The sequence below is a fragment of the Haemorhous mexicanus genome, chromosome 5 (assembly GCF_027477595.1).
Source record: "Haemorhous mexicanus isolate bHaeMex1 chromosome 5, bHaeMex1.pri, whole genome shotgun sequence".
In the NCBI taxonomy this organism is placed as follows: Eukaryota; Metazoa; Chordata; class Aves; order Passeriformes; family Fringillidae; genus Haemorhous; species Haemorhous mexicanus.
Window position 1 is genome coordinate 54,789,857 of NC_082345.1, and position 144,179 is coordinate 54,934,035.

At 39.6% G+C, this 144,179-nt stretch overlaps 2 protein-coding genes and 1 pseudogene across 4 annotated transcripts; all 3 read left to right on the top strand.

The window, feature by feature from the left end:
• The first annotated feature begins 4,257 nt into the window (after positions 1-4,257).
• LOC132328174 (hyaluronidase-4-like) lies at positions 4,258-9,845 on the top strand (annotated as a pseudogene).
• A 24,097-nt stretch (positions 9,846-33,942) lies between these two features.
• On the top strand, positions 33,943-58,496 carry SPAM1 (sperm adhesion molecule 1). Of its 3 annotated transcripts, none has more exons than XM_059847214.1 (5): positions 33,943-34,082; positions 49,297-49,645; positions 50,205-51,395; positions 52,860-52,949; positions 54,656-58,496. In XM_059847214.1, the coding sequence occupies exons 3-5, from the start codon at positions 50,427-50,429 to the stop codon at positions 55,358-55,360; spliced, it is 1,764 nt and encodes a 587-aa protein (XP_059703197.1). In that variant the 5' UTR covers positions 33,943-34,082; positions 49,297-49,645; positions 50,205-50,426; the 3' UTR covers positions 55,361-58,496. The 3 variants fall into 3 exon arrangements, with proteins under 3 accessions (XP_059703197.1, XP_059703198.1, XP_059703199.1); XM_059847215.1 differs by having other exon boundaries at positions 49,297-49,629; XM_059847216.1 differs by lacking the exon at positions 49,297-49,645.
• A 5,295-nt stretch (positions 58,497-63,791) lies between these two features.
• Positions 63,792-86,781, top strand: LOC132327735 (ADP-ribosylation factor-like protein 8B). Its single transcript, XM_059847217.1, has 7 exons — positions 63,792-64,059; positions 68,626-68,706; positions 77,250-77,323; positions 77,719-77,812; positions 80,242-80,309; positions 83,590-83,660; positions 86,385-86,781. Exons 1-7 carry the CDS (start codon positions 63,871-63,873, stop codon positions 86,432-86,434), a joined length of 627 nt encoding a protein of 208 aa, XP_059703200.1. The 5' UTR covers positions 63,792-63,870; the 3' UTR covers positions 86,435-86,781.
• The last annotated feature ends 57,398 nt before the right edge of the window (positions 86,782-144,179 follow it).

Here is a 144,179-nt window from a genome sequence, read left to right on the forward strand (position 1 = left end):
ATACCCCCTGAAGACAATAGAGTAGCAATGCAGCCCACTCAGGCTGCTCTAGAACTCAGGCCATTGTGCTGACTCTATAGTGTAAGCATGCAAAATATAGCTCCTAGTGTGAAGATTGTCATCTTTGGAAAAGGCAGGTTCTGGAAAGCCTCTGGGCTTAAAACAGGTGTGAAATTGTGCTATTGACCACTGAGAATCTTGTAAGGCTGGACATGGGCCAAAGAGGCTTCGTGATTATTTCAGTGTATGCAGAAAATGACCCAGTCACTGGCATGAAGAGCATGAGGAAAGTACAAGCTGAGCAGAAGGACTGCTTCCATGGATATTTCAGAGGGGCATTAAATCAGTGCATCAAACCATCTGCCTTTTGCTAGGACTAAGCATGAGTCTAATCTCCCAGGCTGGACCACTGTCAGGTGCAATTGTCTGCAGATGAGGAGACATTTATGCAGCAGGAAGTGGGGGACATTTTTAGATTCAAAAGTCCAGCTATCTAGTAGGCCACCAGAATGCATTTATTCTCATGTAAATAATAAGAAAAATTCATTATAGTAGCAAAAGAAGATGAGATGACAGAGGCCAAATGATTGTCCTGATGAGTCCAACACACAGTTGTAGCTTGTCTGCTAAAATGTGATCTCTCTCTCCACAAAATTGCCTTCCAGCAATTCAGCATTTTAGCTTTTGATTAATTTTCAACTAATTCCTTACAATGCAAGGGAAATAGCTCTATTGTATCAGATTCATACTTCATTTTGTAGCATTTTGAGGAGGCCTTGCCCTAATTTTGAAATGTCCCTCAGAAGTTAATGCTGCTCAGCTTTTCTAGCACCTTCACCAGCATCAGTGAAGGACTGTACTAAAAGAGTTTGAATCTTGGCTATAATCAGCCCCAGTGTCACTGGGTCAGGCAGATGAGATCCATTTTATTATTACTATTATTTATTTTCTTTCCTCCATTTTTATTATCTGTTATGCTGCATATGCCATCCCCTGCAGAATTTCAGTGAGGCAAATCACTCAAGGTTGCCTTGATCTAGTAAGCCTCCGTGCATATGAGGAAAGGTAGAGAGAGCTGCAGTGCATCCTGCCACGCCCTCCTGCCTGAGGCTGCTGCAGGCTTGGTGGCTCTCAAGGTCATTTCCTTTGCCACCAGCCCCCAAGCACATTGCCACCAAATCTGGGTCCAGCACAGACAGCAAAATTCACTGCTGACAGCATGACTTCCACTGGAAAAAAACTCATTCCATCATCAGACTTCTGAGTGTATCAACTTTAGCTTTGCTGATAAAAAGTCAACAAAAGGATTATTTTGTAAAAATCCAGGGATTTTGTTGGATCTCTGTGGGTGTGAAAATTCTTCTTTCAAAAAACATTCTTGTCTTTGATAAGAGCATTTGGCAACTGGCTTGCCTGTTGAGACAGCCTGGTTTAAGTCCACCAAGGCTGTGGTATTTCAATGCCATATTGTTGTAGAAGGGAGAAAATATCAGTGTTTATTCTTAATTTTTGTAATCTCTTGGTATGAATAGTGTAACATCACTGGAGTAGTTTTTCTGTTACAAGATAGATGACAAAGCTTGAAAATAAATTCCTGTGTTCTAGATTAATTTGGGGAGAGAGATACAGTGTTTATATAAACTGATGAATGTTTAGTCATTTTCTTATCATTTTGCCAGCTATTTTTTTTCAGCAGTATCTTTTGTTTTGGTTCAAGTATTTCTCTCTATGTGTCTTCATTTCAGAACTGCCTTTTTAAAGCTGATTTTGCTTTGTCTTAGCTAGAGCTGTTTGCCACAGTTTCTACTTTCTCTGCATTGGAAGTTGCTGTTCATTCTGCATTTTCACTGTCAGCTGGATGCCAAGATGGGCTTCCTCTGTGTTCCCCTTCCCAAAGGAAAATCTAGTTAGCAGAAAGGGTATGTCCACTATGATAGATACAAATGAAAGAATTCCCAAGCAAAAAGAGGAGGATAATCTTTTAGCAACCCTGCACACCTGGAAGCAATTTTGAAAAGTCTAGGGAAAGGGAAAAATATTGAGCAGAGCTTGGGCACATCCTTTCTTCATGTTGCAAACAAGAGACTGTTTTCAGATGGAGCCTGTGTGTGTGTTGTGGCTAAATGGATCAAATAGAATAAAATTAGAAGTCAGAAGTCGATTATTTGCCATGACACTAAATAAAAAAGGGCAACCATTTCCTCCTTAACAATAGAGCTCCTGCAAATATCTTTCAGTGCTAAGTTATCCAGGAAAGGTTTCTCTCAGGGGTCATGGTGGTCTGCCACTTTGCAGTCTTCAGTAGCCTCTAATGATATTGTGGTTGTTATATCGTTGTTGCTGCTGCTATATTTATTATTATTATTTTCTTCAGCTTGCTGATACTTTGCCCTGTGCCAGCTCAGAGGACTTTGGAGCAGCATGAACTAAAGCCTAGGGCTAATTAGCCCCTAATCCTGCCTGAAGGGAGATATGTGGACCCACAGTGTGGGAGAGCTTCCCACTGGCAGGCAGATCCCACGTGGTGAGCCCCATGGGTTTTGGGGAGATGCCACGAGGTGGCCGAGGGCATGGCTGCCTGCCAGTGCAGAGCAGTGCGTGGGAAGTGCTCCCTGGAACCAGACAGAAATGACCTGAGGATGTGCTCAGCACAGGTGTGACACCTCCCTGGGCCAGTCTGTTACAAACGAGGAAGCAGAGGGTGGTAGCACAGGGAAACTCACTGCAGTTTAGAATCACAATGTGAAAAACAAGCAATTGTAGGGATCTGCTGCCCTCTGGCAGGATTTTTTTACAGCTCAGGTTTTCTGTGAACTGCAAGAACAGTGCTCAGCAATAGCGCCCCAGCACAGCAAGGTCTGCATTTTCCATCTGTTTTTTTGCCAAAGCTGCTGATCAGCAGAGCTGCAGCCTCCATGGAACCCTCCTGGAAAGCCAGAAGTACATGTTGATCCCAGGCATGGGCTGGTGTAAGGAGCAGGGCTGCTGGGCTGGCAGGAGGCCCCTGCCCCTTTTTTCCATCTCTCAGCAGCTATGCCTGACTCTCTAAAGGTAGTCCTTTTGTTGATTGTCTCCTCAAAAGAGCAAACTCATAATCTTCCAGTTTTGGCTGTGCAGCCTTTTGGTGAGAAATTCAGTTTGGCCTCCCTCTAATGCTGACAAGCCTTGAGTGGCTTTGCCAAGTTTGAGTTCTAGTATATACTTTCTGAGAGATATTCAGGCTAATTTTCTTTAACACCATTTTCTAAAAGGCTCAGTAAGGCTGCTATGGCACCTGTGGGTATGTGGGTACAGAGTTTGACAGCCTGAGTCTCATGGGGTGAGATTCTCTGACAAAACCTCGAGTTCTGCAGTGTCTGCCCCATCCTGCACTGCTCCTGTGTATGGGCTGCCTGCTCAGCAGGAGCAACAGGAACACCTTGTGTGCTGTAAAACAATCTGGTGCCTCAGACTGTCAGAAGATTATATCCTAAAACCATCAAAGGCTCATTAGAAATACCTAGTTTGGTTACCTTGGATGTTGATGGTTTTGATGAAATTAAGTTATGCTAGGCTTACCCTAAAACAGCAGAAAAAAGGGGGACTGGGGAGGCCCATAAAAGTGCCTCAGGTGCATAGATATTCCTCACTGTTTTTCTGGTTTGAGAGAAGGGAAGGATAGCATAGCTACACTATTCCCAGCAGTACATATGTGTGGTGTTGTGTGTTTTAAAAGATTGTTAATATTGGTTCTGTTAATAGTTTCCTGTTTGGAAATGGTTTGGTCCTCCCTTCCCCTCTGTGGTCCCCTCATGATGGTTCATTCCAAGTTGTTTACCGCCTACCTTTCCCGCCAGTGGCCTGTCCCTCAGAGTGATTGCTCCTCTGCTCCTCCCCTTCTGCCCTTATAAGTCTCTTCCCTTGCCTATGGTTGTTATATTCCCCTCCTGTCTGTTATTGTAACCAACCCCCCTTTATTTCCAGAATTTTCTGTATCAATCATCCCCACTCTGTTACATGATTTGCCTCTGGGGCTTCTCCCTTCCTCTGTACAATCCTCATAGGTTCAGCTGTGATTTACATTCTTCCCCTGCCCTGAGCTTCTTGGTTGTTCTGTATCTCCTCCCTTCACGCCCTTTCCCTTTATCAGTGTCTCCCCAAGCCTTTGTCTTCTGACACTTGTCCCAGGACCCATCCGGGAGTAAAACTTCCTTGACACCCATACAAGTGTCTACTCTTTCCTTCCTTTACCTTGGGACTTCGTAGCCACACTCTCGTATGTGCCACCCACGCCGCAGACGGCACCGCTGCCAGGGGTCCACAAGGAGAACCCGGGAGTGGCCGATCTTGTGGCCACCTCCGGCCAAGATCCAGGAGTGGCTAGCCAGCACTGTCCAGCTCCCGTGGCCGCTGAGAAGGCTACACATATGTAACAGTGTGGCTGCCTGTATCCCGCCCGTGGTCCTCACCTCCAGTAGGTCACAGTCTCAGGAGAGATAAAAAAGTAGGCTAGGACTGAGAAAGAAGAACAACAACAGAACTCAAATACAAATCCATGATGGTTGATTGTATAGGTGTATGGGAATTTCCTAGGGTCTTGAATGCAGGGGAGATCTTGGAGCTGGAAAATGATACAACTCTCTCTGATTCATATAAATATATAGATTTTGCTGTAGGACCTTGTGATTAATGATGCTGCCCATAGTAGCAGCACAGGCCTTAGCTACAAAGTCCACATTGCACACTGCAGTGCAGTGCAGAGATATCAGCACAGGGTCTGGAAGGCCCTAGCTGCATGTTATAGTGGAGGCCGGCTAATAAATAGCTCAGGACAAGTGTTCATGTATCTGCTTTATTGCTATCCAAGGGTTTGAACTTGGATCCCTTTATGGTACTGCACAATGACAATGAAATACGTGTGCTTGTTTAGAGCTATTTGGAGTATCTCTGGCTGGCATTGCACAGGCAGGCCAGGGATGCTCATGAAAGTGTGAAGATGGGGATAAAAGCCACGGTTTGATTTCAGATTTACTCTGGTTATTATTGAGAAAGCTAGAATGATAAGGAAACTATGTCTTCATCAGGCTTTCCACTGCAACAGCCATAGCCACTAAGATATCCTGGGGCCCACTGAAATGATGGCAACACCCTTGGTGAATTGATGAGAAAAGTAACTGCAGCAGGATGGCTTCCAGACTTATACCAATTTACTTTGGCTGGGAATTTCCCCCTTTGTTTGGGTTAGATTGTGCTCACCTTGTTTCTTCAGTGTTAGCATGGTAGATGCCTTAGAATTGACTGATACCAATTCATATATTTATATACGTAATAAATACTGATAGCTGTTATGTTTTACAGACAGACTGGGAGATCTGCCCAATGTCATCCCTTAAGTTGCCAAAGTACTTCCTGGAAATGGAACACAGTTATGCATTGTTCACCTTTCAGCCCCTGGCATGGCTGTACATACCACTCATCTGGACTTCTCTTGCTTTGAAATCAGCCTGACCACCAGTTTGGGAGGGACAGCCTTTCAAGGCTCCTGGAATGCCTGACAGAGCTGTGCTTGCTGAGGTATGATGTACTGAACCTGAAAAAGTTCTGTATGGTTTGAAGCCCCCCAGCTAAGGCAAGAGGGCAGGCACATCACAGGAAATCCGTGTTAATGGTAGCATACCCTAAAACTTCAGTTTTCAAACCCATCCAGAAAAAAAAGGCATGGCACTAACTGTTAGATCCCAGCTGAGGTCTTCCCTGTGGCTGTCACAGACTGCACACACTGGAGCCCTCAGTGGGCCTGCAAAAGATGTGGTGCAAAAGATGTCTACAGAGGAAAGTCCAGGAAACTCATAACTGAAATGGAAGAGAATATTTCAGCAAATGATGTTGAATATTATCAATTCCCTTTGAAGAAAGTGCAAAACCTATTATGAAGGAAACAATTGCTTTAGGAATGGAAAGCAAACCAAAGAGCCTGTGGGGATGCTACTTACACCCTGACTGTCATAATTACAGTTTCCATGATTAGAACTACTCTGGTTCCTGCCCAAAGAGTGAAGTTTTGAGGAACAATGAATTTTCCTGTCTCTGGAATAGCTTTGCAGCCCTGTATCTTTCCATTGACATTTAGAAACCCCTTGTAAACAGTCAAAAACATTTTGTACTTTTCTCAGTTTAGGTTGAATGAATCCATAGGGATTTCCTCCATGGCATCCCTAGATTATGCTTTGCCTGTATTTGTGTATACCTGACTAGGCTGTCGAGAGGAGCCTTTATTATTTCTCTCTATTGGAAGTTTTTGCTGGAACAATGTAGGCTGCATTTATCCTTTAACCATTCTTGCAGATGGTACATCAGGATGGAAAACCTCCTACTTGGGCCAGCTCTGCTGGTTCATGCTAATTATCCACATGCTTAAAGAGCGCAATGTTCTGAAGAAAAAACACAGCCTCGAATATATTTTTTCCTTTTTTTTTGATTTAATTCCTTGCTAGGCTGTACTCAAGCAAGGCTGTACTCAATCATTTGAATGGATTAAAAGGAGCTCAGAAATTTGATGAAGTACATAGGAGGCTGTTAATACATTAATCCTCCCTCAGGTACTTCTGTTCAGGTATGCAATCACTAATCCCCAGATACCTGCCCTTTTTTTTAGAAGGGAAACTGAAGCAGAAACGTTAGCAACTTGTTCTGTATACATAAGAATGGAAAATTGGAACCAACAGCCTTTCTGTGTGCCTCCACCTCAAAACCATATAATTTAGTCCTGTAATACCTATGCTGGTCCAGGCCCCAGAACAGAGGAGTACTGCTCACATCAGCTGAATACATACAAACACACACATAACAGTATTTTTGAGATAAGTCCATTACCCTAGGCCTTTTTTAATGTGGTTCTGGACATCCTCCCAGAACCTGGATGAGGGCAGTAGAATTCCTGTGAAAAAGCAGCATGATTTGTCTATCACTGCCCTGGTTCTCACCTGTAGACAGCGACTGCACTTCCAGCAGACCCTAGTTCCTCTGTTTCAGAGTTTAGGAAGTGAGCTGTATTTGCTTTTGAAGGCTATGTTTGAATTTTCATCCCAGGTACTGAATCTGAAGTTGGGACCCTGTCTGACAAGGAGCATTAGCTCCCTCTTCCATTAGGTTTCACTACTCCCTTATCACTGCCATTACTCACCCACTACCCTGCCCAGCAAGGAGCCTCACTTCTCTTGGTCCTGAAGACATTAAAGGAGATGGAGACACCTGCCTTGGTTGTTCTACCCAGCTTGCTCTTCCTCAGCTTTGCAAGGACAGGATAGATGGACATCAATAACTGCTGCACCCTCTTTGCCATTTTACATCCAGTTCCTGCCTCTTTTCCCCTTCAGGCAACATATCTCTGCTAAGTTTTTTCACATCATTTCTTGATGTACTGTGGCCCTCAAACTCCCCTAAATCAGTGATGTTGTCTAGGGAGTCACTTGTTTATCAATGGCCTTCCAAATTCTGTGCTTATGGCATAATAATTCACTTGTTGCTGATCCTTGGTCATGGTTCAAATTAAGGATAAATATCCAAGGACCAAATGCCTTCTCCTTACAGCCTGCTCTGTGAGCAGGACAACAAATGACATCTCCCTGGAACAAAATGAGAAACAATGTAAACTTGAAAGAAAATTGTAACTGAAATTCTTAAAATTTGCAAAGTGTTGCATTTTCTCTTTCATTTAAGGTTGCACAGTGCTGGTATTTCCCTCCTATAGTGTGGGCCCATTTACAGTTGCTTTTTCTAGGTTTTTATAAGAATCTGAGTGAGCTCCTAGGGAAAGCAGCAAGAACAATGCCTGCCTTTGGAATCACAGCTCTCAAATTGGAGAAGGACTGGAAAACAACTGTTTGACATAGCAAAATGGCTCTCTCCTTCCCCTTATCAACAAAAAGAGAACTGAGGAAATGTTTTGGGAAATTCTTGTGTAAAAAATCCCACTTTAATGAAAGGATTTAAGTTGCTTCTAGTAATTGATGAGTTATCAAATAACTGTGATTAAATTTTTGCATCAACATGGATTAAGATGCCTTTTTTTCCTCCCAATTTATTCACTTCCTTATTACCAACATCTCAGGCAGTACCTAAGTTTGCAACTTCAGTTTAAAACTCATTGTAGTCCAGATAGAAAACCTTTAGCCAGAACAAAATATAGTTCATAGGGACCAGAATGAAGCCCTAGTCTGGGAGACAGCCATATAGCATACTACTGGATTACTTTAGAAAGGCTGTGAGATGCTGAAGTAACCTGATATGTTTACTCTTTTCACTGTAGAAAGATCTCTTTAACACTATTGGAGAGAATGCTCTGGGAGCTACAGGCATTATTATTTGGTGAGATATGAATTTTACTTCTTTAGAGGTAAACCTTAGCCTGACTTAAATGCATTGTGTAAGATCCTCATTTTAACCTGTTAATAGAGTATCTGACTGCACCAGCCCTGAGTACTCGGCACCAGCAGAGCTGAGTGCTTAACCAACCTTTGCTGTCCTCCAGCCAGGACAACATGGAATGTGGTCAGCTCTTCCTGGCCTAACAAGCCTCCTGTGAGGCAACCAGTAGTAGGAAGCCACTGGCTAATACCAGGCATTTTGGAAGACTGTTCCTCAGTAGTTATCATCCTGGTCAAATTCTCTCCCAGCTGGGTAAAACACTAGGAAATTATCTAGAGCATGATTACCACACCAGACAAGGTCTAATGGTGGTGCTCGGCAATTTGTCAGGTTTTGAGAACTGTCCTTGTGTGTGGGCAAGAAAATAAAAGCAGGCTGTTAAGATCAGATGGAGAGGTTTTTTACTACATATCAGACCTAGCCATGGTAAAATCAAAGATTGATTTTTGAGGCTCTGCCATGTCCTGCAGTTTTCAGAAAGCCACATATCAAACTTTGTCATTTAAAAAAAGAGTTTTTCCTTAAAGCTATGTGAAATGGGTGTTCTGGGCTGTTTTTCTCCTGGCAGATAGTATAGAAAACCCAGCCAGCATGAGAAGGAATGGCTGAAAATAAATGCTCAGTTGTCCTCAGCAAATTCAATTACTTCAGCCAATTTTTTAAACATTTGGATGTGGTCTCTGTCAGAATCAATATGAATAGCAGGGTGAATTTCCTTCTACCCCAGTCAAGTGACAAAGGCAGGCTTCTGGAGCTTCTCCATCAGCTCCAGACACCCACACTCTTGCCACATAGCCACACTGACATCACCTGCATTTCTAGCATACATCATAGCTTCTTGAAAGATCTACACTCTGGTGTTTCCTCAGGAATACAAGTTGCAGAAGTCATTTTCCTCTCAATAGGATTGTATTTTCAGTATAAAAATTCATAACAATCCTTTAAATTAGTGAAGTTTATGTTATCCTGGATGAATGAATTAATGCAGGCTCCTTACATATTGCATACTGTTTAGAATGCAAAAGGAAAAAGTAAAGTAGGTAGTCTCATATTAGCTAAAATTTCTACCATTTACAGAGGAACTGCAGAAAAGTGCAAAAATTCATTGTTTCTGAATCTGAGCCCTACATTATCAATGTCACAGCAGCAGCGGGGGTGTGCAGGAGCTATCTTTGTCAGGACAATATATCATGTGTGCAGAGAACCTGGAGAACCTCAACATATCTACACTTACATTTTAAGACCTTCCAGACAGATGCCTTGGAGAACCAAGGATTTATTTGAGAGGAGAAACATCAAATAAAGATCTGGAAATAATGGCAGAGACATTGTCTGCCACTGTGTCAGGGCTATGAAGGAACTGACTGTGGTGAAATGAGAGTTGTTGAGGACCATCCAGGCAGCTCTGTAGACTCTGCATTCCCCAGATTTGCAGTTACCTTCTCTAAGTACTGCTTAGGCAAAGGGCTGGCTTCAGTCAGTCAAGAGGAAAGGTAGAATGTATCCAAGGAAAAGTTTCACATGCTTTGCAGCTGGGGACTGAATGTGTCATTGTCCCAGACAAAATCCAAACCCTGCAGCTGTGCCCTGAGGTTTACTGCCCATAAAGCACAGAGAGAGAGAATGGAGCCCCTTGGAGGCTGAGTCAAAAATGCACAAATCTCAGGAACATGTCTGGCCCTCGATCCCATTTTCTGAGATTGGGCTGTTTAGCAGTCCAGAAACCTGGTTTCTGATCAGCTGACAGGTATCACCAGGACAGCAGAAAACTGCTGCTTCTGAATAAAACAGCACGAGGTCATTCCTTTTTCTCCTTTGTAAAGAAAGGAAGAGTCTACCCATATCATGCTGGAGGTCATACTGGATAGACCATCCTCCCAGAAAATGAATGATGAAGGGAGATTCCTAGTTTCTTTTCCATTTGAGTGAATTCAAGTTCATGTTTTCCTCTTTCATGGTCAGTGTGATAAAGGTGTTCATGCTTTGAATCCTCCACAAGATAAAAAGGAATAAAACAGTCAGGAGAAAGAGAGCGAAAGAAAAAATATTATATATACTAATACTATATATACTATATATATAGTATTAGTACATATATGGTATATAGTATTAGTGTGTATATATATATATATAAAATACCATTTATATACTATTTATACTAATATACTAATATATTAGTATATATACTGAGAGAAGAATGCATATATTCTAGTCCAAACCAAATTGTCTCACTGTGTTTTGTTAAAGCCATGACTATTTAAAATAAAATTAATAAGTAATGCTAGAGGCAGGAGTATTACATACAACTTTGTATTAGAATATGTGTAGCTGGATAAAATACACAAATAGATATGGGAAAAACAGGGATCAGTGAGACCTGTGCTGAGCTCCCTGATTTTTCTTCTATTTGATCCAGGCAAACATTTGCAACATAAAATCCAGCTCCCACCTGCACCTACTATTTCTTTTTGTTTCAGAACCTTAAAGATCCCATCAGGCTTTGATCTTTGTGAATTTGCACCTCCCAGCAGCTTTTCCTTTTTTAAACATAGGTTATTATCCTCATATATCCTCAGAGAGTTATTGCTGTAATAACTATGTTAGAAAAGCAATTGTGCATTGAACAAACATTATGTTAATAGAGCTCTTGGAGGCAAGTGAGAAGAACTTTCATTATTTTTTTAACAGGATTCCATTGTAGAGACAAATATTTAAGATTCCATTTAGGTTAGGAGAGACTGTGATTAAACCACAGCCAATCAATAAGAAATTAATCAACTTTACAATGATCCTTCTTTAAAAGAAAAAAATTTAAACTTAATTCAGGTTATTTTTTTTCAAAAAATAAATGAAGGATATCCACCAAAATTTTTCTGAAGCATATCTTCATAGTGAAGAAAACGAGAGACTTTTTAAAAAATTTTTTCATGGAATGGCTTTCTCAGAGAAATGCAGTTTTTAAAAAATCAGAGTATGATTGTGGTGGATTTTTTAAAGGAAAGGTGTAAAAATGATTCATTTGACATTTTGCTTGTGCTGTAGGGCTGAAGTACATGTTAGTAGGAAACAAAATGTTTCAAGATTTTCTGAGTGGTATTGAATTAGATTTTAGTTTGACTCTTCTTGCTGTCTTCATTAAGGTCACATCTTACAGAAAGATAGTCACACTCGCAGTAACTGAACAATAGGGGAGTGAAACAGTATTCTATAAAATCTTCTGTGAATATGTTAAATTTGCAACTGTCTCCAATTCATTAGTGCATCTGTATAAATGTCTATCCAGGTATCCAGGTAGGCAGGCCCAGATTTTTCCCACTGGATATGTCCACTGAAGTGGGGCAGGTGGGAGGGCACCACCAGTGGGCTTTAGCTGGTTTATATCTCAACAGTCTTGGCAGGCCAGGTGATTTTGTGAGGGTCAGGAAGCTGGGATCTGCAGTGTGAGAGGATGAGAAGGATGGCACAGTGAAGAGACGCTTCCCAAACGCCACAGACATGGTCTGTTCTCATAGGGAAAGCTGTCCCAGGTGTCCCTCTGACTCGTCTCTCTCCTTTTGCATCCCTCTCCTTTTGAGGCTGGACACAGGCTATGGGGGATACGTTTGCACACGTTTGTATCAGCTGCACTTCTAAGATAAATCCTCTCTCTTCTGTTCTCCTGTGAAGAGCATCTCTGAGTTCTAATTTTATAACTTTTTGGACTTCTATTTTCTTCTCTTTGTGTTTCCTGTTGGCTACATTTTGCTATCTTTAACCAAAGTGCTGGCATTTTCCCATTTCTTTCCTGGGATCAAATCATCACAGAGCATCCTATGAAAAATCAGATGCCTTAAACTTCACATCATGAATTTCTTTTGGTGCCTATATCCTCAAGATTTAGACACACCAAACATTACCATTACAGCGACTAAATTATTTTATAGCATGAGGTAGATACCTAAGCAGGCCTGAAAATCTGCCCCTGAGCTCTCAGCAGCTGCATGGTTAAAACTGTTGCAATGTGGGATGTGGAACATAATCCAATGTGTTGTAATGAAACTGACAGTGGAAAAAAATTATTCTAGCTGTACATTTTTTTTTCCTGCAGTGGATTGAAGTTCAGTTTGTGGTATTATACCTACTGAGTGGTAGTGATAAAATTAAGTTATCTCTGTATATCCACAAGAATGGATGCTTTTAAATATAATAAACATACTTTCTCCTATTATAGTATAAATTGTGATTCTTTCTTTAATGTTTGTGAGACTTAACAATTCTGAGCACTATCAAGTGGAAATAATGCATGAAAATAAAAGCCAGTGGGCAGATGATAAGCACGGGGCCCTCTTAGAGCTTTTGATGGTCTGACCCAAAGCCATAGGAAGTCAATGGTAAGGTCCCTTGGTTTCAGTAGGCCCAGCATCAAGCTGGGGTGCCTCCCAGGGAGTTACACCGCAAGGGTCTTGTGATCTTCATAGATGTCTCTTCCATGTTAGAACATCCCTAAAATAAATCAGAAGGCATGCATTGCAAGCAAAAACATGTTTTAAAGAAGTATGTTTAGATGCCTGAACACAGAAATATCTAAAAGTGCTTGTTATCCATATTGGTTAAGATTTTGATAAGCTACTGAGCATTTAGATAACAAAAAAAAATAACCTATGTGATTTGTATTTTAACAGTACTTTTTGGTATAAGGTATGAGAATAACCTTAAATGTTCCTTGACCTAATAAAAAAATTAACAAGCAGGTCCAAATCTGCTAGTATCTCACTAATAATTGAAGCCATGTAAAGTTTTCAGCACATCGAATCTTCTAGCAGAGGCAACCAAGGTAATTGAAATGGTTTTGTAGATGGGAATGAGAAAAGGGCAGAAGGAAAGCTGCTCTGACATAATTACCTGCTGATCACCCTCCCAGGCTTTTCTATGAGTCACTTTGAAATGGGAAATCTGAGACTAATTCTGAATTTCAGGTTATTTGGAACATGCACTTTTAGTAATTCTCTGGCACTGTGTACCACATTTCCCACCAGCTTTTGGCAACAAAGATATCTTCTTGTTTCTCTTCTGTTTCCTCTCATCCTGGAAAAGGACAGATGTTTGATGCTGGCACCTGGTTGCTGTTATACCATGAAGTGGCTGTAAAATTCATGGCCTTGTTTCTTCATGTAGATCCAATCAGGCAAACTCCATCTGTATGTTCAGCCAGTTAGGAGGTACAGATCCATGTGACAGCAAGGTTCAGTTAGTGTTACAAATTAAATCAGCAATTCTGATGCAGTGTAGGCAGCCCTCATCCCAACCATCCTGCCTTATTCAGTATTAAATTATTTTTCTCCATTAGCCTTGAGGCAGCTGAAGGGTAATGCTGCACCTTCTTGCCCATTTCTGCTCCTTGATATTACAGTCAGGATTTTTCTTTATCACTCAACCAGTTCCAGATGTCTGGATGTTGATCTTAATCCCAGGCTGGGGCTTTGCTGCAAATCAGTTTGACAGTCAAGTGCAAAGTAGATTTGCCTTGGCATAATTCAGGTGCTTAACTCTCTGAAATGATGCTTAAACTCAGCAATAACACTAATAAATACAGCGCTTTAAACTCTGAACAGATTGCACCTCACATTCATTTTTAATTGTGTTCTACATTGAAATTGATGGGAATAGGGCTCCTAAGTACACCTAATGACTCAGATTAATAGTCAGGAGTTTGTTTCTATTATTGCCATTTTTATATAGAGTGGATTAAAAAGTAACTACCGATCTGAGTCCTCATACCCTAAACCATGACAGATTATTTTATGCATATATTGTATAATTTAATCACCAGTGTCACTGTACTGAGAATAGTGGAACAAATTATGTACCTCTTGTATCTTTTTACAGATACTTCCACCTTCTGCTCCACTGGTGTAAAATACTGAGGAATGCCACATTCTGAAAATTACAGAATTATATCTAAATCTTAATATATCTTGAACCCTAACCTGTTGACTTGGTACCTGAATTTTCGATGAGCTCCAAATTTAATGCAGGATTTTCTAACTTAGGCAATGAGGCTGCTTACTCAGATCAGTTTTCACAGTGTCCCAGCAAAACTACAAACTCCCCACAGAAAAATGAAGTCTCAACTTTCTGGGTATTTAGAAGTGTGGAAAATGTGGCTCTTTTTTTAACCCTCACTGCATGTGGCTAGTGAAGGCTTGAGCATTTATTCCCTGTAGATTTGTTTAGAGCTGGAACAGCTCTGCAGTTTCTTGCTGCACATAGAATTTGCAAAGTTAAGTCCAGACTTTTTCTAAATCTTCAGGCACAGGTCATCGAAATGGCCTCAGTACTGAAGGCGAAGGCTTTCCTAACTTCTCACTCTCTCTGTCAGAGTTACACAAACTACGTTAAACAATCAGAACAATGGTGACTTTCTCCCAGAGAGTGGGAGGAAGGATGGCAGCTGAGCATTTAGGAAAAAAGTCCTTAATTTAAATGACTGCATTTATGAAATAAAGACTAATACATGCCTCTGCTACCAAGAAAATCACTCTTTATTTGAGCACAACACAGATTTTAGTATCATTCACTTATGGCAACATAAGCACAAAAGGTTTACAAGGAACTCCTAAAAGGGAAGAAGAGGGTGTTCCTGTAGGTGGTAAAACCCTTTTCTCCACTTCTTGAGTATAGTGTTTTTATTTTAATAATACACGTTTTCTTATATTGCTTTATCTTCTGCATTGTGATTTATTGTATAGTAAATACAAAAATTCTATTAAAGTCATAAATGGTTTTGGTGATATTTTAAATAAATAGAGGATTGAAGAAAATATGTAATTTACAGTCTGGTCTTGCATTTATCTAAATGATTATCAGAGTTGCTGGCCTGTAAAATGAAATATCACCACTCAGTATCACATATATATATGTCTTATCTTGATATGCTATGGACTTCACTAGCAGTGACATCCTTGCCCAACAATGTGAAGCAGACAGAAATAGTATGGCCTAAATTATGTCCAGAAATAAGATGCATGCACTGAAGGGCAGTAGCCCCAAACCAGTTCTGTTTTGTGAGGCAGCTGAAGAAAATATAGGAAGTGCCCTCAGCATTACCAAAATTACAAAATTTTCTAACATATATGGATGTTAGAGACAGATCTGCTATTAGACTGCCCTAAGATATGAACCAAGTTCAGGCAATGTTTATTTATCCCCTAAGACAAAGCCATAGTCTGTTACAGGAGAAAAGGCAGATTCTGGAGCTTTCCCCATCTTCCTTTGCCACTCTCATTCTCCCAAGGCTGTTCAGCTCCCGGGCCTTCAGTTTCATTAGAACATTTGTCTGGAACAGTGTGAGTTGAATGTTTTGAGAAGCAGAACTGAAAAGAGAAAGGAAACAAAATGCAACAACTGCACTGTGCACACAGGCAGTATCCACACCTGTTGGGGAATTGGGCTTCACAAGGGATGCAGTCCACCCCCACCAAAAGATAGCAAAATCCTTCCCAGTCATTTTGACAGGAGTGTTAAACTTCCACCCCAGAGACAGAAGAACTGTTAAAACTTGGTTTTGATTCATTATGATAACGAACACAAAAAAATGTAAAATTTGATACTGTATTTTGACTTTTATTCTTAAAACTTATATTTATCAGATCCATGCTTTCTTTGGTTCTCCTTTTTTTAAATCCCTGAATTTTCACTTTAGCTCTTGTATTGATTATATCTGGCCCATAAGGAATACTTAATGTCAAACAGCATTACAGAAAATGTGCTATCTTTCTGAATTTTAGCCAGCTGTTGGATGGATAACATTATCAGCTTAAAGCTCCTTCTGAACTTTTTACCATTTAGAAAATAAATCAGAGACTTCAGTGGGATTTCTCTGATTTATACCAGTTGTGAGTCTGACACTGAATCTTTCAAAACTGGCTAATTGCTAATCAATTAGAAAACCTTTCAGTTGGTATGTGAAAAATAGCATTGAACTGCCAGTTCATTCCTTGACTTTTCTGGTGGAATTTCGGCAAAGAAAATTGTCTCAATCTTTTTAGTGGCTGCCCAGGCAGCAATTACAGGTTCTCCTCAAACCAGCTGTACGGCCTCTTGTGCTTTTAGGGCAGTTGAGGAAGGAGCCAGAAAATAGGTGAGAGGGTGAGAAAGGGGAATACAGCCATATGGGACTTGTGTGCTGGGATAATTTATCAGACAGGTAAGAAAAGGCAAAGGGTTGGCTAGCAAAGTGGATCCAAAGGAAGAGCCCAGGTGACTGTGTCAAAATGAGATCCCACAGTTCCCACACAAATCATCCTGAGAGCTGCTGTGAGTCCAAAGAGGATCTGCTTAGCATAACTGTGCCTAAAATTAGCACCAGCTCTCTGATGCTAACCAGATTCCTAGTTATCAGAGGGATAAGGGTCATGCCAGTAAAAGATGATCCATGTAGGATGTCAAGGTGTTGGTGCAAACCAAGTATATAAAAAGTAGAAAAAGTCAAATACCCAACCTGAACAAGAGCTCAGCACAAGTCTGGCCAACATCTGCTCCCACTGAACCACCCAAGTTCTGACTCCTTCTGGAGGTGCTGACTACCATCTTTTGGGTAACAGCTCCAATACATTTATAGCTATTGCCATCATTTACAGCTATAGCATGGCCCAGGGGCTGGGCCAGATCCCAGCAGCAAGCTGGAAAATTTAGCTTCCTTCTTGCTTCTGCTGTCTATATGCCTCGTATCTAATCCTGCCAACTTCATACATTAATCTAGGACTGCAAGGTATTTTGAGTAAAGCAGAATATTCAAGGCCAAACAGAAGACCTAAAATAGTCTTAGGCTTGGTTTTCTTTTTTTCAGTGTCTGCATGTCTGAGGTTGCTGACCAAGCTGCTTTCATCAGACACCCCTGATATTGTAGTCCAGTAATATGGTCTATTTCATCTATTCTTACTATTAATTTTTTTAGTCATGTGTAGGATGGATGAAAAAGACTGTTTGAAAGATGTCACACTGGCATTCCCCCATCTTGGATTCCTACCTCTCGTCAGCTTGGCTTACACAGCAGGTCTGCTGCTCTTGGCTGAGTCTGGAGCAGCAGGCACACAAATGGCCCAGGTGGAATTATCTATTTTTAAACTGATTTCTGCATCAGCAGGAACTGGAAGCTATTCTATAAATCTAAAAAGAACTTTAAATCTCTCTCATATCCACTCCCACACCAAGCTCACATCCTATTTCCCCAAAGTTAAAGTTCTACTCAGAGAAATCTGCTTCAGGTGGATCAATTTCCTAGAACACATTCATTAGTTACTGCTGGCATAGCACAGTGAAGGTGGAGTGTTACACTAACAAGTAATAATGCTACTAATATGTGCTATTATTAAGGTTATTAAAATACCAGCTGGCGCTGCAAAAAAAAAAAAAGTGTCATTAAACATATATTAGGGCTTTATAATGAACAATCAGCATGACTGGTCCTGTGCAATCTTGGCAAACAGAGTTGGAGAGGAACAATTTCACTTGGCAGCTTTGTAGTGGCAGGACTGAGCTCGATGGTGGGAAGTGAAGGCAGACAGTGAGGGCAATGGGGGTCTCTGTGAAGCCAGGCCTGGGGCAGCACTGCAGGCAGGGTGTGCTGGCAGCTCTGTCTGCACCCCAGCCTACCCCACCGCGCCTGCCCTGCCAGGCAGCTCCAGCAGGGGAGGCATGGAGTGTCATGCACCTGAACCGTGCCCAGGCACAGTGCCCAAGCAGTGCAAAGCCTGGGGCAATGGGGAGGGTGAGTGGGATATGAGACCTCTGGGGGATGGGACCTGCTGCTCTGCAGAATCACTGGAAGGTGAGTTGCTGGGCTACTTGCTGTTTGCCATCAGTAAGCTCCTTGCCTGGTGTATTGGCAACCAGCTTTGCTATGTGCTACAGACTCGCTATTGCTTTTCAATACTTGGAGGAATTCCTACAGTGCTGTCTGGCAAAATATAGAGTGCAGAGGAAATAATAATTTTCATTTATGAAGGAACATATTTGGCTGGGATGAGCTTGTAGATGGATTTCTCCAAGCATGCCCATTTTTTTCTCACTGAAAGTTTAGTCTGGCATTTCTTTTCATGTTCATGGCTACAGATCAGATAAGTGACATCTGAGCATTGAATATGAGGTTTTTAAAAAATGGCATGTCTATTCCCATCATGCTGCAGATCCAGTGTATCTCAGGCACAGTAGATTTTCTCTGCAGATCAGAGCTAAAACTTCTGCCCCAGATGCCAGCACTTCCCAAAGGTGCTGGACCACTGATCAAGGCATACTGTTTGACCTATGTGGTGTGAAGAAAGGACTGAAAACTCATAAAGCCAAACATCAAAAAGAGCCTAATGCCTACTGTTTGTAATAGTTGGTGGCTTTTAAGTCACTCACCTAATGTTCCCAGTAAATACCTGCTCTTCTGTAGCATGTCCAGCCATGAATCTTGAAATGCTTTACAAAGCCCTAAACAACCATTTTACAGGTAGTCAAACTGTAGTCCAGAGACAGTTTTGCTGATGGCTGAGCCATGAGCAGGGTGAGAGCCCTCAGACCCCAGGTGAACAGGCTCTCTCCAAATCCAAAGGATGAACAGGGTCTGGCCTTACTACAAACCACTGCAACCATACATTCTGCAAAAGCAGACACCACCAAGAAGAGCACAGGGAGGGTCCAAAGGACAAAGGGTCTGTTCTTCACCTCAGATGTCTGCTATGTTTCCCCCGGGGTCCTTCCCACTTGTTTCAGTGCCTGTGCACTGGCAGAAGCCCTGTAAGAGCCGTTATGGCACTGTTGCACTCCTGATCTCATTTGTTCTCAGCAAAAGCAGCTAAATGGGAGGAGTGGTACCAGAAATGACATATGGTCCATCTCTACTGTGCACTTTCATTAATTCATTCAAAATAAAGGAGTCACAGGCTTGCACAAAAAGAACTAAAACCATGAATTCCAATTAGCAGGGGGTGCCAGAGCTTGCCAAGTGAGGCTATAAGCAGTTTATCTGTCTTAACTGGATTATTAAACTCCATAATATCCTTTCTTGAATGCTTTCTAGCTGTTAAAAGTAGGTTTGATACACCCTTCCTCCCTACACTCTTAAAACGACTTGAAGCAACTCAAGCAAAGGCCCCTTACTTTTGAATGAAAATGCCACACAAGGGTTTAAAATACTCATTCCCACTCCAAGCTCACACCTAGTTCACAGTCCCATTCTCAGCTCCCCCATCAGCCCGCTACCAGTTTCAGCTGCTGAATAAAAAATTCCTAAGTTACTAACTCCTGAGACTGCTGATGTAAGCCTCAAAAAATTGCCCTCAGGCTTAAGACCTAGAAAGCAGGGAGGAACTCAGGTCAACCGAAAACGTCTCTAAAATGTCTATGAACAGCTCTGGTAACCTGTGGCACTGTCACAGGCTGTTCCTGGCGCAACAGGGCTCCCATGCTGCCCATGCTGCAGGGGTGGGAACAAAGCATCCCTGGGCACACTCCTTTGGGAGCACAGCACTGCAGGAGAGATGTGAGCCCCCCTGGCTGGTGGTGCCTGGTTAGTGTCTGTTTAGGTCACAGTCTTAATACCCAACCTAAAGACATATAAGTACTGTGAGAACTGTCTTGTCTACTAATGTTTGAAACATTATTGCCTACACATAATTCAACATAATGGAACTCCAGTGCATGAAAAGGTATGTCTTCATGTTGTCACAAAACCTATGAAATAAAAATTTGCTTTAGTTGTAGCAGACTACCTTTACTTACATGGTTTGCCTCTTTATCAAATAGAATGCAGCACCTGAATTTTATATTAAAATCTTTATTTTTTTTTTATGTTCTGTCATTTTTACGAATAGGTTACTTACCCACACATTTATTGTGCTTTCTGAGGCACTCAATCTTTCTGACCAGATCAATCAAACTCTTTCAATCAGTATTCAAGGCAAATGTTAATGGAGAAAGATGTAAAATGTATTTTTTTAGATTTTTTTTCTCTTTTCAAATAAATTTTGCTGTTTCCTCAAGAGGCTTGCTGAAGAAAACTTGTTCATTAAAATATTAATTGGTAGCAGACAGAAAAGTCTAATGAATAGAGTCTCACATCTACTGAAATCTACCTAGAGGAGTGTGATTACCTGGTTTCTCAAACAGACTTTGTAGCACTGATCAACTCATTGTTTGGAAAAACATGATAATCTTTTGAATCTTCTCATTCCTCAGTGGAAGATTTGATGATGTAGAAATGAACAAATATGACTTATCCATATTATCTCAAATTTCCTGGGAATGGACTGCTTCCAAAATAAGGTGAATTTGTCTGCTGATTGAAATGTAAGAGTGACATTGCCTTTTCTTATTCTAACCTTCTTTATTGACTATTTTTACACAGTGCAGTCCAAACCTTCTTTCGGGACAATTCAAAAAAACTGCAGACGTTTTGCAACTCAGTTTGCCTTGGTAACTGTGTCCCACGCTGGCTTCCAAGGCTCTGCTTTCTGAACAGCTCCGCGTCCCTTCCTGTGCCATGGTGCTCCAAACAGGAGCCCACACAGCTGGTGAAAGAGCACAGCAACAGGGTCAACAAACCAAACTCCTCTGTGTCATTAGCTGGGCCACACAGGGAGAGGGAATCAGAAATGCAGCCTGTGTACCCTGGCAGAGTGGGCACCCCCTTGCTTTGCTCCTCCTCATGAGAAGCAGAATTTATACAGTTCCTTGGCAGCTCTGCCCTTCAGACTTCCTGGGTCTGTCTTATGGGCAGAGGCTTCATAAATGTGCTGGGGCTGCCCCAGCACCCCCCAGGCACTGCCACTTGTCAGTGGGTTATGTCCAGCTCCACTAAGGAGCACGAGGTCAGGAGGAGTCAGTCAAAAGCACAAACATGTTCACTTCAAGCCTCCACCTGTCTGTCACATTTCTGACTTGTGCCGTTTCAGGAGCTTGCAGGTTTTCCAATGGCTGGTTTTCATTCTCTTCATATCTATGATCAGGGACTTCGGTTTTTACAAAGCACCAAATGCTTCCGTCTGCATTCCAAGGGCCCTCACCCCTCCTGATCTCAACTGCTGGGAGGAGGTTGGGATTGCTTTGTTTACTGTGCCAAAGAGTACATGCTGTAACAAGTGAATGTGGGCATAAGTGGTGTGCCACAAACTTCACTCGGTGCCACTTAGGGAAGGACTGGACGAACTGAATGTCTGCCAGCCAGTATAAAGGTAAGGTAGCCTGGGAACAGACAGTTCTAGTAGCTCTCTCCTGCAAAGCCTTGTAAGCAGCAGACCTCATCAGAACCAGGTAAAAAAAACCTCTATATGAATTTCCTTATTTTGGTTTAAGCCTGCTACTGTCTGAGCTGGGTCATTTCTAAGTGAAGGGTGGGATTCAGGTATACCTCACCTGGCCTTCAGCTACTGTCCCAGATGGACATGGAACTCCTGTGCACCCTGTGTCACACCTGCCAACCCTATGGAGATACCTGGGACAGAACACAATATTTATAATATATTGTATATAGACTAGTAGATCATCACCAAGTGTTTTTAAAACCGCTTGCACTGGAGTTTTGTGGTTTTAGTCTGCAGAAATTCGTGTTTATAAAAGAAATGTCTGTGTCCCAATATATGGGAACATTCACAAAGATGGTTTGTTTCTCTGTGTTTGCTAATAAATGCAGAGTGGTAGCAACTACAATGAACAAAGATTCTTACACCTAGCCTGTAGGTGTTACCAAAGCCCTAAAATCTTCTGCTCGGGTACTTCCTAGCACTCGAGACTGTAACATTCCTTCAACACAGCCAGTTTTCCTAGCAATGTCTTGTCACCACTTGACCCTCTTGCCATCTGGCTACCTGGAGACCTATTTCACATTTATGAGTTGGTGCCATTCTCTGGAATTCTCAGCTATTTGACCAGCAGAGAGTAATTTGCTAAGTGTCCTTACTTCTGAATATCTGAGGGGGAACAAGATGATGCTGATAAACCCCAGCTCTATCCCATTTTATTCATCAGCCTACCACTGTAGTTTCAGGTTTGGAAACCAGTAAATGGTCTAATAAAGTTGGGAAAGTATTTGGTCTGAATTCAGGACACTGACTGGAATAATATGCTGAATAGGAAGGAATGACTTGAGTTTTGTTATACTTTTGATTTCCTAGAGGCAGCCAGAGTATTATACAGTAGAATTTTTACTGAATGTTGCTCTCCGGTGCTGCAGCCTGACCCCTGAAGCCTGCTGAGGGGGATAAGTGTGCTACTCTGGGACATGAGTATTTGTTCAGCTGACAACATGGGTCCAAGGCATCCACACAGAGACAGGGCTGGAGACTGGCATCTCTGCAACATCTCTGGGGCAGGGACCAACAGCCCCAGGCTGGGGATGGGCTGGGATGGGCTGGAGGGAGGGACAGAAAGGCCATGAACGCCCTCAGGGCTACAGCAGTGAAGTGTTTGATCCTCTTCTGTCAGTCACCAAGAACACATTGAAGATGTGACCTCCAGGCATGAGAGGAACTACATCCAGGAGAAACTGGATGCCGTGACATAGGTACCTCTCCTAACACCTAGGTGGGCAGGAAGAAGCCTCAAGTTCCCTAAACCATCAGCAGGTGCCCTAACTGGGTGTTTATCCTGAGAAAGTTAGGGCAGAAGAGTCTTCTGAAGCCTACAAGTGAAACATTTAGAACCAGATCCTTCCCTGTCAGGTGAGAACTTTGCAGGCTGTGGGCAAAGTGCTGAGTCAAGACCTGTCAGAACTGCTCTGCCTTCTGTCCTTGACATACTTTGTGACCATATGAAGGTCTGTGATTGTTTTTCACCTTCAAAAAGCTTTTTAATTCATCATTTTAATGGGATCTGATGTGGAAATACCCAGCACTAATTACTCTTAATACAATTTTTTTTTCCCTGACTGGAATTTACATATTTTTTAAAGCATTGTCTGTCTCATTTAATCTTAGAATTGAATAGAGACAGGTTAGTAATGTGGAAAACTAGAAATACAAGGAAAACTAAGACAGACATTAGGGAACCTCTTTTAGTAACAAGCTAAAAGTAACAAAAGAATAGCTCTACCACACAGATTCTCTGATTACAAGTTTGGAAACTCCTCCAAATCACCAAACATCTTAAGTGCACAGTCCCCTCATTTTGAACACAAAGCTTCTAATATCCTAATGATCCAGAAAAAAAAAGAAATAAAAAAAAAGAGCTTTACACACAGAATAACAAATGACTTAAAATATGCATTGCTTCCTTTGGAAAAAAATAGCAGAACTCTGTGAGTAGTATCTACTAAAAGCTGTTTTTTGAGGATACTGGGCATCATTTCATTAATATATTGCACAATCTGTCAAATTTATTTGCACGTACACAGGCAGACCTGTTATAAACATTACAGCATTGGTGCTCTTAACAGTGTTAGTGTTGACAACAAGACTGTGCTTTTAATTCTCAGTGTGTACATTAATTCCCATCAGTCTGGCATTGTAAAAAGTAAAATATCTCCTAACAGGCAGAACCCAGGGCTACAATATCAAAAATAACTCACATACTCAAGATGACTTCATACCACTTTAAAGGCAATAGTAATGATAGTGAGATTTCAAAAATCACCTTCTCTTAGACAGACCCACTTAGTGAAAAAAGTGATGCTGGCAGGTGGACAAACTTCATCAGTACAAAATGGTAGAGCATGTTAATCTTTGCCAGCTCATTGTGTTTGCACATGGTAATGGCAATGCAGAAAGACCTGTCACTTGGAATTATTTCTATCAAGGTACTATAATTAGCTTTTAGGCAGATGAGCAATCTACTAACTAGAATAATTTTTGGACTGTTATTGCACCACCCATTTTTTATGTAAGAGAACACCCTACAGTCTAGACAGGGCCTGCTGTATCCCTTTTTATCTCCACATTGAAGGGTCATACATTATGGTAAATTTATTTTATCCATTGGTTCACCTACTAAGGAGCATAAAACAGCCTGTAAGCCAAATCAACAAAGGAAGATTTTAGAAGTGAGCATGCAAAGGGTTTCTCTTTATTGAAGTTCCACCTGTTAAAATATACCTCTTCCTTTTCCTTCTCCTAAAGAGCAGCAAAAAGCCAAAAGTTAAACAGGTAGGACAGAAATGGGGCAATGGCTTAGGAACATAGTTGCTTTTTCCCTGGATTAATGTCCTACAGGGAAGGGCTCCAGCCACAGCAGGACCCCAGCCCAGGGCACCCACCAGTTGGAGGAGATGACCCTGCTCCTCCTGTAGGGAGGTGTTGGTGCCCTGGGCCAGGTTTGACCTTCAGGGCAATGCCAGGGCTTTTGAAAGAAACCTGCAGGCAGAAGGCAAGGCTTGGGGGAAAAACCCCAAAGAAATAACAACTTAGAACAACTGTCAGAGATCTTTATTTTCAACTGCATTTTCCAGTACTTATGTCCTCCTATTTCCAAGGGATACAGATAATGCAATCCAGATGGTTCTCTGGCTGTCACTTTAAAGACTCCTTTTTTTTTTCAGTCAGGAAATGACAAAATCCTTTTATAGTTGTTTCATTGCAGCAAATGATTTTGCCTTCAGCTTTTTAGCTTTTAACTAAATACAAAATGAAAATGAAAAGTAAGTTCAACTAACAGACAAACTTTTATTCCCAGAACATTTTGATATTGTTGCAACTTTCTCTCCCCTTTTCACTGAGGTTTTTTGTTAGAGAAAAAAGAAAAAATTTCATTTTTATCAGAAATAAGTTTAATGAAAAAGCTCCCCATTTGAATGAGATACAGCTTTGCTTTACCTCCTGTGCTTAAAATACTAAAGTCAAAATACTCTTTGAAACATTTGTTTCTGCACCCCCCCAGAAAGTGTTTAACATTTTGAACCCTGAGATATTTAGAATATAAATAAACAGGGATATGTTTTTTCTAATATTACACTGCAGGCTTTATGTTCTGTGTTCAAGAATGTATTTTACCAACCAGGTCCAACTGATTTAAATAGAATTCAGGCTTTGAAAATCTTTAAACACTTAAGTGGCTCTATGGGCCTAAACCTTACTCCCTCTGGTCTAATGTATAGTGATAATGGTAATTCAGGGATTACAGCACTGAAAATAGGAGCAAGAAATACCACTCAAATTTGAGTAAAAACTGAGGCTAGAGAAGAAGGTTCAGTAACAGTCACCTGCACCTTTCAGCATTCCTTGCCCAAAGCAAACTAAGGTTGAACTCTCAGGGAAAAAAGTGGACTGTTTTCTTCCAGCCTGCAACAGTCTATGCTTCTTGCAAATTTTTTTTAAAATTAAAAATACAAATGGCACAAAAATGCCACATATATTCTATTCTGATGGTCTTACAAATATTAAGAACAGAGAAATTACTGGAAATTGCATTCAAAAACCTCACCTAGGAAATGTGTCTGGTTCAGGAAACCTAGATGAGCTTTCAGTTACAGCTGGACAGCTTTTTGCAAGCTGAAAAAAGCTTCTGAATTTTCAGGTCTATGAATTTCTTCTTATTGATTAAAACTTTGGTTTCAATGTTTAAACTTCTGCATATAAAATCAGACTTTTATACTTTAACCAGCACCTGAGGCCAAACAGAAAGTTTAGCATGTTAAAAGGTCACAAAACAAGACACTGAATTTACTGGCTTTGGGCAGAATTGAAGGTTCTTTCCTTTGGGGCTTGAATGTTAGTTTTCCACACTGCAAGAATGAATACCTCAAAAAAATTCTCTAAGGTTCACAAACCAGCTGCTCCTTTCTACCCCATATAAACTGCAAAATTCACCAGCATATTGTTTTCCCCCACTATTATTACACTTCCTATTGCTTTCACAAAACTATTCTTCCCTCTCAATCTTCTGCTTTCTTTCTGCAAGAATTCTCTATATCCCCTATTAAAAGCCAAGTTCAGTGACAGACATTCACCCACTGGCAAACAAAGCTGCTCTGAAATTCTTCTTGGCTGAAATATATCCCTGTGAGGTGAGTGAGATAATAAGGTTTTGGTTGCTGTAGTGAACCCTTTGTGTGAGGCTGCTGCTCACTGTTCTGCAGAATTAAACAAGTCAAGAATACCAGTGACAGCCACAATAGCTAATGGGCTTGTAAGGAGATTTGCATAATGAAAAATCTGTATTAATGCTAACTAATTAACTTGGAAAAATGACTTTTGAAAGAAAATATACTCTTCCTTTTGAAAAATAGTAAAATATGTAGAGTTCATATGATTGCTTTATTGCTAAAAAGACTGAGTATCAGGCTAGGGGTGGGGGAAAAATTACTGTGTTAGAAAATATGGTGATCTAAAAGAAAAATGTAGGTCAAATTGAAAAATTTTACATAGGATCCAACAGAATTGTGAATTCTTTTCCAGAAATGTTTGAACTGTTATTTTCCATACAGACACATCAGAGACTTCGTTATCAGCTCTGCAGGGAATTCAGTTTACCCAAGCTCCCAGGCTGGTACAGGCAGATTTCCAAAGATGGGGATGGCAGAGAGTGAGCACTGGGGACAGCCCAGCTGGATGAACCCTTCACAGCAGGACACACACCAGCCACTCAGTACCAGTATCCAGGGGATTCTATACCCCAGTGCCCCATCCCTCCCCTCCACAAATGTAAATCACACACTGGATTATTAACCCATACCTCTGGATGAACAGTTGCTATGATTCTTGCAATTGTCTGCAAGGAACCAGAGAGGAGTTCAAACAGGTTTTGGATGATTCCCCTCAAAATGTCTTTTAGGACCGTGGATGAGCAGGAAAACAGAGATTTTTGTCTCTAGCCATTTTGTATGTGAACATGAGAAGAGGTGGGGGTTTACCCCCTCCGCCTGCCAGTTCCTCTGGAGGGGTGTGAAGGAGTTAAATTGCAGGCTGGGTCACACTACATACCCTGGTTATCTGACCTGAGCATCTGGGTCTTTAAAACCTGGCGCCTCAAAAGAGGGGTTCTTTGCCTTCTGCCCACTTTGTCTCTGAAATTGGGATTTTTGAGTCCTGGGTAGCCTCCTCATTGTAGTAAGGGAACTTCAGAAATCATCCTTTCTGACCACCCAGGGCCAGCATGCCAGGGCTCTGAAAGATGCCTGTTTGTGGCTTTAGGCATTTTGCTGCCTGACACATCTCATCTTTTACTGCCCTAAACTCACTTTTGTTGCTATCACTTCAGGTCATTCACAGAAGGCCAACTGAACTTTGAAGATGGAAATGTTGTAAATGCCAAACAATCTTGTGGTTATTTACATGCAAATTTACATTGTATCAGACATTTACATTACAGCAATCTAAATGATAAGGTCAGAATTAAGCAAAAGGTCAAGAGTCAACATTTTCTGCCTGAAACTAATGTGCCATTGAAAAATATTCAACTAAGCTGAGTTCAGGTAGCAAAATTGATATTTATCATACTTTCCTTAGATACTGGGCATGTAGCCTTCAAAACTACAATGAAGTTGCTACACACTGCCTTCCTGTGGCTCCTGGAAATACTTTCAGTCCAAGTTTCAACATAAAAATCCACTACAGCAGAGCAGTAGTTCCTGTGTTCCAATTACAAAATAATCCTCTCTCTCAGCTCTTCAGAGCATTCCACTGATTTCTTCACATTCTAAATCTTTGGGTGTCTCTAGAGGCTGGTGCTACTCATAGCACAATCAATAAAAACAAAGTGCTTTGATTTTGATGACACCGGCTCACATCCTAAGGCAAGGCATTTTATAAGCAATTTTTCAAAACTGGTGATGAAAGCAATAAATAAATGTATTTACTTGTATTTCTCCCCCTGCTCCCACTTCCTGACAATATACATTTACTCTCTTTTCTTTGTTCCTTTGTATTAGCAACCTGTAATTTTTTTTAATCTGGTTACCTGTCCTATTTCTGAATTGTTCCTTAGCACTCCTATGCAAGGCCAAGTTCTTCTTCCTCCCAGTTATCAAAAAAAATGTTAAAAGAGGGTCCTGATCATTTTCAACCTGTATTTCCATTCTGCAGTATTTTAGTTTTACCTTACATGAACAAATTCAGATTTATTCACAAGTAAAAGCAAGAAAAGATCTGTGTTTGCTTGATTTTCCCTCAGAGACAAGAAGAGCCAGTGAATAGTAATTGTACTCACTGGGAATCAGAGTACATTTTCTGAGTTAGTGGCACTTCTCAGGTAATTAGTTGTAGTAAATTCTTCAAGTTTCACAGGCCACTGGGCATGGGGGAAACTTAGTAGTAACAGTCAAAGAATGCAAGATTTTTCTCCCTCAAGGAAAAGGAGACAGAGAAAAATAACAAAACACATTTGCCCAGTGAAAGAGTTGTATCTAGGAAAAGAAATGTTGAAAGAGCATAACAAATATCAGTGGCTAACGAACAAGTAGCTTCATCTAACTGCAAAATAACCCCAAACAACTGAATTTGGGGTAGCAGTGAGACATCAGAAGGCAGTGTCCCTGCACTTGCAATATTGCACACTGATCTGAATAGAACCCTACATCAAAAAGGTGTTCAACTTTATAAGCAATTTAGGGGAAAAGAACATGGACAGGAATGAAAGAGACCACAACATAGATTATATATATATTTAGATATGTAAATATATATATATATATATATATATGTGTGTGTGTGTGTGTGTGTGGTGTGTGTGGGTATATATATATATATATATATATATATATATATATGTGTGTATATATATATATGTGTAAAATGACTGATTATACAATGATTCCTGGTAAAAGGACAAAATCATAGGCTACAATAAAAATTGCTGTAGGTACTGGAAAAAGGATGATCTATCTTGCATAATGTCAAAGGTTGTGAATGGTCTGGTGACTATTAGAGTAAAATAAAAGTTGTAAGTTTATTTTACTCTGTGGGAAGTATTTGAAAAGAATAAGTGAATTTTGGGGATATACATACATTTTCAAATAAGGGACCAAGTGACCTATTAAAATTTATCTCACTTGGAAGACTCTGACAAATATATCCAGGAAATGAAATGTCATTGACTTCAATATCAATGATACTTTTCAATAGAATAAGTTAATCTGATGCCTTGTTCCTGTACTTAAAAAAAATAAATAATTAATATGTACTTTTTCATTGCCTGAATTATTTTGGATTAAAACAATTGCTTATATAATGGGTATCTTTTGGAGCTAACTTGGTTCAGGCAATGCTTTTACTTAACTGTCTAACACAGTATACTCTTTGGAAAAGTTATCAATATACATGTTTTCATTTTACTTTTTTTCCTTTTTTTCTTTTCAAGTAGGTCATTATTAGAATTTATAGAAGTTTATTGACTATTAGGCTAACCATCAGTTAGCCTAAATATTCAGTTATGCAGTCTCTTGGAGAAGAAATAGATGAGCCACTACACCAGAGAGTCGTTGCCCCAGTGGGGCCCCAGCACATCTTCAGACTGTGCACTGACTCTCAAATTGAGCAATTTTGTGTGATGGTATTCACACTGTCCCTTATCACATCCTGAGTAGTGCAATACAGTGCAGAAAGCACTTCCATTTCCTTGGGAGAGAAATTACTTTTCATTTTCTGTGTGAATAACTGACTATTTAGGCCTTGAATTCACCTGCCTTACCTTTCGTCGGCTAATTAGAGGCCTGCTCTCCTTAGGTACCATCTGCAGGCAACTTAGAGAGTCAGGCACTTCTGCAGGGTGATTGCTCCCCTCTCACACACTGCTGAGGATTGAGAAGGACCTGAGAGGTTCCTGCAGAGATAGTCTTTGAGGACTGCATTCCTAAGACAAGCATCTCAGCTAAATGCCTGAAATTACCTGGAAGGGGCTCTGTGGCATCCAGTTCGTACAACTTCAACCACTTGTCTGTGGACCCAGTTATGTGTCCATGTCATTATTAGAAGGAGAAAGTATCTCCTGGCAAGGCTAAATCTACTAGATAGGTGCTGTACAAAGATGAGATGGGTCATGCTTTAGGGGTTTCTGTCTTTTTATGTCAGTGATAGAGTGTCTGGAATAACTACCTCAGAGCAGGGACATAACTTTTAGATGGGTGAGAGAAATCCAATCCTAAACGATAAAGGAAAGTATCAATTTGGCAGCTTAACAGTCATCTTTTTGCCCAGAAGGATAAAATAGGCAGCAGGATGAAAACTTCACTGTAATGTTATGTGAGTGTCATTTGAAGTTATTAGGCTCCAATTTGCCTGAAGAGTGGGAAAATAGCTCAGTCTTCATTGCCATTAACTCAATTACTTCCAGCTGTACCACAGATTTTATGCCAGAGCACTGAACATTCACTATACAAATTTTATGTGATGAGACAGGTAGATTAGATACTAACTGGATAGACTGGAGCTAAAATTTCAACTTAATTGTGATGCCATGATAAACGAAAAAAATATATTTAACTGTGGATACTTTGAGCCCATTAAGAGAAGAGATGGGAAAAGGACCAGCATTGTTCAACTATGGGATAAAGATGACAGGTTAAGGAAGATTTTAGTGTCCTCAAGTCTTGATCATCTGAAAGGGTTTGCAGATCATCTGATTGTCCCTTGCTTTCTTAGTCCTTGTCTAAACTCTAGTGGACAGGGAGAATGTAAATGTTCCTGCATCCCTTTTAATATTTTTTCAATTTTATCACAATAAAAATTATTACCATATTTTCCATATATTTAATAATCTCCTCTAAAGTATTTATTCTTCCTTCCTTCCTTTTCTCCTAGATTTCCATTGATTTCCATCTGTGTCTTTGTTGTGCTGCTTAGCTGATTACTTCAACCTCAGTATAAATTTTTGCATATGTCTCTAGTCAGTAGACATTTCTTACATGTGAGAATTAATTTTTTTTTGCACCCTAGGCCAGAGCCCTGGCAGAGCTGTAGGCTATAAAAGATGGTCTACTAAATATGGTTGCAAAATGGTTGTGTATCCTGTGGTAATCGGAAGTGATTTACTTATTTGAAAGTTAATTATTACTTTCTTAAGCTTTTCTTAAAAATTTAGTATGCAAAAAATTCCTCTTTATGAAATAGGAAACTCTAACTATTGTCTAATCCATTATTAAAGTCTTCTCTTATCTGGGAGCATGTGGGTTCAGAAGTAATATAAAAGCAGAGAAAAAGGTGCTTCTTGACAATTTTTCTTTGCTGATGATATTTAGAATGGGGTTCCTACATTTGCGTATTTCACCAGTTGCAAGATCTTTCCTTTTTCCTCAGTAAAGTGATAATTTCCTTTATGTTCAGAGAAACACCTGTCCTAGATGGTTTGTTCAACACAGAAGCAAGAAATGGCAAAAACCCACTACCTAAAACAATCCTACATAAAGCTTTTGAATTTTTTAATCTCTATCTCACACTCATGTTCTGTTTGTTTCATAATGATCTGATTATAGGTGTTTTTGTTACTGAGTTCAAATATCTGTATGGTTTGCAAAGTGAAATTGGAAATAAGTAATTCACTCTGTTTCATAGAGGCATTCCAGAAGATGGTATATCATCTTTATATAGACAGTTTGCAAGTAAAGTCAAGCTTAGAAGAAACTGTAATGGCTCTCAAATGACTAGTTGAAGAGTATAAAAAATACCCTCCAGAAATTCTGCTTCTATATTCTGCAAAGAATTAAGCTATTTGAAATCAAATGTAGTCTAGACATGAAATTCTCATGGAAATTGCCATTTCCTAAAGCTATTCCTTCAGAATCTAAAAGTATTGGATACTGCTGTCTTGCAGTGTAGTGCAATTTCCACAGCATACAACAACATTTTAAGACAATGCAAGATAAATAACCCATGAATGCTGTCACTGCTGCCTAGAATCACCATTTCACTTACCATGGGTCTTCCTGAATGTATTTTGGCACTAGTCTTTATGACTCCAAGTAGCTCTTTCCATGTCTTTAACATGTAGATTGCTAGCCTGGGAAAACACTTACCTTTTCTACACTGCTTTGCAATCCAAATGAACTGCTGCTTCTGTAGCTTTCAGAAGTCATTTAAATTAGTTCCCCAAGCAGGTGAAGCAGTTCCAAGGCAGTTTATAATGCAGATTTTCTTTAAGGCTGCATTCCAGCTGCGTCAGATGTGGAAACTTGCTGGTATGGGAGCTAGCAGGTAAGCGACCTCCTAACCCAGTCCCTCTGAAAAGTCTTGTTTTTTTTGTTTTTAATTCAAATTCAGGTAGACATTTTCACACAGAACATTTATGGCTTACTTTAATGGGCACTTTTCTCAGCAGGCTTAGTAAATGGGACACTTAGTTTTTAAAGGAAACAGACAGAAGGGTCTGTTGCTTCAAGCATTCCTTTAAACTGAGATTCTTATTTATTTAAATAATGCATAAAGTGCATAAAGGCTTTATCAGACTGGACTTAAAATGACTTGTGTTATTGTTCTCCATATGGAAATGACAAGCAAATCTGGGTCTGATGTCTCACTCCAGCAGAAAGAAGTAAAAAGAATCTTCTAGTAGTTTTTGCATCAGGGACAAACCACTTCTAGATAGACCTAAGCAGAAATGGGTACTGATCTATTCCTGATTTCTTCAGAAGTGATATGTAAGCCAGTAACAGGGAAAGAAAATAAACAAAAAAGGCTTCTGGAACCCTTGAATTTTTTGCAATAAAGGGCAAATATTGGTCATAACCTTTTAGTACCTACATTCCAAAACTTTCTTCCAGTGTACTAATAGTTATAGCAAAGCTGTAAGGAGTTTTAACTCTCCTTGGCTTTACAAGCAGGCTGTGGGGGGAAAGAAGACTCACCAGACAAGTTTTGAATGCTCATGAGAAAGAACAGATTTTACTCCAAGAAGGTCTTGGAGGAAAGTCTTTGAAATCAATCTGAATCAATTGATACAGGCAAAGGTGAGGAGGACAATAACCCTGTCAATCAACTACACTGTGGGGGACTACTGGATGGGAACAGCTGGATCAAACTATTTTTAAGAGAAAACACCAATCTGTTTAAAAAAGTAAAAATACCAATCAGAAACTAGTAGGGAATATAGCAGTCCTTAAGAAATTAATCTAGTGCACATTGATGAGTCAAATACTGTTTCTCAGAGTTGGAAATAGAAGAGGCACTGATCTCCCTGCTCCTGCTTTCTGTGCTCCAGTAAAAGACAGCTGAAGGTGATTTTGGCTGCCCACATCTGTGCTGTCTCCCTGTACTTGTAGAGATCTTCCAGGTGAGAGGTGTGAGGAGGCTGTAACTCCTCCAGTCACCCCAGACACAGAAGGAAGAGTTTATTCCCAGGTACTCTCCTTCCTCCTTTTGCACAACATGTTGTGAAGGAATAACCAGGAAACAAAGCCTCCTCCCCCGTGAGCCTTGTGTGTATCTTTGCCCGGGGCAGTGGTATGTTTCCATGTTTGGGGTGAAGGCCAAGACTCTAAACCAAAGATAGCTTTTGCTAGTCAGTATCATCTGTCATATTCTCTACCCTGTATTATTCCCTGTAATGGCTAATTAAAACATCAGTATTTTAGAAAAAAAGTGGGTGGAGAACATTAGCATGGATTTTGCATGTCTATCACATGACTAACACCCAGGTGGATTATATTTCCTCAACAGAAAATAAATGTTCTGACCTGTAAGACATGTTCTGGTACAAAAAAGTAAAGTCTGTCATCTGAGAACAAGAAGCCAGATTTTCTGAGATCCAGTGCTCCTGGTATCCTAAATGACAAGAATTAAGGAGTCCAGGGAATGCTGGTAAGTGCCTCTTGTACTCTCCAGTGTTTATAGTGGCAAAGTTGGTTAAGTTCCTGTTCTCTGCTGTTGTGGTGAGGATGTGTGCTTCTCTCTCTTCTTCCCAAGTGTGCTTTGAACCTGTCCTCGTGGAAAGGATCCTTTCCCAGATGACCACATCAGTGCACATGAATAGGCCAGTTTACTTACCCTTGCTAAAGGCATGATTCCAAATATCCACTGTATAAAGGAATGTGGAATAAATTTGCAGACATGCCCCACTTAATAACCTGTATTGTTTGGGTTTTCGCCAGTGACACTTCGGGATGAGATAAGCTTCAAAAGCATCCTGTGCAACTGCTGTTGGATTAAACTGGAGTTTGTGTTCCCAAATCTTTTTCACTTGGGCTCTGTGAGGAAGGGTGTCTTTCTCTCTGCTCATTTGTTGAAGCTGCTGTTTTCATTATGTACATGTGATAAACAGGAATATATCCTTCTTAACATAAACCTATTTTACTCAGATTGATTTTAGCTTTCACATTGGAAGATATAATTTTAAAGTGCATTGGCATAGAATGACACAAAAGACAACGAAACATGAATGGCAATCAGGTAATTAGGAAAATTGTTATTTACTGATTTTTTTTCAATGCCTATTGTCATGGTAGCTTGGCAAGGGATTAGAAAGATTTAAATATAAATTAGATCTGTCAGTCTCAAAATGAAAACAAGTTAGTTATTTAAAATTGTAGAGAAAAAAAATGAAAAGGCATAAGAGCCTTCTGTGTTGCCTTTAAAAGATTAGATGTGAGCCCTGGAAAGCACTCAGTGCAAGCCACATTGTAGGAGGCCTCCCAGGGGAGAGTTATGCTGCTCCTCTTAGTATTTTCTTTGCTTGCACAGAGAAGCACAAGTCAAAAGTAGTCTTGCATATGCAAAAATGCCAGAAAAGGGAAAAAACTGTAACTGCAGGAATGTGATGCTGTGTCCAAACTAAAAGCTTTGAAGAGACAGCAACAGCAGAGCTGCTCTGCAAATGAGTTGTGGGACTGAAACCTGCCAGTCTGGTCAAAGGCAGCTTTAGAGCTTAGAAGGTGCAATGCAGAACTATTCCACACTAAGACCATCTTAGGTCCCAAAAGTAGGCCAGGCAAACTAAAAACATCCTATACTGAACAAATATACTGCAATTTTTCATGCTTTACCATTTAAAAGTCCAGGCTGGTATCTCTGTATTTCATTGTACTCTGCAGATAAAATGCTTTATTTGGAAAGAAGGTAAGCACTTATTTGGTCTCCATTGCATAATACAGACTCGCCCACAGAGCATCAGATGCCCCAGTGGACAGTGGGAGCTGTCAGTGGCTTGAACTGCTGGAATACAAAAGAGGACTCTGGTGCATTCAGCACATACTTCCACCTGGAAAGTTTATGCACACATAGGAAGGAAAATACTCTCTTAGGTTAAACAACAGAATCCTTCCAAGCTCCCTGGTTTTCTTGTATGCTTAATGTACATCCTCGGGAGGAGCTCGCTGCCTTCCATGCCTCTTCCCCAGGGCCCTGATTTCCATAGAACAGAAACCTGGTGACAAAGGCCAGAATGACAACACGTGTATTCAGGTCAGTTACCAGACACAGATGCTCAGACAATAAGATTTGAAGATGTCTACAGCATGTGCTTGTTGGTCTGATCTCACGCAGACTCCAGTCCTAGAAAAAGATTTACAACCTCACTAGCACCTAAAGTGACTCTCTCAAACAAAAGAAGACAGAAGTGACAGTTGCTTATGATGTGCCACCTCTATAGGTAGCTGAACCCCAGAGTTTAGTCATAGTTCTCCAAAAGCGGTTTGAATTCTTTAGGCTGAAACTGGCAAAGAACTGTGGAAAATATTTTAAAAAAACTTGACTAAAGACAATTAAGTGGCAAATCAAGACAAAGGCAACTGACAAAGTCATTCCTAAATGAGGAAAGCAAATCTTAAATGTGCACAGGGCATGCCAAATGCACGTGGTGCTAACCAGAACTACCAGTGCAACCTGAGCTCCCATAATTTACCTGCAAGAGACACAACACTGCCCGGGTCTGACTGTGTGGGAGGACAATGCTCACCAGTGGCGAGAATCCCGGGAGCAAGTTAGGGAAGTCAGCCCCATCTTCTGAAGGGCTGAAGGAAAAGAGTGCCCAGACTGATGTAAATTGGAAGATGGGTTCTGTCCCATGGCCATGGTGGGTGAGCATGATACAGAGAAAGTCCTACTGCCTGGGGTTTGTGGAGGTTAGGGTGGTACTTTGGAGAAATGAGGGTTGGAGGTGGTGATGTGCTGGAAGAGAGAAAGAGAAGAGGACCTGAGTGAAGGGTGGGCTTAGGAAAAGGGGATAGATATGGTGTGTGCAGGGTAGGATCTGACACGTGTGACTGAGGCTCAGGGGACAGCTGCTGAGAAACAGGTTACAGGTGCCCCAATGACCTGCTCTGCTGAGAGATGAAGTGGCTGGTGCCAAGGAGGTGGGATTCATCTCAGTGGAATCAGACTGGCAGAAGAGCAGGTGATGTGTGGTGAGAAGGGAAGTGAGATGCCACATCCTCAGATAAGTCCCCTGCCTCCCATCACTCCACTCTATGTACCATTAGACTTGCAATCCATTCTGTCAAAATCACAATGTTGATTTTTGCCACTCATTAATAATGGGATTAGGTCCTCCATGTTTCATTCTTGGATCAGCTGAGTTCAACCTTTGCTTACACTGCTTGGAAGCTTTCCACCAGCTCTGCCTTTGCACATTATGCATCCTATTTATAGTGTATTGTGGTATTTGAAGATCTTTACCAGCTTCTCTTGGCTGCCAGCTGGGGCTGTTTTATTATTTCATCTTTCCTGCTGCCTCACAGCCAGCAGGAACACTTAATTTGTGTTATATCAAAGTGAAATCAGGAGCCACCCAACAGCCATACTCTTATGATTTGAAGGAGCACAAAAACGTTTAACACCAGGTTATTGGGTTGAATCCAGCTCATTCAGCAGCAACTGGAAATTGTTAATGCCTGCTGACAGGCTGGCAGCTGTGGGGCGTGATACTGGTGGCTCTTCTCCAGTTGCTCATGGACAGATGTCCACCTCATAAAACCCCAACCAAAAACTAACACTGTTGCTGGCAGCCTCAGCAGGGACACATCGAGTGGGCAGTGAGGCTGTTCTTACACTGAGCAGTATTCACAAAGAAAAGCCCAAGAGTACTGGAGTGAACAATTTGCAGGCCACCCCTCTGTGAGGCTTGTTGTGGGGATGGAAACCTTCTCTACCAGTAACTCTAAGTCTTGTTTTGAAAGAAGTATATTGAATATATTGAATATTTTGATGATAGAAGCCGGGGGGATGTTGGTGGACACTGGTGAAAAACTGGTAGGTTTTAACAAGGTGTTAAGAGTGGATTGACTATTGTTCTCTGCAGACCCATTTTTGGAACTCCTTGGGCTCCTTGGCTTTATTTTATTCTGCACCATCACTTCCACCAAGTACAGATTCAATGGTTCATTCAAAAGTTGAGAATTATTTCCCTTTATTATTTAATACTGCACCAGGCAAGAGATAGCTTATTCTGTGAGGAAATTCCTGTTTGACTAGGGAAGTGAATGCTAGACCAGCAGACGAGTGGTGAAAATGCTGGATGGGATTGCTGACTGTAAGAATTCTGTAGAGTGGGTCCTGCATCACAAAGATGCAACGTTACAGGAGACAAAACCACTGCTACCTGAAAAGTGGTAAAGCCTTGTAGTCCACAGCTTGGGCTGAAACAGCAACTGCTACCATGAGTGTCTCTGCAGTACTTTGACCTACATAGTTTAATTACTGTTTATCTTATTTCCTTGTTTTTCTGACACATCAAGATGGCTGCCTATATTGCATGAAAAAATAGCAGGTGGAAGAATTCAAGACAGACTAAAACATATTTTAGCACTGAATTTGAAAATTCCTAAACTTTATTTTCATTGCTTTCCCTAACTTTAACCAAACAATATTGATTTAAAGTTCTTATGCAAAATAAGAGTAATGGATATACTAGCATGTTACTGAAGAATGATAATGTGAAAATGTATAATTTGACATGTTCCATTCTTTTTTCTTCATCATAGCAAAGTGCTTTAGAATATATTTTCTCATAATTTTAAAATAGTTTTATAAATTAATATTTTAAACTTTTTTTTTACAAAATAATTATTTAAAATTGTCGTTTTAGAGTTGACCTTTAAAAAAAGTAGATACCTGAATATTTTGATTATTTTCTGATTTGGATGATTTATCATTATATACACTTATATAGTAAAAAATATTACACAAAGAAAACAACGTATGACATCTAAAATGACAAAAACCTTTCAATATAGAAATGACTGTCTTGAAACTGAAATTGATTCCAAAGACAAAATTGTTTTTATGCCAGGGAAGATGAAAAGCAGTTTTTAAATTGTAATATTGAAAGTATAGCAGAGGGTCCACAGCTCAAGACAGCTCTAACGTGTGGCACTGCCTGCCATCCCTTTGGTGTGGGAAGCCCTCAACCAGCCCAAAGTGCTGTGTGAGCACAATCAGAACTGGGAGTTTAATGACAGAGGGGGGTTTGTTGTTTAATTATACAGCTCCAAGGGTTCTGCCTGAATCCCTGTGAGAGCAGTCAGAGGGTCCAACACAGCAGTCAGCTCAGTGATCTCCAAGCATGGCAATCTTGGTATCTGTTCTCCAGCACAGGATCTCTTCTTGACCTTGTTTCACACTCTGTGTGAATGCATCACCTGGGGGTACTCTAGATTGTGGCAAAGCAGAACATAGCTTTGCTCTCCCTACCCCATTTTTTTAAACCCCCATTGGACAAATCCCTGCTACATTGAAAAGCAAAATTAAGTCAAACTGTATTTCTTTATTTTGGAAAAAAAGGAACTATATCAAAGAATTTGTTCAGTAATCTACAGAACATGGTGCAAGTCCTCTGACAAGTAATGAGCTTTTGTACTACTTAACTGCAATCAGCTGTGTCAGGAGAGACCTTTCATCAACTACCCTATAATTATGCTAAGGCTTTCACCAAATGACAAATCCTAATTGGCTGGGCCAGAGCCCTGCCTTTCTAGAGAAGGGTAATAATTTTGTCCACTCACTGCTTCATTCATTTCAGCAAGTCCTGACCTGTGGACTTATTGAGGTGAGTATTTACTGCTTATTTTTATGCTGTTTAAATTTTAACTATTTTTAAATTAAAATCTCACAGATGGAAGGTAAAATTTGATAGAACTGCCTAAAAAGATTGTCAGGAGTTGTAAGGTGGAACAACCACTTACCTGTGTTACACACACTGAAGTGTGTCTATCAGCTGTTTTTCTCTCAGTGTATTTTAACTTCCTTTTTTCAATGCCAGTGATTCATTGAACTATTACACACACACAAAATTAATTATTAACAGCCCATACAGCCCATACATATAGTTGTCAGAGGTATTGAGTAAAATCTATGTCTCCAGACAAAAAAAAATTGCTAAAATAACCTTATTTTAAGTAAGTCTTGTTTCAAGCTTTTTAGGCTAAGTCCTTAGTCTAGGCAATTTTTCTCAGGAGGTGGGAATATGTTTCCTTTACAGGTGTGAGTATGACAAGAGAGATTTCTGTTTCTTTAGGAATCTAAAGTTTATTGGTATAAACTTACACCTAGGAAAATTCAATATGAAGTTACTTCTCCCTAGTGAATGCTTCTAATCAGGGGTGAAAGAAAAGACACCTGCAAGTTTTCAGCCTTTTAACTCAGGTAAATGATATGGTGCAGAGTAATAGTTGTTTTTTACGTGAAGCCACAGGCAGGCAAGACAATCCACAAAATATCTGTGGCAAGAGCTTTGAGTCAGAGCTGCATGTAAGCAATGGAGCACGTGCTGGGTAATCTCACACAGGTGAGGGCTGGCATGAGTATCCATTAAAGCCTCCCAGGAGGGAAAGCCTGAGAGGGAGTGAGGATGTGGGCAGTGAGAGCTAGGCCTGACTGCCACACGCTGTCCAAGTCCCAGTTCCCATGGCAAGTAGCCCAAACTTACTCTCTCAACATGGTAGATGTTAAGGTCTCTTAAAACCAGTGGACGCCACTGCGTTTCTCAGCTTTGCTGTTTAGTCAGAGTTTGTGAGGGTTTGCAGGTTGTCTCAGAAGAAGATGAGATGGTGGGGTCATTGTCCCAGCTGTATGTCAGTAGAGACGGCACCAACTTTGCCACCCTAACCAGTGGCAGGCCCAAACAAAAAGAACTCATTTCCTCAGCTCAGAGCCACTGAAAATCCTTTTCCTTAGGCTTTCTCTAAGGGTTATGCTAATGTTCTTGCTCAGGCAGGCCCAACTGTGCTCCTTTCTTCTTTTCAGTTGAACTGTTAATTCTCTGCATACCCGTTTCCCAAAACAATGCTCGATAAATGCTAATGCCTCCTTAATAAATCACCGGTTTTCTGCATAGCTTTGTACTCACTTTTGTTTTGAGACTTTGACATCTGTTTACCCATCTCTCCCACTTATCTCCAGGGATGGGTGGCAATTAGACAGGCTTCTCGGTATTAGGAGGTTTATCAAAATAACAAAAGGCTATGTGAGGTCTGTGAAGGAACAGCAGGTGAAAGAGAACACAGTACGAAAGAGAAATTACTCTTGAGGCAAGGTTTATTTCTTTGCTGCAGTTTCATATTTTTGTCAGATTGTATTTATTTATATACAATAATGGGAGAAAGGAATATGGAATGAATTACAGCCTCAGGAGAGGAAGATTAAAAAGAGAGAGCATTCAGGTATTGCAGAAGAGAACTTGAAATGTCACACTGTGAAGACATATGTTAATGTACAAACTGGTATAAGGTTAATAATACATATTTATTTCCATGAATAATTTGTTTTGAGGACCCCTCTCCCTGCTACCTCCACCTCCTGTTGCTCAGGCAACACACTCTATAGAATGTGGCTACTGAATATCCAAGAACAATTTCATCCATGCAGGTTTCATTTCCCCCAGAGGTGTTTCTGCTCCCTTATGTTTGAAAGGGAACACCATTATAATCTTTCTCGAAGATTCTATTTTTTCTAAAAAGGACAGCACAATTTTGTGACTCAGATATAGGATTGACTGCTGTGTTAATTTTAATACTGAAATACTTCCCAGGATTATGCAAAAGTCTGTTCTGTTCTCTTCTTCAGAGCAATCTCACCTTTTCCAAAGGCACAGTTACTTTTGTACAGTGCAGATTTTTTTTTTCCTTTCATAAATCCTAGATTAGGGTAATAGTTTCTCAAAGGGGAAATATACTTTTAACACAGGAGTGAAATGATACCTGCTTTTTAAAGAAATGTACTGCAGTTATATCTGTGTTGCATGTTGGCTTAGAAGGCAAGAATATATATTTTTATGTTCACTTCAGGCTTCTGATTTTCAAAATAGTACTCATAAGGGTGATGATGATCATTAAGTGCTTACTAATAGTGGATTATAATCCTCCATATTATGGGCCACCTTTGATACTGTCTATACACTTGTAGGTATAACATTGTCTTATTTGGAAGAGCTCCCTGAGAAGATCTAGGGAAGTGCTTAGGAAGCCTGTTCTTGTACTGCAGTGTGCACAGTGATCTACACTAGAGCCCTTTGTAAATATTGCTGTCCAAAAGAATTTAAAATAATGCTGGAACACATGATGTTGCAGAAAATATGACACTGGGCATCTTAAGTAATATCCCTAGTGGGTGTTGGACCAGGTGACCTCTAGAGGTCCCTTCTAACTCAAACCCTTCTATGACTATGAAAATTTGACCTCCTTCTTTGAGAAGTAGTCAGAACAAATAATAGGCTGAATATACAAGCCCAAAGAAAATTGGGTTTGGGCCTTGTTTTTGTGTTTATTTTTTGAAGGCTTCCAATTAAAATTATTCAAAAGGTTTTATTGTAATATAGTGAAAATATATTTGACTAAAAAAACCCCAAAGACAACCACTAGATGCTTTTAAAAACTGGCTTGTGATTTGCCCAGTATTCTAAGTTAGGATAGCAGTGGTGTAGTACAGTGATCCACATATGCTTCCAGGTTATTCTTGCCTTTAATTAGCTACATATTAATAATCTACATTAATAGTAAATATACAGTTATATTTTTAAATTCTGTATTGATGGCTAATGCATTTTTCTTGCTATAGAGAATATGTTTGGGCTTGTTTTGCCACAAAATACTAGAGGTTCAGCAGACAATGATTGTTTTGCAGAGTAATCTTAGTGAGATAGAAAACTTCACAGTCACATGACTGACTCTTTGTTTTGTCCCTGATTCCTCTGCAATGGAAACTGTCATTATAAAATCTGAGTTCTGCCAAATCTATTTATACAGAATACAGCAAAGGAAATTTTTCTAAGTACTTTTGGAAATGTGTTCAGATAGTTTATTTGGCTAACTTGCTAAAAAACAAATCAGAACTTCAATTAACAGGCTCTTATGGTATTAAGAATTTTTATAAAATTAAGAATTAGAACTTGCAAGAGAAAAAAAAGAGAATGAAAAGTACAGAGATTTTACTAAATACATGAAAGTAATCCTGGAACACTGCAGCAGTCATTGTAAGAGTATGAAAATAATTGGGTAAGTTTAGTAAAAATGTATATTTTAACTATTTTAAATAAAATTAGTAAAATCATATAGTTAACTCATTTAAATAATTAAAAAGTTGTTTGACTACTTTTGCTTAGGTATTTTTAAGGAGGGTTGTCCACAATGTGGATGCTCAGTTCCTGACATTTACATCATGGGAATATTTTGATTTTTTTCTACAGGCTGGATTGCTGGCAAAAATTTTGAGGAGTTTTTTTTCAGGTCCTCATGTACTCATTGCCCTGTACTCAGGAATGGGAGTAACCAATGATGAAAGAGATGATTTGGCAGTTCTTGATGATAAGGACAGCCACAGCATTGGGGTGTAGTATGACAAGCATCTCTTAGATCAGCCATGCTGAGTAAACTAGCCAGTTTTGCTGGCTCATGTACCTAATTATAAAAACCCCTTCCTCTCCTCTATATCAGCTGAGGCATTTTCAACCTCAGCAATTCATTACGTGGCCTCATTAACAGTTGCTTTAGCCCAGCTGAGAAGAATCTACTGAATTGAGGGTGGAGTTTTAAAACCACTGTTACAGAGATGTCAAGCTTAATGAACTTGTAACAATGAGGTAACATCCTCTATGCAAATATCACCTTTCACAGGTCAAACCTGCCATCAGCTGTGTAGCACAGATGGTTCACACTTCCAGAGGTGGACCTTCTTTCTGTGGAGCTTTCTATTCCTCAGAAATGTTCATGTTATCATCACAACACCCATGTGTGTTTACATTAACTGAATGTCATTGCCTCTTCTTTAAAAAATGCCAAAATGACACAAACGGGCAATGCAATACAACTACAATGTTATACTTCCCTTTCTTCTGTGGCTGTTTCATGACCCTGATACCTGTTTTTAATGAACAAACAGCCTCTAGCCAGAAAGTGCATCTCTAAAAAGAGCAGGAGGGTTTAATTTGAAGTTGCAACAGTGATACTGTCCCCTTCATCCAGAAGAAAGACCCCTCCAGAACAGAATGGAAGGGAATGGGGCCATTTCCCACAGTAGCACCACTGGGGCACCCAAGGACAGCAGGACAGATACCAGACACATTGACTGTTTCCCACTGATCTATAAAAATTACATGTGTTGACCTCAGAGAGCCCTTTCCCAGCAGTGTGGGCTGATTTGAGCCTATTTAGGGAGACTGTGTATGGCTGTATCAGTATTGCTGGTAACTTTAAAAAATTGCTTTGGATTCTCCTTCAGGTTTCTTCCAAGTTTAAATACCTTAACATTTAATATATACTTAGTCTGCCTCTCAGAAGTGTATTCTATCTCTCCTTAGGACTTAATCAATGCTGACATCTTCACAGAAGCTAGAACTGAATCCTTAGACATCTGTACAACTTTACATTTTTGTAACCCTCAGATAAAGGAAAATACAAAGCAACTTTTCCTGAGAACTTAAGTTACACTGTCTAACACCTTATTTTGTCTGTAACATCCAGAGTTATTTCTACACTGAAGTAACTAGTGTTTATATGAAACAAAAGAATAAAGAATAAATCCTTAAATATTCTGCTCCTATCTGCATTCTTGACTATACACCTTACATCACAGCCTCAGGCATTTAAAGAATTAAATGCAAAGATTTAAAGAGCGAGATTCTTCTGTCCCATAAAAAGCTGCAGTTCTACATGCCAACTTCTATATCCATATTTTCTTTGGCATAGGGAAAAGACCAGCCAATTTTCACATCTGTATTTTTTTTTTTACTATGCCATTAATTAATAGACAATATCATACTGTTGATGATGAAAGAAACAGTTAATAAACACACGAGAAATATGTCATCTGTAATCTAAAACAACTACACTGATGATCTTGGCACTACAAGTGTTCTTACAGGCTGTTGTTCAAAGAGATAGCACAGTTTAGTGACACACCTTCTGCCTTAGAAGTCATGAAGAGCACGCCTGCTTTTGTGTGCTCCAACTACAACAGTGGAAGTGCAAGATTTTACAGACTCCTGCTTGAAATTCAGTGAGTGTAATTAACACTATTAACATAACAGATAACATCAGATACTCTTTTTGTTTATTGGCTTAAGTTTAATGTTAGCAGATCTGACTGGACTAAGCAATGTCTAATTATATCAAGGCTGAATATGGTCTCTCATGTCTAATTTTCATAAAAAGCCTCAAAGCTGAATTCCTCCAATGTTTAGTGGCAAGCTTTGAGCATAAGCCAAATGGTATGACCAGTGCTTTTTGATGCAGTACCCCATCCCCTTGTGGGGCAACAAACATTGATTTGTGTGAAGTTCAAGGGTATGTATAATACTTTCCCTTTTTGTTTTCAGACTCTCTTTAGTCCTGTGGAACCTTTTTGGAGTCTACCTTTTCAGGGACATGTGGCATAGCCCGAATCTATGACTGTATAGTTACCAAAACACAAGAGCACACTTGCATTTTCAACCATGTGTGTTTCTGCAGTCCAGTTTATGCTTTGAAAAATGATGCAATAATTAAGCCAAGAAAATTAATATGATTTCCTGTTATACTTAACCTTTATGAATGCCAAATTTGGGAAAATCTAAAGTTGAAACTTTTTTCCCTAGACAAAAGGCACTTAGCTCCATCAATATGTGCTTCCAGTCAGGTATCCCATGAACAATTAGTGTTAATATACTGTAAAGTACTTGGCTTTTTGACAAGGATAAGGGCAGCTTTCTGACTCAGCTCACTTAGACCACCATCAAGGAGACTGAAGAGAGTAACATTCATCAGAGCTGTCATTGTAAGGCTGGGATGAAGGCAATCCTTTTAACTGGAAACTATCACATAAAACAATCTTTAACTCATACCCAGTAGAGTACATCACAGCAAAATCTGGGGGAAAACCGTTTACCATAAATTTAACTTTGCAAGATTAGCCAATAATAAATGAGTTCTAGCAAAACCAGTAAATGTAACATTCCAAAAAATAGAATGTTTGGAATGGAATTCCTCTTTTCCTTCACATCAAGTCAGCCTATTACTGAAATCCACTCACTAAAAAATCCTTACAGGAACAAAGAATAAAATTTGTGTTCTGTAATTTCCTGACTTCAATGGGGGCAAGAAATATCTTATAGTCAAAGCCAGAGGAACAGTAAAAGCCAAACTACTCCTACAGCTTCTTTCTGAGGCCTTCCCACTTTCTTATGCTCAAACCAATCACATAAAAGATCACCATCCTGGCAAATGCTGGTGTTTATCAGCTGGTTATGTGTGAAAATTTATTTAATTTGAATAAACTGTATTTGCATAAGTGGAAAAAGTATTTCTGCAGAATTTCAGTATGGAATTTTTTCAGGTTGTCCTGGAAGTCTCCATCTGTATTCTCCCAGGAAGTGTCACTTAGGATAATGCAGGGCCCAGGAAGAGAGATGCTCTGGTATACCTGATAGTTACAGGAAATGTGAAGGCTGGGTCTTGGCTGTAGTGATTATGAGATGATGGAGTTCAGGATCATGAAAACAGGCAACAAAGGAAATGGCAAGATCATAACCACTGCCTTCAGGAAAGCACATTTTGGCATCTAGAGGCATCAGCTTGGAAGAATGCCTTGGGAGACAGCCCTGGAGAGAAGGGCCCAGGAGCTGACTGATTTTTAAGGATCACCATTTCCAAGCTCAAAAATCTCCCCATTCAGGAAATCAAGACATGGCAGGATGAGCTCCTGGCAAAGTTCAGACATAAAAAGAAAGCACACATGAGGTACTAGCAGGGACAAGTGAACAAGAAACACTATCTGAGCTGTTGGGGTGTGGTTAAAAAACCCAGAGCCCACCTGGAGTTGAATCTGGGCAAGATGTGTGAAAGGCTTCTAGAGGTATAGCAGCAGCAGAAGACAGAAAAATATGGGCCTAGTGCTGGCCAGAGATCCAGTAGCAAAGGACAAGCAAGGTCAGGAACATTTATGCAGATGGGACACACACAAGTTTATGGGACATAATGGCATGTGCCTGCAAGGAGGGTATGTGCTGAAGAAGCTGCTGATGTAATTGTAAAGTCACTCTTGATAATCTTTGATTAGTCACAGTGACTGGGGGAGGTTCCAAGGACTAGAAGAAAACAAATGTAACTCCTTTTTAAGAAAGGTTAAAAAAAGAAGATCCAAAGAACTACAAGCTCAGACCAGCCTCACCCTAAACCCTCAGAAGTTGAGAGAGAAATAATCCTGGAATTTATATTAGGAACAAGAATGTGATTGCAAGTAGTCTGTAGTATTGTCCACAAGGGTCCCAGGATGAGGGAAGAGACGAGAAAGTTGACTCCATGTATCAGCAAGCTAGGTTTATTATTTTATGATAGAAAATATATTAAAACTATACTAAAAGAACAGAGAGAAAAGATTTCATCAGAAGGCTAAGCTAAGAATAGGAAAGGAAGGAATAACAAAGGCTTGTCTCTCACCGAGACAGTCTGGACAGGTGATCTGTGATTGGGCGTTAATTCCAAACAACCAGATGAGACCAATCACAGATTCCCCCTGTTGCATTCCACAGCAGCAGATAAGAATTGTTTACAGTTTGTTCCTGAGGCCTCTCAGCTTCTCAGGAGGGAAAAATCCTAAGGAAAGGATTTTTCCTAAAACATGTCGGTGACAGTAGTCAGCATAGATTAACAAAGAGAAAATTAGGCCTGCCCAACCTGGCAGCCTTCTCTAAAGAGATGACTGACTTGGGGGATAAGGGGAGACATTGGATACTGTTAATCTTGATTTTAGCAAAGCTTTCAACAGTCTCCTGTAACGTTCTCACTGATTAAATACAAGATAGATAACTGGACAGTGAAACTGAAAACTGGCTGAACTGTCAGGCTCAAAGGGTTGAGATCAGTCCAGAATGTACAGCTGGAGGCCCATCAAAGTTCAACTGGAAGCCTGTTTCTAGTAATGTACATGAAGGCTTCATACTAGGTCCAATACTATATAACATCCTGATTAATTATCTGAACAATGGGGAAGAATGTTCCTGTGGCAAATTTACAGATAATCCACACTTGGGAGTGGTTGATTTGCCACAGGATCATGCTGCTATTTAGAGGGACCTCCACAGACTGGAGAAAGAGGCTGACAGGAGCCTCATGAAGTCCAATGTATGAAAACATCAAGCCCTACACCTGGAGAGGAATAAACCCATGCACCAGTACAGGCTTGTGAGCTGAATGGCTGGAATGAAGTTGCAGAGTAGGCTCTACAAAGTTGACTGGATTGAGTAATGAATCTTTGCAGCAATGAAAACCAACAGTCTTTTGGGTGGCATTAACAAGAGTTTACACCACCAACAGGTCAAGCAATGTGTTTATTCCTTCTATTTAGCACCGAGGATGCCACATCTGGAGTGTTGTGTCCACTTCTGAGCTTCCCAGTACAACAAAGCAATGGGAATACTGGAGCAAACCTAGCAAATTGCAACAAAGATGAATAAGAGATTATAGCATTTGTCATATGAGGAGACATGAGAGAGCCAAAATTGTTTAGCTCGGAGGAGAGATGGCTTTTTCCCACTGTCCCCTCTGGGCAGCTGTGGGAAATGCATGCAGACAGCTTTTCTACAAGTTTCATCAAGTAGATGTCATGCAAATGAGGTACTGCTCTTGAAGCAATTTAAATGAATAGAGCCACACCTTCTTTCCTGGTAATTGGATCTATGATCTAAGTCTGATTTATAAAACTGATTCGTGGCAGGGTTTCTTCAGTTATCACATCAGCAGCTGTGGAATGATGAAATATCTGCATGAATGTTTAGATTTAAGTCCATCCGCTGATTCTATACAAAAATTTGTAGATTCCACTCCTGGTTGAATTCAATAAATACAACCTAAAATTTTTTTTTTCTTGAATCTGTCCTTAGAGATTTTACATTGCCAGCCACTCCTTGGCTCACTTCATGGTGATCCCTATATTTTTGTGTATATACTCTTACATAATCCTGGCATACTCTATTGCCTCATCACAAGGCCTCTACAGAAAGTGACAGATTGAGGTTTGAACCATTTCAAAATCAGAAGGAATATAGATTTAGGAGTTACTGCACAGAGAATGCTTTAGCTAGTGGGATTCTATGTAAAAGCTGATGCCTGTACTGAGGCTATCGCCACTAAATGTGACTGCTCACTGTGTATGGACAACCTCAGCTTTCCTAATGAACTGCACCCCTGGGCAGACTTTGACTTAGGGCCACTTAATCTGTACATCTCAAATGGCCTGAAATAACATAGAGCCAGCCATAAACCAAACTGATTCACAGGTGTTTGAAACTGTTTAAAAGAGGCCTGAACAGAAGATAGAGTGCCTATAACATTTCAGATACCTCACTGAGTTAAATGAGTATCCATCTATTGGTTTTTTGCAAGTATAAAACAGCCCAGGTTTGTTTTATATTATCTTGTATCTTCCCTTAAAGGCTCTGTAAAATTAACAAATGAAGGCTCAGAACTTCATTTTGATGTAGGTGAGAAATATGATTGTTCCAGATTGCAAGGCAAGATGTATTCTATTACCATTTGTATGGCAGTTGTCTGGTGTCAAGTGGGCAATTCTCCTTATCTCTCTCCCTGAGTTATCACAATCACTCCTCCCTCTGCAGGGGACATCTGCTGATAAGAGGCTATTGAATGTCACTGCATGACTGATAAGAACTATAACATCCCATTGTGAGATGCTCCGCCCAGAGGGAGGAGCCAAGCATTGCTACCCAGATATAAACTGGAGGTTCTGAAACACCAGCACAACTTTCTCCACTGGATTCCCCTGAGGAGCAGCAGCTGCTTCTATTCCATGGATCTACAGAGGAAGAATACATCCTTTCTCTACAGGACCCTCCTGCTCCAACAGAACCACACTGCAGCCACTTTTCAGGAGGACTGCAGCCACTTTTCCAACTGGACTGCTACCAACACCCTGAGCAACAGGGTGTCAGGTTGAGTTCTGACTCTGTCAGTGTTCTAGTATATTGCATTGTTTTATTTTATACTGCTATTTTTTTTCTTCCTTATTAAAGAACTGTTATTTCCTGCTCCCATATTTTTTGCCTGAGAGCCCCTTAATTTAAAATTCATAGCATTTCAGAGGGGTGGGGAGGGTTTGCATTCTCCATTTCAGAGGAGGCTCCTGCCTTCTTTCCAAACCAAGACAATTATATATACATTGTTGTTGATTAAGAGAAGTCATGTGAAACTGCTCATTTTTACAGACATCAGTAACTGACAGAGTCTGGAGTACTTCTGAGCACACTTACTCTGATCTATAAGCCACTGAATACTGTTCCACTGCCTGTTTTAAATCTAGATATTTTAAATCTAAGTTTTAGGCATAAAACTGTCAGTGGAATAGTACAGTTTATTTCTCTATGGTTGTTCATTGTTCTTTTCCTTCAAAGGGTAATTGTATTCAAGAATTACAATATATTCAATATCAGAAATGGTACTTGTTTCAAAGTTAGAAATTAAACAGTTATAATTTCTTACTTCAAATTTGCTTCTTTTTCTGCATTAGGTCTGAGAAGTTGTTGGAAAGTTTTCTGCAGCCTGAATTGATAGAGAGCCTTGTAAAAAGGACACCCCTATTTTACACCCAAGGAATATTGCCTAATAGGTATTAATCTGAAGAAATATATTTTACGATAAAGTTTTTGACAGACTACCAACCTTCTGAACACCCAGAGAACATTTAATTTTTGTCTGATCAGAAGCACCTAATGTCACTGCACATGCTACAATGGAAACTGTAAGACAAATACAAAGTTTTGGCATCTGTGTTACCTGTATACATCCTGTAGCATCTGGTGTGGTGTTTGCCACTCTTCTAGTTTCTTGCTGCTCATCTCTGAACATAAGAGCTCGTCCACTTGTTTCTAATTCACCTTTCCTCTCTATCTGGAATGCTCCTACAGAACTTTGTACTGAAAGGACAGGAGTGCAGCTGGACATGAATTTTTTTCCTTTAATTGGAAGTACACTAAAGACCTCCATTGGACAAAACATCACTCTCTTCTATCCAGACAGGCTTGGATACTACCCTTACAAAAATGAAGTCACAGGAGAGGCATTCAATGGAGGACTCCCTCAACTCTCGCTGTTGGAGAATCATTTAAAAAAAGCCAAAGAGGACATCCAGTTCTACATTCCTTCAGATGAACAGCTTGGATTGGCTGTCATTGACTGGGAAAACTGGAGACCTGTGTGGATAAGGAACTGGGGATCAAAAGATATTTACAGACAGGAATCCATTGAGCTAGTTCAGCAGAGAGACCTCAGTCTATCCAAAGCTGAAGCCAGAACTATAGCTAAAATGGAATTTGAATTTGCAGCAAAATCCTTTATGTTGGAAACTTTGAAGCTGGGCATAGAAACGAAACCAAATCGTCTGTGGGGATATTACCTTTATCCAGACTGTTATAACTATGATTACAAACAAAACCCACACAATTATACAGGAGCCTGTTTAGATATTGAAATAGAAAGAAATAATGAGCTTAACTGGTTGTGGGAGAAAAGCACAGCACTTTATCCATCTATCTATCTAGAGACAGCCTTAAAATCTTCCAGAAATGCTCAACTCTTTGTTCGCAACAGAGTTCAGGAAGCCATTAGAACTTCCTATGTCTCCAACTCTAGCCATCCCCTTCCAGTTTTTGTATATACACGTCCAGTATTCACAGATGCCTATGAGGAATATCTCTCTGAGGTGAGTGAAGCTAGACCTTATATAGTTCAAATTTATAAGGCAAGAAATTACCAGGTGACACTTATTTAGCAAATATACTAACTTGCATCAGAAAAAAGTGTGCAATTTTGTCTAAAAAATTAAATTAATCCATCAAAGAAATTTGACCAAATGAAACACTAAGAGGTCTATTTTCAAACCCTTCTCATTATATTTATCAAATAGTGTTTTATTCTCTGAGTTGTCCTCACATGTAACAAAATATCACAAAACTAGAAAACATATTTAGCACACCTGGTCAGAGGAAAGAAATATGAGTAAAGTTTAGCAAAGAGAATTAGTAATACTGGGCTCACCTACTACCTGCTTTTTAGGTTATAAGAAAAAAATACAAAACAATGGAGTCTTTCTTTCCTTAAAAAGTGTTAAAAGCTAGTGAAAAAAATCTGTCCTTAGTTGTACTCAAGTACAAAAACAGTATTTCAGCATGTCATGGGTTAAGATTAGGCTCTGATTAAAATCCAGTCATCTTATTGCAGTTCTGGCTATGCTTTTCCCTTCACATTTTTATAGACACCCACCTTATCAGAGATGCCACCACTCTGGGGAATCTCTTGTTGCTCCAGCCCATGAGTCAGGGGAAGTCCTGGTGATGGCATTCTATCTGGTGTCCTCCCACAGTCTGGACAGAGCATTAGCAAGTGTTGTGCCCAGCTCTGTGGATACTTTCAGGGAGCAAGGGGTGCTGTCAGGGGCCCTGCTGGGATCTTAATTAATAATTGAAATCCTATAATCTTTACATTAATTCTTTTTTGTGTGTGGGGCCCTAGAGTAACTTGCTTTTTTATTGTTTTTTCATTATCATAGTCCTCTCCCACCCCATATAGGCCTTAACATTTTGCTAGGACTGGTCTAATAGCTGACCCTAAAAGGAGAACTGAACAGAAACAAATTTCCCAAATCAATCTCTATAAAAGACCAGAGACATTCTATGGAAAAGGGAGATTCCTACTGTTGAAAGCTCTTTCTCGTGCTACTTTTTTATTTTAGCACTTTCTGGTAACAGTTAAAAAAAAAAAAAAGCTGTGTTTTGTGCTTTTCAGTACTTTTATCCCACAGCATTACTGAAATCAGTAGCTACCAACTCTGAGCAGCCAGGAGGCAATGCAGCAAAATAAGCTGTAACATGGCTGGAGGAGTGTATGTCATATGCCTAAGCACTGGCTCAGTTTTACAGCCTTGTTTTTTTAAGCAGATGACATGTATAAATTGGATATTGTTGGCAACATTTTCTGGTATCACCTGTGCAATCAAATTCCAGAATAAAATCGTGCAATTGAGAGCAGGATATTTGCATTGTGTTTCATTGCTTGCTGTCTTCAAAGTAGTTATTTTGGAATTGTCATTTACTATATGCATTTTTTCATTTGCCCTTATGTTATAAGTTACTGACATTTGTATGAGTCTTTGCATATTTTCCTTCAGGATGACCTGGTAAATACCATTGGAGAATCTGCTGCGCTGGGTGCTTCTGGAATTGTGATCTGGGGTGACATGAATTTAACACAAAATAAGGTATGCTAGGTCAAAATTATATGAATCTGCTGCGCTGGGTACTTCTGGAATTGTGATCTGGGGTGACATGAATTTAACACAAAATAAGGTATGCTAGGTCAATTATTATATGAATTTTTTAAGGAGAAATAAAGTGCAAAGGATGTAAAGCATTATGATCACTTACATCTTCTACTTTTAAAATTATGACTCCATGTTGCCAGCAGTTTCTTGTAGTCAAAACCCAAGCATATCTGAGGCTTATTAAGGTGATCATAAGGCTACGCAGCACAAGAGTTCAGTCTTTCAATGTCTCAGTTCTGTTGACTCTGGGTAACTGAACAAGTTACTATGATAACCATAGGCAAGTTAGCACTTGTTTATTTAGTACATCAAAGAATCCCTATATCTTAAGTTCATTTTGGTCATGAGGTAAAGAAAAAATTACGTGGGCTTGCCCGGAACAATTTTTAGAAGACCCTCCTGCTTTTTGGGGTGGTGAACTTGGCAACAATAGGAGAAGTCAGTCTGTAAAAGTTCAGCCCTAGCCTGTTCTGTGTGCTGCAAATACTACTTTGATTAATTTCCTTGTATGAAACATCTGAGTCAGAAGAAAAAAACTCTAGTTTGTGTTAGGAGGGTAAATACCTAGTTTGAGAACTGTTACAAGGATGTTCTCATAATTCTTTCCAGTTAGTTCATTCATAACCAGGCAAGTTAGATTTAACAAACTATTGTATGGGAAGACTCTTGTGAAGTCTTCTGAGTGCAATGAACCAAAATGTTTCATCTCTGCCAGACCTCCTGTTACAGAAAGCATGGCCAACTATACCTCCACAGCTCTGTAAGGTTGCTATTCCCCAAATCATCCCACCCTTTTTTGTATGTGCCTGCCTTTGAAAAAGTGTATCAGTTGCACCTGGAACTTTTCTGCCCATTATCTCAATATCAGAATATAGATGAGCAGTAACTTTTATGGTCTTAATTTTAAGATTCCTGTGAGAAAAGAAGAACTCTCCACAGCCCAGTCAGTCTATGTATTTGTACACTAATTGCACCTCATTTTTAACAACTTTCACAGTCACCAGAATTTCAGCAATTAAATATTTCTGTAAGGCTCACTTCTGCATCAATGCTGTTTTTTTGGAAGTATTTTTATATATACCTAAAAGAAAACAAAAAAAACCTACATACATCTTAGATTCACCAAAGTGATCTCTATGGGTATAAATATTAAGGACATCTACATGCAGAATTGGGCATGTAGCCTGTAGCCAAGATATTCAGGTCAGGGGAAAGCTGGAAAGTCTCAGAGACTACTTGACAGAAAAAGTATTTGTTTAGACTGAAGAAGTGTGAGTTTTTTTGCCAGACCTATTACAACTATTTAAGACTTAAAAAGGAACTTCAAGTCTTCATGCAACTTCTTTAAATACATCTGATTCAAAAAGCTACATGAAATATAGAGATCAAACTGAAGATTAAAGACAATTGCTTTCTGATCTAGCTGCTTTTTGTAACATCTCCAGCAACTACACAACATAAATTTGCTAAGATTCTTGAATTTTATAACAGCTTCTCAGATAAATATGCTTTTAACAACTTATAACTATTATCAAATCCTCAGGGGAAACATTTATAGATATGTACTGTGGGACTGTTATTAGAATGACAGCTTTTTAATGGTTTCCATACTAAACTGTGGAGGTATAATATTCTTTTCACAGAACACCTGTAGAACTCTGGACAACTACCTTAGGAGGACTTTGACCCCATACCTCATCAACGTCACAATGGCAGCCAGAATATGTAGCCAAGTGCTATGCCAAGACTCTGGTGCTTGTGCACGGAAAAAATGGAATTCCAGTGACTATCTTCACTTGAACCCTGAGAATATTGCAATTCAAATGACAAAGGATGGAAAATACACTTTGCAAGGGCAGCCATCATATCAGGATCTGCAAACATTCATAGAAAAATTTGAATGCCATTGTTATGCAGGGCACAGCTGTGAACCTCGAGCTGATATAAATGACATCCATTACCTCCATGCTTGCATTTCAGAAGATATTTGCATTCAGATATCCTCAAATTCACTTTCTAACGTAGAAGCCTCTGAAGAAAAGATCCTGTCTAACAGAACTGCATTTTCATTTACCTCTGAGAGTAAGGTGACATTATCTACACATCCTGAAGTAGAAGATTTCCAATCTACCTTTGGAAATAATATACTTAATATAACAACCGCAGAATATAACATTGTTACAGCTGCCAGTAGCTATGATTTAAAAGAAAATGATACTCGTACTGTCAGTAGTTCTTCATCCTATAAGATTAGGATGTTTAGTCTGTTTCACTTAATTCTCCTTTGGAGAACCTTAATACAAATGATCCATGAAAGTGGGAATATCCTTTTCCTTGACTATATTTGAAATTCTCAAGGTTTTTTTTTACAAAACAAATGAACGAAATAATTCCTGAAAGGCTTATGGTCTTATCTGTGTCAGGTAACCTTTTCAAACCCACTTCAGCTTGAATGTATTTCCTCAGTTTAGTTCTATAAACTACTATCTGTGCCAAAGAGATATTGGTCTATATTTACTGACTAGGCTATATGAGAGGATAATCCAGAATAAGAAACATTTTTTTACAGTTTACATTTTTAACCATTATATTTGGAAAAAAGTAATGGTTGACAATGCACTTTGTGTACTTCACATTGAGACAGTTATATATATAATACATAAAATAAGTCGTCAGGCTTGATGTTCTATGCAAGAATTAATTTCATTCCATATGAATGGAATTATCTCTTAAAATATTTGGCTTAACTTTAGATCTGTGGAGCTTTGCAGCATAAAATTTATCTGATTAATGTAATGTTCCTCCACTTTTCACAAAACCTTTAGGGATATTGTAGCATTTATTTTAGTTAAATATATTTGTAACTCTTCAAAAGGTTCTAATTTCAGTGTCAATGTTGACTTTGAATATTACAGCTTCTTTATTTAAAAACTGAGCTGCAGCAGTTTATCCTTTCTTCTCACAAACCCTCCCCCTAATTTCAGATGTCCCTTTCTTGGTTTCCAGTTGTTTTGTCTTGCCAATACTCACAACTCATCTGCTCTGCCTGTGCATTCCCTGCAGGACAGGTCACCAGTCCTAGTTTCTCCATCCAGCCATTCCTAGGAATTGGATAGTGCTGTATGTGCCATTTGGACAAAAGTCTGTGCATGGGACTGTATGCCTTGTTATTCCTGAGGAGTCTCTTTGGTGAAAACCATTTTGCTCCTTAGGAAAACCCAGCAGTGGAGGCAGAAAGATAAGTGTCACTGGAGACCTGAGACAATCTCAGGACCACCCTTCTGATTCAGTTTGCTGACAAAACTGAAAGTATTTTCTTAATACTATTCCATTGCCAAAAGCAGTGTGAAAGTAGCAGAGATACCTCAGAAGAAAACTACTCCCGGTATTGTATCAGGAGTCTAGTTATGATTAGCATATAGTCAGTTTAAGCATTTAGAAGCAATTAGCTGCAGTTTATTTGATAAAATAACCTTTTCAAATTATTATGTCAGATGCTTAATAGACAGTTGGCCTTCCAATGGGTGAAGAGTGGCTGCTGGCATGGATATATTAAAAATCTCTTAGAGTCAGGCATGATCTGCATAAATAATTCACCACCTCTCATAGATATAGCCTGCCTCACTAATGAAAATAACCAGGACTTCAATATAGTGGCCATTTACTTATAAAAAGTTCATTCTTTAATCTAGCAGAAAACACATATTATTATATCCATTTTCTTTGAATTTTCAGGTTGTTGGTCATAACAGAGATGCAGAAAAATAGATGAAGCCTTTAGAATTAACATGGAGGAATAATGTTTTATGGCTTTTGAGCAGCAAGTTATCAAGAGGAAGTAGCAATTTTCTCATCCCAGTTACAGTGATAAGTCCACGAGTCAAAGCTGTTTCTGCCATTAATATTCCAAGTGGAATCATGAATAAAAAAATATATATGCAGAAGACTGTTCAGCACAAAAGAATCAATCTGGTTTTTATCACCTGTGCAAAAGCATGCTTTTTTCCACTGCAGCTTTGATATTGGTTATTTCATCTTGGGCAAAGAAAAGGCATGGTATCATAACTCCTGTGCCTGAACTCCCTTTACACTGCACTTGTGGTAACTTTCAAACGGTTTCTAAAAACTGGAAACATCACTGGTAATGCCTTAGCAAAACTTGTATGACATATGAAATTCTATTTTTTTTACAACACTTTGACATGGCTAAACTGAAAGATACTGGATCTGTAGCACTTTATGGTAAGACAGCTTGCAGGTTCAAAAAGTCTGCAGGTCTTGCCATGAATACTTTTGACTATCAGCCAGGTAATAGCAAGCAGAATATTTGTGATGATTCAAGCAGGAAATCTCCAAAAAAGGAGGAATGAGAAGATAAAATCACAGAAGAGTTGAAACAGAGCACCCAGGACCTCTCAATGGATGCAGAGGAGGTGAACTGCAGAAATGAAAGAGTGAAGCAGTAGGGAATGTGGACAGACCAGTCTCTTCCCATTCAGTATTTTTATCCACCTCTTACTTAATATTGACAACCTTTCCCCAAGGCTCACTGTAAAGATAAAGGAAAACACTAACTGATATATTAGACCTATTTATCCAATCCCATACCTTTTTTTTCTTGAGAAGAGCCAGGACCAGGAAAGTAAAAGGAAGATGAGAGGAAAGCAATCTATTGCAATGAACTGTGCCTTCCTAAGCTGCATGTGTAAGTAGCTATCTACCTTGTGCTCTGATGCACAATGCTTTGCCAACCACCTTTCAAATGTTCATTCAGGACTATTTATGTTACCTACATGTATCTGCAATTCATGCTTTAAATCCTATAGACTTCAGGATCTAGGCCTGCTATGTGTTAAATGACAGTATTTTCCAAGTGTATTATTTTTTTGTTATTATATTTGTCTTACCTATATTCTATGATAAAGAGCCATCATGGAGTCAGTGAGTCTCCATGGAGTAAAACGAAAAAAGAAGGAAAGGGGTGTTATCTATGGCTTACATTGCTGGTGACTGTCATATGTTCAAAGCCAAATTTATTTTCTAAAGTGGACCCTTTTCCAAAGAGATTTTTTTCTATTCACTGTATTGCCTGTAATCATAAGTTAGCCTTATAGTTTTAATTTCTTGCATTCTTGTAATTTTGAAAAGATTAAACACTAGAGAAACAGTTCACTTTGATTGCCATTCATTATTTTGTATTTCTCTTTTCTAGAGAAACCTCAGGCTGGCAATGCTTAGGGACAGGAAAATACAAAGTGGGTTTGATGAAAGGATCTGTTTAAGTGAAATCTGTTAATAATACCCTCCTTTGATGTTTTGACATTCTGTTAGAATTTTAATTGAAATTCTATCTGAATAATCTGGATCTAGTTTCTTGTGTTGCTTATTCTGGGACATACCAAGATATTCGCACTTCAAACGGAAATGGCAATTGGCACTTAAAGAATCTGAACAGAATAAAAACGTAGTCTAATCATCACCTTACAGGGTTTTTTTGGTTTTTTTTTTGGTAAAAATGACAACATGAAGAGATGTTTTGAGAGGCCAGTAAGATCACTTTGTAGACAGCCTAGGATGTGACTAGAATCCTGAAGAGTTCAGCAAAATGTGCTTTATTCCCTGCATCACACTGGGATATCCTGTTGTAAATATATATATCAGCAAAGAATTGTACAGAAGATTTCAGACCTGTGCAATATGTTCTAAACCACTTCCAGACAGATTAGATTTCTACATGTACCTATCCATCACTTTTCAGTACAAACAACAAGACAGCAGAGACAGTTACATAATTTTAAAAGACATTCAGTTATGGAGCACTGATGACCTTTTTAAGATGAGAACTAAATTCCATCCTTTAAGCATATGCACCTAAAACTTACTTGAAAGATTTTTTCACACTGTGCTTGTGCCAGCTCTTTTGCACTGGCAGATAGCCAAATAAGGGCCTGAGACTTCACATTGAAGTAATGAATTTCATTAAAAAAACCAAAACTATTCATACAAAAAACTGTTTATTGTGTGTCTTAAAAAATACTGCTTTGTTTAATGATTTCATCCTTCCTAAAGACTTTTTTTGTTAGTTCTTGTAATTTTTTTCTCCTGTGCTACTGAAAGCCATTGGATAGATGGCTGGAAACAGATTCAAAGAGCTTACTAGTGTAACTTTAACTTTATCCCTTACCACTTCTAAATGATTCCCAAAGTGATGATATCCCAGACCTTCCTGTCTGTTTTTCTGGAAGTGCTTCATAGAATATTAATCCTGCTCCACAATATTTTTCATGACGATGATGATGATCATGTAAACATGCTGTATTCAAGATAAATTCTAAGCTTTTGTGTATACCAGTCAAGGATCAGGGTCTTTACAGAATAGTTCTTTCACGTAGTTGTTCCAATACTCTTGCAGCTCTTCACTGTCATCCTCTCTTCACTGTCACTGACACTCAGAACTGCAAAAGCTTCCCACGTTTGTTGTCCCCTTGTTATATATAAGAAAGTAAAGGGCAAGAATGTAAAGGGCACCTATCAATATTATCATCCTTAAGGGAATAAATCTGGATTTAATTATATTCACTAATGTGTTACCACCATCATGGTATATTGATTATAGCTCTCTTTGATCCGTAGTAATTAGATGACACTTTTCAGTATATACTTGCATAAGCCTTAGTTTATAACTGATAAGGTATTTTACTGATTAGTAATAAGACACAAACAGACAGCATGAAAGTTAATGTGGATCATTATATATTCAACTGACATTTTGGCTCTGTGCACACAATTCCAGGGGGTGGTGTTCAGCACAATATTTATGTGGGCTCTAGACAATATGCAATCACCTGGCTCTGCCTTTGTTTTCATATCAGGAAATATATTTATTCAACAGAACTCTTCAGGATCCTGCAGAAGAAATATATCATATGTTAGAAGTCTCATGGACCACACTACTCCCTCAGGCTACTAGCAGATTGAGACAAGAGACAGCTTGCCTGTGTCAAGTGATGATTTCCTGAGGCAGGGACAAAACAACCACCCATTTAAAGGGCAGCTAAGGGCACCTGCAGTCCCACAACAATAATATGGTTAATGTCATAACAGAGAACAAAGTACCTTGTTGCTGGGGCAGCCAGTAATTAACGCAATGGGCTCATAAGAGACTTAGGCTGCCTGTAAATCCTATGTACTATTTCAGCACGAACTGCATATACCAAGTTTAGGCATCCAAATCACAGCATTTTTGAGTTAAGCCTTAATCTGCCACTTTAACAGTCCTGACAGAAATCCTTCACCTTTTCCCTCACCAGAGCATGACAAGAATTTAGGGCACATACTAGAGTCTCAGGGGCTGCAGCCAGCAGAGGGCACAGATGACACATGCAGACACTGGTGGGTATCTCACTAAAAAGTTCAACACAGTTTTCTGTTCCCTTCAGCAATGCAGCTGCTTGACTCTGGCCTACAAACAGAAAAGATGACTAGTCATTCCCTAATGTAGTGCCTCACTAGCAGAAATGACTGATTCTACAGCTTTTTTCCCCCAAACATCTGGTATATCAGGACAAACCTGAATATATTAGTGAGATATTACTTCTCATGCTCTCTTCTCTGGAGACTTCATTCAGCTGAAAGCTTCTTCTCCCTAAGATCTGCCCAGTGAGGTGGCTGAATCACCATCCCTGGAAGCACTCAAGAAACAACTAAATGTTGCACTTTGTGCTATGGCCTAGGTTACAAGGCAGTGGTCACTCAAAGGTTGGACTTGATGATCTTGGATGTCTTTTCCAATCATAATCATTCTATGATCTTCAGCTGTTTAGTGAATTTTCATGCATTTTAGTGAATGCATGCTTAAAATACAGACAATGGGGTTCTATCTCTTTGGTAGCGCTCTGAACTACAAATCTGAGTCTCAAATACCTTGTTTCTCCCCAAATGTGAAAGATCTAGTTATGCAGTGTTGGTTGAAGCAATTTTGCTGACCACGTGTTTATTGCATCCCCACCATTGTTACCTGAAATGTAGGATACACTTTTATAAAATTTTATAGCACAAATAAGTCTCTGCAAGAAGTAAGCTGCTTGGCTATCCCTTCAGAGCACTTGGAAGACTCAACAAGCTGGGTGCTGCATGGTCCCATAATGGACCACATAACTGGTCCTACAGTGTGTAAAACTCAGAAGAAAAGACAGAAAAGTAAAATACTTTATCAGTGGTTAAATGTTTCCCAGAAAGATTAAGTGGCATGTCTGTCGACAGCCACACAGGATAACAAGATGGCTTTTAGCTATGAAAACAAATGTCCTCTGAGTTGCTAATTGTAGCAAGGCAGCAATATGTTTACATACAATATTCTATTACCACAGAGTCTGCAAAATAAAGAATGACTTTTATAATCATGCAGCTTTGCAAAAGATAGAACAGATTTTAGAACAATATACCAGAACTTTAAACTTGGACAAACCCCTGAGACACTATAAAAGACTTCAGTCACTGTACAACTGAATTAATGTTGTAGAATTTATCGGTGCATCTTCTGCCAGCCTCTTATGAGGATATGCCTGAAATGTAGTTTTTCAGAATGTTACTATATCTACAATCAGTTGCTAAGTAAACTTCCAGCACTATGAGACTCAAGCACTACTTAAAATTTTAATATTTCTTGCAAAAATAGGGACTGCTCAATTTTATGTGAGTTGTCCCCCATGCCATAATCAGAACTACTTAATTCCTAGAAATCACTCTCACAAATGGACTGTCTTTACTTTACACATCATCATGAGGGGAGATGGGGGAGACTCTTATATTTATCAGTTTTAAGGCAGCCAGAAACATTTCACCTATTCACCCAAAATTCAGTAACTGCTTTGGCCAAAACAAGTGTATAAAAATTGTAAGATACATAGCAGAAAAATGAAAGTTTAGTGATTTGCCTAAATTAGATTTAGTTATTTCCCAGTCCTCTTACACATCCAACCAGAATAAATCACTTCATCAACTTTTCCACTCATTTCCCCACTTAGTTGTAGCATAAATGGTAAACTGGCTGAAACATTTGTGACTGCTGGTGAGGATGCACCTATGTATGGAGCAGCCATCTGGATGCTGCTCAGAGACAAGTAAAAGAGAAGAGTTCTGCCACGCTCTCCCTCTGTGCAGGATCTGACCTGGTTCCTTTTACTCTGCCACCAATTTTCAAGCAACTTCAAGAGCTATATCATGCTTTGAAACTGACAAAGACACTATCAGTGTCACAGTTTTAAGAGTGGCACTCAAAATTCTGACTCCACCCAAAACACCAATGCTAGGGAACAGCATTAGGAGAAATGGACTACCTGTAGCCAGAACAAAACCTGATGCTACTGGAGAAGAAAAAAAAAAAAAAAAAAGTGCCCTCTTTTGTTTGATTGAGACTCGCTACGGAATATAAAATCTGGACTAAAGCAATCAGATTTAAGAGAAGCAATGAAAAATTATTCCCCAACATTACCATTGGGTGGCAGGGCCAGCTCCAGTGCCCAGTTTAATTTTGGAAATGTGCAATTAAATTTGCAAGAGTAAGAACTCAGTATTTTAAGAATTACACTATGAGTAATTTTGACTGTATCTAAAACCAAGGCATGAAAAAACCATCAAGTTTTTCACCTCAACAGCTAGCCCACAACCAACTGCTCTTGGGAGCTTCATGATTTTGTGGTCCAACTGATATAACCAGTGAAGTTTTGTCACAAACTGCATCCTCTAGATTGCTGAATTATGACTCTAAAAAGACCAAGAAAACCAAATATCAAAATGCTTTGATGATTGTGCCATGTTTCAATAGAAAAGGTATACACAGTAAAGGTGTATGTGCCTTTACACATGTATGAATGTCCTTCATCAACCAATATCAACAGCACTGTAACCCTTCCAGAGCATCACATTTCAGTTGCAAGTTCTGAGACTGTCAGATGGATTCCTAAGTGTCAGCCCTGTGTGTTTGGGAAAACAAGCCTTTCTCTAATGCTCTATGGCAAGACTGTACTGAATGTCACTTACTCGGTGCAGGCAGAAGATTGTTGGTGAAGTGGCATATCTCATAATTGATCACAACACAAAACCACCATCACAAGCATCTCTTGAGGCAAGGAGTCATACTGCGGGTGATTTTCCAAAAATTATCACAGGAGAAACCAAATAAAACCATGGTAGGTCCTGGATCGGGAAGCCTGTCACTACACAATGAAGAATTCAAGCAGAGTTTCCTGGGAACACTGGAGGTCCTAGCCTAGGGGTGTGAGAACTGCCACCACTAGACGTGATGAACCTACAAAATCGATGCTGCCACGGAGCCCAAGCCCAGCAACTCTCGTAAGGCAGCGCTGCCAGCGCAGCCTCGGCCTCGCTTCGCTGGGTGGGGATGCCGTAAAACCCGCCCACGGCAGCAGGACTGTGCCGGGCCGTGCCATCCTTCCACACCCCACGGACCAGCTGTTTCCGCACAGGATCCCCGCGGTGTCCGGAGTCACCCTGCCCCTCCCGCTCCCGCCCAGCGGCTGCGTCTCCTCGCTGGGCACTCAGGGCCGCCCAGCCCAGGCCAGCGCCCGCCGCTCGCAGGACGCTGCCGCCGCTGCCCGGCCCGGCCCGGCCAAGCCCAGCCCAGCCCAGCCCAGCCCAGCCCAGCCCAGCCCGGCCCGGCCCGGCCCAGCCCCCTCCCCTGTCTGCAGCGGGTGGCGGCGGCGAAGGGCGGCGGCGCCGTCACGTGAGGCCCTGCCTGGCGCTCGGCTCCCCGCGCAGCCCCGCCGCCGCCAGCCCGGCCCGAGCCCCGCTGCCGCCTCGCCTCGCCTCAGCTCGCCTCGGCTCATCCGGCGCTTCCATGCCCAGCAGCGAAGCGGTGCCGCTGGGGCTGGGCGCCTGCCGCAGGTCGGGGGCGCTGGGCGGGATGCTGTCGCTGGTGGCGCGGCTGCTGGAGTGGCTGCGCTCGCTGTTCTGGAAGGAGGAGATGGAGCTCACGCTGGTGGGGCTGCAGTACTCGGGCAAGACCACGCTGCTCACCGTGCTGGCGGTACGCGGCCCCCGGCCCGGGGCAGGGCGGTGCGGAGCCCACCGCGGGGCAGGGCCGCGGGGGTGCGGCGGACGCGGCCGCCCGGCGGGGCTGGAGGGGCCGCCGGGCCGCCCAGGGCCGCCGCCCCGCGGCCTTTCCCCGGCAACAAGTGCGGACTTTGCTGCTGCGGTGATGGCACCGCCTGCCATGAGGTCCCGCGGTGATGCGGTGGAATGCGGTGGGATGTGGTGGGATGCGGAGGGAGGGAGGAAGGGGGGCCGGGCGGGAGAGAGCATGAGGCAGATTTTACATCGTTGCAACCTCGAGAGTTTCACAGCAGCAGGCTAAAGGTGTGTGTGAAAGTGTTTTCAGAGGGAGGAGGAAGATGCCTCCTGTGTCTGGCTGCAAATCTCTGCGCATCTTGGAGCAGATTCATGGGCACGGGCTCTTGCCGTGGTTCAGGTTGGCGTTCCCGTCGAGTGTATCCCAGAATAATACACTGTGCATCCCTCAAGGCCGCGAGTTGTCCATTACTGAATTCTCTCCTCCCAGCAGTTGCAGCGATACTAATGCCTCCCACAAATCCTCCATAGCTCTTCCCCAGCATTCAAGTGTGATTCCAGCATTCTATTCCCCCTCTGGTGATGGTCTTGCAGCATCTCTAATGCTGACACTTACCATGACATTTTCTCTTCTGTCACCATGCTGAAATACATTTCTCGTCTTTGTTTGCTGTGCCCTCCAAACTGCATTTGGGTCCATCCCAAAGATTTGCTTTGCATCAGAGTATGGAAATAAATATATATATGTACATATGTTATATTTGCGTACTACTAATCATGAAGCATTTCTGCAAGTTGGCATCTCTTGTGAGCTGTATTGCAGCTTCAGCTTCTATGAGATGAAAATTTCTAGATGTTCTTCAGTCCTTATCGTGAAAAGCTAAAAACTAGACTGGGAGGTGTATGGGTTAAAGTCAGATATTGAGGCAATGAAAACCTGAGTATATGCTATTTGGTACTTGCTTTTGTATATGATTATGGAATAAGGGAAAAATAAGAGAGTATGCATTAATGTGAATGAAGAAGTGGAGAGAAAGCAGGAGAAAAAGGGATAGCGAGTGTCCAGTGAAAGTATGTTTTGGGTGACATCAGCAATCAATGGAATACACCTGTGGCTGGTATTTTAGTTGGTTTGTCAGGCGCTCAGGTAATCTTGCTGAGATAGGCCTTGGTGCATTTTATGCCCATTGGAAGTGTTCATTTCCCAAGGGAGGGCCTTGCTGAGGAATGGGGAAAAGGCATGACAAATTACATTGCTTCTTGGGTTGTTCTCATGAACACAGCGAAGAAGAGCACAGCAGCTCAGAGACCTCAGTAGTGTGTGGTGCCAGACTTAGTGTGTGTAACTTTGTCCACTCCCTTTTACTGTTCCACCAATGGAATGGCACTGTAGGTGTTTGTCCATGGGATGTTATCTTCAATACCAGAGCACTCCTGTTACTGCAGGTCTGATTTTCCCTGCAAATATTATTTCTTAAGTGTATTCTACAAGGCATTCATGTTTTGTGACTTAGGGAGGGTCACTAATTGCAGGTTTTATGGATTTTGGATCTTCCAGTCTGGAGATGACGTGCCATCATAATCACCTAAAAAAAGTAGTTGGAGATTTTTGAAAAAAAATTAGGATAAGTCTAACTAATACTATACACAATAACTATATATTTAATAACAATAGAATAATATTCATATTAGAATATTAATAATAGTTTTCTCTTGAATACCGTTGATATGTGAAGAGCAAACAGATTGGGAACTCCATGTATGTTTCTGAATACATATCTCGAGTGTGACAATGAAAACAGCTGCTGCAAAATAGTGGCTACCTAAAATGCAAGCTGCAGTGAATCGAGAAAAAACATTGGAAATTACAATTTTTTTCACTTTGCAAGAGCACTCAGAGATCCTATTGTGCTAAGACTGAATATATACCCCTTGAGACAGTCTCTGGTCTTCAGAGTTTGAGCCCTGTTTAGTCCTTAGTTACCAGTGGAAACCTTGGATAAAGTCACTCTCTTGTACTGTGGATGTGCATTGATATAATAGAGTCTGGTCCAGCATTGTTGATACGGTAGGTGGTAATGACACTGTTCATTATCAGTTCAATATCCAGAAACTTTTAGAGGACATTACAAACTTCGTAGCATCAGTTATTTTTCATTTGTGTCAGGAGGTAATCTGTTTTTTATTGAAATATGACAACAAATTTTGTTGCACTTCTTAAGTATTCACAAAAATAGCCAATTTTAGGTCATGTAACCTTCCTTAGCAAGCACAGTAGTACGGACTTTTTACTTTATGGTGGTCAGGTCATTACAACACAGTAAACAACTCTTGGACTAACATGAGCAAACAATTGAACCTATTTCTTTCTTCACTGTGTGGGAAAATAAAAAACTGTAGACATAATACTTTCTTTGTAGCTGATTCCATTCAACCAGAATGGGGAATTTTTAGAGGAAAAGACTGAAGACCAATGAGGAGGATGCTAACTCTTTGTGTTCTATCCCCATACTAGAGGAGTTATGGTGGTTTGTTTTTTTAATTTATTTTTTTGTCTTCCAGTTTAGCATATTACATGTGATGCATAATTTGCTGACAAAAGTAGAATTCTGACTTTCTACAGCCTCTTGAGTCAACTGTCTGGTTTTCCAGGCATTCTTGTCCTTGAGTAATGGTGCTACATTTTCAATGTTTATGTGTTCATATGTGTTTATACATCAGTCCTCCACAAATATAGGTACTACGTATTTTTAAGAAGTCATGTAAGTATAGAATCATTAAGATTGGAAAAGAACTCAAACATCATCAAGTCCAACATTTGACCAAACACCACCCTGTCAACTAAGCCATAGCCCAAAGTGCCACATTCAGTCCATTCTTGAATGCTTCCAGGGATGGTGACTCCACCATTTTCCTGGGCAGACCAGTACCTGATACACAAGATGCTTTACTGGTTAGGTTTGTCATAGTACATCCAGCTAAAAACTTCTGTCAGTGCTGGCTATGTGTATCTGTATGAAACTGCAGGGGCTTTCGTTTTCACTTTTTTTTTTTCCTATTGCTGTTGACAAGTTACTGAAGCAGGGAAGAAAAATACAAAAGATGGTGAGGATGTATAGTACAGAATTTAGCAAGAAGATTCCCATAAGTAAGGTTGAACAAACAACTGATGGAACTTGTTTCTTTCCTGAAGGATCTAATTCCAAAATCTTGTGAGTTAATCATGTAACTGTCAAAAGTTATACAGCTTTTAAAGCCCCAGATTAGAAATTGTTAACCTTTAATTGTAAATGCAAACTGGAAGCAGAGTATATTCTCACTCCACCACAAAAACAGGAAAGAGAAAAGTTTCAGAAATTGTACAGATCCCAGGAATAGCCCTGGAGGGGTAAACTGAGAGACACATTGCAGTTCCAGTGCGCCTTCAAGCTCTGATCCTCCATTTCTCAGATGAGAGGGAACTGATGGAACATGACTGCATTCTGCCTTGTCCATATACCCATATTTTCTTCCAACCCCCCCCCCCCCCCCCAAAAAAAAACAACTAGCAACCCAGGGCACAAGGGTTGATAGGTAAATATGGGCAGATAGATGTGGAAGGGTGGTGGCAGGCCCAGAAGGTGCTGCTTTCCTTGCTGGATGATTGGAAAACCAGGATTGCTGTGTCTGTTGCAGAGAGCTCCTGGGGCTCTGTATGGACATAAGAAACAAACTGCCTATGTTACTGTGTCATGTCCAGGAGACACAATAGCTTGCTGAGGATTCATTTTGAAAAGGAAGAATGAGTTATGAGTTTCCTACTGAGATCTGAGTTCTGTCTTAATCCTCAAAAGGTGTCTTCTGTAGTGTGTAGAAGTCTGTAAGATTCCCATTGGTTTGATGAGAAGTGTCTCAGTTGTGAAAATATTTCTCCAAACTGGGGAGGAGGCAGCATTTTTGTGCTGTGGGTTTGTGTTTGGGGTTTATTGTACAGTGAGTTGGTGCCTTGTACTTTTCTGTATTAATGGCATTCTCTTAGCTCTGCAGCAGGATTCCTCTGCTGTCACCTATGCAGAAGGAACAAGTCTGCACATAGCACTCACTGTTTTTATATTTGGAGTTAAACTACTGGTAACAGTAGTGAGAAACTACAGGAAAAATCATGGTGTAGCCAGTTTTATAATATTTTATCATATTGGGGGTAGGACTAGGTGACCTTTGAAGGTTTCTTTCAACTCAAATCATCTTACAATTCTGTGTTTTGGCTGTGCTGCTAAAGGATCAGATAAAGAATTATCTGAAGTCTCGTGGTTTCTGGGGTGATCTTCATTGCTGAAGAGAATAAAAGATCATTTAAAGGGACTGAAATGAACAGTCTTCCGTGATGTGACAATGCAGTAATTGAAGTGCTGGCCACTGCTCTTGCTGAAAATGAATGTGATAATTTTCAGTATTGTAAAATAACATTTTTTAGATTGCAAATGAGAACCTTTCTAGTACATATCAACTGTTTTATAATAAATATAATTTTGGTTTTATGTTCTAGTCGGGGCAGTTCACAGAAGATATGATTCCTACAGTGGGCTTCAATATGAGAAAAATAACAAAAGGCAATGTTACCATAAAGGTAGGTGTGCATGTTTGAATTGGTACAGAGTGAATAAATAGTAGAGTAATTTCAACTGGAAATACAAAAGACAGGAAATGTCTTTTAAGATTATAGCGTCCCTTACCTGTTTTTCTAGCTTCAGACTAACTTTTTTTTAAAGCAATAGTAATATATTTCTCTGTTGTATTAATCTGTTTGATTTCATTGTATTCCATGCCAAGCAGAAGCTTTGTTGAACTTTTTTGACTTAGGTAGGTCATAAAATGTGGAGATACTGAGGTAGCTGAGTTGACTCCTGGGGGTGTATCTATCTTCTCTCTTCCCCTTCCCCCCTCCTCCTAACTGTAAGTGAAATCTGGAGCAACTTGACTCCTAACTTGGGTATCACAGTGGAGAGTGTGGTTTAGCTCACATGGTAGCTATGCTGAAATAGAACATCTGGCTTAAATCAGTTATCAGAGAACAATCTCTGACAGCTAGAGAGACAAATAGGCATCAAAATAGAGATAAATCACTTTGGTAGCATTAAGGCACTGTCTGTTGTTTGATTATGAAGGAAGCCTGGTTGATTAGTCTTGATGAAATTCACAACTTCTAGCTAAAATTAGATCAAGGGAATCTGGATTTTTGTCTTTACCTTGAATTTTCCCTCCTTTTCCATAATATGCAAGTTCTTTTCTCCCTCAGTTCTATAGTTACTCTTCCTCTGATCTGGTGTGACTCCTAAACCACTGATCAAATTCCAGAGGTGCCACAGTCAATAAAAAAGTTACTGCATTCAGCCATAGTTGATAAATAATCCACAGGAATAGGAATTTCCTTTGCTTTTTTTTTTTCTTTTGCACAAAAGCAGTGAGGCCATTGCTTGTGTGCAAAAGATTGATAGAAAACATATTTGTAGTTGGAGGGGTGTACCAATGCTGCTGCAGAATTGTCAGATGTAGAAGAAAACAGAAAAGTTGTTGATGGTTCATTAAACTAGGCAAAAATCTTTTACTAGTAAGCAGTTGTCAAGATAAAGTATTTTTTGAGCCAGGATAGTTCAAGAAGGAACTGTCTAATAGTTTATACCAGGGTTTTCTGAGCAAATGATGTTGCAAGATTAAGTTATGCAGAGAGGGTGTGGGTGAGTTTCTGTGGAACTGTGCCTTGTTTTACTCTTTGATCTCAAAAGTAATTTTATATATAGTTGCTATAATAGAATTTTTAAGAATAAGGAGATAATGCAAACATAATTAATGTGTTTATTAGTTTCATAAACCATACTTAATTTGGAAACCAGTCTGCTTAGGAAGATATCTTGACTCATTCTCAGTCTCTCTGCTACAACAGCATTCAGTGCAAGGAAGAGGTGTAGGGGAATATGACTCTTAGGCATAGATGCTTATTTCCTTAAGAGTCTGCCAGGATAAACTACTTGTATGTCACTATTCCTGTATCTAGGTTAAAATCTTACAGGTTATTGTTAGATAAGGTTTCCAAAGTTACTTTACTTAGAAAAAAAATGACATAATTTTTTGATGAGTTGATGACTCAAGAATGATGAAGCAGTGCCTCTTGCTAGAATCCTTTTATGAACTCTTTGCAGCCCAGTAACAAGAATTCACAGTAAAATTTTCTTTAGCCTTTTTATCCCAACAGAACAGGCAATCCTTCTCATAGAAATATTATGATATTCAACTGTCAGCTATTAAAATTAATGAATAAAGTGTTATTTTACTAAACCCATGAAGTTCTTTAAACATGACAGGAATGATGTTCATGCTAAGCAAAGACCTGAAATTGTGCCTGACCTTTTTCGAAGGTTTCAGGGGACACTGCAAAACAGAATCAATTAAACTTACTATAATGTTCAGGCTGAGAAGTCAGCTGGGTCAAAAAGTCATCAAGTGAAAAATTGACATTCTAGAAGTATTAAGATTGATCACTTTTGGAAAAGTAATTTGCAAACCCAGCAATTAGGTGATCCTAATCCTTTACCTGTTTTTTGCTCTATTTTGGGGTAGGCCACTAAGAAGGAAGTACTATGCTAGTTCAGTGTCACTGGTTGGTTTCTTTACTTCAGTTCCATCTGCAGATTCCATACAATTCCAGAAGGCAGAAAGAACTGAAACCCATGGTCTTCTTTCCTTCTGATTTTGGCAGTCATTTCCAAAAGCCGGTTAATTTACTCTTATTTTTAGTCTCTAATCTTAATATGTACAAGTATGGTCACTGGCATGCATGTGTGTATGAGTATTTATCTGAACCACACTAAAAGAAAAATGCTGATTATTTACTCAGGCCAAAGCATTTCATAGGAAGATGCCAGTTTCAGATGTTCTTGAACTGAAGCTAAACCTGTTTAGAAATGTAAGGCTGTCAGCTTTAACCATGAATTGTCAATTTTTACTTATCAACATGTTTAATAACCTTTCACCTGTTATTTCCAGAAGAGATGGCAATAAAGGAAGGATTTTACCACACAGTGTTTGAAATCCAAGCAGGGGGCTTTATATTTTGAGGTTGTGGTTGAGGTATTGAAGTACAGGATGATTTCTATCATCAAAGTATTTTATGTACTACAATGCAGCGATCTGCTAGAACTGTTCTACTGCAGTTCATTACAAAACTGATGGCTATCTTTTTTTTTCCCCTGACAAAAATATCTGACTGAATTGCTTTGAGATTTTAATTCCAAACGAGTTTTGCTGTTTGGTGAGTGGTTTGATTTTGATGGTTTTTCTGGGTCTGCTTGGTATTAGCAGTCCTTTTGCTTAGGTGAGATTAACTGTTCAACAAGCTAGACAGAAATTAATAAAATTTACTTTAACAAGCCAAGTTTGAAGAACCTCCAAAGACTTGAATCGTGAACTGCTATTTAAAGTGATTGGGAACCTCCAGCTAAGGAACCCTTGGTTATTGCAGTGATGGTCTTAGAACAGTTAAAAGGAAATAGAGCACCACAGACATGAGTGTGCAGGTAATTGCCACAGATTCATTTCCCTTGCTCTTGCATTTGTTTTTCTTGAAATAGCATGGCCAGACACTTCCTGGCCATTGTGGTCTGGAGGGGGTGGAGAGCAGGTGCTCAGGGGGCTGGGGCTAGTGGGGTGGGCTGTGGTCACCCCGGCTGTCACCACTAGATGCCAGTGTCCCTCCACCACACCCTACACAGCCTGGCCGCGGGAGAGCAAGGCTGAGCTTCGTGCTGCTTGCACTTTGCTCTGATGTGGCAGAGAGGCAGGAGAAGGATACCAGCTCTGTGCATTCCTCTGCCAGCTTCCTTTGTTGCAGCACTCCTGCTCTGGACAGCAGTGTTTTCAGGTCTCTATGCATCCTCATAGAAGCAGAATCCTCCTGCTTCCTTCTACTCTTCAGGTTATCTTACAGGTCATATTGTCATTTCAAATGTCATGCAGTAATACAAGTTTATGTGTGTACTCTGAGTGTAGCTCCAGCAGTGCTTCAGCACATACTGGCTATTCTGTGTGACTTGGGATCACTCTGAAGAACCTGTGCTGTGTCTGGCCTGATTTCAAGTCAAAGCTGTTATTTCTGTTAAAAAGGAATTTTTTTGCTGAATGTCCCAGTGTTTAATGTTAGTTGTCTGTAAGGAAGAGCTGTACTGGTGGTTTGAAAGGGCCGTGATCCACAGCAGGAAGCCCAGTTACTAGTGCTAAATCCCAGGGATTGGGTAGTGTGTTCATTGGTGACCTGGGTGGTGGGACAGGGTGCACCTTCAACAAGTTTGCTAGTAGTACAAAACTGGGAAGAGTGGCTGGTGCAGCAGAGGGTTCCAGAGGGACCTGGAGAAATGGACTGGTTGGGACCCTTAGGAAATTAAGGAAATACAATGACTTTGCTTTTGTGTCCTGTTTAAAATCCACCTGTTATCCTTCTAGCATTGTATTTTATGTCTCTGATAGAATGGCAAATAGCCTCTGATCACTTAGAAATACTCTTTCCCATTAAAATGCCTCAGTGCTTGTTGTCAAGAGTTGAATATACTTTGTGAACATTTTCTGTTGCAATTCTATTTCCAGTTTTTCAGTGGAAATTTTATGACTAAATTATTAACATTGAAATGTGCATATAGCTTTTTTCTCTTATTTGATGTGATTAAAATGCGTAAATGCTGTGTGTAATAGTTGGACTTTATCACCATTGAGGAGGGAGAACAGAGTTCTTTAAAGGGCCAAGACTGATTTCAAAGAACATTCTGTTCTGAGAAATATTGCCTGCAGAAAATGTAACCACGTTGCCCATTTTTTTTTACTCTTAAGGGCAACTATGAAGGCATTTCCAATATATAGGATAATAATTATTAAGTATTCTAAAGTAGTAAGATATTCTAACTTCCATATTAAGTTACATGGCTGGTAGGTAATACCGGTCAGGCTGTGTAGGTTTGTATATACAGGGCAATTTATTAAAAAATTTAAGGTTATCAGGTTTTTTATTATTCTGTTTATTAGGCAAAAAAAAAGGATATTTTTGGTTGAAGATTCCAGTCTAGAATAGGTGAGTGTTTAGGATTTGTCCCTCATGAGCTTAGCCAGATGGTAAGTAACGCAGCCTGAGCCAGTTGTCTGAACTTGCTGGGGAGCAGTGGGTGCTTTGGAAGAATGCTTCTCTAGGTAGCTAAGGTGGGTGAAACAAACAGAAAAATTTCCTGCTGTTGGTGCCGTCTGAGCACTTCAGTAGCCAAAGAGAAATTTTGGTTACCTGGATTAGGTGACCAAATTAAATTTTAGGTGATTGAAGACGTCCCATGCTTTCCAGTTGCTCCCTTTTACACACTGAATTGGCTGTGAGTGCAATGATTGCTGTGTATGTGTGAACTCGTAGGTCACATCTTAGGCTTCTCTGTGTACACTGTGGTGGTAGATGTTACTGGTGCTGCCTTATTCTGTCCAAATACCCCTCTCTGCTTAACAAATTCCTTGCCTCTTTGTTTAGGTTAGGTTTAATGGGTGATACTTTCTGCATACTTCCAAGAGGAAAGGTACATTTCCAAGTTCAAATATTTGTAGTGTTGGATTCATCTTGCATGTAAACAGCTATATGTCTGCAGTGAGGCTTAAACTCTTTTAATAATAGTCAGAGGAGCTGTAGTCAGTGCTGTCAAGCCTACAGCATGATTCTGTCATCCTAAACAAGATGTTATATCTGATCAGCTGAAAGGCTGTCTAGACTTTGCTGACTGCTGTGAGATTGTAGGTACTGAACCCGCACACTGACATCAAGATAGAAATTTGTCACTGTAATCTCTGTCCACAAGAAATCTCCTACCCAGCATATCTGAAAAAAACCATGTAACATGACATCTAGAAAATGCTTTTCCTGCAACTTTCTCATGAACCATCTAGCTTTCCCACAATATGAGCTAATTTGAAGAAACACAGCTAGAGTGTTAATGAACCTTCCTGTAACTGAAAGCTTTCAAAAATCTTTGAACCTATTCATGTGCATTTTTGCCGAACTGTCATGGTAGAGCTCTGTGCAAAAGAAAAGGATCTGCTCCTTAAACACAGCTAATAGCTACGGTCTTAAGATGGAGCCTCAGATCCTCCTGAAAAATTGGAAAGACATAAATCTAAAGTTTCCTCTTTTAGAAGAATTCGATATATCTCAGGTAAGTACATGTTAAGCAGTGGTTCCATCTTGGTGATCTAGTTTACAGATGAAAACATTACACTAATTAACAACAGTGTAGACCTGCAAGCACAATAAGGATTACTACATTACAGAAGTAGATAGGAATGAATGAAACAGATCAAAATGCAGTACCAACAAGATGTGCCTTTGAGATTGAGCCTGAACATCAAATCCTTGAGATTTTAATGTCCTGTCAGGCAATGGTACTGTGTATCAAAGAAACTTTCTCTCAGTTTGGTCATTCTGTAATCTTTTGCTGGTTTTTAAAATCACAATTTTATCGATCAAGGTAAAATTACTCTTTAAATATTATGAAACTTTTGTTCCTGAGGGGCCAGTAAAAGCCATGGGAGGAATTTGAAGACCAGTCTCTTTTAAAAAACAGCCAGACAAAATAAACTTCTTTTTATAGCTAGCTTTATGTTCAGCTGTTAAGGTTTAGTCTCCTGCCTATCCCCATTCATACCCAGAGCATACTTTTTACCTTTGTATTAAATACTGGGATGCAAAAACAGTTGATATCCAAAACATGCAAGGCTCATGCAAGGCTCATGCAAGAAAACTTCCTGAAGACTAACACCTCTCCCCATTTCTTCCTGGGTACCTCTTGTATTCTCACATTTCTGTCTGTTCAGTCGTGTACTATGAAAATGGTTTGGTGCAGCAATTTATGTTTTGAATTAGGTAGTTAACTCTTTCATTAGCTATTCAACATAATAAAGAGTATTAGAAAGTTACTGTTAAAATCATTTTGATTTCAAAGGGAAAGAGGTAAGAATTTTTTCTTAATTTAATTCATTTTTTTCATATATCACATAATTATTACTATATTGATGTAAATTTGGTTCTAAAGCTCTGTTAAAAACACCTAGTCTGTATTGTGTCCTTCATGTTGTACTTTAATGAATAGCTGTAAGCCTGATTAGGGAAACTGACTGGAAATGACTTATCTTTCCATTGTTTCAAGGTGACTTTTTCTCCTAATGAGAGTAATCTTGTTCTGCAGTGCAATTTAATACTGGAAGATAGAGTATATCATCAAGCAAGGACAAATGCGGGATTTTTTATCTTGTATTATTTATTTTGTGATTAGTTCATGCTACATCATCTTGTAGATTTTCATGGCTATCAGCATTCCAGAAATCTAATCTGACTACTAGCCTGCCCTATCATATTTCCCTTTTTTTTTTTTCCTCTGGTCTACCAAGAAAATAATTTAGTTTCTTTTTCAAGACACGCAGATGAGCACCAGATGGCTTTGGATAGTTTCAAGGTCTTGATGAGTTATTGGAGTAATTAGTGTTGGTGTAAGTTTTGTCACCTAACCATAATGCTGAATACTCATTACGTTCAAGCTTTTAAAGTATAAAGGTTTATTTTACTAAGACCTTTGATACAGTGCTTCAGATGTCATTACAGATATTAATTGGTATCCACTTCATGGTCAGAAGCTCTTTCATGTGTAAAATTTTTTGATCTTATTCAGGGGATCAGAAAGCACTCTACATTTAGGTGATACAATAATTTTATGTTGGAAGGACTGTTAAGATAGCAATCAGGGTATGATTTTTAATGGTGAATTGGGAAATACTTCTTTCTAAAATATGAATATAAGATATTGAAAATGATATAGAAATTGATACATAAAATTATTTGAAGGCTGTGAAATTAAAAAATAGTGGACATTAATTGAAAAAGGCCTTTTCCCATGGGTCTGTGAACCATTGCTCTTTTGTGAAAAGCTTTGTTGCCACAGAAGGCTTAATTTGGATTTATAGTGTAAATGTGAGGACAACTCTTAAAAAAATTTGTTTCTGTATATATTACTTCCAAACTTAGTTTCTTCTGTAATATATATGCCTCCTAGATCTGGTGTACAGTATATATTGTTTTGATAGCTAAATCTGCTTAAAATAAAAAATAATTACTTCTCTTTGTCCTTGGCAGAGGAACAAATCCATTACTTTTATTTTTCAGTGTTCATCACTGTCTTAATCTTTGCGTCACTTGTAACACAACTTTGGATGTAGCTGTAACAGATACATTATCATGTAGCCCTGACCTGCATGATGTATATATGTTACCTGTACTTTGAGAAACAATTTTGAAGCAACACACTGTCATCCACCAAAAATACCAATTTTTTTGCAAGTAAAGCAGATTGCATAACTCCTGTACAGAAAAATAGTGTGTTAATGTGTTAACAAATTTAGGAATTCCCTGGGCTTGCTGAGCACTAATAGCATGTGTAAGTCTTTAGAGGATTTGAGCTTTTGTAACATAAGCAGAATTTGAGCTTGCTTTCTTCAAGAAACATTGCTTAATCACTTCAGGCCTACCTATACTACTGTTTCCTTTCTGGTTCTGATTAATTAATCCATGTGTCTTTTAAAGCACATTTGTTCAACCAGTGGGAGAACTGTGGAGGTATTGGAGCTCCTTGGAGTGGGGAGTATCATCCCTTATGTGGATTCAGTCTGCTTTCTGACCAGCTCTTTGTTTATTTACTATCTGTCTTTATACTGTTGAAAATCTGATACCTTCTTAACTCAGGTCTCCCTAGCCACACTAGATATTAACCTGCAGAACTGTTTCATACAATGATGATACTCTTTTTTGTTTTGAGACTGTGCATTTGCAGTAATTCACTTCAGTATCTGAATAAGACTTTTCTTTCAGAAATGGGAAAGGGTAACATTCTCCAAAAGAACATTTGGAGCTTTTAGTGTCCTGGGCCTGACATACTCTGTGAATGTGCATGTCCCCCTCCATTAGCTAGAAGGGGCCAAGAAGACCTCTTAATAAAATTTTGGAATTGGCAATACAACCAGCATGCTGCATGTAAGAGTTAATTTATTCTGTTGGGTTAGGGCTATGTAGTTAAAAAGTATTTTGAGGCTGGAGTGTTCATACCTTTTCAGGTGTGGGACATTGGAGGACAGCCAAGGTTTCGAAGCATGTGGGAGCGTTATTGCAGAGGAGTCAATGCAGTTGTGTAAGTTTTCTTTTGTATGTCCATAGAAAATGTACTTTGTAATATATATTGTTATATAATTAGGTACTACATTATATTATACATAAAGAAAACAGAATTTTTTTCTGCCCACCTCCATCACATAAGAAGACCCAATACAATAAAAGTAGTGTGTTTTTCACGTGCAGCAACCCAGACATGTAAATAATTGCATATTCCAGGCCATTTTTCCCCCACAGGCTGTATTTAACAGCCTAAATCTGTTATCTTCCTATATCAATATCTTCCTATATCAATAAATGCAGGACTTATACAACTTCGGATTTTTCTAATGCTCTTGTCAATATCAACACATTTGTCACATTTCAGATGTTTTAATGCAAATTTCTGCAGGTAATAACTATTCTTTGTTGCAGTTACATGGTGGATGCAGCAGACTTAGAAAAAGTAGAAGCTTCAAAGAATGAGCTTCATAGTTTGATAGATAAACCACAATTGCATGGAATTCCAGTAAGTATTTTCATTATTATTCTTACCCGAATGTTGACAGTGTGGCCTAAATCCTCCTGAGTTGCTATCTCTGGTCTGTTAAAAATACTAGGTTATGTATGATGCAGCCTTGATACATTGAGCACTCTTAGAAAAATGACTGGGTTTTTTTCATAGTACTCAGCAACTTGGGAGTGCTGCTTTGTGTTTGTACATTTTCTTGTCTAAAGGTCAGAATAGATTTCAAAGAACTGTGTTTTCACATGTGGCGTTATCAGACAGTAATTACTTCCAGTCAGTCCCTGGTTGGCTGGGTTTCAGCCAGTGACCCAGGTATGTTTCTGGCAGTTACCTTATGGCATGTGAGATCAGTATTTCTGCAGGTTGGCAGACAGTAACATCAACTAGTGTACTCTGCCTACAGAGATTGTGTAGCAGCTTTTTTATTTGTCCTGACTTTTTCTTGACTTAGTATTTCAAACTAAATGCAAATGCAGAAAAAATGCAAATATGCATCTGCTCTCCAGTTGGAAGTGTCAAAGAATAGTGTATTTAGCTGAAATTCTAGTGAGGAATTACGAAGGTGGAGACTAGTGTTGTTTATTTAAATGTAATTTGCCAATTTAGGAATCCATCAGGTTGTCATTGGTCTTTATGTTGACATCACCAAACAAGAGTTCATACCTCGATTAAAAGAAAGAAAGCAGTCCTACATACAAATGAGGAAGAAGTTACTCACAACTTGATGGCTCTTCCTTGGCTCCTTTTTTGTAAGCAATAATTTGGACACTTGGCCACTACAAGTAATAAAAGTTACCTGAGGGTTAGTGGACAGTGTAAGGACTTAAAGAATGCACTTGAAGTGTGTCAAAACACTGTCAAAGCCACAGAAGGAACTTCCCATAAGATAAGCCACCATAGCAGGAAATTGAGATAGGCACAGATGCCACAGCAGGCAGGAGCTAATTCCAGACTAATGGAGCTGAAGGTTTAGTTAGCATCTGAACATGCTACCTATCCTGATGTTGCCACCATGGCAAACTGTGGGAAAGGAAGTGTTTGTACACATGCCATCAGTTATGGGAATGACATCTACACCCCATGGATACCTGGGACTTGGTCTGTGTAAAAATGGTGCCTCCAGCATGCAGTCAGTTTCCCTCTCTCTCTCCCTCCTTTCCTCCCACTGTTTTCAAAGGAGAGTTTTTCAAGTGATTCACCATCTTTTTTTAAGGCTTGCTCTTTTTGTTGTGATTTTCTATGTTAGTTATCAATTGAACAAATCCTACAGAAATTGGCAGTTATCCTGTTCATGGGAAATGAGATTGCCTGTCCTTTGCACTCTCTTTGCATGCTCTTTTGCTTCTCACTTTTCCTTACTGAAATGATTGGTCTTTTATATCTTCAGTAGTATTTAATTAAGTTCCTTGCCCCTTATGTGTTCTAATATCACATTCCAAATGCCCAGGCTGACCCACACAGTAATTTCCAAGGTCCAGTGACGTATTTTTTACTTACTTTTATTTCATATGTAGTAATTAGTATTGAACTTCCTTCAATTTATTGTGCTCAGGATTTGGCATTATAGATTTTAGAGCAACTTTATTAGTCTGGGCTCTAAATTACTGCAAGTAGTGAATTCAGTATGTTCCAGATTCATGGGATATAATGGGACAGTCTTAGAATTGTAGCACATCTGGAAAATAATAATGCAACCATAACTAGAAAAACCTTCCGTTGCTGACTTCATCTTAGACTGTGCTCAACCCATTTATCTGACCTTAATTTATACTTGAAGCCTTAAATAGAAACCCTGAAGTTCCAGCATCTATTCAGTAAATTTTCTGCATTTCTTGGACTTAATTCCTAATGGCTGTCTTTCACATTTCTACCATGGATGCTCATATTGGAAAGAGAGGTGGCTGGTGCTTAGCTGATTCTTGGTTCAGAGGCTGAGCTGTTCAGTGCATTAGTGTTAAGAAACAAGGGAGTAAAAAAACGTGGAGAGAATTTTGTCTGGGTCTTTAGGACCAGCCTCTGCTGCTGAGGTCCTGCTTTTGATTAACATCAGTCTGGTCCTCTGAATTGAATATGCTTCGGTGGCTTGAGTGCACCTGATGCGTACTCTCTTCCACATTTCTTTGCATTTAATCTGACACCAGCCTGTAATGCCACCCAGAATGGAGGGATTCACTTCCAGAGGAGACTTTTGATACTAATACACCCAGAAATAATTTGATCCAGTTTTCAGAGGGTATACATCCAGCATCTGGTCCTGACTAGGAGCAGGATTTCCATGACTGTTCCCACAGTGATTGTTAATTTTGAATATGTCCTCTTTTACATTCTAAATAGCTGCAAGATCCAAAATAATTCCAACAGAAAGTTACAGACAAAAATAAGCTTTCATTGCTCCTGGATTTAATACGCATATGAATTATTTCTTTCAGGTGTTAGTTCTTGGAAATAAACGAGACCTCCCAGGTGCACTGGATGAGAAGCAGTTAATTGAGAAATTGTAAGTAGTTGGCTTTTTAAAAAACTGAGACACTGTGAAGTTTGATGTGTAAATCAAAATTATTGACAGTCTATGACAATAACTGGCTATAAAAGATGCTATTTTGTATGCTCAGATATTCCACTTTGAGCTCTACTGGCGCCTGATGTGATCTAGGCTGATAACTGACTGCAGTAGATTTGAATCTCTCTTGATTGTTGTTTGGTTGTGTGAAGTTATTTCAGATAATCCTGTTTTCCCATCACTGAGGGAAGAACTGCTATGGATAGTGAAAGGGTCATTTGGACTTCTTGCAGTACAATGCAGTGTCAGTTTAATGCTTGAACAGTGTTAGAACAGAACCATATCAATCTAGTGTTGGTAAATTTAAGCAAGCCAGGCATTTTTGCCGTTTATCCAAAGCATAATTTAGGGATTACTGAAACTAACAAATTGATGCATAGTAAATGTAATTGTAAAGAAAATACACAGTTTTGTAAAAATGACCAGTATGGCACTAATTTTGTAAAATAGGATTCCCAAGTCACATAATTTTAATTAGTAGAAAGTGAAGTTTTGCTATAATAAGGGTGGTCCAAAGACTGGGCTACTAAACTGGGGCTCATAGAATGGCTGAGGGAATGAACCTTGAGGTCATCTACGTGCTCAGGCAGAGACTTTGGCCCCTTGGAGCTGATTGCTCTGGACTATGTCCAGACAGCTTTTGAACATCTCCAAGGATGGAGTCTTTGCAGCCTCATTGGGCAGCCTTTGCTAGTGCTTGGTCACTCTCAGAGGTAAAAGGTGTTTCTGTGTGTTCAGAGAGAGTTTCCTGTGTTTCAGTTCATGACCATTGCCTCTTGTCCCATCACTGGGCTCCATCTTCTTTACAGACTCCCTTCAGATTTTTGTACACATTAATAAGAAGTTCCCTAAGACTTTTCTTCTCTAGGCTAAACAGTCCCAGCTCTTCAGCCTTTCTTAGTATGTGAGTTGCTCATTATTTTAGTTGTCCTTTATTGGGCCCTATTCCATAGATTCATATCCCTCTTGTACTGATGGTCCACAGCTAGTCAGGTACAGTGTTACTGGTGCTGAGTAAAAGGGAAAGATCACTTCCTTCAGCCTGCTGGCAGCACTCCTAGTGCACCCCAGAATACCATTAGCATTTTTACCACACTGCTTGATCGTGTTCAAACTGGTGACCCACCAAGACTCCCAGGTCCTTTCCTGCAAAGCTGCTTTTCCAGACAGTTGGCATCTGACCTGTCCTGGTGCCTGGGGTTGTTTCTCCCCAGGTGCAGGACTTTGCACTTTCCTTTGTTGAACTGCATGAGGTCCCCTGCCAGCTCTTTTCTCCAGCTTGTGAGGTCCCTCTGGGTGGCAGCACGACCCTCTGGTGTATCAGCCATTCCTCCCAGTTATCTGTCATCAGCAAATTTGTGCTTTGCCCCATCATTTGCAACAAATGAAGATGTAAAACAGGATTGGACCAGTATTGGTTCTGGTGTACATGGGTAGTCCCTGGGTTCCAGCTTGCCTTCATGCCACTGATTCAGTGTTCAGCCAGTCTTCAGTCCACCTCACCATCTGTGCATCCAACCCATACTTCCTCACCTTGTCTGTGGGGATATTATTCAAGGCACTGTTAAAGCCTTAATCAAGTCAAGGTGCACAATATCTGTTGCTCTCCTGTCATCTACCAGACTGTAGATTTCATTGTAGAAGGTGATTGAGTTGGTGAAATGTTATTTCCCTTGTGTGAATCCATGCTGACTACTCCTGGTCACCTTCTTGTCTGTTGCATGCCTGGGAATAGTTGCTAGGATTAGTTGCATCATCACCTTCCCAGAATCAAGGTGGGGCTGACTGTCATGTATATCCTTGGATCCTCCTTTTTCTGAAGAGTGGCATTTGCCTTCCTATGCTCTTAGGTGCTTCTCCCAGTTGACATGGTTGTTCAAAGTGGCCTCAAAATGACATCAGCCAGTTCCTTTATCACTTGTAGGTACTTCCCACCAGGGCTGATGAACTTTTCCATATCAAGTCTGCTTATTTATTCCCTGGTCAGATCCTTTTCCATCAAGGGTACAACTTGTTTGCTCATGATCTTGTCTTACTCATGATCTCTGGGGCCTGGGGTTTCTGAAGGCTAATCTTTCTAGCAAAGGCAATATTTTCATGTCCTGTGTAACCAGGTGCCCTCTCTCACTGAGCAATGGGTGCACATTTTCTCCTGTCTACCACTTGTCCCTTTCTAGTTTTCCTTGACATCCCTCATGAGATCCACCTTCAGCTGGGCTTTGGCTGACCTGCTGGTGTCTCTGCATTCTTGGACAATGTTTCTTTATTCCTCTCAGGTTACCTGTCTCTGCTCTCACCTTCTGTATGCTTCCTCTTAATTACTGGGTTTTGCCAAGAGCTTATTGTTCATCCACTTAATGTCTTTTAGCATTTTTTCCAGGCTAGTTAGGATAGGTTATTCTTAAATTTGGAGATGAACTTTGAATATTAGCAGGCTTTCTTTAGCCCTTTAGCTACAGGGCCTAAGTACATGGGACTTTTCCAACGAGATCCCTGAAGAGGCTGGGTCTGCTTTCCTGAAGTCCAGGGAGGTCCCTGTTTAGTTCACTTCTTTACTACTCTTGTATGGTCTTCAGACTTCTCAGTGCCTTCACTTCCCACCTGCTTCAGGAAAAATTTTTGTGCATGTCTGTGTCACTTGTCTGAGGATAAATAAATGCAAAAATAACACAGTGTTCAGAAGCTCTGAGGGGGATTGGAAGGAAACTTCTTTCAACCAGAAAGAAGTTGATTAAAAATCAGTTTCTTCCTAAATGTAGAGGCATCCTTTCAGTAGGAGTCAGATGTGATGTATTAAGTATGATATAGTAAACATCCTGAAGATAAATGGTGTGATCATTTCAACACTGATATTTTATTATGATTTCCTGGAGAAAAAAGCTCAGAATTCTAAGTGAAAAGAGTAAAAGGTGAATGATAAGACATGAGTAATACTTGGTTGCGACCACAAAACATTGTTTTTAGCTTATGGATTTCTGTGGTTTATTTCTCGCTATTACACTGACCTAATTAGAAATTCAAATTTTTGTGAAATTACTTTATAACCTTTTAATCTTATTGTTTGAGAAATGTGTGCAGTGGCATATTTTAAGAATTTAACATCTGAGAATAGAATTGAACCCACTGAGTGAAAAGCAGAAAATACATAATCTAATGGCAAATTCTGTGTTCAGTGTTTATGGGGTTCTAACAGTACTTATAATTTTTGTTTCTGTAGAAACCTTTCAGCTATTCAAGACAGAGAAATCTGTTGCTATTCTATTTCCTGTAAAGAGAAGGATAACATAGGTAAGCTTCTTCTAGTGTCATCAGTGAATAGTTTGTACTTTGGATCAGGTTTGAACATCTACCTCTACTATATTAGTGAAGATCTCAATAGATCTCAATTTACATTGAAAGATACTTTGAAAATATTGTATGCCACTGTATTTGTTTCAACATAGAATTATGTTTAATTAAGAAAAAAACTTGTAGAAATATTTAGTTCCATGAGAAGTTAATTTGACAGGGACCATGTAAAAGTGTATTTAAAGCCTGGAGTAATTGAATCCTTTACAAGAAACCTGTGTTACTTTTGAAGAAACAGTAACTGCATATGAAGACGTTCCAGTTATTAGGTGATCTTAAAAAAATGTTGGTGATTTACTCCACACATGGTTTTATTTGGTCAGCAGGTTTTATGAGCATGTGGCTGTTCCCCGAACCGAGGGATGGGTGCTTTTTCCAAGTGGAAATGCAATGAGTGTATCCTGTAGTCAGTGAAGATCTATCCCCATGAACTTGTCTTCCATCTGCCTTTGCTTTTTGCCTTTTCCTCTCTCTCCTATCTTCCACTTTCCTCTCTCTGTCCTCTGTCATTTTCTCCCATTCCCTTCCCTCCATAGGGCAGGAGGAAGGGATGAAGCTAGCAGCAGCAGCAATTGTCTGGGGGCATGCTACCTCTGTGCCACCCTTCTCTGCATGCTGGTGGAACAGGTGGTGCTGGATGGGATGGGATCTAGCCTGGCTAGATATTTATAGTTGCTACATGAGGAAACCAGACTTGATAGAAGAGCTGGGCAGCTCTGTAGGGCTCTGCTGAGTGAGGAACTATGGGAGTGGGAATAGGAAGAAAGCCACTTTCTCTCAGCTGCAGGGGAAATTTCCCTCCTTCACAGAGAGAACCAGGTAGTGGAGATAGTGAGGAGATTGTACTGTGGCGCCTGGACTTTAGTGAGCTGGGGGAGAATTCAGCTGGGTGCAGAGATGTGTTAGGCAGTGCGGGCTTCTCCTGCAAGTGGTGTAGATGACTTGGGTATGTTAGGTAGAAGGAGACCAGACACGTTTGCTGCAGCTTGGGATCCAGCTGTTACCTCTGAGTGAGGGAGATGCACAGAAGGTGCTGCTACACTGGGGCAGATTAGACTTGAGGAGATAAGGACTGTAGAAGACAACACAGGATAATCTCAGTAGTTGAAGGGCAGTGAATGTGATCGAGGTTTTTGAAATGCTGTGCTTGATCCTCATCAAATTGGCAAGGCTGCAGTGGAGATTCAGTGGTGATTCTTAAAAGTGGGATTGTGACTGGAAACTAGTAAAAACAGCTTAATTTCTGAAAGACTAATGGAGAAAATAGATTTTGATCCCAGTCTGTTTATCTGGATGCCCTGGAGGAGAAAAGCGTGCAACAAAAAGCATGCTAAAATTTGCATGAAAGAATGATCATTAATGCAGAACAGTATAGATCCCTTACTTGTGGAAGTTCTGGGAGTAGTGATGAAAAAGACTCAAATCCTAACTGAGACTTGGTCGGGTATCTTCCAGTGTAATACTGTGCCCAGAAAGACTCACCAGGTTCTTGAATATTTGCCAAAAACAAAATAAAGAATGGGAGCATACTGCATATACCATTTCAGACTGTGGGCATTGATGGAGCACCATGTGCTTGTTATTTGAGGAAGACCTTGAGAAAAAAGGTTGGGTGAGAGGCTAAGGAGACCAAAGGGCTGGAAAGTACCATTTATAAAGCAAGCCTGTTATGCTAGCTTATTAAAGTGATGAAACTACTAGTCTGTTAAGGAGACACCTGGCAGCTGTCTTCTTCCTCTGTGTTTTTGGCTGATGTCAGTGCAGTTGAATGAGATGATAGTGGTTTTTCAGTGTGAACTGCTGCCTAGCTAACTGGTCTCATCAGGAGGTGTAGGTGTAAGGCTGCCAGTTACTGTGTCCTGAGAGACTGTGGAAGATAATTATATAGTTATTAGCTTTGATATAAATGCAGTGGGTCGCTTTTTTCTGCAGTCTCAGAGCCTGAGCTGGTCTGCAAGGATATTCATGGAGTGCTGTTTTGAACTTAAGACAAATATGGCAACAAATTTCAATTTGAGGGCTAGAGCTGCTGCTGCCCCCTGACATCCTTCCTGCCTTCCTGACAGATGTTACTGCCTTGAGGCAAAAAAATCTAATCTGCTCATAATTCAGTTTGTGAACTGCTGTAGTTTTCAGCTCAATGCCTTGGATTGCATCAGGAGGGGTGCCAATTTCAGCTATCAAATTTTAGTCCAATGTTGCATGTCTTTCAGAGACCTTGGACTCCTACAACCTACCTAAATAGCTTCTTAATATATTGTCAGATGTTTGCCCTTCTCATTCCTTCTGTTTGTGTATTTGCCTTTGTTCTCACTCAGCATTTCATTCTAGTCTGGATTTTACAGTTTGTTTTATGGTCATCTTAAATCTTTGCTTTTTCAACAGTTCCTTATCTATGTATGGCTTAGAGAACTTGATGTAAGTCATTGTATTTCAAAAATACAAAATGCACATGATTTAAAAACATACAAAAATAACTAGAAAAGGGCCACCTGGAGATTGATGTTCTGAACTTCAGTTATGTGTGAATGAGAACGTGTGGGCTTCTGGGTTTTGTTTGGTTGGGGTTTTTGTATTTGTATTAACCTGCTGGTGTTCTGTTGTGCTTCTACAGTCTGCAAACAGGCTGTTGAGTTTTTCATTTTGTTTCATCTGTCCTGGCAGACATAACATTACAATGGCTTATTCAGCACTCCAAATCAAGAAACTGTTGAAGAAACTTTTGCTGAAGATAACTCTTCCCCCATCACTTTGACTCCTATCAGCTATACACACTGAAAAGATAAGGAATGCAGCTGTCTACTACCAGGACTCACTGTGCTCATATTTGTTAATGGAAGTAAATCTGACTTGTAACTTGTCTGTCTGTTTTGATTTTTTTTTTTTTTTTAAATCCACATATTTGTCTGCCTAGGTGAAATTCCTGAACGCCTTAATACAAGACTGGAAGAAATCAATAATTTTTTGAGCTGAAATGTTTTGAGTTTATGCATGCAAATTGTCAAATACATAGTACTTTTTTTCTAATTTGAAACTGAATAAATTGTGCAGTGGAAACAAATGACTGATTTTTTTGAATGTAACATAGAATTATTCACACAGAATTTCTTCCCTCTGAACACGTGTAGTTAAGTACATTCAATCAATTAAATCAATTAGTCAATTAAAACTATAATTAAGAGCTTCTTATTTGAACAAAATGATGATGTTCAGAACACCTTCACTACTCTGGAGAAAAGTTATTTACAGAATTATATATCTGTAGTTACTTTTTCCAGTCACTGATGCGAATTATTCATACGAATATTCTTTTGGAATTGAAAAATAAAATATTCTAGACAATCTTGTCCTTCTTTATTGGGAAAGGAAAGAGTCTGGAATTGTAGTGGGTATTTTTCTTTCTTAAGCAGAGAGCGAAATAGAGAGCTGGTGAGATCATGTGCATCTTCTCTGACGTTATTAACTGCAAAATTCATGGATTACCTAAGCATTGTTACTGTAAATGAAATGTTTTTGTGGACTACTCTGTCCATTCCTCAATCTTTAGAATTTTCAAGTATACAACATAAAATAGCTGGGATCTGAAGTAGGATTAGTCCTTTGGAAACAGATTAAAGAAGAAATTCACTTTTTAAATTTTGATGCTTTGATACATTCTTCCAAGTACTTAACTTAAAATGCACTCTGATGGGAACTTTTCTGTGAGTACGGAATTTCTGTTACGTATGGAAAGTTCATGTCAAGAAACAGTAGACACACTGAGTGGCCGAGTGTTTCGAGGACACTTGCAGATCTAAGAGGGAGAAGTTCGGGCATGGTGTTCTAAAGATGCTGTAATTGATCAATTGCTATGGTATTGAAAGGGCTATAAGTTATGTATGCAGTTCTTGCATTTAAGAACATTGAACTGTAGAAATAGCAACTTTTTTTGTCACTTCTATTTGAGAATGCTTTTAGGCTACTGTCTCTGATAAGTTGCTAAGAACGTATGGCACAGACTTGATAAAATCTCCCTTGAGTGTTGTAGGAATGCTACTACAGACATGGTACAAGTTACAGCACTTGCTGATATCTGCAGTCTCACCTGTAGAAGTGTGGCTACAGGGGCTCATTGTTCTGTGGTAACATGAAAATAATTTGGCTAAGTGCTGAGTGCTCAGTACATAAGTGGTAGATGCTTTTGGAGGGGGATGGTGCATATGACCTTGCAAAACCTGACATGTAATCCATCTAGTGACAATTTGCATGATGAAAAAGCAGCACTCAGTGGCAAAGGTGGTGAATTTCAAATGCTCTTGTTGCTCGTAAGCTTTTGAAGGAGTAGAGTCATTGTAAAATACACTGGAGTTGTACTCACTATGCATACAACACATGAGAAGAGCTACTTCTGCACCAGCGGTCTCAATATCCTCCCTGTTGTCATGCTTTTTGGCAGTAGTGCCTTATCCTTCAGAACCATCATCCTGGCGTGGAAAGTCATGCTTCTGGCATAAGAGCTCCTCCTCACTGAATCCCTCCTTAATCTTAACCCCCTCTCTCACCGCTGCAGAAGGTTTGTGGGAGTGGACCTAACTTTGCAGGTTTATTGCAGTTGGTATAAAAGCAGTGCTGGCTCCTATCCTTCCGTTGCTTTGCTCAGTGCAGAATTTCCTTGGGAGGTGAACAATGAAGTAACTTCCTGTGTGTGATCTCAGAAAGTACCACTGCAATCTAAGAACAACCTGTGGAGGGAGGAGGTCAGGATCCAGATTGGCCAAATGAATCTTTGGGAATAAGAGGTGAAAATTAGCAATTTTGTTATTAAAATTATCCCATTATGTACCATATGCTGATTTTTTTCCTAATTTCTCCTACTCTGTGACCTTGTATCCATACCTTAGGCAAATCAGCTCAGGCACTGGTCTCAACTGTTCCCATTTGCAGCAGCTTGTCTGTTTTTCAACAATTTGCCTTCGAGTAGTTTTTCAGAATGGGCTTAGCTGAAGGTGAGTGTTCACTGTCACATCCAATAGCTTTGTGGGAAAGATGAACTGTCGATGACTGACAGCTGTGGCATCTTATTTCTGAGACTGTATTGCTAGGAAGGGCTACACAGATCGAGACCGCTGGAGACATCCTTGCACCAAAATTGTTTGGAGAGGTCACAAGCATGCCAGCCAGGGAGCCTCTGTGCGGGGAGTGTCCACTTGCTCAGGCAGCAATACATAATGCAGTGCCGTGCATGGATCCGCACGCAGTGTTTCAGAAGCAGGGAGGGTGCAGAGACAAGGAATGAGCACACTGCTTCCTGCTTCTCAGCCCTCGGAGAAGCAAGACAGAGCTGCAGAGGCTGCTGTCGTGCTCTGGCTCTGCTCGGGATGTCGTGTGCCCACCTACTGTGCCCACCCAGCATGTGTGGTGCTGGTAGTCTGATCTACATGCACAACGTCCTACAGGCTCTGGGAAAAGAGCAGCGTTGGGGGATGTGGACAGCTGAGGAGCTAGGACTGACCTTCAGTTTAGGCCCAGCTAGAAATCCCACACCATACAATGTCAAGAACCCTAAAGAAGCACAAGTGTAACAGTGATACAGACAAGTTTCACTTCCTTTTTTTTCCTTCTCCAAGTGTAGGAACAGTTCTAACTGTCACCCAGGGTTATGAAGGACCACCAGGTGCCAACCATCTGTTCTACTTCCAGCACTTTTTATTTATGAATTTTTTTCCTGCTAGCAATATAATTCCCCCCATATTTCTTCTCCATTTGCATTGTGTATTGTAGGAGGCAATCATGAACATAAAATTTTAGTTAAATGATATTAAAAAACCTCAAAGTCAAGTTTTTTAAAAAATGCACTATAAAACCTCTACATTTATTGCGGAGAGCAGTGACACAGACATAATTTGTTCCTGAATAAGCTATTTTGCAATATGCTGTTTTCTCAGTCACCTGAGCAGCATGTTGAATTGAATGCCTCTGTTCTGTGCTTTAGGACAGGGTGTATGTAGCAGCTGTCACAAGACTTTCGAGCAGGTGATGGAACATATACAAGAATTGTGTACAGTGACCCCAAAATTTTCAAGTTTGTGAAAGAGAGCAGACTGTACTTTTGGCTCATGTCTCCAGCAGGCCTCTTCTGCCTCTGGCTGTGCCCCAGCCTGGTCAGTGTCACACACACTGTGATCCTGCAAGGGCCAGCAGAGCAAACTCTGCCTAACTCAGACCACAGTATCATCACTTGGAAGCCTTTAAGGGAGTGGGGTTTGGGAGAAGGGCTGGCTTCTGGCTGTTTCCTGCACTGTGCTTTCCAGGACAGTTCATGCCTTGGAGTCAATAAGTATCCATCTATACAGTACACCTGTGGAGCATTTGTTCCTATGGATTTGTCTTACCCAAATGTCCTCAAAGAGCCCGACACATTTGTACATTTCCCTTCAAAGATCCCAGGGTACCCTGTCCAGAGCCTTAGTGTCTTCATTATGTGTTTATGCTTGGGACCTAAGAAAGAGACATACTGTTTTATGGGGAGTGTTTGTGAATCCAGTCTAGAGCCAGAGGTCAACAGCACAGAGTGGTTGGTGGAGGACAAGGTATTGAAATCAAGTAAGCATGAGGTGTCCTTACATCCTCCTTACTTCTGGAGAAGGATGGTTTTAAGATCTGTGGGGCAATGAATAAGAACAAACATCATGTGGCATCAAATGGCATATGATCAAATTTTATCCCTGGCAAGAGATGGTGTTGCTCTATGCAAATCAAATGATTCTTGTCAACATGGACTACCCACCACTAGTAAACTAAAAGAACACAGTATTCCAGGCTCTCAGAAGATACGGTCATCTAAAAACCTCAGGGCATGGGACAGGGTAAACTACTTTTGTTTTCCTCCACTGCAGAAGAAATGGGAGATCTCTGAGGAGTCATACTCTGTTCCAGTCATATTCAGCAGGTACAAGGACTCCATGACAGACTGTAGATTGGATGCTTTAAGCAGAAGCCTCTCTAGATTACTTGTAACACACTGGCAATGGTGTTACTCTCAAAAGCAGCGAGCTCTGCCTTTCTTGGGTGGCTCCCTGCCAAGACAGGCATTTTCTCCTGCAACTCAGACGAGTGACCTGACAGTTGTTCATCCTGGCTTTAACCCTTTTCAGGAGCTGCTGCTTATTTCCATTCTCTCTACACTTTGCTTTCTGGTAAAATGGACTCCAAAGAGTCTTCCCAGTGCTAAAACCATCTTGAAAGAAAGCATCATATCTGATTTCTTGAGCACACTGTGTTCATTGCAGCATCACATACTGGACCCCAAGAAGAAAAGGGAATCTGGCTAACAAGAAAAGCTGAAGAGGAAATGCAGTCTAAGTTGTATGGGCAATGTGAGAAAACATGAGTTTGTGGTGTGCTACCATCAGGGATAGTCCCTTCACCAGGCCCCAGTTCTGCAAAGAGCTGCGGCAGAGCCAAGCAGCAGACAGTGGCAGCCCTTGAGTGCTGCATACAGTGTCCAAGCCCCTCACTTATCCCAACCTTTTCTCCACCTGTGTGGTTGTATTTTTCTGCCCCTGGCAATACTGCCTCTCTTGCCTTTTCAGGTGTGGCTACCGATTAGGTCTTCACCAACTCCTGGGGAAGGGCTGAAAGCTGATGCTGCCATAGTCCTATGGCAACTAAGGGGGTTGGCCAGCATCCTACTCAAGGCTCAGTGCTTCCTGAGCCTTGCAGGTCTGATGGCTTGGAAAGGAAAAAGGACAGGAGATGTACAGCTCATGGCAGCCATCTGTGAGTCTCTGCTCTCCACTTGGAAAGGAGGGAGCAGGATAAGGAAGACTACTGGCATGCTGTACAGTTTCTCCATGATCAGTTGGGTGCCAGACTCTTTGTGACATGATTAGGTAATCCTCCTTGCAGGCATCTGGAGGTACACTCATTCTAATGAAGGATGGGATCATTTATTGTGTCTGAGAAATTTTGAGGAAGAGCAGGTTTTAGCAGAGTAGAGAGGCAGTCCTGTGACCTCCCAAGGAACAGACTTTGTCCAGCTGCTGCTGGGATGTGCTGGTGGCCTTGGTTCCTCTGGAGGTGACTGTCCACCAGCAGAAGTGTTTATTTCAGATTTGCACTGAAATAAAATATTGAGAAAGTTACCCATCTTTTTATAGATTTTCCCAATATCTCTCCAAGGCCATGATAGTGTGGACAAGGTGTACAGCCTTTTAAAATTTTGGTTTGAGAGCTGCTGCACTGTGTGGGTCTATTTTTCATGGGCTTTTCATGTTTCCAGCGCATCCTGTGGTGGAGTCAAAGCTCTACTGAGTTGAAGAAATAGGCAAGTGATTTCTCTGTAATCTTTGAACACCTAATCCTTGCTAATAGAGGCAATTTGTTCCTGGGACTCAAAGGTAGTCATTTAGAAAATGCTTTTGTTTTTTGTCTGAGTTGGACCAGATTGCACCTAGTGCATATAATTTTGCAAAATTGTCCCCAAGGAGGGTAGCTTGTCTACCTTTGAGCACTATGTAGGCAGTATACTTTGTCAAGGTAAGTTATTTACAGATAAGTGCACTTGAAGTAAGTAGATTTGTTAAGCAGCATTGCCTGACTCTTTGCTTATTGTTATCTATAGATTTCAGTGAAAGTATTTTTACTCTAGTGGAAAGCAAGTCAATATATTTCCCTAATCCATCCCTCAGTGTAAAACCAGGCATGTGCACTGCAGGTATTTAAAGTTATTTACCAATTAAAGGACAAGAAATCCGAGTTTGCAGCATGTCACTGGATTTGGAGGCAACAGCCATATTGGACCAAGAGCTGTGTTGCAAAGATCCAAGAATAAAAGATCTCCCATGTTTTTGAGCAGCCTGTTCCTTGTGATGTTGATAATATTACCTAAGCAAGGTTATTCTCCTTACATGCTATGGAGAAGTTGTCCTCTAGTCTTTTGAAAAAGAGATTGGAGTAGATCCTAAGGCAGTCAAGACCATTTATGTAGCATCTTGTACCTTCCCTCATTTTTTTTTTCCCTACCCAAAGTTTACAGCAGTAGGATTTGAATAGAGTATTTTAAAGCAGTTATCAGTCACAAGGAAGAAAGAGCCCTACATGGCCTCTCTTCTGTGGAAATTAATGTGGATTATCTGTAAGCATTTTTGGTATATTTATGGTGCATGGAGGTCTTTAAGTGTTCCAGAAAGAATCTATCAAGATATTCCATGTTAATTTTGATATTTATTATACACTGTGCCACTTAATTCAGCCTTCAGATCTGATGAATTAAGAGCCTGTAAATACCACTCCACATCTGACAGCCTTCGGTACGTGCCATCTTGGACCATTCCTCAGCAACCCGGAGTTCACCTCCCAAACTACCACTCTGCCCTTTTCTTGGTATGCAGCAGCTGGAAAATGCCCTGAGCACTCTGACTCTGACTGTTAATGTGACGACTGCCACATTAAGACAATTTTCATGTTTCTACAACCTCAGCTTGCATGCTGAGTGAAGGAAACAATTTTTATCATACACCTATTTATCAGATGATTTATCTCCTTGTGCTATACAGAAAACTCCACTGGTTTTCTTGAGGACCTCCTGAGGAGTGGAGAAATGGGTTGGTCAAAAAGTAACTTTCATTTGCCTTGAAAAATTGCATCACCTTTGAGAAAGATGAATTACTGCCACTGTAAAGCAAGTCTCCCATGAAATGAAATGGAAGAGAATATATGCTCCTTATATAAAATTCTCTGGAGGGCTGTCCTCTACTTCTAGGACTTGAGAGTTTGATTTTGTTAGTTTTGTTTGTGAGGAAGCCAGATATTCTAGGCAGTGAGCCTTTTAACGTTTTCGCCACCTCAGACCCTCTTTCTTTGACTTTGCACAGTCTTCTCGCACGCTGAGATTTTTTCATTGTTTATGACCCAACCTGTATTGAACTTCTGAAATGTTATTAGTTGTGAGTTTCAGCCTTTTGGGTTAGCAGCTATCTCTTTTGTAAATGCACTGTGTGACAAAAAAAATGGATAGAACATAAAATACTTCTGTATGAAGATACTATTTTAGTTAATGTAGTGACAAATTAAGTGCCCAACATCCAGAAGCGCTTTATGTTTTGCCCATGACCATCAGCAAATGCACATGACTTATTCTACATACTATTCATATTGCTGCTAATCTCCTTGATCTGTTTGCTGCATGGTCTTGAAAGTAGGGGTATTTTATCTGTGAAAAGTTAAGTTAGCATATCACACAGCATGGCTCAGGTTGGAAGGAACCACAGTGGATCATCTGGTCCGGCAGGGTCCCTGCTCAAGCAGGGTCATCCCAGACCACATTGCATGAGATTGTGTTCAGACACTTATATCTCCAGTGAAGGAGGCTCCACAGCCCCTCTGGACAACCTGTTCTGGTGTTTGGTCACCCACACAGTAAAGAAGTTCTTCATATTCAAGTGGAGCTTCCTATGCATCAGTTTCTGCCTGTTGCCTCTTGTCCTGTTGCTCAGCACTACTGAGAAGAGCCTGGCTCCATTCTCTTGGCACCCTCCCTTCAGATATTTAAAGGCATTTGATGACGCCACCTCTCAGCTGTCTCTTCTAGAGGCTGAACAGGCCCAGCTCCCTCAGCCTTTCCACTTAATAGACATGCTCCAGTCCCTTAATTATCCTTGTTTCTCTCTGCTGGACCCACTCCAGGGGCTCCATTTGTCTTGTCCTGGAAAGCCCAGGCTTGAACACTGTGGCCTCACCAGGGCAGAGTAAGGAGGCAGGATCACCTCCCTTGCTGCCTGTCAATGCTCTTTCTAAGGCACCCTGGGATTCCATTGGCCACCTTGGCTACAAGGACACATTGCTGTGGCATTGACAGTTTGCTGTCCAACAGAACCTCCAGATCCCTCTCTGCAGAGTTGCTTTCCAGCAGGTTGTTCCCCAGCCAGTACTGGTAACCTGGGTTTATTCTTTTCCAGGTCGGGACCCATTCAGGCTTGGAGGCGGAAGAGGAATTGGAAGGCATTTTCATCAGTGGAAGAATGAAATCATCTAATGTGTTCTTAACCTTCTTTAACTTCTTGAATTCTCTTCATTCTCATTTCTCCATTAACTAGGAAGTCCTAAAGCTGTTTTTCATGCATTTGACAAAACACTATTACATGCTTCATTTGCATCAATTACACAAAAATCAGAGCTGAATGGCCTGTAAGTGGGGGTAGAATGATACCTTTAGCACTTCAAGAAAGCAATATTTAACAAAGACTACTCAGAAAGATCTATCATGCTAGCACCAACCATTCTCTCCGAAAATACTGTGCTTTGGAAATGTAGGAATGCAGAAAGAGAATGGAATACAGTTATGACTTATATTTTAAAGATATTGCTAAAGAGATTAGCAATTAATCCTATACAAATTTGCAATTTCACTGCTTGGAGTATTTCTTTCAAATCACATTATAGTAATGTCATTGAAGCCCTTTTTTCCTTTGTGTTGATATGATCATCTGGAAATATTTTATGAGTGGGTTTATAGACTTCTATAAACAAAACCCAATAAATTAAAAGAATTGAGAAACAAGACAGGTTTTTTGAAGGGAGTGATTAACATTCACAAGAACTTTGTTTTTCTACTAATTTTCTGACTGGTGGGTATTAATTGATTGTCATTGAAAAGAAAATCAAGCTGCCACACTACCTTACCAAAACAAAGTTCAAAGTTGTAGTTCAGTCTGTGTTGAACTAAGCATGAAAAGAGGAAAACACAAACAAAATAATGCTGCAGTAGTCAAACTGTTGGGAAACTGATTGCTAATTAAATCTGGCATAACTGTCAAAATAACTGTGCAATATATTTGAGAAATGAGACTCCAAAGTCACATGTAAGAAATCTGAGCATCAGAATTTCTCAGTTTACTTGAGCTGTAAACTAATAAATCAATTGTCTTTAAAATGAGATGAAATATGAGGGAACACTAAGAGATATTTTCACACTGCACAGAACAAAAGATATTAATAATTTTTTGTGGATATTTTAAATGATATTTAATTGCTGTACTTTAAGTCTTAAACAGAGGATTTTAATGGCCACTGTAAAATTTTTGCCATTAGTTTTCAGTGCAATAAAATTTAATGCCTGATGCTGAGCTGGTATAAATCAGTGAAGTCAGTGGAGTCACAGATACACTGAGGCTCAAGTCCCTTATTTTACATCAAGTGCAGCCAATCTGCACTATCAAACCTTGCAAAAAAGGAGAACATACTGTGTGAAACCTGGAGTGGGAATGGCATCTTCTGGGGAGGAGAGTTGGAGGTCACCATTGCTGACTGAGGCTTGCTGGTCCAGGGGCTAATGAAAACTGACAGATTACTCCTCAGGAAAAAAAAATCTCCTCACAAAAATAACAACCATGCAAATTAATATGATACACAAAGGGGGTGAAGATTTATGTGGCTGTTTCCTGCATCCTTTTCATCTGGCTTCCTTTTTTTGTGCTAATGATGCTCATTTGTCTGCTTCACTTACTGCTGCCTCCCCTTCCTCCCATGCCACTCTATTACTGCTGGAGTACATGGGGCTGCACCCTCCTGGCCTCTCAGCCACTGAGGTGCTTTTGATGGCAGTGGAGCTGTTGCAGCTGAGGAAGCTCCCTAGCTCATCTCTTCATGTCAGAGTTGATCTCCTCACAGCACAGGTGCTGGGATGGGCTGCAGCCCTGCACTGCAGATGCAGCAGGTCACAGCCTTGGTGTTGTGTTAGTTAGCAATCTGCGAGTTGCTGAGCTAGGAGTGAGCTGGTTTATTGCCTCCTTGGTTAACCTCTGCCTGCCAGGCTTCACTGACAGAAGCAGTGAGGCAGAGCTGTGGGCTGCTGAGGTGGCAGCCCAAGTCCATGCAGATCAGCAGGAAGATTCCTGCTACTTTCAATGAAAATAGTAGACTGGCTTTAGATTACCCACAAGACTCAATTCTGCTGGGACTTTTACAAAAATTTATGAGATCCACTCGAGCAAAACATGAGTAAAGCTCTCAGTTCTGTCCTACCATACTGCACCTAAAGTCAGCTGAGAAATAATGCAGTTACCTTTCTTCCATCTTCCTTCTTACAGTCCCTCCCATACTGTCTCTGCTCTGGTGCATCTGAAATTAAATTCTGACTTCTTAGAAAAAAGTTCCCAGCTTTCCATTTGAAGTGCAAGATATTGGACTTTTTGGAATGTTCTGGTATGATAAATGTGTAATGGAAAATCTGTTTTCTGCACTTAGCTAGAGAGTAATTAATCCTTGGCCTTTTTCCTTCCTTCTGGGAATGGAACTATCAGCTACCTCCTGGGAGAGAGGCAGTTGGCAAGAGGCAACTTTCTTGTTGAAGTGAGCTGCATGGTGGATTTCTCTGAAGATATTGATATTGAGCAGGGTCTGTATCTGAACAGAATGAAGGGAAAAGGAGGAGAACTGAGGAAAACCACTTCATTGCCTACTTGTCCCTCAAAGCCATGAACAGCTCACCCTGAAGGTTGCTGTTTAGTAGTTGGTTCACTGTTGTATCTGCTCTCAATCGAAAATAGCAGAATATACGTACTAGATACATGTGTAAGTAACACACACACACGTGCACACATGCCTAGATAGTATGATACACTTCATATAGCTGATGCACTTTTTACTTAAATACATGATATAATGTGTTAATGAGCTTTGGTCTGAAGTTTGAGCTTTTCACAGCAAAATGTGAAGGGCCATTTTGGTAAAAACCCATCAGCATTAAGATAACTTGCTAAATTCCTTACCCAAGTATGGGAAACCTATTACAGATAAATGCTCATTTACTTGCATTTCTGCACATTCGTGGCTTTGTATTCTGCAAATGTGTATTCTGCCTTGTGCTCAGCAAATAAGCTTTTTTGTTTGCTTTCACATTAGGAGATATGAGATCGTAATATGAAATAAAGCTATTTTTAAAGATTTCATCTTATGATATAAAGCTATTTTTAAAGTCACTTTCAGGTGTCGAGGCATCCCTTTCCTGCCTACATTGGCATATTTTGAAACAGGACATTGGGAAACCTGACAGCTTTTTGACTCCCTAGAGCATTGTTCTTGATTGGGAAGGCTTTAAGAGTGATGGACTGGTTTTTGTATTAGCTGCACAGGTTGCTAATCTTGATTCAATCTCTTTTGCAACAAGTGATAATCCTTTGAACATATATATGACCTGGAGTTGATACAGCCAAGAACTCCTTTCTGTCTCTGGGAGAAATTTCTTTTCTTTGCCACCTGGAGACATTTGTGTCTTGCTGTGTTTATTAAACTCCTGGCCTAGATATTGCTGAAATAGGTTGCTTTAGGGTGACAGGGGAATATGTACCAAAAATAACTTTTTGCCACTAGTTTACTTTTGCTGAGGTTACATGTAGAAACAGTGAATTAAAGAAAACTCAGTGTATATGCTTTTGCAGTTACAGAAAAATGAAGCACACTACTAGTTTTATTGCTTGTTTTTCTTTTCTAACCTCTTTTACAAGCTGAATATTTAAGAATTAATGTAAAATTTAATTTGAAAAAATTCTCCTCAGAAATGCACTATGCCAAAACCAGTAAGCAATGTGCTCCCCATTCTCCTTTCTGGAGAAGAAAAATAAACTAAGGTATTTTGAGATATAGACATATTGGTGTCAGAATACAGTAGTTGCTCAAAGCAAACCTCATCCTGCTTTTGATAATGGAGCAAGCATTCAGGATGGATATACAGCTGTACACTTGCAGGCTAGGAGGGTTTAGTGGCAGAAAGATATACTGGTTATCCATAATCATTCACATGTTCTGCTTGCCACCAGCTGATGTACCTTCATCATTCTCCCCCGAGAGTAATAGTGATATTTTCCATTGTCTTTGTGCTTGTGACAGACCCTGAGCTGAATTCAAGGGATTGCAACAAGATAAATCTATTTAAACCAACATAAATCACTGGTAAGATTTGGGGCTGCTTTCTTTATTTCTTCTTTCTTTTCCTGTAGGCTTTCCAGGAACATGCTTGCACATGTGTTAGAGTGAATGCTCATTATTGGTCAGAGCAGTAAGTTTGCTGAAATGCTGCATCTTCACTGAAAAGAACAGCAACCATCACTCCATAGCTTGGGAGCTACTGAGAAATAGTTGAATGCTGTTTACTCCATGGGAAGTCTGTTCCTATCTTAACTGAACTGGATAAATGCAGGGAAAGAAGGGACTTTCTTAGTTCGTCACTGTTCCTTGAAAACACTAGATTTTTTTATTATTATCATTTTTAAATACATAATCTTAGAATGGTGGCTTTTAGGTAATACCTTTATAAACTGAAGCTATGCCTTGCAAGATGAACTAGGATCATGCAGTACCCAAAGAAAGGGAACAGCTTTCAATAGAGTGACTTTGCAGTGTGACAGACACACAAGTTTGGTGTAGTATGTCGCTGATTGTGAGACAGACTTCATGGAGTAAGTACCAGGCAGACCCTGCTGGCACTTCAGGATGAAAGACCCCACAGGTTTGGGAAGGATCAGTACTATCCCTACTCATGCCATTTCAGACAAAGCTGTAATTTAGAATATCTCCAGCACATGTTGGGTTGCAAATAAAAGTGTTGGGTATCTTCTTTATAACAATTTTGCAGACTACAATCACTGATGTATTCAAGCTACAACCTTCCTTCTGCTTTATGTATCATGATAAAACTACAAAAGAAATTGGACAAAGATCCTTTTTCTGTTAAATTCCATTGTTTTTTTTTTAAATTCAGCTTTCTACCCCAGAAAGCTGCAAATTATCTGAATAGACTACATTCAGGATCTTGGAGGACATGGGAGCAATACTTCTGGAGATATCTCCATCATCCCAGAGAGGTACTGAATGTGCACAGGCTGGTTAGATGTCATGCACAGTAAAATCCAGCCAGAGTCTTTGAACATATGGCACAGCAACAACTGTCTGCCTGCACAGATGGGGTGATTTATCTGTTCATGTGCAGCAGCAGCTTCTGAGATACAGCACAATCACGGTGGCCATGGAACATGTAAGATGCTAGCTGGGCTGAACAGCCGTTCCAGTACTGATTAATGCATCCTGTGACCATTCCAAGCAGGCCTTTTTCCTTATACTGAAAGATGACATCAGCACTCTGTTATCTGCCTGTATGAGGTTGAGCATAATAGGCACCCTGAGCAAAGTTCACAGGTGTTAACAAGATAGAGGGAAATACTAACTTGTACTCAGTCTTGGAAGTTACCTGGTTATGAGAGCCTGGTCTCAGTGTCTCAGCAGGTTTTTCCTAAGATCCTTGCTGGAGATATTCAGTCTCCATTAAGAGACTGAGGAATCACAAAATAACAGAATATGTTGAGTTGAAAGGGCCCCACAAGGATCATCCAGTCCAGCTCCTGCCCTGCACAGCACCATCCCAAATAGTCATACCCAGTGCCTGAGTGCATTGTCCAAACACTTCTTGGGCTCTGTGAGGCTGGTGCTGTGACCACTGCCCTGGGGAGCTTGTTCAGTGCCCAGAGACCCTCTGGGTGAAGAACCTTTTTCTAACATCCAGCCTAAACCTCCCTGACAGGACTTCAGGCCATTCCCTCGGGTCTGCCACTGATCACCACAGAGAAGAGATCAGTGCCTGCCCCTTCTCTTCCCCTCACAAGGAACTTGTAGACTCTGATATCAGAGATCCCAGCTGTCTTCGGAGTAATTTCTTGTGTTGCTTCAGTCAACCATTTTCCAACTGCCTCTATTTGATGATTTCCCTACAGGCCAGGAGCTTTTCTATCTCCTTATGCTTTTATCAGGGTAGGAAATAATAATGGGAACCATATCATAATCATAGCATTATACTGTGATCAAATAACACTTGAAAAATACTCTTTGTAATCCACAGCCTGAAAACTCAGAATCTTCCTACCTTTTCATCTTTAAGTGAAATTATTATGTTTTAGCTAACTCTTTAATTTTTCAGTGATTTCCTTTAGTTCAGCAAAGCCTCACAAGGTTAAGTTCCACAAACTAATGGTGTGTTGTGTCAGGGCCCTTAAAACCTGTATGTCTCTCTCCTGTCGTGGGAGGCTTTATCTCAAAAGCTACTGTATGGTTCAAAGGCCTGTACTGTTGAGTGGGGCAGCAGATTTATCTCTAGCGGGAGAAATGAACAACTTTAGTTTTACTGTAAAGCTCCAGGCATTATAGACAGCCAGGTAATATCCTGACTCTGCTTAAATCACTGGCAAAATGTCTGCTGACTTCAATAAAGCCAGGATTTCATCCACGGCATCTTTAATAATCTGTGTCAAAATGAGATCAGTTCTTTGCTGTGAGTGGGAAGACATGAAATTGTTCTAAAATTGAAAATGGACAAGTTGCCAGTAACTAAGAGACATCAGGGAATTTGAGAAGCTTCCATCTGGGAAACATCTTCAGTTAGTCTTCCATGTATATAAAAATATGTTTCCTGTCTTTCACAGCTAATTAAATAGGAAGAAAAAACAATTCTCCTGGTGGGTATATCCAGTACTCAGACTATGATATAAAATCAGCCAGTCTGTCCAAGATACTGCTGGAGTTTTGACTTTTATTAAAGTATCATCATGCCCCCTTTTTCTTTAATCTGTACATCAGTCTGTAGCTGTTGAGCTAAGCTGCTCTTTACAATTAATTAATGTAACATAATACTTTAGAGAACAATTAAGATTAGAAGATAGGACTTGAACTTTCCAGGTTTCAAAATACTTGAGCTCCAATACAGAAAATAACACTGTTAATTTTGGCTGAGATTAACTGGCAATGCCAATAACTACAGACATGATATTATATTTTAAAATTCTGTGAGTAAGTAACTTTTTGGCCTTCTTTGAGGAGTCAGCAACACTAAGTGAATGTTATAAAAAGGGAGAAATCTGATTTCAAAAATGTATACACCAAAGTTCACAGGTTTTCCATTAACCATGTAAACTAATACCATTATAAAACTGCAAGGATAAATGAAGTTCTCCAGTCTTATTATAATAATAAAGTAATTATTAAAGTTATAAATGCATTTTTATATGATTAGATAAGTCAGTAAGGTTCTCTGGTTAGTTTTTACCATTCTAAGCATCCATCTATCAATTGATCGATTGATAGAGATATAATCCCCCCAAATTAAAATACACCCATTTTCCTGTGAAAAGCAACCAGATTCTTTTTCACCTGATGCTGAAGAATTGCCCAGAAAATTTTATTTTGTATCTTTGCTTTTTAAGCAGTGGCTGGTTATCCATCTGTGCTCCTCTGTGATAATCACAGCTGGATTTTTTTTTTTCTCTCTTTAACAGCAGTAATCTTATGAAAATAACTGTTGGCTTAATCAAAGTGGCTTTCTTTTCAATTCCATATCCAGTGGAGCTTCTGAAATGCCAAGTCAAATGCTCTGTTGCATTTAGGAAATATTTCCAGAGAAATATTTCAGCTACAAGTTAAAAAGAGAGCATCTTCTGCTTAAACTTGACTTTTTTCTGTGGCAGTGTGAAAAAAGAAAACAAAGCCAATATACCCTCTGAAAGAGCTGAATTGCTTTCTACTCTATGGTAAAGGGAAGAACACAATGCTGTGGAAGTCTGGGGAATAGTATTGGTTTCCTGTTTTGTGCCCTTTTATTGGGATAATTGCATCAGTAGTAGAACCACAATTTTAGGAATAGGAAAAGCATGTCTCCACTCACTAGTTTTATAATAGCTGCTGATACAGTAAAATCTGCAAGAGGGGGGCCTTGACTTCACCTGCTGTTGATTGTAAAGCCAAGTTCCTCAATTGTCCTCAGATTTGTCTGCCCTTAATGGTCTTGCTGTACCTCAGCAGAGACAAAGAAAGAACTTATTTAGACACAGAGTCTCAGACGCTGCAAGTGTACACCTAATGGATTCATGTTGCATGTTGAGAAATATTATCAAACTATCAGGCAGAAACAAGGAGATGTGAAAGGGTTCTTGATGCTTCTGCTTTCCAGTCAGTCCTACCCACCCACAGGATTGTTTATGCACCAGATGCCTGTATGACAAAAGTAGAAATAACCCAAAGATATCACATGGCTCTGCCATCTTCTAATAAGAGCATAATCCTCTAGGTAAAAATCAGATTTTCTCAAGCTACCTTTCTCCCAGTCCGAATCTTATGTTCCCCAGGTTATTAGTGGTCTGGACTGAGCAGGGGAATGGAGGAATGTTCCCATATGAATCCTTTCTCTTCTTCTGACACGTGGCTACCCTCCCTGGACGAGGGAGCTGGAGAGCAGCAAGAATTCCAGGCTGTGTACAGCCCAGATTCAGGGCTTGCTCTTGCTTGGCAGAGGTCCCTGGAGAGTAGACTGCTGTGCAGGAAGACAGGCAGCAGCACTGCTGTGTTTCAGATGGCAAGAGCAGGGCTGAGAGCCTGTGCTTAGGGCAGGCTATTGATCGGCTCAGGCTGGCTGCCTGCTCAGCTGCGCAGGGACAAGTGGCCCTTTGAGTCTCTGCATACACTGAAAAGTTGAGAGATGCAAACTCCTCATTTAGGCTCTCTAAATTGCTCTCTGGAGGTGTTCAGACCAGTCTTGTCCTGTCTGTTGTGCATTTAAAGCAGTTGGGCATGTTTCCTGCACAGCTTGCACTACATATAAAAGGACAGTTGCCTGACTCTAAGATGAGCTTGTTTGGACACACACTCAGGGTGGGGTGGAATCCAGCTAAGGCTCACTGTGTGGGTGTTCTCCATCTCTGACATGCAAATGACAGCTCTCTGCATGGAAGTTGTGTAGTTTTGTAAACATTAAGGAACTTATGTGCCTCTGATTATGCTGAGGCCATCACTGGACTGAACCCCTTCAAACCCCTCAGCTTGTCTGTGCTGCACCCTTCTGTTAATGCCCAAAGAAAGTTTTGTTCCACTATGTCTTTTTTGTGCCTTTAATGAAATACAAAAGAAATATATGATTGCAAATCTGTGGCTTCTGGTGGAATGTAAAATTTGTGGAAAGGAACCACTCTGTTCAGGCTGTGTTTGCTGCAATATTTTCCGTGAGAAACGTCACATATGCCACTTAGCAATTGCTAATAGGAACCAGAAGCTTAATTGGCAGCTCACCAGATGAACAAAGGATATAAAAAATACCATTTCCCCAAGGATATGCCTAGATATCTAGGAATAAGCATGCATTCTGCAGCTGAGTTTTCGTAAATACTGGATTTGTAGCTGAGTTCAGCATTTTCATGTGGTCAGTAGCTCTGCAAGGCAGGGCCTAAGCAGTGATGCATATCAAAGTTACAGCACATACTCTTGCATTTTACTCTAGCATTAAGTTGCACTGTGCCAGACTTCAAGGATGGAGACAACATAACCACACACAACCACACTCATGTGCTCCTAGTGTTCTCAGTGTTCCCAGTTTTGCTTTTTCCTGGTTCTTTCTGTTAAAGAATATGTTCTGAGACAGAGAAGCTGAAATTATTTAAGATACAAGGTAATGTTACAAGTAATTAGCACTCCAGGTGGATAACAAAAGACTAACAAAGGACTAGGAGTTGAGCATTATAAGTGCTAAGACCCGCTCTTCATTAAAATACATGCCAGTCTTAGGGATTATGTTTCATCTCTCCTGACACTGACAACAGAATGGGATCTCCCATCCCTTCTCTGTGTATTTGGCTTTGGCTTTTATTAGTCTGTTTTCAAAAACATATGGCAATCTTTTCAAAGTCTGGATGTATACTCCATTTGAGTTTACAAATATTAATTTTTGTTATTCCTTTTTTTTTTTTTTTTGGTTAAGAAACAAATTCCAAAAAGCTGGGCAGCTAAATAAAATCTGAAAGGGTTTAGGACAGCAACTGTTTTTGAGAGGAGATGAGCACTGATAATAAGTAAACTCACTGTCTTGGGAAGAAAGGAACTGCTGACAATTAGTCAGATTCCAAAAAGGGCCTTGTTTTTTCTTAATGCAGGAGTGCAACACTGAGTCTAGACAACTTCCTCCCAGATTTAGTATAACGTGAAACAGTTGGTGTGCCTAGATGTCTCCTGGAAAATATATACCTATTGCTTGTGTCACCTTGTGCTAATTAAGTACACCTACCAAAAGCTGCAGTTATTTTATCACAAAGTAAGCCCTGATCCCTTATGTTACTAGTGCTTTCTTAGTATCTGTGACAAAACCCTGCCAGATTCCAGCTGGATCCATGTTTATGCTTTTCGTCCCTTCTCCCATGCTCATGCATCTGTGGTGAGCTATTATTGCAGGGCAGTAGGGTTCAGAGACCTCAGTTTGCAAGACTTGTTTTCATAATGAGCACTTTTGGTCACACCAGGCACAAAGGTGAGTATCTACAGTCATTGCAGACTGACTTTGTCTCAGACATGTAACCTAAGGAAAAATCTCACTGAAGTATTTGTGCTTCAGAATTAATGACCCTCAGTGCTTGGTTCTACATTTTGGAGGTAATTTAAAGCAGTCAGTAAAAGGAAATTATTGCATGAAAGAATATTAAAAAAAAATTTTAAAAAATTGAAAACAAGTTGCTTTTGGCACAGCTTTAAAGAACCCCATCATACATGGCAGGTGGCTGTGTGTGCACAGTATGGCAGTCAGTGATGGTACTGGCACACAGCCTGTCCTTCTTTTGTACCATCCTTTCATTTGTTCAGATTTATTATTCAAAATTATCTTGTGCTTTAACAGGTGCCCATGATGTTAAAATGCAAGTAGGCCCACAACAGATGCCTGCATTGGTTTTATTGTTGGCACGGATCTGCATCTTTTTTTACTTGCAGATATTTCTAGTGTGCAATAATAGGCTTCCTACCTCTGCTGTTGGATGCTTATAGATGGACAGTCTCTTGGAGCAGTTTTTGACATGGGGTGAGTATCATAAATATGTTACTGGAAACAGTGAGGGTGGCTCTCTGATCAGAGAGCAATCCTGCATTGTAACTCTGAGAAATAAGGGTCCATGAGGATCATTTTCAGAGAACAGAGGTGGGCTCAGACTTCCTTTATCTGCTTTAGCTGACCGAGCACCATCTCTTCCAGATGCTGTTTGCTGACAGATTGTATTGGCAACAAAATGTGTCACCTCAGTATTCTATTTATGAATACATTCAATTAAAATCCATTCATGCAGATGTAAAAACATTTACCATTTAAGGATACTATGAAAAGGACATAGAGAGGACTTCTATTCCTGTAACTTTTTTGCCCTGTACTTCAGGCTTTTCAGTGCCTATCTGAATTTTCCAGTATATTCTTAGATTACCTGTTTGACTAAAGTGGCTTTCAAATATAGATGCTCCAAAGCAAAATGCTTACAGAGAAACCATTCAATAATCAAAGTCCTTAATTTCCCATCTCTCAGCTATCTGCAGTTTTTGAAATGCAGCCTCATGACTCTGACAAGGGCTCCATGCTCCCGTTGCCAAGATTGAAAATGGTGCACTTGCTACAAATAGATAAGCCACAAAAGATTTAAAGATTTTAAATAACCACAACACCTCATAATAAAAACACCTCAAGAGTCTTATCTACATTAGATCTAATCATACAAGACAAAGAAATACTCCCATAGTGTTGAGCTACAAAACTAAGCACTCCAGAGTGGCTAATGTCAAGAGCACCCATACACCCCTGCTTGCTCAGGGATATCATGGTTCAGTCTTTGCATTACAGGATGAGATCCTATTTTTAGAGGATCTGTATGCATGCTGCACTGGGAGTCTGCACATTATTTGCAGATGGACAGCAGATTTGTGATGTATAGGAATGATCCCCAAATATCCATCAGAATTTAAGCAAATTAGGAAGAAGTCTAAAACTGCTAAATATTTTAAGGACTTTAATAATTAATGCACTGGTTACCACTCCAACTAGCTTCCCTCTTTGGTGGGGGATGGCTTCTGTGGATGACTATAGAGAACATTTTTTTAATTAATAGTAATACAGCTAAAGAGGTCTGATCTGTTAGTAAACAGAGATTAAACAAGAAAACTAACCCACTTATGTAATTCTGACTCATTTGAAAATGCCCAGATGTGCCAAGCAAGTAATTAGATTGTTGAATATATAACCACCTGTCTCTGAATGCCTACCAGTGAGTGTGTGTAGGCACACCCTGGGGAAAATGGTGTAGCCATTTAAACTGCAAGGAAAGGATGGCATCTGACTTTCCTGATGCCACTGTTGCAAAACCAACAACAAAAAAAGAAGTCAAAAGAAGGCCAAAGAAGTTCTTGGAACCAAAATTAAAAAACCCCATTTGGGATTCTGGAAGCAAAAGAAATAATGGCATTAAAGGAATGTAAAATTGCCCAGAATAATAGCTATTTGCTACCACTGCTGTTGAGTAAACACAACAGATTCTTCTGCCTGCGGCAGTTCTGCCATTAGCACAAGAGAATCATTCATACCATAGCACTGAAGAAAACAAACAGAGATCTGTAGTTAATTTGCAGTGGAATCCTGAGACAGCAGCCTCAAGAAGATGAGGACAAAAGACCTTGACAATACCCTCCACAAGCTGCACCTATAATATGAGTGAAAACATTGTGTGTGTGATCAGAAAACCAATGAAACTGCCTGCAGGTCTGCAAGAAAGAAACCAAGGAACTGCCAACCAGAAGCAGAGGATGTGGAGTGTGTGTGTGTGCATGGTGGGCTTACAGCACAGCCAGGGTAAAGTGGGTAATGCACTCCTAGAACTGAGGAAAAGTTGAAAGAGACAGGGTATGACACAGAGGATGGAGGTAGAATAATCTGAGGAATCATCAGAGAAAATGAGATTGAAGGGGACCTAGAGATGTCCCACTAAATTCACCCTCTAGCCCAAGGCACGCCAAACTTTCTTCCCCTCACCATCCAAAAAAAGCAATGAAATCCTCGTTATAATGGGGGTGAGGGGGCTGAAATGCCCAGGAAATCCCAACTCCACTCACCCAAGTATGATCATTCTGCATTGCTGTGGTGGAGGCTAGTTGGTATTTTAAAATGTCAAACAGCCACTGCAGTCCCTCTCTTCATTAAGACCTTTCACTTTGTGAATTATCAATTCACCAGCAGCCCTGAGGTCAGACAAAAATAACTGCTCATCAGACAACTGCTCATCATTCCTAATGCGGGTAAGCCCACGTGTACAGCCCCTCTGTGAGTTACACCAGCTGAGTCCTTCTGTCAGAGGACTTTGCAAATGGTCAGAGGCCAAGCCATTCATCTCAAGTGAGCTCTCTACTGACCCATAAAGCAGGCTGAAAGGGCAGAGCAGGAAACACAGCTTGTGTCACATCTTTATCTGGTCAAATGAGCCCAAATTCACTAAAGCTGGCACTTCTGACAACTGCTTGAATTCATGAAACTGGGAGATATCAGTGACATAACTGATGTCAGTAGTGCTGGGGCTGTCTTATAGACCAGATAGTTGCTAATCAGCAGTGGATATTTTGCATCTTTTCTGGGTTAGTTGCTGCATCTACAGTTACTTTGGCATATAAGGATATGCTGTGTAATAGAAACAGCTCCAAAATTCTGAGGCTTTGAGATGGAAGACGATGAAAACTCGATCAGCGACTCTCTCATCTTTCAATAAAAGTCCTTTTAATACTGGAAGTGAATAAAGGTTGGGATTTTTTTTTACCTGAGTAATGCTGGATGGAGACTAATTGTGCTTTAATAAGTCAGGTTTTGATCACTTTTTTTTTCCAGCTATGAGCACATAATGGAAGTCAATAAATTAATCATTTCACTCTAAACAAAATCTAAGAATCACAATGAAAATTCAATTGCAGGAAAATTCCTTTGGCAGTAAATAAAATTTTATAACACATGTAAATAACAGTTTAAGTGGCTCAATTTAGCAGTGACAAAAGCTGTTTTCCACGCAGAGTAATTGTTCCAATTGCCCCCTTATACAAAAAAAATCAGTTAAAATGAGCCAATTTATGTAAGCATTGACAAGAATTGTTTCCAACTGTAGGCATTCTGTTAAAGCTGTTTAAAATTAAGTAGATGGTTGCCAAATTGATGCAATTACTTAGACATCATAAAAGGGGTTTAAAAACTATAAATGCATCTGCTAAGAGTATTAAATTGAGGCAATTAGCCAACAGGAGTTTTAACCTTCATCTAGCCACCAAGAATCTATTTGGACATGAGAAGTACTTTCATATATCTCACTGTACTTTATACTGATAATTAAGGAGGGGAATTACCTGGAGGTAGATCAGCAACATGAGTTTTCAGAGGTGCTCCTATCTTCGGCCAGTGTTAAGCCAGGTGTTGTGGATGGCTGTGTTCACATTAATTGGTGCTGCATGAACTGTGCTGATATTATATTCACCTTTATGTTTCACATATGCACCTTTTGTTATTTAGTTAATTAGTCTTATATTTGAAAGCATCTGGAAGCAAACCAACCCCATTAACAGAGAGCAATCTTATTAAATGAGACCAGTGAAATTCCTCTTTCTCTCCATCTCTGGTGCACAGCTTGGTGCCACACAGCCCAGGACCCTGCTTGTTTCAGTGCTGATGTGGCAGGTGCTGGGTGTGTCACTGCTCTCACAATCTGCCCAGAAAAAGCTGTCTGGTATAACAGACCTCAGTCAGGGTGGTGGGCTCTTGCTGGCCTTACAACATTCACTTCAATCCATTCTGGTTGTGCCGTGTAGCATTGAGCCACTCACATACATCCAGAAACACCAAGTCACATCAGTGCCACTGACACTTGCACAAGGTTCTTTTATCCTCAATATTAGTCCAAGAGTGTGAGCCACAAAGCTTTTAGGTAAGCCCTCAGAAGTTCAGATTTCAGTTGCTAAGTTTCCCACTGCAGTCTGTCCTGCTCTATCAGGCACTCATCCTAAACCAGTGAGGTCCCTTTGTTGAGGAGAATGTAAAGTCCATGTCTCCCTTGTCTTATCTGCGAGAATGACTCTTGAAACTCCAGATGCAAAATGCTTTTCTGACATAGATACTTTATTTTGGAGGGACTTTGTGTCCTTACCATGAGCCCGGAGAAAGAAAGTTGGAGTTGGAGTTCATCTAAAGCATTCATTTTAGCATTTCCTACTAGCTGTCTTAGGTAGCTCCTAAGATTATTGTCAGTCCTGTTTGGAGATGTTTGACTTCCCCACACAATGCTCAGGCATTTCTGGGCAACAAATTCCTGTCTGAGATTCAGGCACCTTGCAAGAGCCTTGGAACTTTCAGCATTGCAACACCTAAGCCCATTTCCAGATAGTTATCTCAGTTCCCCTCCGTTAGTGGGAGCAACAGTACATGTCTGGGACAGTATTGTCAGACAGATATCCTTAAAAAAGGATATCTGGTTGTCAGATGCTGCAGCAAAGGAAGCCATATGAAGGAAAGGAAGGAGCAGTTGGGTAGGACTTGTAATAGATTTACCTGAATCCTGATCAATTTTGTTCAGTCATACTCTCTCCTGGGTGGAACAGAAGAGGTATAATGCATGCTCAAAACCCCCACATTTGTCTGAGTTGCATTTCCCTGTGGGCCTTTTCTGAGCATAAAGTTTTGAGGTTCAAAGTTCTGGTGCTCTGAGTGGGCTATTACACTGGGAAGGAGAGGGGTACTGAGCACTCCACTTTGGAACCTGAGGAAAGTAGGACCTTCTGGGCTGAATGTTCTCAGCTGACACTGCAAGACTTTCACTCATGATTTTTTATGTCCATCATTTTTGGGTCCATAAATTTTGCATACTTCAGTTTCAAACTGTAACAAGGCAGAGAGATTCCCATATGAGTTAGAGAGCTGGGTAAGGACTGGGGCTATGTAGAAATCACTTTCCACAAAACATTCCTACTGCATAAACTTATTGCAGCCTTCCAAATGACTGGTCAGAGCTGCGGTCTGGGGTGCAGGGAACACCTGTGACAGAAAGGAGAGTAACAGGAGAGCCACTGGCTGTGGTTCTCAGCAAATTTGCATCCACCAAAAAAAGGCAAATAGTCAAAAATATCTGGTTATCATATATACCATGCACAAATGCATGGTATATAAGGTTACTTAATTTTTCAGACATTGTATTTCAAAATGCTATGTATCAACTGTAATGCAAATAATACAACTTAGGCAGGTAAAATGAGGATTACAGAGCATTATAAGTAAAATCTTGTGTTCCTTGCTAAAACTTTCTTCCCTTACCTTTAAAATTTTTGGCTAGTATCTTCCTTAATGCTTTTGCTTAATAATTCTTCCTATAATGGCCAGACTCTGACAATTTGTCTAAAATAAAATTATTTAGGTCATCAGAGAGCAGCTATCAATACTTAACTGTCAGACTGGCAAGTTTCACTCTGAGTAGAGTTCCTTGAAGCTTTGTCATGAGTCCATTCAATATTTTAATTAAAGTCCTGGAAGTGGGAATTTGAGCTTTCTGTTAAATCTGCAGATGAATTCAGGCTGGGAAGGTCCTCTACTTTTGAGTAGAGATCTAGAATTCCACATGATATCAATAAATTCAGAATATGTTCTTGAAAAGTAGGAGAGGAAGAAGTGGAAAATATTATTTGTGCCTTCTTTGAGAGGAAGAAGTGGAAAATATTATTTGTGCCATCGATTATTCCTATGCACAAATAGGAAAATATTATTTTGTGCCATCGATTATTCCTATGCACAAATAATATTTTCCACTTCTTCCTGCTAAGCAGGAAGAAGTGGAAAATATTATTTGTGCATAGGAATAATCGATGGCACAAAATCAAGCCAGGAATAGAATCAGAGACCTCTTAGGAAAAAGAGATTTTTAGCAAGATACATAAATAAGAAGCAGGGTAGATCCTATTTAACATTTCTTTTATTATAGCCAGTAGTAAATAGCACTTCTAAGGAAATATTTTGTCCATGTGAGGTAGTGCATGTCAAAACATGGACAAGGTAGATCAAATTTTAGAGACAAACATCAGAAAAATGAGGAAAACAAAATTTGTGGGCAAGGAATGAAGGAGGTAGATTTGTTTAATATGGAGCAGTGACTAACTCAGGAGACATAGCTATAATCTCAAATATTTAAAAAGATTTTTGCAGAAGGGAAGAAAATAAACTGTCCTCATACATATTTCAGATGGAATAAAATCTGAGCAATTGGAACTGGACCAAAGAAAATTTAGGACTGACACTCAACAAAATCTTCTAACAGTCAGGAGAGTTAAGAACTCAATAGAATGTGTAAGGAGGTTGTGAAATCACTGTTTTTTGGGCGTTTTAAAGAACAGATCAAACCAATGTCTAGGAGGAACAAGATACTGTGAAACCTGCCATTGAGCATGACACAGGGAAAATTAAATGATGACCCAAGGCCCCTTCTGATGTTGTTTTTTTTGTAATTTTTCACCCAAGAGCATCGTCAGCAAAATATTCAGTAAGAAATCTTTCAGCCTCAGATGGCACTGCCCAAATTCTAGACTGTTCAGACTCTGTTCAGACTCTGCTGACTGACTTCTCCCATTTTCAGAAGAAACTCAAATTTACAAACAACTTAATTACTTTGCTGCATTTGTTCTGTTGATCAGTTATTACTGTCTGATTCAGCATAAGACGTACATGATTCTGCAGGAAAAATATATTTGGAATTCATAGACTTTCAATTTACCACTGTATGTTTTCATCACTGAATAGCAGCCAAGAAAACTTTTTGCTATTGGCCTCTGCTTTTTAATCTTTTTCCACTTTCACCTCCTGTAGTATCAGAGTTCAATGCATTTCTTGGGAAAGTTATTTCAGAGCCTGGTCCTCCACTTCTCAGCAAGCTGAGCCACAAGGATTTCATAACATAATGTGTGCCTATTCCTTTTCTTCTGGAGAAACAACTTGCTGCTTTCCTGCCTTCCCAGTCTTCTCTTATATTCATGTATTTCATTGTACTCTCTCAGTCTGAGTAGGTCACTATATAAGGCATGATATGCTGCCCTGTGTGTAATTCAGAAAGGAATTTCTTGTGTCTTGACAGTACAAATGATTATCAGTGTAAATTTAAACAAATCAGCTTACCTAAAATACTTTCTAGACATTTTTTCATGTTGACTGCTCACAGCTGGACTCTCAGTTTTCTGGGGCATCATTGTGCCAGTACTAGAGTGCCCACCTTTCTACATTTCTTTTTGCAAAAAAGACCACATTATGGCCTGTAGTATGGTTTAGTCACTATTTTTGAGTTTGCTTATTTATTTATTTGTTTGGGTTTTTTGATTAAAATTTCGAAAGTTTCTAGGCATTAGAGTTTTAAGGTTCTTAGTAGGGGAATATCTGACTACTGAAGGATTTTTTTTTTCAATATAGTAATCAAAAGCTATTGGTGTACAGTAGAACACAGAACTCAAAACTTGATGTCTGAATGATTTTATGCTGTCTGAGCTGCTAAGAGTTTTTGTTATTTCATTTTGCCAAGCCTGACTGTATCATACTTTGTAGAGGATTTTTTTTACAATTACATTCCTTTCTATATTGTAAGCTCTACTGTGGAACAGTTGTCTTCTGTTTCTGTGCTATGCCTTGCTCCCTGGCATCATGCTCTATTCCAAGCCTTGAGAACTTACTGTGCTACAGATAATGAATGAGAACAGACCATGCTAGTTGCATGACCCACATGCAATGTAACAAATAACCATTAAAATGACAATAACTTCATCTTGAGTTCTTTGTTTTCTCATACAGTGGAAGAAAAACACTTTTAAATGTGAGGTTTGAAGGAAGAAGAATGATATTCTCTTACTGCTATTTTCATTCATACTATTCACTGGTCTGAAAAGATCTGAAAGGTAGCAGTGGCCAAGAAGACTAACGCTCCCTAAATATGTCAAAAACCATATTTTTCCTAAGAAGTAGTTGAGACTGCAGTTTTCCAATAATATGTGGTGCTGCCCTAAGTTTGTGGCTTTTTGTGGGGACCGTGTGGTCCTTTATGCATAAATATCACTGTGAATAGTCTATTGTGTGCAAATGGCTGAGAATCCCTCAAATATTTCAGTGTTATTTTTCTGCTAGTGATTAAAATCTTGGACTTGTGCCTGTCATTCATTATTCATTATTCAACATGAAAAAAATTTGGTCACAGGCAGAAAACAAAAACAATACCAACAGGCTTGGTTAGCATAATGTATAATTAAAATGAATCATTTCAGTCAAAAAATTCAAAATCTAGTCCCTTAGTAATGCTTCCAAAAAGCCATAGGTATTGAGAAGAGATTGCATTGCAAATTTTAAGGTTGAAAAAAAAAAAAGAAGAGTGAAATCAAACCCATCAATCTTCAGAAAGAATTAACCATTTGGTTGTCCATTAGCCCCTGGTTTTAAGTGTTTGTATTGCTGAAGCTATTTCAGGCTTTAGGAACAGATTCATTGGCTGGGAAATTTCCTTTTCAAACATTCACATGAGTTTACATTAGTGAATCTTGAGCTACTCATTAACTGCCCAACAATTGTACTTCTGACAGTTTTTGCAGAGATACTTAAACTTGCCTTTTTCAACTCTTGGATATTGTAGGCAGAGCATGACAATGCCAATGTGCAAGAACTTTGCTTAAGAGCAAAGAAGGAATAAGACAATTCAGTACTTTGCTAACTTTGACTTTTTAGAAAAGATATTACCTAGAACTGAAATTTCCATGTACAGGTTTCAATGAATAAAACCAAATGCTAAAGGATCATATATTAACTTCGTATCTTTACTTGAAAATTCAATATTAGAATTCAAAACCCAAGTAGTCTGGGACGCTCTACTGCTTTAAGACATAGAACTGTCACTGAGAGGATGCCTTTGTATATTGACCTACTTTTATACCCTGTTACACAGATACATCCCTTACTTTTGGCACACTAATGTCTTAAGCAAAATGCAGCTGTAGACATGATCTGAACAAGTTTGATAAAAATGGACTGACAGCTAGCTTCTCTGAACCTCTCATGAATGCACGTAAAAAAAAAAAAAAAAGATAAAAACCAGCTTTTCTGAGATGCATCAAATGTGTTTTGGAGTTTTGATAACCTCAATTATGTGCAGCAGTTCACAAATTAAACATTCAGAGCACATCATGTTAAAGTCAGGCAGTTACAGTGAAGGCCAAAACTTTCATGGTTAACTGGAAAAGATCTGAATAGTAATTGTATGAACAGGGAAACACTCTCTGCTCCTCAGTTCAGATTAACAGAGAAGAAAATTGTATTATAAGCTTTCTTACTCACATCACAAGTAGAATGTTGTGAAGATTTTTTTCTATAATTGTTTCTATTCAAACTCATTTTTAGATTGTAAAAGCCAATAGTTTATCCTTTATCCCAAAACCCACATGCAAAAAAGACCAAGTTAACCAGATGGCAACCTTAGCCATCAAAACCACCTTGTCAGTTGAATTTATAATTTAATTATTTATTTGTTTATTTGGGATTGATGAGGTGTGTTGTGCCTTAACTCCTCAGCTAGACTGACTGCTTGTACAATGTACAAACTCACTGGTGCGTCTCAGGGAAGAGATGCTGCCTTTCTGAGGAGTCTCTGCCCTGTCTCTGACAGCCACTGTCATGTCTGAGATAATGAAAGGATTCACTGGCCTTAAAGTAGCCATCTAGCAGTTAGACTTGTATATCTGAATTTTTTACCCCTAAATATTTTTACATTCAGTGCAGAGAAATATTACCCTCCAGAAAGTAATTTTATCCAACTCTCATAAGGAATATAGGACACAGGAATCACCTCCCAAAGCTCTTTCACCTCTATGTACTACACAGAGCAAAAGGTGGGGAACAAGGCTTCAATCCACAACTGTTAAAGAACTTTGGATAGTATGCATGAATCCCACACAAATTGTTTCTGATTAATTACTAAACTTAAAATTAGAGACTTAACTCTGCAGGAGATTTACTAGTGGGAGTTTTCTTGGCAGACTGTAAATGTGTATGTGCAATGGGTCACTAAGTTTTGGTTTGGATCATATTGGTGAGTGTTTTATCCTAAGTTATACTTCTCTGAAGATAACTATTCAAGAAGTAAAATGCCACACAATTTTCATAAGGAGAAAAAGCTGTGATGTGATAGGAGCATTTTTAGACATCATTCGTAAAAGTGGCTTAGAAGGGAAAATCTTCATGTTCCTTCAGCTCCTACGTTAGTCAACTAGTTCCTTTCCACTTTCATGTAGAAATATGTACATGGAAATATAAATATCTCTTATGAGTCTTTCTAGTTCTGCCACTTTTCTTAAGCAGCCTTCTTCAATTGCAGTATTCAAGAGACATCTTTAGTTTTTAATTCACACAAACAAAACTGCAGAATACCTGCTTGGAGGTACCAAAAGAAGTCTAGAGGCCCACATGAAAGGAAGAAAGTGAGAAACAGGAGGAGTTGTGTAGTTACAGCTCTGGATTGCATTTTGGCTCTGAGATTAAAGGGAAAATTTGAAAAAGTGACAGGGAGATAACAAGGTTTCAGCTTTTGGCTTTATTTTTTTTTTAAGGAATCCAACTGTGACACATGTTGGTGTTAAGATGTTTAACTCAGGAATTCTTAAAAAGGAGTATTTCAACTGTCTTCTCTCATTTTTAAAAACAAAATAATTTGCTTAATTCAATTTTAACCTACTCAGTTTCTCTGAATTCAATTTTTTTGCAAAAACTTAGCAGTTCAAGAAAGGTTGGTCAGTCTTTCTTCAGAACATCTGTATTAAGTTACCTATTTCCAGGCATGATTTTACATTTCATCTTTTCAAGGGTTAAATCATCTGAACTTGGGACCAGGTCCTGTGTGTTTCATTGCCCAGTTGGAAGTGTGAACCAAATAAATGTTATGTATGTGACTTACCAAAATGTTCAAGCTGCAGCAAGCACATCCAAGGAAGGAGAATTGCAGGGTCACAGTTTTACTCATTAAATGAATCCCAGAAGACATTTTCTGTGACTGTGTTAGTCACCTGTTGTGTTCAGGTTCCTGAATAAAACACAGCACAGCCCTGTGGATAGGGAAGTTAAATCTCTTGTGCTTTTGGTCTCTTTGGGTGTTTACCCTCTGTGAGGTAATTGGAGCAAGCCCTAGCTAATCAGGGCAGCAACAGTTTGCATTCATTTGCATCAGCTCCTTCGTCTGCAGGGATGAAAGATGATGGGGGATCCAAATAGGAGCTGAAAAGATTATTTGGGAAGAAGCAAGAGAACATTGGAAAATTCATCCTAATGTTACTGTGGCAAGTCTCAGGAGCCTTCATATTGCTTATAAGGGCACCCATGGGCAGTTTTAAAGGGTTTATCTAGAACTTTCTTTTCTTTTTTATTAACACATAAAAAGACAAGACAAGCTGCATCAGGATAGTGTTTAGAATAGCTAAGGTGATACTTTTCTCATGTCAGTTAATTGAAATATGATTGCCAAGTAGAAATGGCTTCAGGAATTGACCAGTCAAAATATACCTACTTGTTCAAGCACAAAGACTTCTTTTTTTTAATATATATTGTGAAAATTTTGTTCTTGTTGAATGAATTTTTTTAACCCTCTAGAAGATTTTTCTGCTTTCAGATGGATTCTCCTTTAGCTTAGAGACTCTATTCACAGTATTCCAATTTCTCTAAATGTGCAGTCTGGTAAACAGGGATTTTTTTTCTCCATGTTCATAATTTAGCATGACCATCCTCTTATAGTATTTCAAATTTTAAGCAAATGTATATCTTTATAAGCTCAGTGACTTCCTTGGCCATGGCTAGAATAAGAGACTTTCAGAGCATGCCCTTTGAATTTGGCTTGACAGTTATTATGCTGAAGGGCATTACTTGTCAGTATGTCCTTTCACACACCCAAACAAAAACATATTCTACTTTGCAATATTCCTAATATCAGCAGTACTGTCTTAGGTAATGATTGAAAGTCAGGTCCAATATTAACACACAGCTGTAGAGCACAAATACCTGACAGAATTTAATGAATATGTTATGGCTCTGAATCTTTTACCTGACTTTGTGATTCTTCTCATGACTTGCAGGATCTCTTGAAGGACAGAAAGTGATAGGATGTTTTTCCTGTAATACTTAAGGTTCTATTTATTTTGATGTTATTTTACTGCAGAGAGGAATTTGATGTTCACAGTAACTGTGACAATCAAAGACAAGCTAATAGCTCCTGGGAACATGTTGAGTTGCTAACTTTTAACACTAGGGGGAAGTGTACGTAAAGGCACTAAGGATCGTGCAGCCTGCACTTTGGTAATTCGTCAGATAAACAGCATTTTTTAAAAAAGGTTGAAGATTTGGAAGCATAAATGTTGAAAGGCAAAACAGTACAATGTATTGGACAGTGGTGTAGGATTGAGACAAACTGAATCCTGTGACCAGCCTTCTGGGGATTTCTGGCCAGGCAATTTTCTTCCCTTTTATCTGTTTGCACTGCCCATTCTTTTGGGGCAGCAAGTCAATTTTAGAATTCACAGAGAGCATCATGCACTCCCAGTAGCAAGAGCATACAACTCTCTTGAGAATAAGGAACCATTTGAAAACAAGAAAGAAGAGAAACCTTTATGGCTTATTGGATGCCATTCCTGTAGCTGCCAGCCTTCAGCCTGTTTTATGCACAGATACTGTGTGCAGCCCACCAGTCAGTCCCAGAGCCTTCCCAGTACCATGAGGCACGTTGGGTATTTTCCATCTCCACTTTGCTCTAGGGGCATACAACGAACCTTCGCAGCAGAGGGGAAAGACTGTGAACTGAGTGTTGTAAGTACGTTTGCTCCATGTTATCTGTGCTGGATTAGATGTGCCGTATCCTTTAAAAATAAAGCCTCAGCAGATTTGCAGATTCACAGAATATTTTGAGATGGAAGGGACCCACAAGAATCATCAAGTCCAGCTCTTAAGTGAATGGCTCAGACAGGGACTGAATGCACAACCTTGGTGTTATTAGCACCATGTTCTCTAGGAGTATTAATCTCCTTTACAGGGAAAACTTTACCCCATAAGTGCTATTCTTCATTTCTCTTGGCAGACCATGAGGTAGAAGTCTCCATATAAGAAAATAATCCCTTGGTGATGTTATGCTGAGCCATGTGAATCCTGATCCAATGCCCACTTCAGCTAGAGGAGAGTCTCATGACTTCACTGAGCTTTCAAAGTGTCCATCGATGTACATAATCATACTGCTCGAGTGTCAGGTAAAGCTGGGCAATGAAAGGAAATCAGAAGAGACTTAAATAGAGAAATCGCATTCAAGGTAAAGTTTAACTTAGAATTATTTTCTAACTCCAGTCATCTGTGTGATCCTCTCTCTTGTACCAGTACCTCAGCAGAGGAATTGTTCCTTCTGAAAATTTCACATGGGAGTACTATGAGTCAATAGGCAGGTATGGCTTTTGGGATACAAATTAAACAGTATTACAGCAGAAAATTTCTTACAGTTTGTGATAAATAATAAAATAAATTAGCTGTATGGAATGCCTTTTAAAAGATTAAAGAACCTGCCTTTTGTGTTGTATTAGCAGATAGCCATGTATAATGTGAGGAAAGCAGCTATTTGTCACAGCTAAATTCTAACAAAGTTATATCTTCACACACATTGAAAATATTGAAATGGGTGGCCAGGTTATTCTAACAAAACACAAATTAAAGTCTGTAATAAGATCATCAACCCATGAAAACACTGATGTCTTTGTTTTGGTTTTCCTTATATCTGTGCAACTTTAGGTAACTGCTTCTTCTTCAGATATCATGCAATTTCTGTCCTTTCTCAGACTGTTTACAAAATGCTCAGGAATTTGTAGACTCCCACAACACCTCACTTCAGACTTATGCTACACATGGCTTCTTCAAATCCTCACATACTATGTTTCTTTCCCCTGATGTGCTTGTACTGGACTTCACTCCACTTATGCCTGACTAATGTTTTTTGTCCCTTAGTAATTTTAAAAAAATCCTATTTTTTAAAGTTTTAATCCCATTAAATAATACCTTCTATGAGATTTTTTTTTTTTGCATTTAATGGAGACAAGAAAGGGAATAATTCAATTCTAATTGAATGGAAAAAAGAAATTATTTTTTTCCTTGCAAAAAACCAAAAAAATTACAGTAATCTACTAATTCATGCTGGATGAGATACTCTGTTCAGTCAGCTCTCCCCCTCAATGTTTTGTTTCCAAGTACTTCTTACACCAGCAATAGAGACAAAGCTGGATTTGTCATTACTGAGGGAGCATAAGTATTTTATTCAGCTGCTGTCAAACTGGTTTTGCCCAGCTATTGATTTAGATAGCACTGTTTGGAATACTTGTTTCCAATGAATAAGCTGAAATTCAACTCTTTACTTGAAGCAACTGAAAAGTTCATCTTCTAGAACCCAATAGATACAAACTGCTTGATACCTCAAATATCTCACCCACTCATATTATTCAGTGAAGAAAAGTCACCCAAATCTCATAAGAATACTTAATGTATGATATTAATAAAATAGCATGATTAAAAAATCTGGGGGTTTATTAAGACATTTTCTGATTAGCAGATAAGAGAATGAAGCATGATGTTAGATTCACAGAATCATTGGATTTGGGTTATGGTAGTAAAGCTATAATCTAAGTGGCAGAAAAAACTTTTATGAGGGCCCTTCATCATCATATTAAAGAAGCAAGAAAAGGTGATGGCATTTTGCTGGATTTGGTTTGCCAGGAGAGGAATATTTCCACCATCTGTAGTAGAAAGGCAAAGCAGATCTCATTACCTTCTCAGAAGAAAACCACATCATCTGAGGGACACGTTTTTTCACAACATCCAAGAGCTGAATGTGCATGGGACTGAAGAGTTTGGTGAAGTTTGGATGAGCATTTCAAATCTGGAAGTTCTTGAAACGTCTTTGTTGCTTGATTTTTTGTTTCATTTCACCTGAAACCAATGTGCATTCACATGTGCCCTTGCTGTCTTCAGACCCGAATTTTAATGTATTCTGTGCAATTTTGATGAATTGGCTTCACTTTATGTGGGATTCATGATTTCCATAGGGAAAAAATGGACATTGTTCCATAAAACCACTGTGATTCATTTTCATACCCCTTAAGTTTTCTTCCTTTCATCTGCCAGCCTACCTGTATAATTCCACCCTCTCCCCCTCCACCCCTAAGTACCCACCCTCTGAGGAGAAAGCAGAGGACAGGGGAAGAAACGTGCAGTGTGGAGCATTTCAGGCCTATAGATTATGCATCAGAAATCATTAAGGCACAAGTGATTGAACTGACATTTTTAACCCTACTGGCATAAGACTACCTCATTTTACATGATAGCAGAGCCAAGGGCTGGAATCCAAGGGCAGCTGAAACTTACAGTTCCCAATTGTATTGTCATGCTGAATGAAAGCAGCTCAAAAGCTTCTTCTCTCATAGATACTTTTTAGTTCTATTGAAGGCCATTTAGACTCTTTTCTCCCTATTTTGTCCCACAAAGAGAGGTCTTTTTCTCACTTTTCATTGGCCTGCAGCTCTCCCTTGACATTGCAAGGCGAATAGCTGTGGTGAACACCAGGATTTTTATTTATCTGAATATGAAAGCTAAGTGGGTGATAATTTCAGCTAACCAAAGGAGACAGGGAATTGAATATCATATTAATGGAGAGAGTTTTCACTTCTGTAGTGTGTACATTTGATTTTTGCACTTTTTAAAAGGATTATTACTTTTTCATTCATTGTAGTTTAGCCAGAAATTGTGAAGTGCTGCCATTTCCTGCTCTGTGAGTTCTAAAAGATTTTAGCTGTCAGGGAATATTTTGCTTCCAGGATTTATGACAACCATAAAGATATTTGTTTCAAATAATTAGTCAAGAGGCCTAGAATGAAAAATGCAAAGGAATCGAAACATGACCATCCATTTATAACCAAACAAAGTTAAAAAATAAAAAAGTGAAAAGATAGGTAACCTGCTAAAAAAGTGAAAAGCCTTACAAAAGTGAAAAGATAGGTAACCTGCTAGAAAAGAGGCACCTCTTCAGCTCTGTTTTGGCCAGAGGTGTCAGCACTAGTGTGAAGCAAACCATTAACAACTTCTTTTCTCCCAGATGTACCACAGGTACTCTTCTCCTTTCCTAAAGTTTGTCTCTAGGTGTTTCTGCCAGGCAGATTTTACAGGCTGAAGTTCCTTTCTCCTACACTTTATACATTTCTCTCATCCTTTAACGTGTACTGAAAAGCATGGCAATGCCAGGGAGGCCAGGTAAGAGTTGAAATGATGCTGGTTTAAGACTCACTTAGAGAGGGATGGGGAAGTTGAAAGCAGCATTTTCCTTCCTTTAAAAAGATTAATCTTTCTTTAAAAAAAAAAAAGTTGTTTTTTTTTTTTTTTCTTCTAAAAAACATATGAAGGCTTTTGTAACCATATACACTTTCCCTAGAACTGAGTTTGACTCCCCTCTCTCTGGAATTTTGCTGTCATGGCATGGGATCCTCCCTGTCTAGTGGTGCCTCCTGGGGGATACAGGGAGTGATTGCTCTCACCCTGAGTATCTCGTGCCTCAGAGGTGAAGGCCATGTGGAACTGGAGACACATGAACACGACCTTCCTCAGCCTTACCAAAGGTATTCTTTCCTTGGGGAGGCTTCAAGCAATGTGTCTTCCAAGTGCTACCATCATCCCCTTTGATCTTTTCCAGTTATCTTTGTAAGAGAGATATGGGATGCTGGGCAGATGAAGGTCTAGTATTTCCATTTGAATTACTTGTACTCTTAGTGAGAGTGGTAGCTTACAAATCTAAGCAAAAGGACTTGTTCTGTTCTGTTGTGTAACTCATTGGAGGAGAGAGATCCTTTTCACAGAACCACGGAATCATTTAGGTTGGAAATGATCTTTAAAATAATCAAATCCAACCATAAACCTAACAATCTTAACTCCACCAGAAAATCATGTCCCTAAGCACCATGTCAACAAGGCAGATTGGCCAATTTTTTCTCCATTAACTAGACAAGAATTTGGGCAGTTACATGAGGAGGGTTGGAAAGCAGCTTCTGTGCTTCCCCTCATCCAGAGTAACACAAAGTCATATTGAAAGTCATGACTTGAACTGCTCAAATAGAATCCTATCCCTAATTTTCTTTTCCTGACTTAAAGATCTGAAACAGAAATGTCACTGCAGACAATAGGGCATCCTCTGCTGGCTCCCACCCTGTCAGAGTATGCCAGCTGGTGCTGAATTCAGTGTACCCCCTGGGTCACAGAAGTATGGAGAGATGGATGTGCTGTATGAACTGTGACATGGTTTCATGGCATAGAGTATTTTCATGGAACACAAGGAAAATACTACATAAAATACTACATATGGAATCAGTCCAGTTATTTGTTGTTCTAATGTCAAGGAAAGCTCTTTAATACAGGAAGATGTAAGAAATTTATTTTGGCTGGGCTTCTATTAAAAAAAAGTCAATTCCAAAGCCAAACTCAGAACAACAAAAAAAGGAAAAAACAATTCCTGTTTTCTTCTACTACTTGGAATTCAGTTGCAGTCTTATTCAGCACAGCTGGTAGCATTTTCTTCCAGCCAGAATGACATGACAGCCTATGGCTGAGCACTCAGATTTCAATGCACAGCTTTCAATACAGCCCTGTTTAAGTCATAAGAAAGCTCCTGGGAAATGCATGTAAGTTTTGCATCAGAGGGAACATCTGTAGATAATCCCTTCAAGTAAAAACTTGGGGTTTAGCTACTTTAGCAAACAAATAAATGATATGAACAGTCTTCTGGATGTGATGAATTGGTGACACAGCTGATTCAGCTGTAGGACATAACCTAGCACTTGCTACACTTGGGAGTTTTCAAGAAGAAAATCTCTCAGAGAAAAAGCAAAAATTGATTATATGAAGCACATAGTACCAACAAAAGTTTATTTTTGTCATAATTTCTGTTCTTTAGGTATGTTGTTACACTCTTTTTTTTCCTAGTCTCCTGTAGTGATTGGTAGCAATACTGAATTATGATAAGTGTTTATGTCTATCTATAGGTTGAATTATTTTATGAGATTAATTCCTTACCTAGTAATTATGGATGCAAGTAGACAAAATGTTTGGATCATCCCCATTTTTCAATGTGTAGTAGCATGCTTGATCAGAAATTATTCTAGGGTACAACTGCTGATGGAGGACAGACTGGCATATTGCTGATTCATGCTTTAAATGTTGAAATAACTTAAGAAAACTAAAAGTAGTAAATTTAAAAAGTAAATCCTTCAGATGACATTTCTCCACTCTGCTGTTTGGAGTGCAATAATCAGTTGAGATTCCTTTATGTCAAAGCTCTGACATATCATTCTAACATAAATGCTACAACCGACCAAACAAAAATTTGCATTAAGAAATATTCCATCAGTCAAACTATTCTATATTCTTGTGCTGTGCTTAGAGCAGGTCTGAACTTTGCTATTGTTTTTCCATAAAACTGATTTGGGTTTTATCTGTAGAGCAGATCTGCAATGTACTTACATTTGATTGTAATCTTTCTTTCTCTATCATCTTCCTTATTTACTAAAGTAGAATTAATTGGATAAAAATCAGAGAAATTAGATTTAACCCCCCCAAGTCTCTGTTCAGCTCTGTGTTTAGTCTTGAGTGCATTTTGGTTGGTGAGAGTACATTTACTCAGAGCAAGGTGAACATTTCAGGGTAAGCTTTCTGCAGAAATGGTGTCTGGGAAAGGGGTGTGGGGTTTGTGCATAAGCAGGGAAATCATCACCTGAGGCTGAGCTGAGCAGAGAGCTTCTAGTGACAGTGAGTGGTTAACTCAATCCACCTTCCTCTCTCAGGTGGATGGTGTTAAAGAACAAACTTGCCAGGATAGCCTGTGGGTAATGGAAAGGGGGAAAGTATAAGAGCAAAAAAAGAGCAAGGCAAAATTTTGGACGGATAGAGCAAAAGGGTAAAAACCCTGGAGGTAAACTAAAATCAAAGTAAGTGATACTGCTAGCTTCAAGACCACAGGCAAAAGGAGCCTTGATGAGTAGAAGATGAGAGAAAGGTCAGAAATATTAATCATGGTGACAGCTTGGATTATGTTTTCAGATTATTTTCCTGCATTTTCTCACAGGCTAATTTCCTTCTACACTGTCTTTTCTCTTTTCTCCTCTTTTACTCTCAAATAAGCTCAACTGCAAGAGCTTGAAATGAAAATCAGTGAGATGAAACTGGAAAAACTGTGATGTTACAGCCAGTAAAAGTAAAAATGAAAAAGTGTATGCTAGTGCAGTATATAAAGTATCCTCTAAAAAGTTGCCCATTAATACAGAAAGATCAGCATCTGCAGATTAGTTTTCTGCATACGGATCTTGATTCTTCATTTTTTTTTTTTTCTCTTCTGCTGCTGACAAGAAAGGAACATCAGTAACTGCATTTTTTTACTATGGAAGGATTTTTAAGTAATCGTTCCTTGGAAAGGCAAATAGTACCAATGAGGAATGAATCTTAGTGATTCCAGGACTAACTTTTGTAACACTTCAAAACTCCACAAAACTTTTAATAGGATTTTGCATTGTCCTGCTTGTCAAAGCATTCTCTATAATAAAATGAAGCCAGAAATGTGTTGATGAGACTCCTAAGCCAAAGTGGCCTTTTATCTATTTTTGCCTTTCTACAGATTTTATATGCTGATTTAATAAAAATAAAGGTGCAAGCCATATAAAATTGGCAATAGAGATTTCCCAGTAAGGAAAAATTAAACATCCTTGTGTTTGTCTATACTTTATTCATTCATTACTGGAGAGAAAGAATAAGTTATGGCCTTTGGAATTGTTTAAATTATTGCTATCCATAAAATCAAATGTTTTGTGCTGCATATCATTTAAAGGCAGTCATGCCAGGTGTTAGTGAAATATTTTCATTAATACATATGAATGTAAAAAAGGCCAAATCATGAAGCCTGAAGAAAGAGAAGCAAAATTTCTCAACTATAATTCTGATTAGAAATAGGCTTCATAAATTCAAATGTCATATGGAATTCAGCTCAACTAGTATTAGTTATTTAAAGGTCTAAGCAAATCAGCTAGATCCTCTTCATGATCATAGCCCGGAGAAAGGGTCCAGATGGAAAGACTTTCACTGCTTCTCTCCCTCATTAACTACAGTGGGAACAGGGAAACTTGCTCAGATTGAATGAATTGGTTGGTAGGTCTAAATGCTACATGATCTTACAAAAAATGAACATGTCAAATAACTACCAGGAATCAGCTTAGACAGAAGATTTGGATATGTTATTTCCAGGCAGTGAGATAGTACTGCAAAGGGAGTTAGTTGTATGATCTTTTGATCCTGGTTTAGCTGAGGATTACAAAAGAAGAGAATTTAGGCAAGTGTGGCCACAATGAATTCAGCCAGGAACTTATGAAAGTGGTTGCAGAATAGGGGGTTGAAAGAAGAAGTGGCTACGAGGGTATGGTGTAGGGAAAGAGTTGGGTTATCTTGGGCTCTGGTTTCATTTACAGCAGAGTCACTTGAAGTAGAACTGAAAAAAAATAATCAGACTTTCAGTTTACATTTGCTTTACAGCCATACAGCACATATCACTTTTTCAGAGAGATTTATGATGACTTCCAGCCTTCCCATCCTTTTCCTGTTGACATCCTCAGCTGTAGATGACTAATTGGTAAAGGGGATAAGCTTTTCAGAATCTACAGCTGAAAAAACATTTATCTCTACCTCTCCCTGCCCAGATAGGTCACAGTGAGCAGCATCCTTTTGCTGTTAGGTTATCTGGTTGCAAAAATCAACTATGCAAGAAGCCACCCAGCCAATGAACCTGCTTGCTCAAAACAAAGCTTTGAACAGGCAAACACAGAGCTATTGCCAAATGTTGTTCCTTAAATTGATATTGGGTAATGCACTGCATTTAGGTACTCTTCTTGCTTATGTAAGGCAAACCAAAGTAAAACCCAAAATGTAATGTGGGTATTTTTACCACTAGAGAAAAAAACTCCTGCTGGTCAATTTTCCTTTACCCAAAAAGAAAATGAGGCAAATGAGCACTAAATAGAAATTTGCACAGTTATCGCTGCAGGGAACATAGATTGATTGTCCTCTCAGTAATTAAAATCACCTAATAAGTTTTCAGTCACCACCAAAGCAATTATTCAGACTTCAGTAAGTGCACATTAAAGGCTTGATAAAGTTTTTGGGTGACAATTGAATCCAGTGCTAAGGATCTTACACCCTAAAATGAATCCAATTAAAGATCACTGAACATTTATTTTCTCTTCACCAGCTGAATAAAGTAATCAATGAAAATTCATTTAGTTCAAACAAATTTTCTTTTTTGGTTTGTTTTGTCTATGACAAATTAGAAAACAAGTGAGAAATAGTCATGTGTTTACTGAAGCATTACATAGGACATAACAGAATATTTGATTTTCAGACACTTAAATGACAAGTAATAAAATGAGGAACTAGAATTAATGATATTTTAGCCATTGATTTCTTTAATCCAATTTCCAAGGGCTAGAAAAATCCTCAGCAAGACCAAGGCTCACGTTCATGTCTCTGTTATACTTGGGCAGATTTGAGCCAGTATATCTAGGAAGCTTCCCTAAATGCATACCAAGCTAGTATAAATAGCATAATTCTACTCTGAGATGTCCTTCCTCTGTCTTGTTGGTCATATGTTGTTTCATATTAATATTGAAAGACTCACTGGAGCAGGGACAGGAATGAAAATGTCCAACATCATATGAGGGTGCCCAGCAGATCAAGCTAGGTAGTGAAATAATTCACTCCTTCACATGATGGTTCACTGAATTTTAAATAGTTTATACCAAGCATAGCAGCACTAACAGACTGCTAGTACTTATTTGGTGTGTGGCAGATGTGAGTTCAGATCCCTTCAGGCAGAAAGGTTTGATCCCTGGTCTTTCAAGCAATGTACAAGTGCTAGTGGATGAAAAGGAATGGTAATAACATCATTCCCTCAAATGTTGACAAATATTTGGAGAAACTGGACTAAGTTAATGAGAAATTTCTATTGAAAGAAGACATCTTTTCAATCCAAAATTAGCTACATAAAAATTCAAAGCAAACGTGAAACACTTGCATACAGGATCTCTCTTTTTTTTTTTTTTTTCTGTGCCAAAAATGTTTGGTTTCAGGGCTATATCTTGATAAATGATTCACATGACTGCATTTGAGTCTTCCTTTCTCCATCATCAAAGATCACTTCCCCATTGATGCTGTGCAGCATCAGTGCTCTGTATCAGCAATTATTTCCTGTATGACTCCAGACCAGCAATGAAAATATTGAATGATGCAGAACCAATTACTGTCCTGTGCAGAACTCCTGAAATATATACTTCTCTGACAAAAAGCCCTTACCACAGCAACCTGTAGATTCCTGTGTCTAAATGCCATCTAAAATCTTTTGATGGCCTGAAAGCTGCCTTCTAAGTGCATGTTTTGGTGTAAGACAAGCCTTTCTAACCAGGACCTGATCAGCAGGGCTTTTGAGACATCTAAACATAGGGGAAAAAAGATGGAATGGACTCAGCTATGTTAGAAAAGTGATTGCTGCATTTCGCCTCTGAACCATGTGGATGAAGCAGTAGGGGACAAGGTGTGCTGTTGTTAACCATGGCATGTCAGTTTTTTTACTTCCATCTCCATTATTGTCACTTTGGCTTCATTTATCATAATATCATGTGGAGAATGGGGCAAATGAAAATCTAAAACTTCATCTACTTGTTATTGTAAGGGGTTAGTTCTATTGTTGTTGGTCTGCCAAAGGGAAGAAGTGAGATAGTAGAGACCACTTAAATTCCTTGCTCTAGTACATATGTAGTGCCTCTCTAATATTCTCAAATTTCTTATAGAGGGATTTTTCTGGTATTGGGCAGAGGAAGGCTTATCCAAAGTCTGATGTGTCTGCATGGTGTCAGTGAAAATCCAAAAATCCTACACAAGAGACATCGCTGTACCTATGTTGCAGACACCATGAAATTTCCCTGTTTTTTGTTTGCTTGCTTGCTTGCTTGTTTGGGGGGTTTTTATGGCTTTTTTTGTGTGTTTTATTTTTTAAATTTTAGTTTTTCCTTCTGTTTACCTTCAGGCATGCAGTGTCAAATCCCAGAGACTCACAAGATCTGTGAGAATGTATCCAAACTGACAGGAGATATGGCTTTGCCCTCCGGGATTCCTAGCTTTTCACACATTGCAATGTAAATTATGGGTAAACGAGAGAGTTTTTCAATTTTAAATTAATTTATGGTAGGCTCAGTGGGAACTCTCAGTGGGTTCTGAGGTGTGATGGAAAGCAAGTTATTTGGTTATTTTGAGAGTTTTACTATTTGATGGAGAAGCAGAAAAGCCAGCTTCCAAGACAGAATTACCCTGGAAAAAGGAAAAACTCATTTTCACTGACTTTCTGAATTCTATCCACTGAACAACAGTGATGGAATGAGCAATGTCTTGGTTGTCTGTAAAAAGTACAGTGGTACACCTTCCGTAAGTTTTTGCAAAAGTTGTCATGAGAACTTTTAATTTTTGATACTTTTACAGAACTGTAGTTACTAACAACCAAAGAAAAAGAAACCTATTAACGGCAGAGAGTTACTCCCATGGGCAGGTCAATATTTGCAATGTATTTCCTCAAACTGTAGAAAATGGAAATTTTTGTTGTTTAAGGAATAGGAGTCAATATAAGAAATGGAAAAAGAAAATGCATTTCTGCTGATTTTAACCACCTTTGACATGCACACCTTCACTGATTATATCCTGGGGGATGTATGCCCTTCCTTCACACTTTTCAGTCTCAGAACTGGCAGGTGAGAGATTCTGGATGTTACTGCCTCTTTTTGTATCTGGATTGCATCCTGTTTCTCTTATTCTGTGCAGCTACTTGATCCACAGGACAGCAGAAGGGAATGCTACCACCCTCCTCTCATGGCCCCCGTGCTGACTTGCTGCAGATGTCGTCCATCTGTCCGTCCCACCAGCACAGCAGACGGGGAGGCTGCATCCCAAAGTGCCCTCAGGTGGGCAGGACTGCTGCCCTCAGCAGGGAGCTGCATGCAGATACAAAATATGTGGTGTGGTGGGCTTTAGTCTCCAAAGTTGGTCCCCAAAGCACTTTGCACCAAATGGGTTGTCTAAAGTAAAGATGTGTTAAAGGTTCAGATTGGTGTCTCAGATGAAAACAAGAGGAGGTAAAGGACATACGTGGATCATACACCACTAAAAATTTGCTTATAACAAAACCAAGAAAAAGCAGTTTTCACTCTGGAGGCGTCACATATTACGAAAACCAGCCAGTCCGTGGTGCTAATACTTGCTGCTAGTTTTAAAAGGTAGGAACAGAGAGATTAATGCAATGCTTTCAAACACAAACACACTATTTCTAATGTAACACCTGAGAAGTATGTTGCCCAGTTACACAGCCTCCTAACTCTATTCCCTATCAATAGCAATGTTACAATGTTAAAAGGGAAAAAAAGAGAAAAAAAAGAGAAATAAAATCACATAAATCAGACACTCACAGACTCGTACAAATTATTGTTTCATGTGAGGTAAATTCTGTCTGTTCTGAACAATAAAATCCCATTTTCAATTGAATTATATTATTTTACAAATGCCACAAATGTGAATATGCTGAAAGTAGAGAAGTTTCAAGTACTGTTATATATTTCAGTGATAAACAATTGTGGCAAACCTGCCAAGGCCCAGCACTTCAGAGTAGTTAGATAACAGTGAGCAAAGCCAAAGCAATAAAGCCAAATGTTCCATACTGATACTTCCAGCTTTATATGCATTTATGACAATACACACAGAGCAGCACCTCATCCATAGTAATGAACTTAGACAAAGAAAGTGTTGGGGAGCCTACACTAATGCAAGTGATGTTCTAAAAACAATCATAAAAACAAGAACTTAACAAATCCTATCTGTCCAACGATTCAGAAAAGATGACAACTTTTATGGGTTCACTAAATTAATAAGCCATTCTGATTTTTTCATTGTTGTTTTATTCTCATTTACTTTCTTTCTCTCCCTTGCTATCAGCAGGGCAGTCAGGCCTGCAAGGCAAAGCATTCTTTACAAGGAGTTGAGCTGGCAGTGAAAACATCATGTAAATCTGCATACTTGTTTCTTTCACAGGATCAGAGAATAGCTAGGTTTGGAAGGAGCTTCTAGAAATCATCTAGTCCAACCACTGATGAGGGTTCCTACTTCAGTTACCTTGAGAGAGCTCATAATTTTCCTTTCTTTCAAAGAGCTGGGATTTCTTCCCTCTGATTACCTTTACAGAGGAGAGAATAACTTCTTGCTTTAGGGAGTTTGAGGGGAATATTTTTGGGTTTGGGTTTTGATATTTTTTTTGCAATAAATTTACTCTTCCTGTGTCTCAGTGGGGTGGAGTCTCTTAAGCTATGGATTAGTAGCCATACCAGGGCATAGCAGAACATCATCTTCCACACAAACCTGTCCAAGTGTCAGGCTGGTAATAGCCAGGGGAGTGAAAGCAATGTTGCTTGAGCCAAATAGCTGAAAACATTCAGCTGAGTTCAGCTGTTCAAATGTGGGCAGGCTGTGCTCTTTGGAGCCCACTAATGCAGTTGTGTCAGCTTTAACAGACCATGATTTGAGTGGACAGGTAAAATTTGGGTGTCACACTTGCCTAGGTTTGATCAACCCTGCTGGTAATGCACATTTGTTTTTCAGGAGAAAATGACAGGTTTGATGGATTAGCTGAAGGCAGACTTCAGGCAGTGTACCCTCTAGAAGATTTTTGGATCGGCCTAAAGGCATTCCCAAACACTTCCCTTAACAAAGTCTATTTTAAAAAGTGCTACAGGGATTGCTATGGAAGATAAATAATATGAGAAATTCCAGTTGCAGCACAGGCAGAACCATTCATTGTCAGTGCTATTATAGCCTGGCTGCTAATTATCTATTTTATGGACTTGCTATGGGGCACAGTAGGGCACATAGGTCTTCTGGCCCTTAGTCTACACCTACTCTGTCTCTTGCCCATCCCATAGTCTTCAGCAAGAGGGGACTCAGTTTTTCTCCTCTGTCAAATGGCAATAGCTGTATTTGCCCTCTTGCCTGGTGGGTGTTATGAAGATTAACAGGTGTCTGTGCAGTGCTTCATCATACAAACCTGCCAGGGGTTGTTATTGTTCCACATTTTGAATACCCTATGTACAGTATACTGGTTCTAGCTAACAGGCACCTTTTTATCTTTATTTGTCATGTTATTTTCTCCCTTCCAGATGTTCTGAAGTGTCAATCATGCAGCAATGTGGAAAACCTTAAGTGTTACTGGCTGTTCAATAAACCTGAATGTGTTTCTTTGCTAGTCAAAGCAATGCAAGGGATCTTCATCCTGTAGCTAGAATTGTCTTTATTTGTTTCCTAATGGGTTCAGGGACTCTTAGTAAATTCTTATTAAGACTTTACATGAAGAACCAAATATTGGAATGTCTTTTCTCCATTGTAATTCTAAATCAAGGACATGTTAATGTACAAAATGAAACTAATAATTTCTATGGAGAAATACTGGAAACTGACTGCTCTTAATACCATTTTTGGTCATCTTCCCAAAGAAAATACAGAAAAATAAAAAGGCATTAACCATGAAAATCATGTCACACAGAGAAGCAACTTTCAGTGAGACATGACCAGTCTAAGAACAGCTTTTAAGGAGGATAACTTAGAAAGGCACAATGGAACAAGGAAATAAAAACATTAGCCTAGAAGGTTTTGATTTCCATTTGAGTAGCCATAAGCTATTGCATCTTTATAGTAATGGCTATGATTAAGACAAAATTTTTAAAAAAACAGATTTTGCCTTTTTTTGGGTTATGTAAATAATCATCTTTAGCATGGTGCTCAGCTGCTTACTTTAGCCTTTTTGCAAGGGCAGGTGCTGGATTCTGCACCTTGGACAGGGAAACTGTTGTTGTGTATATACACTGGAGAATGAGAGGCTGGAGAGCAACACTGTGGGAAGGCACCTTGGGGTCCTGGTCAGTGGCAAGTTTAATCTGAGTCAGCAGTGCCCTGGCAGCCAGGAGGGCCAACCCTGTCCTGGGGTGCATCAGGCACAGCATCACCAGCTGGGCAAATGAGGGGATTGTCCTGCTCTGCTCTGAGCTGGGGCAGCCTCACCTCGAGTGCTGGGGGCTGGTTTGGGTGCCAAAATATAAAACAGATATTAAATGGTTGGAGAACATCCAGAAAAGGGCCATGAGGGTTCCTCTTTAGGGGAAACCGTGTGAGGAGTGGCTGTGGCCACTTGGCTTGTTCAGCCTGGAGGAGACTGAGAGGAGACCTCATTGTTGTCTTCAACATCCTCACAAAGGGAAAAGGAGAGGCAGGCACTGATCTCTTCTCTCTGGTGACCAGTGACAGGACTTAAGGAAATGGCCTGAAGTTGTGCCAGGGAGGTTTAGGTTGGATATTATAAAAGCTTTTTCAGCCAGAGGGTGTTTGGGCACTGGAACAGCTCCCCAGTCACAGCACTAGCCTGACAGAGCTCAAAAAGTGTTTGGATGATGCTTTCAGGCAGATGGTGTGGTTTTTGGGGTGTTCTGTGCAGGGCCAGGAGTTGGCCTGAATTGTCCTGGAGGGTCCCTTCCAGCTCAGTATATTCTATGAATCTATAAACCTTTAGTACCTAGAGCACAAGAGATATTAAAGCAGCTCCTAGATTTGCATTGTTGGTTATCCTAGGTTGAGTTCTCTGTTTGACAAGGAACACCCTTGGAAGAGTCCTTGCCATTGAATCATCCTTTCTTCACCCTCACAATCTTTGTCTTATGTAATATTTAATTTACTCACTTACTTTATAAAAGAGCTGTCTTGAAAACTTAGATCAAAGTCTGTATCACTAATTAAAAAATTCAGAAGCATTGGCCTTTTGTTCTGCATCCCCATATCTCTTTTGGATCCTCTGTCTCCACAAGGTAGTAAAAATAGACATTCAGAAGTAAACATTAACAGAAGATCATTGCTCTCTTCTGTTTTGTATATTAATCTTTTGCAGGATTTGGTGCTGTTTCTGCTGCAGCAAACAAACAGGATTGGCCCTCTAAACATGTCATCTACTTTTTCTTCCTTTATTTACTTTTGTGATCCAAGTACAATTTTGTAGATGGAACTCCTGTAGAAAACAAATATTAGGTTTAAGATAAATTTATTCTCTATCCAGTACATGTAAATCTAAACTGTCAAGAATAAGTAAATTGTAAACAATCTATGTCCTTGGTAATGGACATAAAATGCTATTTATCAGTCTCTGTGGTGCCAAAATGAGGTGTAATGCCAAAAAGGGTGTAAATATTACCATTTGTAGTGCCATTAAAATGGAAATTAGGAAATCAATCATGGTTTGTTTTACAGTCCATAATTTAGGTGAAGCTTGTGGTTCTGTCTGATGCTGCAGATTCAGATTTGACAGCCCAAAGATGATAACAAACCATTTTTTATTGAATACTGCTAGGCCATGATGCTGTATGTGGAATTTACAAGGCATATTTTAAAGTGCAATGAAATGTTGACGTGCTCAAGATAGTAACTAATCTCTTATTTCAGCATTAAATAGCAGTCCTGGCCATTTGGGATAACTTTTCTTATAGTTCCCCCTTCATAATATCTCAGGACTCTGTAGTAGCTGATTAAGCAGCTTGACAACCGTCTGTTTCATGTGGTAAATTCTCCTTCTCATCCTCTCATGCATGCAGTAAAAGCACTGATATTTCATAGCAGGTTTTTTTTTCAAATATACTTCCAACTGCCAGCCAAAACCCATCTGAGCAATGTGTCTTGCCTTTGGAGGACACGAACATGGGAATGTTCTGCTGATCAAGAATCTGAGAATGAAATAAGTGGCAAACTACAGGATTTTATAACTGCAGTTGGCATACACCTGAAACTTAATAGACTTGGTCATGGATAATGCTCTTATTAAAGCTAAAATACTTGGAAAAACAGCTAAGAGAGGTATGAAAATTTAACTGCATTTCTTTTCCAAAATGTCATGTTCATTGCTATTATGGAGTCTTTTGTTTACAATTTTTCTTCAATATTGCTGATATTTGGAAAATTATACTACTAAGCCAAGACATTTTTGCTTTCCTCAGACTTTCATGTAGATATTATTTAGCACCTGCTGCATAATTCCATGTTATCTCCTACAGTAAGACAGGGAAAATGTTGAAACAGTTAAAGAGAAACCAAGTTACATTTTTTGCTCTGTTAGAAACCTTCTGATTTCTGTAAATGTGTTAGTGGGAACACTCTGGACATAACCCTCACTTCTGACTTACTCTTATTCCTCTACTAAATTTTTTTTGTAATGCTTATTTAGTTGACTCATGTATTTATAGAAAGTAATAAATTGCCCTCTCAGGCTTCAATTTGCCATGCTGGCTTTGATTATTCTCACAAAGTACAGAAGTTCAGCCCTATATTTTTCCTCCTTATCTCTTGCTGTTTGACCTCATATTTTCTTTGCAAGGTCAGGTTGGATGGGGCATTGAGCAAGCTGGTCTAGTCGGAGATGTTCTTGCCCATGGCAGGGGGTTGGAACTAGATGATCGTTCAGGTCCTGTCCAACCCAGGCCACTCTTTGATTCTATGATTGTTTAATATAGATGATCAGACAAGTTCTCTCTATTGTTGGCAAGTGTTTAGTAATGCCTTGTACAATGAGACAGGAATCAGCAGTTTTACTGTTCTGCTAGAAACCACTCTTTTAAAACATCCTGGAGTCACTTTTACATTACTCTGGTTGCATTCCATGTGTTGCTGAGTTAACCTTGAGTTCAAAATCAGATTATCTTTCTCTGCTGTTTCAACATGAAGAGCTCCTAACTAAATGTGGTTTTTCCTGCATGTTCTGAACTGATAGTGCTAATTAGTTTTATATTATTTTATTACTTTATATTTTATACTCCTTTAATTATGTCCTCCTCTACATATAATACTTCAACCTCCCCTGCCTTGATGATATTTCAGTGTTGTGCCAGGGATGGATTTCACGAGCATTTGCTGTTTTATAGGCACTAATGTAAACTTTGACTGCTAGTGAACTGCACTGGTTACTTCTTTCTGCCAAATACCCCTCCCTTACGTTCTACCCATTTTCATTCACTGTTTATGCCATTCCCTTCCCTGACTTGACAAGACCCTGGGTCACCTACATTGTTAAAATCAGTTAGGTAAGATCTACTTGTTGCAAACTTCTCCAGATTTTGAATTCAAAAATTAGCTTTAATTATAATATGAATAATTAACTCCCAAAACAGAGAAAATGCATTGTACACAGGCAAGGGACATTAGTAAAAAAAGTGTTACCTGATATTTACCTGGTGCCCACTAGGCCCTTGTTGAGAGCTCTTTTCTTTTGTGTTTACCCTCAGTTAGCTCAATGACTTCTGAGTTGCAGGAAATTGTCCAGTTATCTCTGGCTGGCTGGAAACTCCTTCTGTCCCCTCTGACACCTCCCTGTCCCCTCCTGTCCTTACAGGACCACTGGAGATTCTTAGTCTGAGCTCCAGCTCCCAGCCCTGCCTGTTTTCTCTCTCCTTCCTTGGCTGTCACTCACAGCAGTCTCTCAAAGCTGCTGACCTTCAGGCAAATCTGTTTTCCTCCAAGAGAAGGGACAAGCCTCTGCTCTTCCCAGGTGTTATACCTTGCTTACTCACACTTTTAATAGACTATACCATAAATTAAGAACAAGCAATTAAAACCAATCACATACTGTGATACTTTGAATGTATTCCTTATGGTTCCTTGGTTAATCCCTACATTTTCCAGCTGAACTAATGTTTACATATTTACAGAAGAACATTAAACACTCACTAAAATCCAGATAAATGAGATCACTTAGTCTGGCCAAAGACCATCGAAGAAGTCTTCCAAGCCAATCTCTTAAGAAGTCTTCTTAGAAAACTGTGCTGGATTTCACCTCAGCTACCTCTAAGTTTTTAGTCATTCCTTCCTTCAAAGTCTGTTCTCTAGCTCGCTAGGTTGGAGTTTGGATTGAAATTGCTCACATGACCTTCCTAAATATAGATACCTCATTTGTTACCTTCAATTATGCAGAAGGATTTGCTAAAATACTTGCTGTGGAATTTACAAATTCAGTACCAATTCTGAGCAAATTATCTCACTACCTCCCCTATGTTCACTAAGCTTTTTCTCCTTTGTATTAGTGGCAATTTCTAGTTTTAAATATGCTTTTACATTATCTAGTTTCATTTTGCATTAGTTTTCTACATAATCAGTCTTGGAAGCTAACCAAAATACATTTAGGTTTGCATTACACCAACGTTATATTGTGCTTTACCTTTTCAATATTCTTGTGTCCCTCTTCTATAATAATTTATTTATACATCTGGAAAAATTTTCTCCTTGCCGTCCTTCAGAAGGCTGAATTCAGCTTGATCATTTTTGGTTATTACCATAGCAAACTTTCCCTGGCTTGGCATACAATATATAGATGTCTGTGCTCTTTCTTTGATTCTGTTCTTATTTTTAATATTCTTCTTATTCTCAGATTTCCTTAATATTCCAATGGATCAGGCAGATCTTTGTTCAACATTTTCATTCATTGAGAAATACACACTCTGGATCATGTTAGGTCCTTTGATATGAATAAAGACCACTTTCAAGGGTTTTTGTGTGCCTTCATCTGTTTGATTTTACTAAGAAGTTTCTTTGACTTGTGAACACTTGGTTTTTCAAAAAATCTAGCTGCAAACCTATGTTTTTATTTTTTGATTTTACTTGAACAGAAATAACACTTTACTGCATATTCCAAGATCGTTTTCTACAACAAGCTTCTGAAATGTCTTATTTCTTAATAAAATCAGGTCTAATTCTTATTAAAATCAGATCTAAATAGCATCCCTTTTCTTATTTCAGCGACCAAAATGAAGACATCTTCTATCACACCCAAGAAAATATTTTCCAAACTGTTCCTACCAACTTTTTCTCTGGAACATTTCTGGGTAGTAATTTTCTCTCTAATAACATTAAAGATTTTCTATCCATATGCCAAACACACCAAGAGATTCTCTGCCAGACTGCTGGCATCAGTCCAGGGGAAGCTGTTTTACTGTCTTTGTTTTATTTCCTTGTAAAATATATGCCTTAGGAGATAAATGTAAAATAATTTTATTCCCACTTAGGGAATTTTGCCTGAGTGGAATTTACCATTTGATTTTGGGACTCTATGCAGAGCTTTGACTAACTCTGGGATCTGCATCTCAGGGCAAAATGATTAATTTTATGTGTATCTTAAGTACTTTATGTCTGAAATAGGCTGCTACAGGCAGAGCAGAGAATGCCTCCTGTATCTCATGAGTAATGGTGGTGAATACCTCTTTTCTCTCATGTTACTGGAGCAATAAGCCAACTTGGCACTCAGTGCACTGATGATATTGATGACATTGAGGGATACCCAATAATATTGGGATGGGCAAATCCTAAAATTTTAATAGGATTTTGTGTAAAGAATATAGGGAGAAATTTCCTTTTAATTTTAATAAACAAAAACCAGTTCTGTGAGTGACTATTTAATGAGTGTGAAGACCAGAACAGCTTTTGGAGTGAGGGGGAGAGAAAACAAATAAAAATAACATTGAACTTTTTATTGCTGATTGCCTGGTGTTAAGCCCTAGCAGCAATATTTGTCTTTCATTGATTTAAAGATAAATCAAAACAAAAAACCATTCTCTTAATCATTCAAAACCACCCATTTTACACCCAATTAATCTCATTTGGAGTGGAGTTTTGCCTTTTTTTTTTTCCTTATGGTTAAGTGTAGCAGAAGTTAAGTTGATCCAAATTCACTCTACCACCACAGGGCTGATCTCTGTCCATACCTGATAAAACCCAGCCACACACTGACACCTCTTCCCTTATGGACCCATTAGTGCCATGAATTCTGGGAGAACCTTACCTGACTGAAATATCATTTGCTCAGTAAGCTGTGATTAATTTTCAACTCCTGACTGAGAAAACACTTTCATACCAGAGCCAGCAACTCCCAGCTGGCACCTGGGAAAGGTGTAGATTGGCTTAATTTGATATTGCAAATGACTTTCCAGAAAATTATTGCACCCCTGCTAGAGTCCTCTGCCTAGCTATTAGGTCCAACCTAATATACTATAAGTGTGTAAATACAGTGCATGGTTAAGGTTATGTTTGCTTAACTGTGATTATGTTGCTTTAAAGGGAGATTCTTTATCACCCAAATTTGTGAGCACACATAGTTTGCATACTATAGTATCTAAGGTGTATGAAGATATTTCTAGGAGCTAGTTAACAAACAAACAAACAAAAAACACCAAAAAAAACCCAACCAAAACCAAACCAAACCAAAAAACCAAAAATCCCTAACTGAAAAAAAAAAAATAAAAACCAACCACAATTTAACAGTTTAGAAAAGACCCTCCGGGTTTTTCTGGTCTTCATGCATCAAATGACACCTTAGTGTATGTTAATAAGACAAAACAATCTGAGGTGTACAACCATCACTTTCTGCTAAAATCTATGTTTTGCAAGTTGTATACCCTGAGCACCAGGAATGAAATCAAATAAAAATATATGGGCAGTACTAGGTAAGAATTTCTTTGAACTTTGTTGCCAAAGAAGGAGACTACAGGCAGAAGTTTGTTTTCTGGCTCTTTTAGAGAGAATTACAAATTTAGGATATGATTCTGGTACTATGTGGATTCTCTGCTTTTATTTTCTTCCTCTGTCAAGGTCGGAACTGAAGGCGCTTGAGATGGTAGTTCATGTTCAGACTCAGGTGTTTATTATTTTTCATCAGTAAAACAGCCTCACAACCATGAGTTCTGCAGTCTTTCATTAGCAAGGCACAAAATAGCTAACTATCTCTTGTTACAAGGTCTTTTAAGAAATGACACCTAGATTATTTTCCTTTTAACCCAATAACTGATCCCTCAAGGCCTGCAATGTGGACTTTTCTGTCCAATTACAAAATACAACCCAAACCCATGAAGAAGGAAGAAGAACAACCTGCCTCTGCCCTAAAACCTCCATCTTACTTCATATTTATTACTATATTCTAAAACCCCAAACTTTTAAGTTTTCCACCCTGTGATATTACATACTTCTAACCAACTACACACCCATAATCCCAGTCCTGTTAATCAATTTTGGAAGTCTTCTCCCCAGCTTCAGGTCAAATGCAGCACTCTCTTGCGAGTCTGCGCCTTTCAGCACAGAAAGTTTAAATCCAGGATTCCAGCAGAACTGCTGTTGGCTGCTCCTTTCCTTGAACTCTTCATGTCTTTTCATATCAGTTGTTCTCTCTGTTTATAAGATGCTAGGAAGAAGAATGTCTCCAGAGAAAGGGACAGTTTTCCTTCTTGACTATTTCTGTTTGGAAAAGTTTTCCTATGGCAAAGAAAATAAGAGATTTAGGAGCCAGGCTTTTAGTTTACTGCTTGCCGTGGTTCTGCTACCTTGAAGTACAGCTGTACTCTGCTGGGGGTGTTTGCTCTCTGTTTCAAAGCCCATTTTGAAGGGAAAGCTTTTGCAGCCTCTAGAGGAGGTCTCACCCAGTGCTTAGAATAAATAAGGGCACTCATATGCAAGGACTTTCCTCCAATGAAAGGTTCTTCTATGACTAGCAGTCATGCTTGAATGAGTTCCTGCATATCCTTTAAGTGACCTGGTGAAGCATTTTCATTCCTTAAGAAGATTTACAAGTTCTCTGTCAAGCAGCACAGTTACCATTGATGCAGCACAGAGAGCTGTGCTAAAAGTGTGCAGCCAGTTGTTACCCTGGGATTTGTGCAGTAAAGGTGTGTGCCCACTATAACACAGTGCAGATGGCACTCAGTAACTGCTGTTTCATAAACAGCCACCACAGATAGAAAATGAACTTTCTCTTGTTCTCTACATTTCTTCAGGTGAGTGTAGTTAGCACAGATAATTTCTTTTTGACTGGAATATTGAATAGATAGATCAGAGATATATGATTTAGAGAAGTATACCCATGTGTAAATGTCATTTTCATTAATGCCTTGGGATAGTGCAGAACAGAAATGAAGCTGAGTGGAGATGCCCTGGCTTGAATAGGAGGGCCCCAGTGCTGTGACAACTGGGGCAGATCTGTAAAGACAGTCTAGTTTTGAGTAATATTCAATTTACTTTGGATATAAGGAATTTAGTGTTTCAAATGTCATTCCCTATAATACACTGGGAGATCTTTTACATGCACATAAATACCTCCTTGTTGTTCTGGAACTGTTGCTGCTTGAAATGCGGGGAAAGATATGCCTTCCTGCTACTGAAAAAAATTAACAGACTTTATTATAGGAATTGGAGGTATTTCATACTCAATTACTGTCAAGAATGTCCCCAGATCAATAAAGGTGTCTTTTTTTAGAACAATCTATTTTTTTTCACCTGAATGAATAAGCCAGGAGTCTTATTGGTATACTGGCTGATCCAGTTATAATATAACACCTGAGTGTGTGGGAATGTTCATGCCTTGTCTCAATTTGTCATTTTGAGAGTAGTTTCTGTTTGGTGAGGCTGGAGGTTCCCTCTGTCTGACCCTGCAAGCAACAAGGGGATGTGGAAAGAAATGAACTAAAGATTTACTGTTGCTCTAGCGAGTCAAAACTCCAGTGAAAAATAATGCAGAAGGGGGAGCTGGAGTTGCCTGATAACTCATACAGATTCATGGGGAAACCAAAGCCAGTGAATTTAATTTCTAGGTTTGTGGGTGGTGAGGAGCGGAGCCAGGACAGCATGCAATGGCATGCACTGTAGCAAGAGAAGAAGGAAGAGAAAGAATATTAATCTGGTAGCTGTCTTTATTTCTGGAAATAGGCTGTTTAGTTCTGGGTAGGTTTTTTTGGTTTGGCTTTATTTTTTTTTTTTTTAACTGAGGATTTGCATCTTATGAGTGTCCAGACAGGCTGTGAGGATAGGTTATGTTATTATGTACCATCTGCCAGATGCAAATGCACAAATTTAGTTTGGATGCATTAAAATAATTTTATAAGCCATGTTGCCAGCTCTTCCTCTGTGTAGCTTTGTATTTGTGTGTGTTTTTGGAAGCAGTTGTCAATTTCACACACACATTCTCACACGCACACCCTGATACATACACAAGCAGACACGCAAACACTGCAGATGTAAAAGCTGATTCTTTTGAAAGAGGGGAGAAAAGAAAGTGCTACCAGTTTTAAATTTGCTGCATTGCCCCTTCTTTCCAGGATGAAGGTCAGGCGAAAGATATACTCCAGGCACAAGGGAAGGTGCAAAACTCCAGGCTGCCAAGATTCAAATGTGTGGTGTCATCGTGAGTGTATATATAGATGCTCAGAAAAGGCATATCCCCTTAGTCTTCTCTGCTAGATTTCAAGAATTCAACTCCAATCCATCACTTTCATTGCACCCAGAAGCCCAAAGTAGTTGACCCCAGGGGCAAGATTTATGTCAAAGACTCTAGGAGACCTAAAGTGGATTAACAATTTAAAGAGAGAAAGACAGAGAGGTGAGTTGTGTGAGCAAAGCTGTCTTATTGACCTTTTTTGTATTGACAAAGAGCAATCCCATAATTTTTGTACGTAGGAAAGAGGAATGTTGTAAAGCACCTAAGCAGGTAATCCAGAAAAGGCCATAGATGTGGTGGGTCTGACCTTAGAGTAGAAGGAGAGATCGTGATGTTTCAGAGGATGATCCGCATGCACCCCCCTGCAATTCCTTCAAAAATTGGAGTGGAGTAAGCCACGGAGGGAAGTCAGGAAAGAACATTTGGATTTTGCCTTCTCAGCCTGAAGCAGGTACTTGGCTGCACAGATGTGCCCATACTGACACACTGGTAGTTCTCAGAGGTGAACACTGCTAAAACCAAAGTGCCTCTCAGTCATGATAGTCTCCCCTCAGAGGTACAGGGAAGAGTAGTTTGAAGACAGCAACTCATCCATGATGATTTTGTACATCTCCTTTCGACACAAAATTCCCATGTGAGGCTCTTGCTTTTTTTCTCTTTGAATATAATTCTGGATGTCGGTCTTGAGAACTGAGACTAGAGATACTTGGAAAAAAGCAGAACCAATTTTGCTCTGCAGCATTTCAATGACAAGTGACTCTGGGAATGGAACAGAACATTTTGCCACAAAGGCATCCTTGTAATCTAAGCACTTGTGACTTAAAAAAATGGAAATTCTTTAAATAAAATGTATTTTTAATTTTAAAGAAGATTTTATTCTAAATTAAAATATTTCTCACTAAAATTAAATAGGCATTGATGGAAACATAAAGCCGATTTTCTATATGTTTTTTTCCCCAGGAAATGAATCTACTTTCCAAACTTCCCATCATGGAATAGATTTTATTCTTATCTACACCCACCCAGATCTGTTGGTTCATCACTACAGGGACAGCTGCAGATACAGTTTAGCCCTCAGATTTAGAGTTAAGTCAGAGTCAGTTTCAAAGTCATGGTCAAAATCTCCCTTCAATTACCTTCACACACGTCTCCTCCTTTACAGAATAAATGATTTTTACTGCTTTGTGGGTTTTACCAAGCCCTGAGCACTATCGGGCTGTAGGTTTTAGGCTTTGAAATAGGTTACAGGATAAGAAACCATAAATATTCGTTCTTTAGCAACAGCCTCTGAACAGCTTCCTCACTGCTGCTGGCTGGGGCCTGCTCATAATCACATGCCGTCAGGCTCCCTGCCCTTTGCCCTTCTCACTCAATCAGGACAGGAAATAAGGCAAAATAATGAAGAAGGGACTTTTAAATATTGATTTCCATGTATGGGTTACACCATGCAGTATTGCTTTCAGGAAAAATAGCTCTGAAAGAGGCATTTTTAATGGAAGAAATGTCACAGGTAAACTATGGAAAAGCTGTTGCTTGTTGTGAGATCCTAGACCAAGGGATGTGCTGAAACACACAATGGCACAATGTTGAGAAACACAGACTAAACAATTGCTCTATACTAATAGACTTTCCTCAGGAAGCATTTAAACACTATTTGCTGATAGACTGCAGCAATTAATCTCTATCCATGCTGTATTTGAACATGGATAGAATGGTCTGAAGGACAAGGGAACAGTATTTGACTGTACAGAGAAGACTTTCATTGATCTTTTAATCTCTTGGGGATATTTAGCATACATAAGCTCAGAGAAAGTTGCTTTTGAAAGGGAATTGGAAATTATTGGCTGTAATGAAAGGCTTTTATAACTGCTTTGCTAAAGCTACCTCTTCTCCTGTTTGGTTGGGGATTAACTGTCCATTGGTTGTGCTCAAAAGGAGGGTTGCAAAGCACATGTCACATTTACAACACATGGAAACATCCCTGTGAAGTACTGCATAGTAAAAGCAAGCCCCACCACAGCAGTCCTTTCTGCTGCTTGCAGTATTTTTGGTTGCTGGGGGCTGGACTACTTAAGGCATTTTGCTTTAGAAATGATCATTATTGAGTTGCTGTGGAGGTACAGAAAGAAAGGGGGAAAAGTAGGAGCTAATGAAAAACTCAGAAATAACTAAAGTTTCT

Excerpts from the sequence above, each read along its gene's own strand:
- SPAM1 (XM_059847214.1), top strand. The coding sequence starts at position 50,427 with ATGGAAACTGTAAGACAAATACAAAGTTTTGGCATCTGTGTTACCTGT. Across the intron at positions 51,396-52,859 it reads ATGAGGAATATCTCTCTGAG|GATGACCTGGTAAATACCAT; the intron begins GTGAGTGAAGCT and ends ATTTTCCTTCAG. Across the intron at positions 52,950-54,655 it reads TGAATTTAACACAAAATAAG|AACACCTGTAGAACTCTGGA; the intron begins GTATGCTAGGTC and ends TTCTTTTCACAG.
- LOC132327735 (XM_059847217.1), top strand. The coding sequence starts at position 63,871 with ATGCCCAGCAGCGAAGCGGTGCCGCTGGGGCTGGGCGCCTGCCGCAGG. Across the intron at positions 77,324-77,718 it reads AGAGGAGTCAATGCAGTTGT|TTACATGGTGGATGCAGCAG; the intron begins GTAAGTTTTCTT and ends TCTTTGTTGCAG. Across the intron at positions 83,661-86,384 it reads TAAAGAGAAGGATAACATAG|ACATAACATTACAATGGCTT; the intron begins GTAAGCTTCTTC and ends CTGTCCTGGCAG.